This window comes from Megalops cyprinoides, chromosome 8, assembly GCF_013368585.1.
Source record: "Megalops cyprinoides isolate fMegCyp1 chromosome 8, fMegCyp1.pri, whole genome shotgun sequence".
Classification (NCBI taxonomy): Eukaryota; Metazoa; Chordata; class Actinopteri; order Elopiformes; family Megalopidae; genus Megalops; species Megalops cyprinoides.
This window is the reverse complement of record NC_050590.1, coordinates 23,809,767-23,953,945: the sequence shown is the minus strand read 5'-3', so window position 1 is coordinate 23,953,945 and position 144,179 is coordinate 23,809,767. Positions and strand designations below refer to the sequence as shown.

Here is a 144,179-nt window from a genome sequence, read left to right as displayed (position 1 = left end):
TAAAATTTCAGCACTCTGCGTGTGGACAGATAGTGTAGGTTGGCACAGTTCTCTGCAGTATGGACCAGGTACAGATATTTGAAACAGAAGATATGAAATATGCAAATGATGAGAGTCTCCTATAGCTACAGACATATGCAGTGTATGTGCTGATCATTGTCATTACTGAAATTAAAAACACTTTCTTTTCTACCATTCTGGTGTCAACTAGGCCTCAAGTTATGCATGTCTTATGCATGTGTTCCAAAATATTTCCAATGCGTAGCCTCCCGTAATAGTGGCACACACCCTGCCTTATGCATGCCATATTGTTGTCCCTCTGCCCTCATGAGAAGTGCAATCCAACATGTTTGCTTTCCTCAGAGGTTAACATGTCCCTGGACTTTGCTGCTGTCTTGTAAACACAGAGCCTCGAGTCTACAATATCACAAATTCTTAGTTTATAAGACCTCCAAAAGGCTAGTTAATACTAACCCACATTTACTAAATTGTATATAGGCACATGGGGGCGGGATAAAAGTATTTTTCCTGTTTGGCGGGGAGATCAGTCTTCACCTGCTAACCTGATCCCAAGGAATGCTCTTCCGAGCAGATCCTCTGTAACTCTCACCCCTGGGAGCCAGTCGATAAGGCCAATGGGTTAAATTATTAGATTTGAGACCCTGCAGTCAATTGTTCTACTATTACAGTTTCCATGAGAGGCTTGTGTAGGTGAAAACAAAATGTTTTGATAGGTCTGTATGAATAAAATGTGTATTTTTATGCATCTAGAAGCTACATGCACATTCATTATATACTGTAAACACGTTTTTACTCTTTGGCAGGTGCCATAGTAACTCTTTCCTTCCAACTTAACTAAACCCTTGGAGGGAAAATGACCATTTGAAACACATGGCAAGGTCATAAATTAGTGAGAGCGAGCAGGATAACTATTAAACCATGTATAATAATCATGCATAATTGAAAATCTTTATCACTATGAGCCTTCCTATTCATGATCTCATATTGTGTAGCAAGGTGCGATTAAAGTGGTCGGTCTCTAGAATGAGGACACAGCTCTTCAAACAGAAGGGCTTTACTTCCAACACGGTGAGTGTCCTCTGATAATTTTCATTTGCAACCCGCCAATTGTGTTTGCCCCTTATTAACTGAGATGGACATGCTCTGCATCTGTTTCTTTGGAGCATGTGTCCATCACCCCACCCCACACAACCCCTAAAGCGGGATTTCAAGACAACATCCCAAAATCAGTTAGTTCACTGTCCCTCGTACCTTCTGTGAGAGGGAGCTTTGGCCACTCTCGTGTCTGTAGCACCTTCTCCTATCCCATCTGTCGCTCTAGGAGTGGCACACTCTTGCTTCCCACCTACTGTGCCAAAACCTCATCACCATTCATGGATACCAGCTTTGATTCCCTTTGTTGAGGCAAACTGTACGGTGGGCTGACATTTGTTCTGGTATAAAGAAGTCCTTGTAACTTTACGCAAGGGTGGGGATGGAGTGGGGGCCACATTTGTTCATGTGTATGGTGCTTGTTTACCAGCACTTGACTGTGGTGTACACCCCTTGCTCTTGACATTTAGGAGTACATCTTTGTTTTACCATTGTTCTGGCCTTCCACTAAAGCTTTTCTTACATAATAGCCTCTTTTAGTAGATGTTTCAAAGGCTCTGATTGGTGTAAACAAAGCTGTCGGAGCAGATGACAGTTAACTTGTATATCTTATGTTTGTTGTTGACAGTAATGACCATTAGTGGACAAAAGAGTGGAAGGGGGAGGGGCAACACTTGGAAGAAAAAGATCTCTTGTTTGTTTTCCACATGGATAACAGAAACTGGTGAAACAAAACAAACTACCACATTAACTGCCAAAGGCTGGGGAATCCATTTGGACGGTAAAAGTATTGTGAGGTATTTTGTGCAGTTTCATCATAAATTATCTGACCATTGTCTCAACCATGTACCACTCTTTATGGCATTCTAGAGGTTCAGCAAATAGCCCATTTGGAAAAAGAACTGAATAGTCTTGTCATGGCGGCTCCTGGTTTTTGGAGGTTCAGTTCAGTGCAATTTAGACACAGACATCAGAAGTAAATACAGAGCATGACAACATGAAGCTGTAAAACTCTTATATTTGTGATTGATATCAATTTTATATGATGTGCACTGTAGCATACTGTATTCTAAAAAGAGGGCTACAAGTGAAATCAGATCTCACTAAGTATCTTGCTGACCATGGGGGATGGTTGGATTATGCATCATGCTGAAGTATATAATTAAAAAGTTAATTTAAAATAACCAGTATATATGGAAATAAGAACAACTTGGTATGTGCGCTGAACTTGGGGCTGGTTGTCCAAAGACTCCCCAGGAAGCCTGGCATTTTCTGGCCCCTGACCACAAGGACAATTGCCACTGAGGCACCATTAAGCTGACCCCAAATCGCATCTAGGCCTAGACAAGATTTGAAAGGAGAGGGAGGAGCCTCCCAAATGAAAGGGCCTGGGACTCCTAGCCACAAGAAACCCTCTTTTATATTGACATTTTGAGTTCTGGGGCACGTGGTTCATTTGCCACTTGTGTTTCTTTAGTGTATTTCATTCCAAAGCTCTTGAGATACTGTCCCCTTGCAGTCTTGCCTCCCCTGACTACACTGATTCTTTACGAATCTTGGTCATAAGAAAGCATGTTTGTGTATTGACAATTAATCTTCCATCTTACAAATTGAATAGCAATGTGAAAATCTCTTGTGAAAGGGGTTTGGAGAGGGAGATGTCCCTGTGGATGCAGTAATCTAATGATGGGTGTCCATGTCATCAGAAAATGAAATCAGACAGATTTCATCAGATTCTAGGTGTTAGCAACAGAAAGAAATTGAGATTTTGGTAGAATTAGTAAATAAATGTGAAAATGTTCGATTCAAGAACAATGAAACATATGACCCACATTCAAATCCAACAGAAGTTTCAAAAATGTGCTTGGAATCAGAAGAAAAATTCCTGGTTAAGATGTCCAATAAGGAAACAAAAAATGTCAAACATCATCTACTGAATTAAAAACTACCAAACTGATAAAACTATAAGCTTCTGGATATAACATGTATGTATCACATGCCTGGGACTGAAGGATTTTAATGGAAGTGGTAACAGGTGGCATTGCTTGAACAAACACATACTTTACAGTCTTTACAGTCTCAGTATGTGGTTCATCTTTTCAGATTGGGTGTTCCTAAACTGTCTTCAAGTGCCACTGGCATCACCTCCTCAGGCCTTCCTCTTCAAACATGTGAGTCACAGCCCAGTCCCTGCAAATATGTCAAAATTGCAGAGCAGACTTGCCCAGAACAAGCCCCACTCTGCTCTTTGAACCAGCCCTGATCTGCAAATCCTCCTGATTGATGTTGTTTAAAGTATATGCAAATTCTTGTGACGTGAAATATGTCTGACCTCTGGCAAAGTACAATTAAAGGGATTAACCTCAGTTATGAATATTTACAAATGTTACCCCTAAACATTTGAATGTTTTTTCTGCTTTATGTTTATTTCAGACAACAGAGTGCTTTTTAACTGGCAGTACTACCGTTGTGAATTGACCCATTATATTTGAAATACAAGGTGAAATACTGGATTGAATCTCAAGTTTCAGACCAATATCATCTTATTGCTGGAACAGACCACCCAAATATACAGAATAATATTCAGATAAATAAGTAAAATATATGGTAAATATACAATATATCTGAGTTGAAATCATTTGTTCTTTACATTTTGGGCCAGAACATTCATGTATAAGCAGAGAATTGCAACCAAAAAGTTTCACCAATATTTCAATTAACTCTACTTTCAATTAACTCTACTGCAATTAACTCTATTCCACTAATATTTCAATTAACTGTACTGAGCAGAGGCCTTCACTATGCCTATGAAGCCTTAGAATTAGAGGTTAACATTGCATCAAAGTTGGGATCTGCTGTCCAAGGCCAAAAATGATGCCACCTGTGAATTGTGTGGTTTTAAAAAATAAACAAAACAAACAAAACTATTGGCCCTAGTTTAGAATGATCTACTGTATCTACAATAATGTGGTTTATACAATGTGAATACAGGCACCATCATTCTCTGTAATGAGCCACACAGTCTTACAATATATGATACTGGGCAGAATAAACAGACTTCAGGCACAAACCCCCAGACCATTTGTCACAATTAAACACAATTAATCAAAACCAAGCTCTTTATGTAGCTAATGTATGTACATGTGGAAGCTATACTGTGGTCTCTCTGTTTGAATCAATCTCAGTGTGATTTTGTTCTGTCTTATATGGACTGAAGGGCAGATGCGCTTATTGTACTGTAGGGGTGCATTTCCATATGACAAAACCACACTTGTAGATTTTGGACCATAATTTCCAATAGCTCCCATTTGAAACACGTGGATACATGCAAAATAGCAACAGGTGGTCATCCCCAACACTCCCTGACATCTCCTCTTAGATATTAATGGTTTGCTGATGAGGAAATGCAACAAATGTTGATGTATAATCACCACATCACCCCTTTTTCATTTTTTTCCTCCCTTCAGTCCAAACTTTAATGAAAGCTTCGTATGGGCCATGGAAGCAGGTCGTAACGCAGTGGAATAATAGGCTTCATTGAGGGCTGCTTTAACGGCCCACAGACTCGGAGTGAACACGCTCCAGAATATGGGGCTTGGGCTAGTGACCCCCGCTGCTGTCTGTCATATCTGCTGGAGAGCAAACTTGTCAAATGTGTCATGTGGGACAAGGAGGGGGAGCAGTGCTGGAGGGAGAGAGGAGCAGCTTCTCATAATCTTCATCTTTTTTATTTTCACTCAATTCCCCAATGTCTGTTCAATTGTATTGAAGGCTCTCATTCCCCTGGGAGACAACAGGAGAACAATATGTCATGCTCAACCTTTTTTTGGTTTGAACTGGTGAAATACCCCAGAGGGAGAATGCCCCCAAGATGAAACGCATCACTCTCTGTGGAAAATTAGGACTTGTTAGTTCACATTTGGAACTTTTACATCCTGTTTCCACTTCAAGTTTAATTAAGACAAGCTTTATCCCTCAACCAAATGCATCTAAAAATTTCTAAAGAAACTTGCTATGATCCAAGATATGCTTATATACCTTAATAATTTACTAATGACAATTTCTTATCACTGACTAAATGTCAGTGTAACATGTAAAAGGATGCTGAAGAAAAAAGTATCCCTTCTGAAGCTGTGAGCAAAGTGAAGACCTTGAAGCTTCCCGTCAAAGGAAAAAATATGATTTTACATAATTGTCAAAGTTACTGCCAGGGAATTATTTCAGAAATTGTTTCACGTACAAATTTTGCCGTGTGTCCTCAGGTTATAAATGCACAAATTGCTCCAGGGCTGATACATTTCTGTGATGCATTTGTTACAGGAGAAGCAGTTGGCACTTGCACCTTAAAAGAACGCATAAAAATATAAATCCAATTGACAAGTTCCTCCCTCAAGCTAAGACTTTGATGTTGTTAGAGAATTTTACTTTCATACTGAGCAAAATTATATTTTCCCTTCTTATTTGACAAATGTATCTGGCTGAACAAAAACTGGCCACATTCCTTTCTGATGTATTTACATTTTGTAACAGATCAGTAATTATTATAAGAAACGGCATCATACTTCAAACCAGTTAGAGAGCTATTCATAAATTATTAACATCCTCACAACCTACGCTATATTTTGACTCAGCATGACTGCTTTGAAAGTATAGCGTTATAGTTAAATTAGATATAGTACAGAAATAAATTATAAGAAATAAATAAGGCTTTCTTTACTGACACAGTTTTGGGTTGAGGGTAACTTCTGATGTTTTGTACTAAATGGTGTGCAAAATGGTGATTTCTCTGTATAGTAAAATTCCCAATGAAGCATATTAAATGCTCATTAATTGATGATTAATTGATTAATACATTAAGTATAACCACTGAGCTTGGACTATAATTCAATAACAAGCAGTTGGATCAATTGTTATATATTGCTCTTAGACTCTTAGACAAAAGTGCCTTCCTTACTTTTTTCAGCCAGCTTTTATTCTATTGGCCCTTTTTAGAGGCTAGCCACAGTCACTCTCATTGATGATGAAGGAAAAGTTCACACTGCAGAGCTGTCTCTTTTCTGATGCCTTGAAAGGACATGGAAATGAAGAAAGCACAGAGGGAATGCAATGGCCAGGAAAAGCCCAGGAAGCCAATGGTTCCTTTTATGGTGCTAATCAGGGGGCTCCTAGATAGTGTTCCCCTACAGTATAAAGGCCCACTGTTTTAACATGTGTAAAAAAGCAATAACCAGACAAAGCAAGGCCTAGCACTGTGCTCTTAACACCCTCCAAAACAAAAAAGCAATTATGATGGCAGGAATTAAGACTGTTCCCATCACATAACAGGCTTCTCACCCTGCTTTGAAACATGGCCCTTAGTACACAACTGGAGGAAGTAACTCTGTAATAGCAGTGTCAAGTTAGCATTGGCCTTCATAAATCCAGTTCTGTAGACTCTGGTAACACCATATGGTAGCATTGAGTGGCTCAGCAATCTACTGTCCTGTCACAGAGATGTGGGACACCACAATCTTTCAAGCAAATAGAGCAGGACAGGTCTACAAGGAGTTAACAGCAGCTCTGCCAGGCCGCGGTCCAGACGGGCAGGGGTCAGGAGGTTGACCCCTTCTGGCTACTGTCACTCAGCTGCACTGTAACGAGCTCTCATCAGCGTGGCCATTGTCTGAGAGTGCCGGCCTTGACACAAAAGCAACACCTGCCAGACCCCCCACACCCCCTCCCCCCACCCCTCCTACACACACACACACACACACATGCACGCACCCCCGATAAATTCAGCCAAGGTCCATGCACTGCCCTGCCACGCGCCGGGCACAAGACACCCGTTGTTAATTCCACCCCCCCCCCCTCATCCACTGCAGAGAGACTCAAACCCCCAGGGGTCCATGGCACACCCCAGGTCATGTTGGCGGGACATAGAGGCGCATGCTTTTACATCTGTTCTGCTTCGTACATGCCGAGTCCCTGGGCTCTTGCCCTACAGCATCACCACCCAACACCCCCCCCCCCCCCCCAAAAAAAAAAAAAACACACACACACACACATACACCCTGATTACAAGCATGGATGAATGGATGACAGACGCCAACTGCCCCCTTTGTTGTAAAGTAGCTTTATGGGAGCACACAACAGTAAGAGGGAAATCTGTTGTACAGATATGTCTGGGATGGGAAAGAATTGTCACTTTTGCAGGGAGTGTGCAGGTGTCATTTTCAGGAGATGGTGCCAAGTCCTACAGCATGGGGAAAGAGACATATGGCACAAGGCTTGACATCCTTGGGCAGTGAGACTGCACAATCACAGATTGTGATGACCTGAGAGGTGATATGACCAATGTGCCTGTTCCCTATTTTCATAATTAGTCCTGCTTGCTATCTGACTCCTTTATTCATTTATTCATTCCTTTATATGCTATCTGTCCTCAAGTGGGAATGTTAATATCAAGATGATACATTTTTGTAGCTCTGAAGGCCCACTACATGGTTTAAGATGTCAAAAAGTAATTTGATTGGTTAATCGGAAGGGCATTGGAATCTCGGCGGATTATAAATACTGATGTTTAATCTGTTGTTACTTTTTGTTTCTGTAAAGTAAGCACATTGTGCTTCTGTGTGATTGTCCTCTGAGTTCTGTGTCTGGCTTTGATTTTGCCATGGAGTGATTGTGCCTTACTTTATTTATACCCAGTTAATTTACTACTTTTTATGCATTTTCCTCAACTTTACACTTCCATTTATGATTTTTTAAAATTTAGCAAGCTCACATCATTGTCCATTGGAGTATTCCTTTACACCTGAAATAGTCTTATGATGTGTTGATCTAAATATTTCTCAGCCTGACATCTGTGTTGAATTGTAAGAAGGATCATTATCATTCTAAAGGATCTGAAAAGTGCATGTCTGTGATGCTTCGTGGGACTGCAATCATACTCTGCATTTCTAAGATACCACACACACACACACACACACACACACACACACACACACACACACAGTCATATATATGTATGTGTGTGTGTGTGTGTGTGTGTTTAGCCAATCCATTCTGTTCCATTGAGACATGCTGAATGCTGTGGAGATGGCTGTAAAAAAAAACCCCCAAAACAAACTCCATCAGGAAAACTCATTCTACTGCATGCTGTCTGCAGCTGCCCAGGTCTTCGGCAATCTAAGAGAAGACCCACACCTCACATGCACACAGAGCACACACCAGACATGCTAATAACATGGGAAGGTCAGTTGCAAAAGAATGTGCAATTAATTGGCATTTTGAAATTCACAGACAAGTGAAGAGTACACAAAGTCCACAGTGATGTTAAAACACTGCTGTGTAAAGCAAAAGAGCAGCATTACAATGAGCCTTGAAGTGGCATTTACATCTTTTGCAGTACTGTGAACAAAAACTGTGCATCTCTTCTGCACTTGTGATACAGGATACACAGGACACTAGTCTCTATTCACCTGTGATGAATTACCCAATACAATCCTGGGAGAGAAAGCCATAATAAATTAACCCCAGATGTGGCATAAAGATATTTCTTACATATCAATATGAGTCTGGACTGAAAAGAGACCATAGCATACCCTTGGTATATTTAGAAATTAATTTCTAACCCCCGGCACATTCTCACACTATGGTGAGGTGGCAGTGAAAGAAGAGGCACTTTTGGCTCCCCACAGCTTGGGCCCCAAGCCCCTGCCATAGTTGATTCCGGGATACCAGCCCCACGTTGACTCAGCCGATAAGAACCAGTTTCAGAGGGAGCCAGGAAACCGCAGAGGTCAGTGTGCTCTCTGAACACAAAACACAATCGGCCACAAACACAGTTTCCACAGTCAGCAGCACTATTAAGGGTTAGAGGTAAAAGGGAGGGAGAGGCAAAAACAATTCCAATTTAGGAGCTTTGATAAATATCTGTTTGGAAATTATAAGCCAAAAAGGTTCTGACATATTCCTGGGAACCCTGTTGTATAGCTTACAGTGGAATAAAATGCCTACAGATGACCAATTATTATTATTTTTTTCTATACTCTGGAACAAATCATAAACAACAAAAAATATATTTTTTATGGATTCTTGGTGCAGGCTTTGTTAAACTAAGACAATGCCTTTGTTCAGTCTGGGCTGTATTGATTCATGCACGTATAACATCCAATTGATATGGATAATTCATTGAGTTATGCTCTTATAATATTTTCTTTTTATTTTAATGTGGGAATAGAAGTGTGTGCCATGACATTTTAATTCTCCCATGTGAAAAAAATAGCATTGTTCTATAAAAAGTTCAGATCCCTCAAAAAAAAGGTCAAAGAAAAAAGAATCATCCATGCTGTGAACAAAGGTGTAACTACAGATTTGTCACTGGTAAGATTACTGTAAAAACAAAACTTGCCCAATAACATATCAAAACTCTGAAATAAATTTGAAATAATTAACTTGGAGGAAAGAACCTTGACAAATATGTGGTACAACCACTGCTGTTCATTTGTGAATGAGTGCCACCTAATGGTGGTATTGGTTTGCTCTGGCTCAACCTGTGTGAGACTTGAGGACTTTGTTGTTGAACTTGGTAAATTGGGGACACAAATAATGAGCACCCTAAACAAGCAGTATCAGGCCAAAACATTATTGCATACAGAGCACAAGAGATAATGAGCTGAAACATACTCTTCTTCCTCTCTTTCAAACTGAAAAAAGAATAAACATAAAACATGCGTGTTACAGAGGAAGCGTGATTAATTAAGTTTTTTCTTTGTGAATCACACTATTTGTTGCCCATCTAAGAGGGCTTCTGAATGGCTTCACCTCTAAGGTTAGACTACATTTAAGAAATGCAATTCCAATCTGAGAAGTCAATGAAGGCCATGGCACAGTGGACAAACATGCTTTTTAGAGGGAGTTTCTGAATATGTAAACCCTCCGCGCCTGCTTTGATGGAGCCTGAATTCAGAACGATCCTGTAATGCCACAAAAGCAGCACCCCCCCCCCCCCACCACCACCATCACCACCACCACCACCATCCCTGACAAACACAAGGCTGCACCACACAGTGAAAACTTGCTTAAAAGAATGTAGACTTAAGATGCCTAAACAATCAAGTTACCCTAATCCAAGTGGACAGGCAATCAGTATACTATAGCCAGTGGACACAATGCGCTGTGATTACTTATTCACAAAATGCAAGCATCTAAATGTATGTGGAAAAGAAATACAGCCTTTAAAACACTAAATAGGCTGGGATAGACTCACTGGGGTTTATTTGCACAAGTATGTGATCTGCACCCAGCCTCCAACAGCCGGACCGAATCCTGTGTTCTTGGTGAATGGGCAAGAGTTAGGTGCAATAGACAGTTCAGACAGATACACTGGTTGAGAGCCTTTCACATATTCAAAGGTCAGCAGTAAGAATCCAAAGCTGGGCCTATATTTGCCAGAGCTGCGTAATACGGTGATTGTCTTTTGTTCTGAATTTAAAAAGAGACGTGCTTCTCTTTCAGTGATGGAGAAATAGCAGAGGAAAGGGGAAAAAGTTACTAGTGGTTAAAGAATGTCTTATTGCCTGCCCAGAATCATCTGCTTTGAATACTGAGTGAAAGACCTCACCCTGTTCACAGTTTTAATTTAATTATGGGTTGGATGTTGCCAACTATCAAGGTGAACACAAAAGAAAATTAGTCATTCAGATAACCTTGGTGGACAGCATTTCTGAGCAGGTCTGACATAGGTTGCCCCTGTATTGCATAGTTGGCTTGAAGCTTCATAAGGACTGCCTCCAGCTCTTCACTGATAGGGCCCTAAACACTGTTTGCCTGGTGCAGACCCTGAAATACTGGCCCATTAGTGAAGCCCCCTAAATACTGGCCCACTGGTGGAGACCCCTAAATACTGGCCCACTGGTGGAGACCCCTAAATACTGGCCCACTAGTGGAGCCCCCTGAATATTGTGTTTTACTGTGTGACACAAATACATTTACATTTGCATTTATGTTTGTTCATCCAAAGTGACTTACAAGTGAGGTAGAGTACAACACAACAAGCAAAAAACCATAAGGAGTCAACAATATTAGCAGCGTTGCATGACAAGGTACTTGGTAGAGATAATGAGTGTGTTGAACCATTAGATTACTTTTCAAAATATATTTATATTATAGTTTAGTAGGAGACAGTTTTGAGTCACGAGGAGTTCCTTTAGGGGTAGTGTTTCAGGTGAGAGTGGAAGAGCTGTGTCTTCAGATGTTTCTTGAAGACAGAGAGGGACTCAGCAGAAAAGATGAAGTGTGCAAGTTCATTTCACCATCGGGGGATGACTGTGGAAAAATTTCTGGATAATGATTTTGCACCACAATGCAACAGGATTAGATACATCCTTTCCATATACTATCACCCAATATGAAATTAAGTGGCCATTTCCATTGCCATTACATCACCTACAAACAACTTAACTTGTTTCCATTGTTCAGGTATGGAGTATTGAGTTTGCAGGAGATAAGAATCCTCTACTTAAAATGTCATGGCATATGGAATTGCTGACATTGAAGACAGAGCATTCAGTGTGAAATGTTTAGTTGATCCCTGTAAATGTAAGGATGTGCTGAGGATTGAGAGTGAATTATGGTGCAAAAAATTGTATGCAAACCTTGATCCATGCAATGCCTGCAAAAACAACATGGCTATCAGAGGCATGACTGAGGCACAATCAGCTAAGAGAGAGAAAGCAATGTGAAAGATGAGTATGGGAAGAGATGAAGGAGCTCAGGAGGTCAGGTCAGGGACTGAAAGAACTCAGAAGTCATTTAAAATGGTACTTGTCTAAATTTCAGTAAGTGCCATTTCTTCATGCTGCTGAAAGTGGATTTAAAACATTTTAGAGAAGAAAACAATGACAAATAATGAGCACAGAAAAAGTTAAAAGTTAATAAACTTTTCCAGCTTTCAACTATTCACTCAGTTTTTGAGGACATATTTTTTTTAAGTAATATGATTATCTAGCGGACACCTCTATGCAGGTGGATAGAAAGTGATGTGGTTGTGGCCCTTTATCTTCCTCTATGATGTTATAATGTGTCTCGCTTAATAAACTGTCCAATATAAGCTTCAGCTAGAATCAAAGGACAGAAAAAGGAGAAAAGTGAAACCTGAGGCAGAGGAAAACACAGGGGCAATATATTTGGGGTGGCTTCCTTTTGGATTCTCCAAGGTGTGGCCAAGCATTGCATTGCACCTTGCCACACCCAGTGACCACATCAGTCTACTATTACCCTATCCTCAGGTGATCACGACCTGGTGAACCACCTGGCAGCATTGGCTGCAATGCAACAATTTAGTCAGCAAGGTTAGGGGTTAGTTGGGGACTGGACACCATTGGACCACTGAGCAAGGTATTTTATCAACATCTGCTCTAGTGAAAGAAAACCTAAATACCTTGCACAGCATTAATGAAATGTAACTGATACAGGAAATGTTGAATATTGTGAGTAAAATTAATTGATATTGGTTATTTGTTTTATTTGCTCTTGTTTACAATAGTATGAGGTATATAGCCATTATACATTTAAAAAATCAATAATAATTAAGAAATTTTTCAGAAATTAATGAACATATCGAGAACAGAACAGAACAGAATCATAAAATCATGTGTTGGCTACACAGTCTAATTTCTGAACTGATTCAGCAGCTTTCTGATCAGAATAAGAGATGCTGTTGCCATATAAAAGTTTACACATGCTTTGGGTTAGAGTTTCTCACTGACCACACATACCACACAAAATTGCACAAATCTCTATGACAGCTCCAATAAATGCACTCATACGTGAAGCCATGTTTCAGTATTTTGGTACTTTAAATTCATGAACAAAAGAACCAACCTTTAAGTACACCTACAATATAAAGTGATGGAAGAAAGAAAAATAAATACTTCTTCCCTCATTATTACTCTAAAATGGGCCTCCTACGGACAGTTCAAATGAACTGGAAGTGTTTTTTGTCTCAAGTGAAGAATTGTTACTCATAAAAACATATTCTGTACAAGGAGAAACATGTTTCCTTAAATATTTCTTCCAGAGGTGTTCTATTATACCTACTCTCTTCACACTGCAACTTGAAAGGAATCAAGGGTTGTTCAGTAATGTACTTCATGGTTGTCACTTAAAATGAAAATTTTAAATTTAATAATAATAAATAAATAATAATTAGACTGAATTAATAATAAACTTTGAAACTTGAAATACATTTTAGGTTTTTTGGGGAAAAGCCAGGTTTTGAAAATGAACCCCAGGTAGTGTGGTTTATTGGGATATATCATAGCAAGCACAGGGAAGGTCCATGTTTGGCATGTCTGGCCAATATTAGTTTTATGTATTTATAGTGGATACCCACCACAGGGGCCTATTCACATCAATGACAATTGTTTGATAAAACAAATCGAAACACATATTATTCCAATGTTATCTGAAACACTGTTTTTGCATTAGCCTTAAAAAATTGCATCATCTCTTATTTTGGTTAAATCTGTGAATGGAACTCTCTAAGCACAACTTAATTTAATAAAAGGGGTGTGCTGATGTAACTTTCTACTGCTCATTTGTCAAAGATAAAATGAAGACAGCATATCATGGAAGGTGATGCCCGTGTCATTAAGCCTGCAGAAACAGCGTTAAAGACAAAATTATAAAAAAAGAAAAGTTTTATGGAACAGGTGTGTTCTTAGCTTCATCTCCCATGAGCACGTGGATGCAGAAAGACAAACACCACCACACACCCCTGCCCACATCTTGTGTTCCAGTTCTTGAGCAGCAAAGCCAAACACTTCACTGCTTTGTGTCACTGATACCTGCTGCCCCAAGGAGTCATTACCGGGGTCACAGGGCTGGGGATTAAAAGATACTTCCTCTCCCTTGATACTTCATTAGGATTTAACAGCCAGGCACTGAAATCATTGCCGATGATAACAATTACTCATAATTTTGGGCTGACTCACTGCTGCATGCAAGCACCAATGGAATCAATTGTGTGTACATTTGCATATACAGTATATGTGCTTGTGTGTGTTTGTGTGAGTGTGTGTATACTTTCCATACCAAAATAGAGTAACAGAATATGATTAGCTATTTAGGTAATTGTCAATAAAGAAATTGGGAAATCAACATTATGCCAGACATTCTAACACAAATCCAAACTCTTCTGCAACAATATCTTGATATTGTTGATAGCAAAGATAGTTGTATTGTGTTACAATTTACAATTTGGCATTTCGCAGACGCTTTAAGGTGGATCTGTGGGTTAGTTCTGAAGCATGGATAGATTTCTTATTAGCAAGGGACAAGCAAAGCCAAACTGGTCAATAGCATAGAACAGCCCAGTAAACATGCAGGTGACACTTCTATTTTTTGGGCAGGCCTCTTTAGAGATAGGTGAGCAGGAGAAAATCCCTCTACACTATGTAGAACCCCATGATCTCGTACAATCATGGTGACAAGATTACAGGCATGATATAACCAATCCTGATATGACCTACACTTCCTGCACTGTCACTATTGTGACATTACAGAGGGCTGCAGCTACCCTTGCTCTGGAGCCTGGTGTGGCTCAGTGAGGCAGTAGAAAGGAGAGATGCTTGGATACCCCCCCCCCCCCCCCCCCCCCCCCCCCGGGGTCATACAGACACCTCTCAGGGCAGCCTTATGTACCTTGTCTGATGATAACACAGCATGGGTTACTAGCAACCACATAAGTGTCCCTTTGAAGTTTTGATTGCCCAACTATTTGGGCACTCAACAGCTAGCTAAACAGGGAAGCTGTAAAGTGCTATTGTTGTGCTTTTTTTGTGCGCAATTATCTTTATCATTACTAGATTCCAGAGGTGCGACATTATTAAGAGGCTTAGATGGAGCCTATCTGCTTGAGGCATGCCTGGCATTTCTTACAAAGTCTAATATCTCTTGACTCTCTCCAGAGGTATTACTCATGAAAACACTCTGCATTATTTTACTTCAAAGGTGCAGTTTCAATCAAGTCTTATAACTCCTATACATTCATAACATAAACTTTCCATTCCACTCTCCAAAAAAGCCTTTACAAACCACTATTTTCCTCAAACATTAAATGCCTTTGAGCATGCAATTTGCTACATAGTGCTCTATGAGGTACAATGATCACCTGTGAAGGTTTATGAATTGTTATAAATGTCATTATACTCTTTTGAAGTAGTAATGAAGATATTTTTTGATGTTCAAAATACCTCTGAAGTGGTACTAAAACAAGGCAATGGTGCAACTAGATACAGATGTGCAAGAAAGCAGAGAGGTATATGTCCTTAGCAGTTACAAGTTACCTCTTAAGTTCAATTTTCTAATAAGATCTTACAAAACAGACAAGCCATTGCATCACATTACATATGACCTACATTTCTAATTGCTCTGCTGGTATGTTGCAATGGAGCTTCAGCTCAGGAAGCCTCCTGAGTGGAAATGCTTAATAAAGAGCCTTTTATGGGATCCTCAAAATTATTGCAGATGAACCAATAAACATTCCCAGCAACATTCTCACTTTCTGTTAACACTGGCAGCATGTTTACACATTTCATAGGGTTCAATAACTGTGACTGAAGGGGAAGTGGAACCCAGTTTATGGGCAGCTCTTCCAGCAGGAATCTTACTGTTTCTGGTGTTCCCATTAGTGGCTATTAGTTTTATTAGTGTTTTAAAGGCCTTGGCATCCTGGTTGACCCAGAACTTAACCTTGGCTGGAGATAGTCATTCCATGACAGAGATCTCATTTAAACATGGCTGGAGAACTGGTCATAATGGAATTGTATATCTCCATCTGTCCTGTCTCAGTGTTTATGAACATCTTTTTAGTGTGAATGAGTCTGGTATGAGAGCAGCAGAGGAATTCTTTGTGGCTCAGAAAGGTGACAACTGTGAGTTGCAGTTGAATAAATTCAAATTTGCTGTTTTTTGTTTTGTTGTTTGGGAGTGACAGGGTTATTGGACACCACATGGATGGTGAGGTTGACTGTCCTACTGATGGGTTTCCATTCAAATATTACTTAAATGATGAAAGGATACTTTTATAAACAGTCTGTTAAGCAAATATACTACCAGACCACAATGCATTCCATCCCTTACTAATTGCTTTGTTGCATCATTAAAGTAATGTAACCAATGTTACACTGTTAACTTTCTTAAATTGTATAGCTGATCATTAAAAATAGGCTCTTAATTCCTGATAAATTTAGCCAGAATGCACATTCAGTATTTGGAAACTTAATTAGTGCACTCAGGTTAAACATTAATTAAATAAAAAAAATAAACATTTGGCCTCCTGTGAATATCAAACACAGAACGTGTATCTCCACAAGCTGAAATTGGACTCTCCTTCAATCAACAACCGAATGAAAAGAGAGTGAGGTCTGGTAAATACTTCCTTAATTAAAAGGCTCCCATGATATGTATTGCAATATTTTTCTTTGTTACACCATAGTTTTTTTTTTTTTTAATTTCTTACAGCAGAGATTTCAACAGCCTTGATGCAAACCGGAATGTGAAATTGGAGCCTGTCATGTCCCAGCAGCATCCACATTCTCCTTAGACCCTGGCTGTGGTGGTCTCTTGCAGTGGCCCTCCACTTCTGCAGGAGACCTGATTTACAGCTTGACCCACACAAACAACCTCTCCCTGGGCTATTGGCCATGTCTACAACCATTTGTAGCTGTCATTAGCATTGAAGATCCTGGAAATCTTTATGTATGGAGGAGTGTCATTCAAAGAGATGCAGAATTTGGTTTTCACCCATTCCACCCCCCTGATGTCAGACAATGATTCCAGCTTTTATTGTGGTGTCTGACCACCATCACATTCCTCTACCACTTCACCCAGACTGCTGGTGTAACAGGATTGGATTGGAGTGTGTGTTGTATGTATCGCTGAAGCACATTATTTATCAGAGGAATTTATGTTAATTTTTGAAACTTATAAAACCTATTACCACCATGTGATTTGGTTTCTATAAATGCAAAAGGTAAAGAAATCAGCACTGGTGTTATTCTGTAAACACGGCTGTTTATGGACTGTTGCAGATTTGTCAACAAAAGAGAAAGGAAAAAAAAAAAAATTCCTCTGGTTGGATTTCCAGCAGCTTGTAAAGACGTTTCCAGTGTTTAACCCTGTCTGACCCTGGCCTTGTTGTTTCATGGTTTGATAAGCCTTCTGAAATAAAAGGGAAGTTTCCTGTAATAGGCCATTTTTTATCTCAAGAAAGTTGTCACAGCCAGCTCCATTTGTTTGATTTACTCACATGAGTTTCTTTTAAGTGCTCTTTGTTTGATGTGAATACTGTCATCTGCACTCATATTCCCTATAACAATCCCTCTGTGAAAAAACCTTTAACAATGACGATGATGAATGGCCCATAGCCGGCATCTGGATGCATGAGGTCATCGGACAGGCCTTTTCCATTCCTGGGGAGGCAGTAAACCCGGCAGATTGCCCCAGTTCACCCCCTCACCCTTGGCCTGCAGAGATGTGGAACTCTGTAAACACAGTGCGTGAAGCTAGGCTGACAGCCACACTCCCTCATGTCCACAAGCCTCTGGAATTCTATGCAAGGGGGTGGAGCAGGGGCAGACCTCCCTGGACGTGTTGCTCAGATCCAGCACCTGATGGGGAAGACCCATTCAGGAAGGAGCTGGGGGCTACACTGTCCATGTTACCACAGGCAGAGGAACAAGTAGACACATAATGGACTTGATATCACAGTGCCCTCCTATACCTCAGTGAATAGCAAGTTTGATGTTGTAGCTAAGAGGGGTACAGGTGAATCTGCTTGGGTACTGGAATAACGATCAAAGGGTTGCCAATTCAAATCCCTAATGGAGCTTTTCTATATTCTGAGTTAAATCCAAGGGCTTTAAGAGACTGTAGGTTTCATATGTGAACATTTTTCCCTTAGTAAAGGAAACAGAGAGAGAAAAAAACCCAACTTCCTAAATATTTACAAACAATTCTGTGAAAAATATCCTGCCAATGTGCCAAACCCAAACAGCAACCATATCTCTTGTGTACAGTTTTGAGTAATCCTTTTCTTTCTCAATAATGCGGAAATGCTGGGTCGACTGGATGGGCCTGAATTTTGCTGTGGGGCCTCTGATTACAGTCCATCCTGTGCACACATCTGTCACGCCTAACGTCTAAACAGGGCAGGACCTGTTGGTGGCTGGAGGGTTAAAGGAAGTTCCTGCCCCCTCAGAGGCAGATGAAGTGAAGCACAGTGACCTCTGGAAAGAGCGGGGTAATTGATGGTCTTTCTTTTTTTGCCAAGACCTGTGTTTATAAATAAACAGATCTCTGGGTCTGCTGTCATTACCACCCCAATAAAACTCCCCCTTTTTTCCTTTATCATGTTCTATGCAGTCCAATATGCCCTGCTTTCTTATTTACAATGAGGTGGTACTCTACCCTTTTGAGGTAAGTCTTGACATTGGAATCAATAAAAAACACTGTTGGCAACAACCAAAGCAGCCCATGGTCCCACATAAGGAACAGTGTTACTTGGTTGGAACATTACATGGCAAGATTGACTGGATTATGAAACTTCAGTGCATGATGTACTATAGTGCGACCATAAGCAAGGAGCCCTTCACAAAACGTCCAGTCTGGGGTTCAGCTGAAAAAAAAGCTGTGGTCAATAACCGACGTAAGGCACAGGGCTCTCCCTAGGAAAAAATTCACTCTTTTACCACTGCCACCCCATAAACATGCTGGATCTCATTGTTTCACAATAAATTTGAAAACCATGTTTATCATTTCACAACATGTCATGCTTTCATCTATTCATTTTTCTTCAACCATTCCACATGGCAAAAATACAATCATGTCTGAATCAACAAAAATCCCACACAATACATTCCCACCCAATTCCTGGTATGTAAGGGCTGACAGATTTGAGCACAGAATGAGTCAGCCTTCAGTATATTTAGCTTGTGTTGGAAATGCAAGTTGCAAGCTGTGTGTTCAAGAGCACAAAGGTACAGGGTTACATATTTTTAGTGTATAAGATCTATTCCTATTTGAGCCCAGTGAGGTGGACAGTATGTTTTAGCCTGTAGGTACAGGGTAATCATGGTTTCTGTGACTTGTTACACAAATGCACCCATAGAAAGTAATATAAAGGCTCACACAGACAGCCAACAGTACTATTTCAATGACTTTGGTGTGACTTGGAAGGGACCTGAACCCACAATCTTCCATATGCTATGGCAGACCCTGACACCTCAAGGTAATTGATCTGGAGGGCCCCAGTGCATAATTTTACTGAGCAATTCAATCCAAAATAACACATTGATAAAAATGCAATAGATGTCTTTCTGATTAGTTAAGTGAGCAATTTGAAAAGTACAGTTTTTCACCTTAGGAGCACAAGAAGCACAGTTATTTTAAGAGACAAAAGCTGATTATTCAACTCATTGATCAACACTGTACCAGTATTTTCATTAAATTAGCAGGCAAGCTGATGTCAAATCACAGGACACCAGCTGGGGCTAAGAAGGACCAGGTCAAATTGACCTTAAATGTGCATCCTCCCAAGACATCAATTTCATTTACACAAGCAGGTAGGAACACGCACCAATCCGCCCTGCAGGGAATGTCTGTATACCTAGAAAAATCGTATTTGCATCACATTTGTTTTAGGTCATTAGGTCAAACATAAGAGCTCCAAGACAAATGGTATAGAATAGATTATTCTTTTTTTGACAATGACCATGACTGAGATATATATATATCATTATACTTATTATTTTTTCAGAGAGCATATTCATCCTGATTACATCATGCAGAATCCTGCATAATATTTTAATTTCCTCCCATCAGCATTATACATCTCACTTGAACATGAAACACCATTCCCACACACAAACAAATAACCACCATGTACAAAGATGTCAGTAGGAAGAGGAAGAGGAAATATACATGATCATGTGTTAATTTGCTAAGAATGGGATTTACAGAGCTGGCTGTTGTTTTTCTGGTTTATAAATACTCTGAATGACAACAAATTGTGTTTTAAAAGCATAATTCTGGCAGAGAAGGTATAGAAACAGTCCTAACCCCCAAATACAACCCCAGCATCAGTCACCTTTCCTTGTTGCCCTTGGGACCCGTATTCATCAGCTTATTCCCAATGAGGGCACAGATACAGTACCACAGAACACGGCGTGTTAGAATTATCACTACCAGAAGCACCATAAGCCAGCCTGTGAACATGCTGAACTTGAGGACAGCGCCACCAAAGCAGCCCCCTGTATCTCCGTCCCAAATGATGAAAAGAAATTTCTACCCCCTTCTTTTGCCGTCCTCCCTCTCTTCCTGGGAGTCGCGCAGCAGTGTAACACAGTATTCGGGAACGGCTGGGCAACGTGATGGATCTCAGTTGCATGTGATCTGCGGGCCACAGCTGACAGATCTGGGCCGTGTACTGTACTATTGATGGGAGGGGGGCTATGCACACTATTCAGCCTCAGCTCACCCACTCTAGCACACTAACAATGACAGCTTTGTCAAAGGAACTTCAGAGGCAAAAAAGTCCATAAACCCTGGCCCGATCTGTGGAGTGTGCCTCACTCTCTCTCTCTTTTTAATTCTTCCTTCTTCTCTTTCTTCTCCAGGATTGACGTAATCCAAAAGCAGCCACGGGAGCAGCTGCTCGGCGAAACTGCCCACTCTCTCTCGCTCCCTCTTTCTTTCTTTTCTTTTTTTAGAAACACACAAGGCCGTTGCAGAGAGAGTGGAAAGAAGACAATTGAGGCCTTTCTTTCCGCCAATGAGCTATCACTTCAAATCTCTTTCACTGTCCACCTCTATATCCAGCTCGAAGAAGCCTCAATGTCTAGATTAAGGACAAACTAAAAGGCAAAAATGGTTGGCTTTGAATGTACATGGAACATGATTAACACGTGTTAGTAATGCTAACACACAATTTGACAGCACATCCATCTTAAAAATGGATTATGCAATTTCTTAAATTATAGTAAGGTGCCAAAATATTTATGTTGTCATGTATGCAGTTTTATGTTTCAATCTACAAATATACTCTGCAGAAGATGAAATACTCACCTTTTCTGCAACACATACTGTAGGTGGGAGATGAGAAGTCTCCGCCTGGTCTGAAAATGTTCATGAAAGAACTGATTTTACATATTTGAAATGTAATCCCCAGCACTCTTATCTCAGACTTGTGCTTGGTTGATTTAGTTTACCTTTGGGGGTGTGAATACAAGTCCTTGACTTGACTTTACTGGTAGCTATGATATTCAGAGAAAGAAAACTTGTACTTACACAATACACAAACCACCTGTAACCTATACTCTGTCTGCTGTACCTGTCCTGTTTCATTTATTATTATTATTATTATTATTATTAACACATTTATTGAAGTTGAATTTACACTTTTCATGTCTAAACACTGTTGTATTCTCAAGCATCAATTTCCACTCCTAGTATAACTGACATATAAGGTCAAGGTGCACAAATTCAGTCATGAGGGTGTCTGATTCTCTGATTCCACCCAATTGTAACAATATGTACAAGTCATATATATTTGCATGCATGAATGGCACCCAATACTCAAGACACAATATACAATCAAAATGGGTTTCAGAATACAATGTAAAATATTAGCAGAATAAGTAAACTTTGATACTGATAACTAAAGCTGAGGAAATGAATAATGTAATGGCATGGTTTTTATTGAAGCTATCTTCATCTATCTTCACCTAGATATATCTAGGAGGCCTGTGCAAATCAGCATTCTCCTGGCCATGCTTGACCTCAGACTCTGACCTCTGAGGTAAACCACATGCTCACACAGGCCAAATGTTCCACTGAGATGGAAACAGGAGGCCTGGAATCTGGAGCCATGACAGAGCAGGGATAGCGCTCTCCTGGCTTGGGGGCAGGAAGTTCCTTTTGCCTAGGCAAGAGTTTGTCTATAGTAAATAAATAACACAGCATTCCCATTCAATCAGAGCCCCCAGCAGCCTGTGCTTGGCTTTTCTTATCCAGCACTGTGAAATCAGGAGCTGGAGCTTTGAGGGAGCAGAAACTCTGGCTAGGGGTCAGGGTTCAGAGGATTGTTTTCTTTTTCACTCCCATGTGTAGGTAATCAGACGTGGGAACTACACAACAGAGCTGTAAAGACACCCAGAGGTAAGTACAACCCCCGAGTATTTTGACTTGAAAGTAAATTGTTTTTTATTGATCTTGCTGATAGGACAGATACCTTGATAGAAGGCTCAGAATGCTGTGAATGTGGGCATTTGCAATGTGAAATTATATCCTTATCCTTGGAAACATGGCTAGAAACCAAATATAACAATCACTGCCAAATGCTGAAAAGCATCACCTAGACTCAAAACCATCCTTCAATTGACCAGATTCTGTTCAACTGCATTCATTACAATGAGATCCCACTTTATGACTTCTGTTTACTTTGCATCTTTGTATTTGTTCCCATTTACTCCTAGGTGACTGTGGCTCAACTACTTCCTTTCAGGGTCTTTCTTGAAGCCCTTCTCATGCTCCCTTTTGTCCTAGTCCCTTGTCCAGGAAAGAAATATTTAGCAAGTTTTATCCCGGCGTGACAGTTCAAAAGACAAAATGGTTGTGCCTCCATGACCATCCATAGGGGGGTTAGTGAGTTTGCTGATCAATTCTACAATTATTTTGCACAGACTCTCATCCAGATTGAATGAATGAAAGTCAAGAATAGTGCTCTGCCCACCAGCACAAGATGAGGGTAATTAGACATGTTCTCCAGGAAACCACTTGCAGACAAGCCAGTGTGAACAACTAAAAGTGCACTCTGATCTTATTGAATGGGTATTTAATATTCAGGGAAAATAATACAGTGCAGTCCTGCAGGCTGGGTTATGTAAATATGAAATCACTAATCTATTCAGACTGGCAGTGATTATGGGATCTGACTGTCACTAATTTCAACTTTTTACGGCTCAAGAAATTCAATAGACAAGAGGAAGTAATATAATTATCTATGGTATTGATTTGCAAGTATTTTTAACAGATGTAATATAAAAGTACTTTTACGCAGGTGGACTTAGCAGCTTGCATGATCTAATGTGATCATCTATGTTTAGTTTTAGTTTTAGCTTTAGTAAAAACATCCTGGAATAGCAGGATTCTGTGAAAAGCACAATGAGCTTTTTCTAGATATTCCTGCCTTTTAATAAAATTTATAGCACATTCTCTATCTTAGTCACAAATAAGGTTCTCGATAGTAATTTAACTGCCAGTCATAGCAATCTAAATGTCACTTTAGAGCCAGACATTGGTATTTAAATGGGTTTGTTACATTAGGCATGAACACCCCATACCAATACACTAAATTTAAATCTGACTGAAGATTTGGTGAGAAAGTGATTTTGAAATAAAAGTTATTTTCTTCTCATTTGGAGGGCCATTTTGAATTGTTCCTTGTTGGGAATTTTATCACACATTCATTTTATAGTTTGAAACACTATGCTATTATAATATCTTCATAATAATGACAGCTTTCTTTAGATATAAACTGCTTATCTACGGTAGGTGTAGTTTGTTCTTACTTAATTTTTGAATTGCTTAAAAAACCTGGGCTTGTGATGATTATTTTTGTTAATCCATGTTTTGACCATTCACGTTGGAATGTGGAATTTACATTGCTTACAAAATGCTGATAGGCTACCCAATCTACTTTTTGATTTTAAACTCTGATAATAATAGTATATTGTTTACATTTGAAACACTGGCCAGAGCTTATTCAGTTATCACCACTTAATCTTTCATACTACCCTAAGCACTTTCCTGTCAGGTATTCCTACACTGAGGACTGATAATGTCCTCTCTTTAACCTGCAGTGTGTATAGGAGAGGTGCTGACAGCAACCTAGGTGCCAAAATGATGGAAAAATGTACCCCATGAATTACTGCTGAATTTGATCACTTCTATCAGCTACACCAAAGATCTATGCATGTGTGTTTTGACATGTTCACATAATCCAAATGGTAAAGGAAGAAAAGTTGAAGAGATATCCATGAGTCTTATAATGGGTTCAATTCACAAGGACTGTTTTTAAAGGGCTAGGTTTTTTTATTATTTTTCGGCAGAATTATTTCTACCTCCATGCCACTTCGAAAAGTAACATATTGCTTTTGTCAGTAAAAAGGAACAAGTGACTCAGGAGACTGCGGTAACTCCCCAGTGGGAGTTGTTTATGTAGAAAGGAGGGGTTTATGCACAGGAGGAACAGAGGGATGTGCTTTAATAGGAAAAAGAGGAAGGGGAAGCAACAAAAAAAAAATGGGTTAGGGAGCGGTGACAGTACACAGCCTACAAGCAGACTTCTGCACTGGCATGACTTGAAAGGAAGCGCAGGGGGAAGTCACCATGGCGGCAGTAACACCAGCCATCTGGGTCCCCATCCAAACCCAAGCAGAGTGCCAGGGGGCCTGGGGATGGGACCCGGGAAGTGGCGAGATTTCACGGCTTGGGGGATTCGATTCAGCTATTCTGTGTGTCTTGAACCCCAAAGTTCAGCATCCGGGGGACCTGCATGTCATCCGGTTTGCTCTGGTCTGGCATGCCTGGCAGCAAGGGGCATGAAGGTGTATGATGCAGTTTTAAGGTGTGTGAAAGACCAATTAAAAATACTTCTGTTTTGTCATTTCTGTCTAAATTACTTCATGTTCATTTCATCCAAGTAAAAAAAGTTGAATGTAACAAAACAAGTGAATTCAGTTTGTGCAATAGAAAATGCAAAACTTGTTTCAAATGAATAAACAAGTAAACTGCACATGCCTTTAACCAAAGGCTATTCATTTCTCTCTCACCCAGGGAAGCAGCAATAACTCATCCTTAGCTGTAACAGAGGTCAAGATATATCTTTGCAATAGATAAGCACATGAGCTGAAAAAGAGTATCATTAACATTTACAATAAAAATTGAAACACAATGCTATATATATACCTTGTTTATTTTCACTTTAGAATGACACCTGTGTCCTTCAGTTATTTTTTTCAGATCTACGCCATACCTTGATTTCCAAATTCATGGTCATGACAACATAGTTATCATACAACAAAGGGAGAGGGGGGTGGATGAGAGTCTGAGGATCCCATGCTACCTAGGAACCCACCAAACATTCCAAATCATCTTCCTTTCCCACCGGGTTCATCAATATGCAGCTATGGTTTGTCATATGCATTCAAATCGAGGACAGCGTACAAATCGGTTCCCATAATTTCAGAGGACGGTGGACCACACACACAGGACCATATATACATCATTGTCTGGGTCAGACTTATCCTTACAAACAGTACAATGTGACAACAATTGACATCCCGTACAAAGCCAGGGTGTGAAGTCATTATGCGCCCTTCATAATTAAGTCGCCGCCATTATTTCAGATGCACTTCATCCTCATTATAAAGCATTCCATCATAGTGCAGGCTCTTATGGGCAGCCACTCCATCTTTGTTCATGACAACAATAACTCATATTGAGGAACACAAGCACACACTTTGATCACAATGCACATCCTTAGCGCTCCAAAACAGTAGGTGACAAATGCAGAGTTGGGTGAATGTTTGTCCCAACAAGCCACAAGGCTGAGTTCATTATAAGGGCTCTAAGATATCTATAGATGTAGACATAGGTCTATAGATAACTTAAATAGTTGCAGTTGTTCTTAAGGAGAAATATAACTCTTAAATATGAGCAGTGTTGTAACAATTATGCATGCAATCAGAAAAATGGTCACAAAAAGCCAACCTAGCCTTGTAAAATTGTGGTGCAAGATAAAGTAGTTTGAATATAAAGTGTAATGAGGGCAGAAACTGTGTCTAAGAGAGAAACACTGTAGATGAATGAAATGAATTATAAATTCAGTGACTCACTATCAATATAATTTTAGTAGCCTTCATACCTAAGTATTACTTAGTATGTTATGTGACTGAAGTGACAACAGTGTCAGGAAGACCACAGATCACATTTCAGAAATACCTCGTTACACAAGCAACCAACACATACAGAAAAACATACAGGTTTTGTTCATTATATCACCAGCATGGTGTTAACTGCAAATGCAGTGCCTGCTAATGTGAAATCTGATTATTGAACAAAAAATTATGGAATATGTAACTGATTACCTACTAGTCAGTCATTTTCCTGAACCACTTATCTACTGAACTGGTGAAGCCTTAAATTCACAGCTTGTAGTATTGATTGAGTCAGGTATTGATTGCATTGAGCAATCAAAAAAACTTTAAAACTATGCCGTATTGAAGGACAATATATAAATGTTTAAATGAATTGCATTAAATGTCGCTGCTACCATGACTTGTTAATTGCTCTACCCATGGAATTAAAACTAAAAATGATGATGAGTTATCAAAGTCCTAAATTTAAATTAGATTAGAACATTTTACAGTAAAATCTGAGAAATGAGGACCAGTGTAATAACAGTTTTTATAAATGTAAATGTTGAGATTCAGAATGAAGCTTGAAGAGATACTTGAAGTATATTGGATCAACATGTAGAACATTTATGAAAATATGTAAAGTTGATACTCCATAACTCATAAACCTTCATGTCAATTTATAATAAATATTTTTTACATATAAATATACCCTTTGGTCAGGGCTGGAGGTTCAGATGGATGAAGAACGCAGGGGACAGGAGGGAGGGAGGGCATGGGGAGGGGGGGGGTGACGGGGGGGGGGGGGGGGGGGGGGCTGGGGGGGCAACAAATAGCTGGCGCCAGTGGCTGCCGAGCCCCACATGCCTGGGGAAGATTTAGTGCCAGGGAGGGGTGGGGGGTGGGGGGGAGTGGAGCAAGGGTCCATTGGAGCTGTGAATATGGAGCTGTTCAGGGCAGATTTCATGCCTGGCTGATCACAGGCTGCCAGGCCAGCCCCCACGACAGCTGCAAGGCCCGCTGGCCGCCCGGCACAAAGGCAGCATAGCACAGCACAAGAGAATAGTTGACAGGTTGTTGTTAACGATGGCAACTGTGTGAGGTATGTGTATCAGGGTGCTAAATACTGGCAGTGTTAATCAAGCGCGTAGAAGAAAAATCCCCCCCCCCCCCCCCCCACCATCTCACTAGACTGTGCTGGGCTTTTATTTCAATGAGATGCTTTTTTGTTTTGGTCTTTTATTTCTTAGCATCATTTGCTTTCCTTTTTTATGTGAGCACCCCTCCCCACCCCCAGTCCCCCACCTCCACAAAACTACATCCAAATAGCTTTTTTTATACTTTCCTGCAAGCTGGAGGCTATAAGTGACTCTTGGGACTTTCGGAGCTTTGTACAGGAGCAAAGTTTACAAGAATGAGGGGTCGGAGTGTGAGCCAAGGCCGTGCCTTCCGGCTCTCCCTGCACTCTTCAGTCCAGGCTCACTTTCAAAGGGATGGCACACAAAGCGATGACATGCGCTGAATATTTCATGCTGTCCCCCAAACGCTGACCTTGGTCTGCACGCCTGTGGTAACTTTGGGTTGTGCCAGTGGAATGTGCGGTTTGTAGGGATTTGTGAAGCCATCGGACACAAGGTGCTCCCCTGAACTTACCATCAGACTGGTACTGTAGTACCATTACATTCCAACAGGGGGACATGATCTGGGTGAAGGGAGTGCTGCTGGAGATTTCAAGTGGCAATCTTGATCCCTTACTCCTTGTTCAGGAAGTTCTTACAGCGTGATAGGTTGAAAACTGATCCAAGATCTATGAGTTCTCCGGCAAGTGTGAGATGGAAGTTTAGAATGTAACCATTGGTCCCACTCTGCAAATACAGCTGTGTTTGTATAAAATTTTTCATTGTGTATGAATTATTTAATCAATGTAATTTTGAAGATGACCTGTTTGTTACCCTATAACTACAAACTGATTGTCTGACTGACACAGGAGCTCTCTTCCGCTTTGCCAGGCTTTCATGGGATGTAAGAAAGCAGAAGCATGTAGCATGTTAAAGCCTGAGGGCAAGTTATCAGGAAAAAAACCTTCCATGCAGTCAGGGTAACTCTGTGGGAAAACAGATCATGAACACTTATTCTGAGGTAATGGATACATTTCACAGGTCCATGAAAATGCACAGTGGAATTTATGATAAGGGATAAGAAAAAATTAAACAAGTTCTACTCCTTATCTGCCCATCCAAATCAAACCATTTGTCTTTAGGGGCTAATGCTTTATGATTTTTCCTACTTAAAATTAAGATGTTGATGGTACTAGATTTGTAACAAATGGTTGTGGCTGGTCAAATTTGTATGCTAATTTTTAATTCTGACACTAATGCAATATTCCACTAAAATTCCCCTAAACTCTCCAGGTTTGTAACTTCAGATAATCAGATAACAGTCAGTGCCTTCATAAATGGACCTGGGAAAGCAGTATACACCTCAACAGATATCAAGAAAGACCAGTCATGTGACCTGAGAAAATATGTTGGATCTCCTCCAAAACTGAAAGGTTAAAAAAAGAGAGCAGGTAACTGCGTACCACTGGCCAAGACTGGCTACATTGTCCTGATGCTGTGGGAACACTTCCTTCAAGAGCGATTACCAGGAAACTTAAGATGCCATATCAGTGACCCTTCTCACTGTTGCTGCATGAGCAGAAATATGTACAAATCAGCATTTTGGCGTTAGCGATGACTTCGGAGACCCCTATCCACCCCTCTATTTCTCTGCCAGCTCTGTTGCATGTTGCATGGGAATAGTGGTCTGTTATTTTAAAGTGGAAAAGCTGTTTTCACTGATGTTGACATGAAGTTTGCTCTGACATGTTTTCTGCAGAGACCCAGGCACTGACTGCAATCCACAGTACGGACTCTGCTTACATCAACATATCGTGAGAGAGGTTGATATGGATGGGATAAAAATGCAATGCAGATGAACTAGATAAGCTGTGTCTTTTGATGAAGAGATTTAGTCAAGGTGTAGGATGTTTGCTGCAAGATGTATGATATGCTATTGTGAATGGCAGATTATCGCCGAGAAAATTTGGGTTATGCTCTGCTTTTTGTAAAACAGCTTTGCTTCAGAAAGGCCTACTGGATAACAAAGCAACTGAGCCATATGAGAGATCTATATCCAGAAGAGATACAATAAACATGATATGGATTTATGTAAACATTTGAACTTTTCCATACCTTATGCTTGAAGACAAAGTCTTCAAGGTATTCACAGCATTACACACAGAACAATGTCTATACAGTCATGCGCTGCTTAATGTCCATTCGGACATTAACGTCCGTTCGCATATACATCCGTAGTCCCATAATGTTATAATAAAGTTTAAAAATCCCGATCGCAGAACTGGGACATAGTGGATGTAACCGGACGTAGTGAAGGCAACGTTTTCCTCACGCAACACGTGTATCTATCTCGTCTCATGGAAATTTAGAAAGCGATTGCGCTGCCAGACATATAATGGTACAGTGTATTAATGTGTATGTTTAGTATTGTACAGTATTAACCAACCTAACCCATATATTACAGTGTACTTTACCAGATACATTAGTGGAAATACAGTACAGTATCTTGGCTACAGTAGTCTACTCCATATAGGTTTGCTAAGTATATAGTATGGTGTTCGCACAATATCCAAATCACATAATGTCCTATTTCACAGAACGTATCATGGACGTCAAGTGACGCATGACTGTACACTGTATGCTCAATTATTATACACTTTCACAAAAGCATATTCCATTTCGAGCTTCACATTTAGCAATTTGTCTAATACTAAAACACCTCACAAACTATAAACTCTTTGTTTTCTCACCAGATACAAAGACACAAGATAGTGAAGCAGAATTTTCCACCTGCTGCTACAAGGACATGCCACTGCCATCTAGTGGAAGCTCCAGAACATTATTTAGTAAACCTGACCAATGCAGGGACCAGGACTAATCCTCCTCTTTCAGCTAATTACAGAGTGTTGTGGACAGCTGCTAGGAGTTCTTGAAATACCAATATTGACCTGAACTCTTTGAAAACTCACTTCACCTCTCCCCCTAGCCCTCCCTCCCACACTCCCTGTCTCTTTTCCCCTCTCCTTCTCTCCCACACTGGGTCTTTCTCTTTCTTCTTCTTCTCACCTGTATGCAAATCGCCTGTTCTCAGATTCATTAATCCAGCAGGGGTGCAGTGATGGCACTGGAACGTTATTAGGGCTTCCTTTCCACAAAACACTTGTTGTACTTTGGCCACAAGTTAATTTTTACTGAAGACTGGGCTGGGTTCGAGGACGTCTGTTAAAGATCCCTTTCATTTGCACAGCCGGAATGCGGTACTTTGAACTGTGGCTGGTCCTAAAGTTTGTAGGGTTGAGGAAACTGAAGGGTCTTCAGTATTCTGCCTCATGCTTGGAAGTGTTTTTGTGCACATAAAGACAAAGTGTTCTCGGAAATCAGTAAGTCCAGAAAATCCATTAATTAAAGATAACTTGATTAACAGGCAATTGCTTTATCTGAGATGATACACATCATGTCTACACATCATGAAAGTGCCGCAATATTCAATAATGTAACTATATATTTGTATGAATTGGTGAAATATGTAACATTTTCTAGAAATTGAAGAAAATTTGATTGTGGAAACAGATGACCAATAACCTAAATGCTATTCCATTTTACTTTTGCTCTCTTTTATGGTTTGAAACACATTTGAAAAATTAGCTAGCAACTGAACCTAGTATTAGAAATTCCACGTTTGATCATACACATATGTATGATCTCATATTTCAACAGTATTACACATACACAACCTTAAACTGGTGATTACATTTTCTTAAGGCTACCAAGAATATGACATGAAGGATAATAAAATCATTGAAGGCAGTTCATCCTTATCACTTTTTTTTCTGGTTCAACAGCCATTTCCCATCTGACCTCACAACCCCAAAACCCCCGGGTTGGGCCAAATGCCAAGATCATCCTCACTATTCACTATAGTGGATAAGGTCTTTCGTTATTAAAAAAGAAGGTTTGTGGCAGCTCTTGGCTCTGAGGAACTTGGTGTGAGCACAAAGTTGTTGCTCACAATATGACAGTAGGAAGGGCAGACAGGCTGGGTGGTACCGGACTGTCCCCAACTTTTTTATCTTTGTACTTCCTAAAAAAACTAACAAACGGAGCAAGCCTAGCGACATGATAAAGCCCCACCTGGCCAACAGGTGTTGAGGGAAGTGGCAACGGGCTCGCAGGTTATGGATTAACAGCCTAGGCAGCGAGCCCCTCTTTTACAACAGGTAAAGAAAAAGGGCCAGGCCCACAAACAGGTGCAGCTTCGTGTAACGAGCCATCCTCGAGAGCAGTGATTGAATTACTCTGCAGAAGAAAGAGCCAGTGCAAAGGGGCAGGAAATACAATTACAGCCAGGGTGGCAGTGTGAAGGCTGGAGAAATGGAGTGTAGGTGTGAGGGTGAGGGTAAGGGGGATAAGAGCAGGGCCACTCTTTCTACGGGCTCCTTCTGTCTGGCTACCTTGATCTGAAAGGGGCATTGTGTACCTCAGACACCTTTCCCTGCCTGCTGCCCCTATTGAAGAAGATCCTCCCCCCACCACCACTTTCAAACCCAGGGATAATTGTTTTCCAACTTGAGGTGGGGTTTCATTTCCACACCAGTCCTTTAATTATCCTGAAATCAAATCCAGATATTCGAAGGGTGAAACCTAAGATCAGATTCAGGTACAGTGGTTTCAGAAGGTTGAGAGGAGAGAGGAAACGTCCCAGTGTTTGCCTGTTATGGACAGGTATCATTAAAGGTTAAGGAGACTGCCCACTTAAGCCTCCAGATGAAGACAGAAAGATGATGAAGTGCGCTGAGATTAGTGATGTGCTTTGTCTGGTTTACAGATTATAGGTGACCAACAAGGTAGCCCCAAATATTTGGCACACTAGTGACATCTAGTGATTGCAGCTAGAGGTTTACACAGAAAGTGGTGAAATGAAAGTGCTGCTCAAAGTGTTCAACTAAAGATGGATTCTCTGGGCCCAGTTTTTCAGAAGTAATCTGATCGGATTTCGGCTATTGGATTGGATCAAATCTTGAAAATGGGTTGTTCAAACGATAAAAGGATTCTGAAATCGGATTAGAGCATGTAATCCAGTCTTGGTTTTGATCCGGATCAAACCTTCAGTATGTGTTGTTCAAAACTTTTTAGTAGGATTGGGATACCTTTGATCCAAAAAATCAGGATTATCCTGATCCCATCAGAAGGGAGGATTCAAGATGGATTTCAGGAACAAAATGTAATAAAACTTTAAAATTGGTCAAATAGAACAACATTTGTATCATGTAGTATATATACATTTATTTATATTTTGCACTTGATTTGTTTAACCGTTACAGTGATAAAGTCGATAAAGCAGACATTAGGCTACCTATTAAGCCTTTCAGTACAGTAAAGTTAAAAAAGGATTTTGTCCCCATAAAATAATCCCCCGAACAGCTGTCAATATCAAACAAAAATAATATATTTAATTTTAACTGTCATTTATCACTGTATATTAATTACAATGACACAATCATCAGAGATGAACCAGTCAAAAGAAGTTTCTAACAATTGCATCCCTTATTGCACGTCCAGTCAGTCCCTCATTCTGAGAGAACGCCGGAGGTTGGTCTGGGCCTTTAACAGGCTCAGGTGCATCATAAACATAATCACAGAGAGGGACATTGCGCCTGGTAGCGATGTTGTGCAGGACAATACAGGCAAATATTATGTTGCATGATCCCTGTGGTTCCACTCACAAGTATCACAAGGCATGCAAAGCGCCTCTTCATTTAAACGCTCAATTGCACATCTTGTTTTGCAATGAGCAGTATTGAAGCGTTCTTGCTCAGGTGCATTTGCTGCAAGAAAAGGGGTCATTAGCCATGGTAGGATTGGATAGGCACTGTCTCCTAATATTATGCCATCCGGTTGGTTGGTTTGGAGCGCTCTGTATAGAGCGCTCTGCCTCAGGATACACGCATCATGGACAGACGGAGACCACTTCATGACGCAGTTTGTGATGATGAGGTCAGCGTCACCTACAAGTTGGATGTTGATGCTGTGCCTCCCCTTTCGTTTGACGTACTACCACTCCCTCTCATGAAATGCTTGTATATGCACATGAGTGCAGCTGATAACCCCAATAGTACTGGGCATGTCCCCCAAAAGAAAAAACTTGCACTTGGTCTGGGCAATCTGGTCATCCTTTGGAAATGAAACAAATTGATTGACCAGGCTAGCCAATGTGATTGACACAGCTTTCACCACATCACTCACAGTTGATTTGTCCACTCCTATATTGTCACCAACAACTTGGTAGAAAGTCCCAGGTGCATAGAAGCGCAGAGCAATGAGGCCCTGTTCTTCCACAGGCAGACCGTGACTCCTTCAGGTTCTGCGTTGAAGTTTTGGCCTGACGAGGTCTGCAATGTACTTATTATCAGCATTCCAAAAGCGAAACCAAGCATACAGTTCAGTATGAACACCACTGAGGTGTTCAGTATACACCTCAGTGGTGTATTGCTCCAGTGGTTTTGCACGCTCAACGTACACCCTTTGATGGTATCCTCTCCGACCAAAACGGTGGTAGTGTTGGACAATACCTGCCATGTCAGTGCCTCTCTGTAAGTCCTCTGAGAAAGGCTGAATAAGATGGCTGTGTAATTGGTCTTTTCAAGCACACACCCATTAAACATCAATTAGCTGATGTGCTTTGGCTTGTGTTCAATTAAATCAATCATGCCCAAGGCCTACACTCTATGTTCACTACACCAAAGAGGTGGAACCATGGACTCAAAAGGACCTAATTTCATTGTTGCACTAACCCACGCACTGCTGTGGGGTGTTATTATCATTATGCCTCAATAGTAGGAAGTTTTAATTCTACTAAGGGTGGAGAAGTGACTAACAAAAAGAAAAAATACATCTGGGTTGAAATCACCCAGAATGTGAATGCCATGGGGTCTGGCCAGAAGAGGACCATGGAGCAAGTGAAATTTAGATGGAAGAATCTGAAGGCCAGGCCAACAAAGGACCATGCTGAAGTAAAAAAACACCCAAACAGGCAACAAGGCCTTTAGGAGAGGTGATTACACAGATGCGGTTCTTGACATTATTGGAGGTGAAAATACGCAAGCTCTGCACGGGATTCAAGGTGTTGTAGGAGACGGTGAGCCCACGATTGTAGAGGAAAGTGAGCCAGTTCCTCCTAATGCAGAGGAAACATTTATTCTGGATCTCAGCCCTGCTATTGAGAAAGAAGGTGGATCCTCACTGGTAGAGCCAGTAGTTATTGCCACAGGAGCTCAGAAAAGAAGCTGGAAGCATTCTTTGCCAAACAAAGATGATGATGCCTGTAAGTCACTTCTTAAACGAGAAACCAAAAGAGCAGAAGTCTGGCACAGGAACAAATCACTCTTACCAAATATATATATATATATATATATATATATATATATATATATATATATATATATATATATATATATATATATATATATATATATATATCAGAATATGAATTCACACACAAATGTTCACTTCACTTTCTGGCCCTCACACTACATAGGCAGAGAAGCAGGTGCTTGCAAAAGATTGAGGGACAGCTGTCTCTCTGTGTACACTTTGCAGAATTATGGCAGCAGCTGCTTTGCTAGCACAGCATACCTATCAATACAATAAACTGCAAGGCCATACTTGAAGGGAGAATTCCCAGCCCAGCTTTGCCTGAAGAAAAGGGAGAGCTGCCTTCCTGCTAGGTCAACAGCAGACAGATGCTGGTAGCGAAACAAATCTGTGCAGGGTCCAGGGGATGCACAGGTATGTTGGACAATCTTTTGGTTGACTGCAAGTTAAGTGCAGGTTGGAGAAAGCGGTAAAAAACAGAATCAAATATTTCTTAGTTTGAGGAGTCGGTGAATCTTTAGACTTACATTTATTAATTTGGCAGCCACTTTAATCAAAAGTGACTTACAACTGAGGCAGAGTACAACACAGCCACATAAGGAGTCAACAATGTTGTATTCTAATGTCAATGTTGTAGCTTGTTATTGGATACGTTTGACAACCTGCTTCATGTGTAAGAAAGAGGGTGGTATGCTATGATAGTGTGTTCTTTCTGTGTGACACATCAGAAAATGTGCCCTTCTCTGACATCTCAGGAATTCCATGGGAGGCAATGTTTTAGGTACTCTTTGAATCTTTTGAATTCCTGGCTTTGTTTTGAATTGTTCTACCTATTGAAGGAGGGGAGAAAAGTTTAAATCACTTTCAGAATGGCATAACTAAAGTGATAAAATGCCATTGGTCTTTATTCGGGTTTCTCATTGCTGTCATAAACATGTAGTGACATAATCACCATTGCTGTCATCTCCAGCATTCCTGCTTGCAGCTTAAAGGGTGACTCAGCTGTATGAGAAATCATTCATTAAGAAAGGTAGGCAATGGCAGTTAACACATTCTGCCTTTGTTGTTCTTTATTCCTTCCCCTTAACCCCTTTTCTTCCCTGGGAAGTCAGGGAAAGGATAATAATAATTACTTTACTGGCTTAAGTGCCAGACAAAACAATGCATCCACTGAAATCGGAGCAACCAAAAGAACAAGACTTTAAACAAAAGTTAAAAACTCTACAAGGATGGGCAACAAATAAACTGGAAAGCCTAAATAAACACAATTATTAAAAGTTAGACTTAAGACATTAGTGCCCCAGCAGGTAGTAGAACCAGCATGTAGCCCTATGCCACATGGCTACCATATCTCAGAACCTTAGCACTAATTGCTCATAAACAAATAATGAATACCTACAGGCTTTGACTCACCCACAAATCACACAATCAGGCAAGAAGACCTGCAATTCTACCTGAACCAATACTGCCATTTGAAATTTTTGATAGGTCAACAGTAAGTTTTAAGTTTACAGAAACAAAACCTTCCCCATAACAGGCAATAGCCTAGGCCTGCTGTGGTGGATGGAGCCTTTGGAACACCACACTCAGCTCAGTGAAGTCAAAGGAACAAATAAACAAACAAACAAAAAAAACAACAGCAGAAGATAGCTGCCTTTTTCAGGTGTGTCCCTATGTGTTCAGTTTGCTCACCCAGCCTGTTATTTGTAAACAAGCCTCATGCATCTGGGGGTTTGTTTGTGTTGCCTCCTGAGTAATCAAGTGGGACCTATCCCCCTTACCCATCATCCACCACCCCCCAATGTCAATCATCCAGGAAACAGAACCACAGTGGTTAAATCCAGATCCAGATAACCATCCCTCAAATTAACATGAATCAACAAACAAGCTGATTGCAGGGGGGGGGTTATATACATATTGTCATATCCACCGCCTGGCAAATTCAATGATTAAACCCTTATGTTAGGCTTGTACAATATGATGAAGCACTTTAAATTACCAAAGCTTACTGTCTTTTGTTAAAAGAATAGTGTAAACCACTGTGGTACAGTGTGTACCACTCTAAAATTAGGGCTGCAGTTAAATAATTAATAATCAACATGAACACAATCAAATAACCAATCTCATTTTTTACCAGACTGTTGGTTTATAATTACTGTGATACTGAAAACTCTAAGTCTATATTGCCTTGTCTAGCATCTTCAGAGGCAAATGTTATTTTTTAGTTCAATTTACAGTATCTTGTCATGCAAAAAAAAAAAAAACAAGAACAAAAAGTGTGATTTATTGCAATGAAAACATTGCCACCTTTCTTAACTAACTCAAGTGTTAGCATAAATTTAATATACACTGAGGTAGCCAGTGGACTTATGCATTGATATGTCTGTGCTTTGTAATAGTTGGGTATGTATTGTATCATGAGCCTGGGTCCTACTGAACTGTGTGTGCGCTGTGTCACCAGACACATGTATGGGATTGTAGAGCACTGTGCATGAAGAGCAGTCTTTCTCTGCAAAGATAAGTACATGCTACCTGATATTCTCATTCCATTCCTTTTCTCACCCGAGGGAGACAGCCGTGGGTGAGAAATTTCTGGCATGTACCTGCTCTTCAAACCCCTATCTTCACTCTTTGCAAACTCAGCCCTTGCACATCAACAATAAACATACACTTGGTAATGAAAGAACTTCACTAATATAAATGCTTTTTGATATAAAGCCCTGATTCTCTCACCAAAACAGCAAAAGCTAAGTGTGGTTTAGACACAACAATAGGGGCATTATTAGAAGCAATCCTTTCATTATTATATGCAAGATGAAAATGAACAAAAACAACAAATAGCAAACACGTATAAGTTTCAGAGGAAAATTATAAGAGGAAAAAAGGATTTTGAAATGAAAATTGATACTATATTACAATTATTATGTTCAAAATTCACTGCATCATTAATATTGCTTCATATAAAACAGCATAAAAATAAAATAAAAGTCAATATTCAAGAATTAACAAATTACATTACTGTTCAGATATATAAAAGGTGCATTTATCCTGTTACCTTTGCAACACCGTATACTGCATAAAACACATTTCATATCATAAGGCACATTGAGCACAGCAAAATAGATATTTATGCAGTGATATCACTACAACTCTACAGCTTCCCTTTGTGCTTTCCAACATTCATGTCAAGATTCCCACTCAATTTCTTTGATAAATAAGACTTTGTAATCTGATAATGTTACACAAACAATGTTTGGCACAATTTTCTAAACTATTATCTAACATATCTATCTAACATATCAATCTTTAAGAATAAGATGATACTGGCTTACCTGGCCTAGAGGAACACTCTTACCTATTTCATTTAATGAAACAATAAAGGTGTGTAGTAACAATGTATGCAGCAACACAATGTCATATTGGTGTTCATTGCAACTGTTACAACAACAAATATCATCCCTGCCACTGCAACTACACATCAAGAGAAAAACAAGAATTTTCCTATGCACAGTTAACCTGGCAGGTATTGTCATGCCTGTGACAGCATCAGCATGTTAGATAATATGATTGAAAAAAAAAACTGAGTTTCAAAAAGATGAGATTGTCAACTGCTGTATCTAGTGCATTCCAAATCACTTTTGTGTGGTGTAACAGTAAACTCTGCTGTACCACACCCACATTCACAAAACAGGATCAGAGTGAAAGCCATGCTATATATAAAATTATTATATTTGTCCAAGTCTAAACTGACCATTCTGATATTTTGGCCACAACAGAACGATAACTTGTCTCCTATTTTCATTTTGGGACAGATTCTGTCAGGTACAGCTGTAACTACAGCTTGTTACATTGATGCATTTTCACTAAATGCGAAAACCTTTGGCCATTATCCTTTGAGTGCAGTCTATGTCTGTTGCAGTGAAACAATTATTTAGCCAACAATCTGATACCTCATGATATTTCTGCCACATCCAAATCATGTTCCACCTTGTGATGGAGGTTGGATGAACTTCATCTCGTAAGGTAACCTCTCTGAACACAACGCCAATCAGCATTCAACTCTATTATAAAGGGGTGTGGCAGGGTGGTGGCATGGTATGTAGTGCATTTTGCATTTTCTCGGAGATCAGCTCTGGTACCACAATATGCCGGGAAGAAATATATGTCATATATTTTCCTAGTAGCAGCACACGCCCTGTTGCATTGCAGTTGGCTGCAATGCAACAGGGCGTGGATCAAAGATGGAGTAGCCACATCAATATGGTAAAATGGTAATATCACTTATCAGCATTGTAATACAAGATATTGGAAAAGTACATCATATTCTTTTTCAAACAGCAATGTGTGGTTTTGTTTGAATTTACATTAAATATGCAATTTGGCCATGGTAAATGTTGAACAATGTGAAAATAATCTGCTAGAAGTGACAACAGCTAATATTAATGCCTAGTTATGCATCCTGGATCAACTGACCAGTAATGAGCCAAATTCCTGAAGAAAATGTTAAATGAAATGGCAAAGGAATACAATGAATTTACAAGATAATTTATTCTTTGGCAATTTATGCATCTGAGCTATGTAATTCCTGGCCTCAGAGGCCTGGATTGGCTGAAGGTGGGAAAACGGTCATGACTGCCCCATTCTTAACGCACAGTGCATGTCATCCATGCATCAACAGTCAGTCCATTTTCGGCAGGACAGCCAGTGTGACCCCTTTGGAGGAGGAGATGAGAGAGGTGTGGTAGCCTAAAGGAAGACCCAGTTGGAATATTGGCAGTGACTATTGCTGGCAGGCTGGTGTCACCGGGTGAGGTGTAGGTGAGGGTGCTGGTGCAATTTGGTGATGAGTTCCTCCTCTGTAGGCTCTTGTATATGCTCTCTGAGGAGTGGCACAAAAATAAAACAGGAATCAAATGAAACTAAATGAGTCTTCACCTTCTGGTTCATGCATATGAGCTAGCAGTGACTGAAGTAGCTGGAGTCACAGTGCTCAATTTTACAAACAGTCATACAAGCATTGTACCTCCTCCTGAAAGGTATTCTAAAGCAAGGTGCCAGCTCAAAAGAGAAGCCAAGCAAAGGCAGGAGAAGACAGAATTGTATAAAGCCACAAACCGTAAAACCGCAGGAAAATATGATGATGAGTCAATATAAAATGCAAGACCAAAAACAAATTAAAATCTAAATGCAAAGCCACATAAACATAAGTCAAATTATATGCAAAATCTTAAGGCAGTTCAAACAAACAGCACCACCCTACCTGAACATGTGTTGAACTGTGGTCTGGTATCCAGTTCTTTCCACATCTGCCACAGAACAGGCATGACTCCGGTCCCACTTGTAGATGAAGTTCTGTTTCAGAGAACAGGTGAAAAGAGGTGAATGTTTTATGACAGAAGAAGTAACAACAGAAAATCAGTCATATTTGCAGAGATGCACTGATACAGATTTTCTGAGCTAATAGGAATATTTAACGTTTGCCCAACCAAAGCTGCTATTTCAGAAGTTTTCAGAATATATGTAATTACTGGGAAATTTGAAATTCCCCATTACATGCACATATGCGCTTCCAAGCAAAATAGTCCCCAACAATGACATGATGTACCATCAGTTGTTTAATCAGTTTTGTCTAATTCTATATGTTCTCTGCCTCATGAGAGAGTTTAGTGGGGCAACGATTAAAGTCATTTTGAAAAACTCAGGGCAGGCATGCTTATGAGCTATCTCAAGTTGTAGCAGTACAGCTTGAAGGCTACAGTTTATAAATTTGCACTGCAGCTTCACTGTAGTTAGCATTTATTGACTTCTGTTACACATGTTTTCCAGCACTTTATACATCACATATCAGCATATAGTATGGGAAATTAAAAAACGTCAATCACATTTTATCTCTTCATTAGGGCCAATCCACTCTATAACTCATCTCTGCTGAGCGGTCATACTCTACCTCCAATATTAAGGCCACAAACAGGTTCACCCACATCACAGATGAGGTTAACCACCAGGATACAAAGTAGACCTTTGACCACCTTGAGAAACCAGAAAATGGTCATTTGATTGTTTGTTTATACACAAAAACAACAACAAGTATTTCAGGCTCACTCAGGACAAACATGGGGTAGGTAGGCTGGTATTTTTCACCACCTAAAAAACATGTCAGAAAAGATTTTATGCTCATAAAGGGAAAACAGATATATATGTCAAGTGCATACTTATAGTTGATATGTGTGGTACATGTGTGTCTGCAGGGAGGGGAGAGGGGAAGTTGACCCTGGCCTCCATGTGGCAAAAGGAGCCAGTGCACCTGGGGAGGATGAAGGTGACTGACTTTGTCAGGATGTATTGGCAATAAAAGTGTTTCCATATCTACAGTGAGAGAGAGCGAGAGCAAGGGCAAGCCGTGAGCACAGAGGGAAAAGCCCCAGTATGTAATGGATCCCATAAATCGGATAACATTTTTTTGTCTTTGTTGGTTTAGTTTATTTTCCAGGAGGCAGACCTGGGGTAAACCACAGAAGAATTGTGTTTTTTTCTTTTTTTTCTGTACAGCTCATCTTTCCCTGTAAATGCTAGTCTGATCACTCATGAGTCAGATCACGCTACTGTGCATGATAAAATGACAAACAGTATATATATCTATAAACAGCATTTTCCCTTAGGTTTTTGTTCCATTAACAGAGTACGTGCATGGTCAGCAGCTAATTTAGTGGGTGCTTGTAGACATACTAGGAGTAGCATGCTGGGTCACAATCAAAGCTTTCATTGTACACCCCATAAACAATACAATTACTAGTGTTCTCAGAATATGTTTGTACACAATTTGTACCAATTCTACCGGCTACTCTTCTAAGCTGAAGAGAGCTGTAGGAAGAGATAAACCACTCTCCTACACAATGAGAAACTTCACTTGAATGATTCTCTGGTCTTCTACAAGAAGTGAACTACCTGTAGGTAACCTATAGTGCCCTTAATATCATTTCACTAAAAAAGGCACACATGCTGAAATAATATAATACACTATTCAATTCTATGGAATGAATTGGAATGAAATGGTGTTTTATGCACTATATATATATATATATATATATATATATATATACACACAAATATAAACTCACTCAGTGGTGTATCTTGAGTATGCATCCATGAACACCTGCCAGTTGTTCACCACCATGATGTTATACAGAAGCACCAATGAAGACTACAAATAACAGGGAAGAGGACAGAGGTGTTACTGTTAATGCACAGTGTACAAAACACTTGGTATCTGAGGTTTATAGCACACATATTATTCATTTACATTGTTGACAACTGCATAAAACTAAAAGGGATGTCCTATTGCTAATGCAAATGTTTGCTTTCCTCAAAACTGAAAAGACCTAATGAGGATACATCCATAATATATGGGACTGACAATGACCAACTGCTGCAGATGACTGATTCTCTACCTGTTGAATTGAGAAACAGTTTGACCATTATAATGTACTGCTTCTGATATCAACACTCTCATCAACAGCTCCATAATTACAAGTTAACTGGACGAGTTAGTCATGAATATTAATCAACACAAAGTCAAACACACAGAACAAGGACAACATGCAGACAACATTGTTTTCAGGTACGCCTCTGTTGCCAGGATTTTCATGCATGAACTATTTGCATTTTCTGAGAAATGTATGCTTGACATGCATCGTTACGTAAAATGAGGCATGCGAGAGAAGACTGTTTCCCCTCAGAGCAAATTCCTGAAACATGTTTCCCAGGAGTTTTACTAGCTTGGTAATTACAATTCAACGGTACTCACGGCAAAGTCATCAAAGTTGTTGGGCCAGTAACCCAGCTGCTCATATGAACCGCATTCTACAGTGCTGTTAGTGGTGCTGTTTGCCACACTGGAGTTGGAGATTGAGCTGTGAGACAGTGAGTGAATGAATTTTAATCGAATTAAATTGAAACCTAACAATTTTTTCCCAAACTATAGTATATGAACAAGCATTAATATTTGACAGGTATCTGAAGGAGGTCATAAATAACAGTGGTTCTGCACAGAAACTGCAAAGTTTAAATTATAAATTTGCTTTAACATTTGCTCTCAGCTAATTTGACTGCTTTGAAACTCACATATGATTTGACTTACACCTCTGGTTTCAAGGTGTTTGCCATCACAACATACTGTAATGATTTAAAGGAAAGCCAGGACACAGCACCTCACCAAAATGGACTGAGCGCTCCTCCCCAAATTCCACTTGTCTTGTGAGTGCCACTAAATGAGGGGAGGGCTTACCTCTTGTTTTCTGGAGCTGTGATTGCTCCCTGGAAAAGCCAAATGCCAAGGACAGCAAACACATAATATACCACCTTGAGAGTCAAGCAGAGAAGGGCACAGGAAAACACAGGTTATTAGGTTGTTACAAAACAAATCTGTAATTGCTTATAACCAGTCAATGCCCCAGCTAATTTTCAGTATATTGGAGGTCAGAAGGGGAAAAAACTGCTCACCACTAAAATTCCAGCAAAAGCTCTGAGGTTTTTTACCAGGTCCACCAGAGTGCTAGCCACAAGAGCCATGAGCTACAGTGAAAAACAAACACAGAATATCATTTTAATATCTGTTATGGAGACAGAATGCTCATATCATTCATCAGATATGTTTTCCCCTTTAAATTCAAGCTAAATGCTCCAATATATTGAATTAATTATTTTGCACAGCTGTTTTACACTCTATTATTAAACCAACAGGTGCTTCTTTGGCCTCCATGATGGAAACTCATCAAATTTTTATGAGAAATTAGTGTAAAACAAATAAAATATCTAGTAAGGGAATCACTCAAACTCAAACTACCAGAAGTGGATTGATTAGACAGTAACATATTAAACACCAGCTGTATGTCAAACACATAATTAGACATGTGACAAGTTAAGTGTCCTGTTTAATTACAGATGGAAAATATGCAATTTAGACATTAAAGGCTTAATGTTTTATAGGTTTTTTCACATGAAAATCACCAGATATTAACTGTGCACTGACAAGCTGATCCCAACATCTCAAATATTGCCTGAGAAAGAAGTTTTACAGACCAACCAAGGAATGTATTTGCAGATGAATGTGCAGTTAATGGATTTTGGACCTTAGTAAAATTGAATAATAATAATAATAATAATAAATTATCTCCTATTTCAGGAAATGATGTTCAATGCAAGCTATAACTAAACACATATATTTGTTAAAGAAATAGAATTTTGGAATGAACCTGAAAAGATGCTTCCCAATTTATATATATACAAAAACAAAAGTGTGTTTGTTGACAGAGCTTCTGTAGCTGCTAAAATTTCCTTATTGTCCCTTGATTAAATATAATAAGTACATACATTACACTGCAAACCAATGAAAATCTTAGGTTGTTTAAATGTAGCATTTGTATGATAATATATGTAATATATAATATGCCAATATTCACAAACCAGCAACTGAACAACTTCAGTGTTTTTTTTGTTTGTTTGCATATTATCAATCAGCTCTGATTTTCATACCCATAATTTGCACTGTATCATTCTTTTGTTCCATACCATTTATTTATTTATTTGATATAAATGAAAGGGACTTAAACATCATACTAATAATGCTTAATACCTGTAATAACTGTTACTGATATCAGTGTTCACATAATAATGTTGTTTCAGGCAAGTGTAATCCGTACATTTACGTGAAGAACATTTTTATACCATAGGAAATAATTTCTTCAGAAGTGAAATTGACAAAATAATATATATTTAAATGATAGGGATCATACAGATTATATGCATTTTCCATGACAAACACATTCTGTATATTTCTGTGACTAACTGCCCACTGTTCGGCCTGTGATATTTGCTAAAGATTCCAGTGGTAACATTAGCCCATGTAATGACTCAACTAAAGGAAGAACTTATTCACCTTGTAATTAAATATGTGGCTTCTTTTTTTATTTCTTTCCTTTTGATATTTAATGCTCATATTCAGATCCATAACCATAGCATCTTTCATTACACATCAGATGGCTTTGCAAATCAGTCTAAAGAAACAAGAGAGAGGAATAGTACGTTACATTAAAAGGTAATTTGACGCATTATAAACCATGCAGTGAGGTAATGACCTTGATGTTGGGGATGATCCTGAGGAATCGGAAGACAATGAGCATGTTGACCAGACGCACCATTTCCCATAGGGACAGCAAGCCCCGCTGGGCCGGATTCCTGTCAGATGCATGGGACAGGGCTGCTTAGAGTATTAATCAGCCTCCTCTTGTCATGTTCACAAACCGATGGCACAGATGCCTCCTCCAAGGAAACTATGGTCTAGTTTTAACCACTTTGCATCAATTATGTGTAGTCCATTTAGAAAATAAAGTGAGGAGTGAAAAAACAGGTTTTGCATTTTCATAGACTACATACAGACATAGATATAACTGATGCAATTTGGCATTTTGGTATAACATTCTGCACTTCATATACAGTATAAGCAATTAAGTATGACTGCTGAAGCAGAGCAGAGATGGTACAGTTACAATGTTACCAATACTGTTTTTCAAGGCATATGAGCAATGAATTTGCTAAATAAATGGCTTGTATTGAAATATGTAAGTGTACCTAAATAAAATTATATTGTTGACATCACTTTACTAAAATGATTGCAGAAGGGGTTAATGGGCCAATATCATCAGTACACATGATGTGATGTGAACCAAATTAACAATGAAATTATTTGGCTCCAAATGCACCTAGCAGATTTTCAACCCCAGACAAATGGGGTCTATATAGCACACTGCTCTTCTACACCACAAACAACAGCACAGGGTTTTAAAAATGCACATGAATCCCCAAGCCATGGGAAGAACAGCACAACAGCATGTTACATTCCCTGGATTTTTTTCTCCAGTGATCTTTCTATATCAGCCTGCAGGGCAGCTGTATGAAGCATTATTGTGAGGGCAGAGCTGTGCACAAGTCTCTCTCACCTACTGTACATCACAAATGTAATGCCCTCTGGGTAAGAGTAGATTGTATAATGAGACTGACGTCTCTTGTTATGATTTCAGCTTTCATATAATAACCCAGTTACAGTTTGCAAGTAAACGCATTTACTGAAAGTAAACAAAATCACAAAATAGAGCAAAGCATAAGAAAAGACCTACCACTGCGGATATGGCAGCCTGTATGTAGCAAAGATGGAGATCTGGAGAACCTTCCCATGTAAAAAGAAGAAACAATGATAAACATTAATAGTTGGAAAACCAAAGAGTAAAAATTTGTTTCCAAAGAATAGGTCCACTTGAAGTTGAAAATTAAAATATTATCTCATTCAAAAGAACATTTTAGACATAAATTCCACTTTTTAATTTGTACTTCCAAATGCTTTTTTATCTCTGAATCATTCATGCCACCTCATATCTGAACGTTTACTTAATAGATTCAGCACTTACTGAAAGAAGGACTGTCAGTAGGCCATCAAAAATATTGCTTCTGTAGGACAGGTAACCTCCCCATCCAAAGGCAAATATCTTCAGCCACATCTCAAGGAGGTAGTATATGATGAAGAAACAGTTGATGGCCTTAAAATGGAAATAAACACAAAGCTCAACCTCTGAGTGCTGAAACCTGATTATCAATGTCAATATGGACAGGCAAAGTACAGTCACCCACACAGATTATATGCTGTAAAATGACAAAGGGAAGTGCCATTGATGACTGCTATGTGCTGTCATACTGGCCCCATCTTCTGGAGTAATGAGGTATAGTGGTTGGAGGTGCAGGACTAGCAGAGAAAATCATTTACTACCATTGGGAAAGTTGTGGAAAGCAGCGGTATAGTGCAGAGATTGAGGGGAAATTGTGTTGAGCAAATATGCAGACTTATGGTCTTATGTGAATTTACAGGCTTATGGTCTTGAATATGACTTGTGGACTGCTTGACTTGTGACCCTGGGATATGAATACAGTAAGAGGTGGAGAACACAGCCCAGCGTCACTCAGGGAAGAAACAGAAATGAAAGAGCTAGATTTGTTTCATTTGTTTAGATTGCTTTGGAATTACAATGTGTTTAATAAAACAGTGAATTCAATGTTATGTCCTAAAATGACTTCCTTGGATTATGCCATTGTACTTTATGGTACACCCCCCAAATCCTTGGATTTCTTATAATTTGTATTAACATTTGTCTGTGGACTAATTGTTCACAAAAGGTATTTAAACAAAGATTGCTGCAAGAAAATCCTGGCACTTACCTCTAGAAAGTAGTCGTCCCGCTCTGCAATTGATTTATTGGAGTCAATCACCAGGATGGTCTACCAGACACAATTCACAGATGAAGATTTAGATTAAGATTAAGAAGAAGATTAAGTATCAGTGAACAGGCTACTACCACTAACCCTTCAATAAATCACAACTACTTTAGAGAAAAAAAAAATTGCACATGCTCGTTTTTCCCACCTACAACTCAAACATACCCACTGGGTGTCGCTTTAACATTAATTTCTGGTGATTTCTGGGCCAGATAATCCTAAAGATAACTGCATGAGATTGTAGGTAGTATCTCACTTACACAGATGCAGACCACATTGGCCAGGGCGACAGCATTCCCAGCTACAGTGAAATAGTAATGACTGAAAACATATTGCAGTCTCTGGAGTAACGGAGAACCATACACAGGAATTGGAGGATGCTGGATGGAAAGCAGAGAAAAAACAAAATGCAAAATGAGTTTATACAAACAGAACAGTCAATAAGGGTAAAAAAAAACCTTATAATCAACAAATATCAAAGTATTTACATATACAGAACAGTGGTTTCCCCACCGCAGTTTGAAATGTCTACTCTATTTACAGTGATTAGTTGCTTGCATCTTGTTGCAGAAAGCATGTGGACTGTTGGCAGCTTTAGATAAAGGTATAGAATAAAAATTAAAAAATAATGTTAACTGTCAAGTTAGTGAAATACTATTGCTAAGCAGAACCTCTTTGATCCTGTCCTTGTCCAACTCATCAAACAGCTTCTGGAAGGCCTCCCCCTGGATGTAGCCATCAGAGTATTGCTGGGCTTTCTGTAATGAATGAAATGAAAGGACGGGGTGTGAGGTCAGGTCTGTGACTCAAGACAGTTAACTTTTAAAGTGACATCTCCTTCCTTCTTACCGTTATGATGGCCTGTCTGTAGTAGGACTTCATCTGAACCCGTCTCATCACCTGCAGCACTGTTTCCACTTGAACACGACCACTATGACAACAACAGACGAGGTGGTTATTAATGGGTGGAATCTGATGAGCAAGGCACCCTTGCAACAAAGTGGTAAAATAGGTGTTTCCAAAAGCTAAAATGAGATTCTCTCTCTCTGCTCTAAACTGGCTGAGGTGGGCTGGCAGCATGATTTTCCAAGTGATGTGCAAATTTACAACACAATGATGTTTCACTAGCAGTCTTGATAATTATTGCTCAGGAAAACATAACAGTAGGTATTAGAGATAATCATTTCCTACTCTGCTCTTCTGATAGATAAGCTCTAACATTAGGCATAACACTTCATGCTGCAGCATGTAAGTCATTATTGCATTCACACTGACCGATTTGTGTCACAAATCTAATTTAACACCACCGATGAAGGTGGCTATTGTCAAATACTCTGGCCTGTAAACTAATCCTATCAAGACCAAACCATTTGGGTCCAAATTTTCTGTTCACTTTGTAAGCACAGTAGCTATTTTCCTTTATAACCAGAATGTCTGTATGATCATGACTTCAAAAACAAGTAGAAAATAAGCAGATTCCAGTTGCCTGCTGTAAATGGAGGTTTGTATAAGAGTAGGCCTTACATATGCTCCTCAAGGCTGGTCTTGCTCTGGCCTCTGCAGCACATCACTTCGAAGGCAGCTCTGATTCCCAGCCTCCTTCTTAGGATGGATGTCTGTATTGACATCTGCAGGAAAAAGAACAGGGAGTGTATCCTGAAACAGCACGCCCAGTGGGTCCTGAGTATAGGCTGGAGAAACCGTAATTTACCAGCAATGCCAACCAAAATAGATTCTTTCCTAATCTAATCTGATACAGTTACTATATTTACTCATTAACCTCCTGTTAACCTTAACAGAGTGGAACCTGTAATTTGATTTAAATGTGTTCCATAATGGCAGTCGGTTCATTAACCATCATTCAGTAAATGCTACTTGACATTTTTATCTGACTGCCAGTCTCCAGCTCACCAGTAAGTATCCCCGGAACTGGTTGTATATAATAGCAGTCAGCAGGTTCATTAAGAAGTAGGTTCCTGAAATGAGAGACATATGACATACATGTAAGACAGCTATATGTGGAGACTGGACATTGTGCTTCAGATTTAATATTTTGTCACCAAAGTTACATCTATGTACATGGAAAAGAAGTATGAATTCTATAATTTTCACCTCAAGATGTTAACCACCTCTTCTACAAAATGGTTCAAGTTAAACACTCAACTATGCATAAAATACTTACCGAACCCACTGAAAAGCATGAAGAAGATTGAGTATCCTCTGTTTAACGAGTATGCTGGGATCATCACTGTTCACAAGGGAGGACACTGATTAAAACCAACTATCAAATTCCCACTGGCATTGGAAAGTACATTTCTTACTGCAACATATGGTATACAAAGGCTTAACCAAAGAAAACATCTAAGAAAATTTCAGCACTGATTTCTGCTTGATCATTTTATACCTCTTTCCACCTACACAACACATCACAAATATTCCTTGCTCAATCAAACACATGGCACTCCACTAAAAAGTGAATATATGGTTAAATAAAATCTAATTACCTAGATTTATCAAGTTTCACAGAACTGTGTGAGATTACTCAATTCATCTTACTCCTATCAATTTATGCTATTAGCCTTTCTGCAAAATAAATCAACAGTTCAAACAGAGAAGGCAAAAATGGACAAACCATCAGGGTTATTAGCTGTGGTCAGCAGAACAAGCAGAGAGGAAAGAGCCTGGGGCAAATTTTTGAAATAGGCCTCCCATTCTCCATTTTCATCAGGATTCTGGGGCAAAAGAACAGAGGAAAATGATTACCCTGATACAGTTAATATCCCAGCTCATACTTTAGACAGAGACCCAGAGAAATGCATCATTGTCATTGTATCAAATCCGATCAGTATAGATACAATATGGCATACACTCACCACTAGGTGGCACTTTAAACATAAACAAACAAGGTGTGCATCTCAATGGCTAATTTTCCCAAGAGCAATTTAGATGGGGTGTAAGGTCAGCATAGCCTATTTGTGAAGCGGTATGATGGGACTTGAGCAGTCTGGGAGGTATTGACAGAGGTGTGTATCTCTCCCTACCTCCCCCCTGGCAAACAGCAGCATGCCAAACATGGTGAAGAGGCAGAGGTGGAGAGCCAGCAGCAGGATCACACTGTACAGGAGAGCAGAGTTTCACTGGCACAAACTAAAACCTCAGTGCTATAAAAGAACAATGTCAACACTATTCACATGAAAGACATCCAATGACATACCCTCTGATTTCTTTTTTTATTAATAAAGCAGAAAAAATACATTTTTCCATGTCCAAAAATCAATAACCTGCCAGGTTGTCATTTGAAAGGAAGAATATCAAGACTTAAAAAGATTTGCGAGCATTACCTTTAAATGGTCATAAAAGACATAAAAATCAGTAGCAGATGGCACAATAACTCAAAAATATAACTTTATTTAGCTACTGCATGGAATAAAGACAATTTTTGAACAGATACCAGGCAAATGATATTCAACATTAACAATGTTTTAATTGTTAGCAACAACACTTTCAGACAAGATTACTTTTAAGTGAAGTACTCAATTAGAGCACATGTAATACGTAAAAAGACTCGGATGTAATAGTTGAGACTCTACCTGGATTTCCACATTGTGCTGATGTATTAAAAAAAGGTGAATAGATGGTATTTGTGAAAAATAGTAAAAATCTTATGCATCCCAACTGTGGTAGTCTGCGTAGTTCCAGGATGCCATGATAAAGTGTGGGGAGGCAATCACAACTTTTTATTCATTGTTGGGTTAAACACCCATAGATTCATGTTCAAGGAAATTGATACTTCTGGGACTAAGGGTACTATATGCTGAAAATCAGTGAATAGTGGCATTATTACCTTGCAATTTCCGGTAGAGTTCTTTTGATGCATTTTAAGGTCTTTTTCATCAGTGATGAGTTTTGAAGGAGAAAAAATGGCCTGAAAAGTCTTCTGACTCTGAAATTCTGAAATGGTCAGGAGGCAGAAGCACACATTAGTAAATGTTCCTATTTTGACACACATTTATACTTATTGTTAGCATAACAGCACTCTCCAAAGTCTTTTAAAAATAGGTTTGAATTTGGACAGTAAAACATGGAGTCTTACAACACATATAAAATCTATGGAACTTCATATATTTCCCTTGCAGTGTGCCACAATGCTACCAGTAAAGCTGTTTTTTTTCCCCACAAGGTCCAAGTGTACTTATTTTAGCTCTACACTCCTTTGCTCAAGAAATGTGACCTTGGCTACCTAATTCAATTTATTAAGATATTACAGCAGTATCCTGAAAACACACAAGTTTCTATTTATGTTCCTATGGAGACAAAATGTAGGAAATTAAGAAGAAAAAACACTCACCTCATCACAAACCATGCTCATTGATAATGTCCAATCAATGACAGACCCTGCAATGACTATGATGTAGCCAATCAGCCATTTGTTTTTCCGGAATTCCTCCCAGCCAATCAGATAACTCTGAAATACAATAAGAATTAGTAATTTAACTTGCAAAACTCAAAGAAATATACAATTTCATCTTAAACAAGACTAAAGACATCTTTAAAATGCTATTGTGATAAGTTTGCTAAATATAATCACAATTACTATTAAACATCATTGTAATTAACTTACTTGACAGGTGTTCTTACAGAATCAAAAGTAATAAAATATACACTTTTGTATATATTTATATACATTTGTGTATATGTTTGTGCAGCTGGCTCAATTTCTTTGATTATACTACTGACCATCAAAAATGTTTCTTAAATTGTTCTGCCTGCTTTCTCTGGGCCCGCTCCATTTATAGGTGTGAGTTTGCTGCTCTGACCAGTTGTTTGCAACACTTCAAATTATAATACATTCCACCCATTCACACCTAACAGAGCAGTGGAAAATGCTGATATTTTACTGGAATGGGGTCTGGTAATGCCTTTGCTAGATGCTGGGATATGACATGAATCAGCCCATGGTATAAAGACAGGTACTTGAATGTGATTTTATTTTCATTCTACTTCTACTGTTGGTGTTAAATAGGCTTATGTTTGCCATTTGGATTATCACCTTGAAGCAATAATTTGACATGTTTTGTACTGTACAACTGTGAAAAAATCAGAGCTGGCTCTTCCAACATTTAAAATGAATCCTACAGAATTTAGAATGCTGTTAGTGGTTAAGGAGCAGGACTCCTAACTGAAAGGTTACCGGTTTGATTCCCCACTAAGGCACTGCTGCTGTACCCTTGGTCAAGGTATTTAACTCACAATTGCCTCAGTAAATATCCAGCTGTATAAATGGATAGCATTGTAAAAAGCTATAACTGATGTAAGTTGCTATGGGTAAGAGTGTCTGTTAAATGCCAATAATGTAATGTAACGTTGATTCTTGAAAATAAACCAGCAGCATTATTCCAAAACTAAATAAAAATACTGCACTTCACTTAAAATTTTCATGTTCAAGTACAGTTCAAGCATTGATACTGCAAACCAACCCAATTACTTCATATTAGTCAATCCATGTACTTTTTTATTTAGGATTTAACATTGGCATTTTATTTGGCTTTTATTTTAAGGTAGATTTGTCTGTCGCATAAGGTGGTATTGTCTTTTGTAATTATCATAGTTTTACTCTAATGGAGTTTTATGTGTTCATTTTATGTGTTCATTATGTGAACATCTTTGTGTTCATTTCAAACTAAAAGGTGTTCATGTGCAAGAAGTAAATTTGCATTGAATGATTTAAAGGATAGGCAAATGTATTTTGTCATATGGTTTGAGGCTGCATAAGGCTGTGTGGTCTATTGTAAAAATGAGACCCAGTGATAATTTTTGGAAGCATATTTCCTCTACATGATTGATCTGATCGAATCTCATACTGAACAAACACCTTTTCTGGGACCAATGCAAGTAGACCTGAGCATCAAAGCACTGAAGAGTGGACAGAATCACCATGCCCTTGTGCAAAACTCACATCCCTATTCCTTGTGCATGTCTGTAGAATCAAGTGAAATTCAGGTGACAAATGTCAGATGACCGTTTCTGGAGATACCTTCACTCCAAGGTCGAGGGCAAAGACCACAAAGCACATCATCTCAATGCTTTCAGTCAGGCCACATGGAGGCTCCCAGGGGGGCTGCTTGTAGCGTAGGTCAGAGGTTACGGTCAGAGAGGAGGGCCTCTCGATAAAGGCCAGGGCCAGTATGACTGCGATAACCACACCCAGGCCCCTGTGAAAAGGGAGGAAAACCACACGGGGAGTGTGACTCATACCTTTAACTGACAGTGGAAATAAGGTGCCTGTGCTGAAGAGACAAATTTGTCATGGCGAGGTGAGAAAGCACAAAGGCACCTGAGTGTGCACTGCAAAAATACTTTTTTTAAATTACAATAAATATGCTGTGATAAAGTTGTTATGGTCCAGCTTTACTACGAATGCATGGATGGAAATCATCACATTTAAACTGAAACTAAACAGAAACAATCATCTTAAGAGTCAGAAGCCAGAAGCACGACTCAAGCTGTTGTTTTATGTTCCCTTTATTATAATGCCTTTTATTACAACACTAGCCAAGAGTCATAGTTGTGTCAGTAGAGGAGGGGAGGGGCCCTGTAAAAATGGTCACCATTTTTCTTTATTTATAATTATGGCTTACCATTGCCAGATCCTCGAATAATACCATCTGTAAAAACGTAGTGATCTGGAATCCACCCGATGATTGATGGATCGATACTATGAAAAAATATTTATTTCAAATCAGCACAGTGTCTTGATGTTATCAATGTCTTTTCAAGTGTAATCTGCTTTTGAAAAAAACAAAACACATCAATAAATGAATCTTACCTGTATGGCATCTTCTATGAATACAACTGCTTGTTGGACATATAGGTCCTCATCATCTTTGTAGGAAAAGAGGAAATTGACCGATGAATGTAGATTCATGTATTTTTAATATAAATTCATGTAAAATGGTACAAATTCAACCTTAAAGCAATGTACTTAACTTTGAGAGATGACTTTACGGAAGTGTTACATTTTTTACTGTCTACAAACTTTCAACTGTCACTTAAATTAAAAATGTCAGAAACACCAACAATATAACAGCTGTTAATATTTATCACTCATACAGTAGTGCTTAGAATAGACAGAACAGAGCAGCAATAAAACAATGTAAATTACAATCAACCTACTCTATTCCCAAGTCTTTAACCAAGGCCTAATGGTGTCTTTTCTACCCTGAGACACAGAACCATGTCCCTTCCACTAGCAACAGTATTTTACAACAAAGCTGTAAGAACTACAGTCACAAAAGGTACAATTTCAGTAATCACTATTTCATGAATTACATTTGTACTGGCAGTGAACAGGTCTTTAGTTGAAATGTTTGTATGTCTGGTGTAGCACTTCTGGTGTGACATGCACTTTAGACAGAATGCAGCACATGTCAACATGTTATTCTTGTAGACGGTTGCTGAGGCATGTTCTTGCACAGAGAATCCTCTCGGTCACAGCCCCACACAGCTTAACTCAGTAGTCAAATGGACTGCGTGGGAAAATAATTCCATTTCACAGGACATTCGCAACATGGCATGGTGTTTTGCAGTGAAATTCACTGTCTTAGCAAGATAAGAGCTAGATACATACAGTAAGACAGAAAGGCAGTACTATGTGAAATAAATTAAATAGACAGGATTTTAGGATTAAAACTATACTTGATCTATATTAGAATGTCATTTTAGAACAGATGTCAATTTAGCTCCCCATCACATGTGTAGATACCACTGGACGCAACCATGGAACTGCTTGGTAGAGTGTATTTAGTAATTTAGTATTCTGGATAGTTTTGCTTAGTTGTGCTTGTGGTAACATTGCAATTATATGAAACACTGGGATCATCACACTCAGATAAAGAACAGAGTGACAATTATGCTGCAGCTGAACAGCATCACAGATGTGGCATCACAGCAAGTGATTGGCTACTATTATTTTGATATGGGTCTCTGTATTTTTTTTTTACTGTATGATGGAGCTGTGGGGATATCACTGTAATCTATGTTTAAAAATTACCCAACCACCGAACTACCAGAAATTTGTAAAATATCCAGCAGGTTTCTACCCATTTGCAAACCTGAATGGGGGCAATTTCTGTCAAAAGACCTCAGATTTCATGAGCGCCCACAGAAACTGGCAATATCGAATTAAGTCTGCATAACGGCAACACGTAAGAATTTTTTAAGGTGGGATGAAGTCCAGCAACACCTAAGGTCAATGGAACCTGTAATTAGTTGCTTAAGCCCCGATGTCACTTGAGCAAAGCTTTAGTAAACAATTCTTTGCTGTCTGCAATATGTTACAGTATGTGGGAATATACAACAAGGGGGAACTGAGTTGTGCCTTTACATTCATCAGAGTTAAGTATCAAAAAAAGGACATTGTCTTGTTTTTACAACAATGATAAATTGAATTATTTAAGATTCATAGGTGTCCAGATCAACATTATAATGCAGTAACAATTACACTGCCTGATAGACTAAAACAACTACAAGTTTATAGAAATTGATGTCAATTACTGAGATTCTCCACCTAATCCATGCACTGTAGGAAACTATATGATAACGTTTATGTGATTGCACAGGCGGATGGTTTCAGATAAAATAACAGGTTTATGCAAAACCACAGAAAACACAGGCAGTTCAGAAAAGGGTGTGGTATACAGAGGTGGAGTAAAAGTTGTTAAACAGGGGATGCAGTCTGTTTGCAATGGGGGAGGGGAAACAGTCCAACTGAACCCCCTTTTGAGGATATGGTTAAAATGGACTCTTCAGTCCTAGAACAAACACCTAGACTGCCCTTGTTATTAACATATCTCGCAGCAAAGCTGATGCCAGCAAAATGATGAGACACAAACACACATTCTCTCCCCTCCTAGTAACCTCTGTTGACTGCAAAAAAAAAAAAAAAAAAAAGAAAATTTCAGTGTCATCTGTATGCCTTACTGCCTGATTTCAGGCGGCATCCCTCATGCACCGCACTGTGTTATGTTTAAAGTCTGAATGCTTAATCTGTTAATTCATACATATGGTTGCCCAGACTAAGAAAAATTATATAAATCTTCTAAGACATTATTGCAAAGTAGCACTTAAAAGCAAAAACTCCTGAACATACTGCAATCTGCCTGTAACAGCAACATACTACATTTTGTAGTATGTAAGTAGTGGCTTAAGACATGTGTGGTAAATACTACTACTGCTACTACTACAAATAATAATAATAATAATAATAATAATAATAATTCATAATAATTCATTTCAAAAAAGAAGTCACTTGCATCGAAATTACTGATTCTTGTGATTGCGAGACCACTCATTATCGGAGAGGGAACGAAGTCGACACACATTTGACCGGTTATGCCCTGAAGCTGATGCCCGGAAAGATCCATAAGTAAATAAATAAGTAACATACGATGACAGAAGAGTTGAATAATCATGCCTACTACTCAAGACAGCACTCGGTCACACAGCAAGTTTGAACCATACATGCTCCGTGAGATAACGTTTAATACGGTAACTGCGGGTACAATCAACAACACTATCAATACTCTCATTTTACGATTCACCCGATTTGCTTCATAACAGGTGGTTGACAGCATGTAAGTATGCATACATATGCACATATCACATATTGCATGCATATCATATATTGGCTATGACAAACTTACCACCCTCGAGGCAGCAGGAATCTCCGCTCACCGAGTATGACAGCCGCCTTGTTTTAAAAATCCCCCCGCCACGGTGACCATTGCGAGACTGAGAACCGTAATCTTCTGTACCCCGATTTATACTTCCAGCTAACAGAGCTTCCGTTTCCATTCGATAAAATTATGGAGCCTTGGTTGCGAATGAAAAGACGTTTTTTTAGGGCGGTGATCAGAACAACAAAGTAAACGAAACGAAAACGTTGTCTTCCGAACGCAACAACTAAGTTGTATAAAGCCGTCCAAAAGTGTGTGAGGTTATAGATTCGCATATAGACAGCGTGGTATCCATAATTACTCCACTGTCTCGACAATCACAGCGTCATCTAAGAGAATCCGACAGTACACGAGAGAACTTTTTAAAGTAAACGTACACCCATCATCCTCTTCCGACATCGATGAGTTTAGATCATGACAACAGTGCACGCCTTAAAAGTCAAACCCTGAAAACCCATTTATCGCCCGCATTAACGTGATCAAACTATGCGAGCTGTATGTTTATTTAAAATGATTTCGGCTCAGTTGTTCGTTTGAACTGAAATAACGGTGGTTTCCTGTAATACGATATGGAAGAGGCGACTTAAGACGAGACCTGGTCTCGTGACTGGTGACAAACATGCAGTTTCCAGACGTTGAAGGTACAGACAGTGTTTACAGGTAACTGCAGTACAGGTAAAGTAATAGAACCAAAACATCGACAAAGCACATCGACAGCCCTTTAAATCACCTGAAGGCACAGAATATACTTGTAGTAACAGCATGCACATTTACAGACAGGATTACTAAGTTTTATTTTTAAAACTCATTTTAATTTGGTCTGTCTGAATTCACACAGTAGGCTATAGTCATCTCCTTCAAACAGTCATACAATTATAGATGAGCTTTTACTAAAAATGCACTCAAGACGTATTTTCAAAGTGAAAGTGAAAGTTCCTGTAATACTCATTCCAAAGAAACTGAAGTTACTGTACCTGTGAATGGCTTAATGTCACAGATATTCATATGTCTATTTTTCCAGTGGTGCCGGTCCTTTGCTTGTGAATACAAGAGTCACCAATGAATGTAGAATTCAGTTAAAATTATGACTGAAAGCAATTTTTTTTTTTTTAAGGAAATTAGGTCAGAGCTGGCAAAACCAGTCTGCACCAAGTACAATTTGAATCTGCTGCACATTAAATCCTTACATATGCAAACACATTTGGCAGAGTTTGGCTTCAATTGTATATGCATACTGAAGATGAACAAACATTTAACCTGAATTGTCTTCAAATGTAAAGTTCAAAAGTAAACCTGTGTTTAAGCATGTAACAAGTCTAACATTACGTTAACTTAAAGTGTGTATTAATTTAAATAGCATGTGTGGGAATTTCAAAGCACACAGTTTGTCCCAAGTTTGTTCTACTTACTGCATAACCATCAGTTAAACACTGTGCAATAAATGCAGCTATTTCACACATGGATCAAACAACTGTGGTTTGCAACCTCACAGCTACATCAACTTCCCCAACTATTTCACACATGAAGCAAAGTATGCAGACCTCCTACAGCACTCTTCGGAGATACATATATTGCATTAGTTTGCCTAAAGATCCTCAAACAGAAAAGAACATAGCCTGCAGTGTTGACCGAACAATAAAAATTCTTTGCTTAATACATTTGAAACCACTAGGGTATTAATGAGTATGTTTGACTTTATTACTCAATGATCAGATGTATGCGATTATTTTATAAACCTATCAAGACTAATGTCACAAGGTTATTTTGTTCCTTTTATCATCAATTTTAAACCTTGAAACCAGAATGCACCAGATCATTGTATATTCAAACAATGACAAAGAAATGAACACAGAAATTTGACAAATCTGAGTTCTCATCTGGAGCTGAACAGATAGTGTTCTGCCAGGGAATATCAGCTAAATATATCAGTGATGCTGTAAGTTATTTTTAAGTGGAGCAAGACTAAAAGTTACAGTCTGTACTGGTGTACTTTCAAACACTGACACAAAACAATCACATATATTTAATTTAATACATAGTTTTATTCAATAGTAACCCACATTTACATGAACTGACACTGTACACAATGAGGAATTACACACTGAGAAATGTAGTGGCCTGCTTTCCCTGCTGAAAAAAAATCCAGAACGATACAAAAACCTGTTGTAGCTGAAAAAGGTCTGTCAACTTTGACAGAGAGCCTATGACCCCCAGCATGTCCTGGAGACTTCCAGATTTCAGATTACACAACACATTTGGATTGGAATCAAAGGCAAAAACAAGAGGTCAACCGGTGACAACACTGAGACGGACACTGGAAACTCAGCACCCTCATCTCACACCTGCGCTTCATCTGCAGCTTTTAATATAAGTCAGAGGACAATTCACATGCAGTACTTCAATGCTGGCAGGGCATATGAGCAAGGTTGAGTAAGCACAACCTGCTGGGATTTCAGTGTGTCTTCTGTCAGCACATATTGTCCAAAAAGCTGTGCTTTTTGGACAATATGTGTTTAACCTATAATTGCAAATTACAGGTCAGCTTTTCCTGCAAAGAGGCAAAAAGGAATGGAACAAATTATACAAGATTTCCAGTTCTTCAGTTTTTAAAAGAGCACAGCAGAATGAGTAACTAAAAAAGGCACTTGAACAAATCGTATTGATAGGACTGAATCTATGATATAGCCTCACAGTGAAGCAGCACAGAGAAAGAGGTTTCTAGTAATGTTCAGTTGTGTGCATACTATTGGAGTCAGGGTCATTTTCAGTCTCCATTTTGGATACCTGTAAAAAAATACTCATGGCATTAATCCAGAAGTAATCTCTCTAAAGTTAATTTCACTTATTAGGATGGTAATTAAAAAGTGCACTTTTTTGCATCTTAGAATCAACAGTCACAGTTCATAGGTGAGGCAGTGTAGATAAGGTTTCATTTCTTCTCAGTGAGATAGATCATTATATATTCTTCCAAATCATAATTATAAGCAGGGTGTGGAATTTATGACACTGCACTACAGTAAATACAAACTCAAAAGCAACAGAAAAGGAAAGACATTTCTTCTGCAGTGTCTCTTTCCTCAAATACAGATTGACTGGCTCAAACAACAGAGCTTTTGCATAAAATAGTTTTCCTACTGTGCAAATGCAAATGACCATTTTAAAGTTGAAGTGAATGTTACGTCACACAGCTGTGCTGATTTACCTGGTTATCGATGCACCTGAATTGCCAGGACCACCGTGTGTTGTAAAGGAAGGGCCTAAGATCAAAACGGTTATCATCAGGGCTGTAGTTTTCAGCATGGTAGGCAGGGGTTACGGTTGTCATCTTGTGTCTGTTCACTGAATACATCCGGAAGAAGTGCTTCACCTTTGTAGCAACCTGAGACCACCCAGGAAGGAGAAATATTTACTATGGTAACACTGCCCACAACAACAGCCCATAGCAATCCTACCACAGTAAAAATGTGTTGGAAACAGCAGGATTTATAGTATTAAGGTATCATCCTTAAAAAAATTGATATAAACATTACACGTTGACTTACTGACAAGTTATTATGCTCAGAAAGCAATCTTTTTTTCACCTAATAGCTGTCTGTCAGTCTCTGCATTTATGGTGTGTAATGCCTTACAGGCAATCTGCAATTAACAATTGTGTCAAAATCTTAACAAACAATGACCATTCAGGAAACTGTAAACTGTCAAATCTGACATTAAGAATTTCAATCAACCCGTTAATTTTGTTGGAATTGGAATTTTGGAATTTTGTTATGATTTTCTCAGTGTTAAACTTGTGTTAAACTGTTAATTGAGATTTTTCTATCCATTCCATTTCTGGAACAAAGCAAGTACCTCCAGTAAAATAGACAGATGAAATCGTCTTTTATACTGTATGCAACTCTGTAGTGGACCAAAATTAATTAATTATTGTCTTATTTTTGCATATGACAAAGATTGCTACAGCAAGTAATCCAAAACAGTGATACAATTACTTTAACTGGAACTACCTCATTATTTCATGTCAGTGTCTTCTAATGGTATAACAGGGCTATTGATTATGTCAGGGGAAGACTGACCTGCGATGGGCAACAAGCCTCTTTCCACGTGTGGATGAGTTTGCAGAACATGCTGTACGGGCCACACTTTGAGATCTTCCTTAGTCGACCAATCACAGACAACTCTGAGTAGGTCATACCCATATCAGACTGGAGGGGTGGGGGTTGTGGAGGGAGGGAGTAAGTGAGAGTAAAGTTACGTTAGTACAGGCCTTGATTTTAACCATCACAGCATATGCACAAATGGTATTTGTGGGACAGTTTATATATAAAGAGACAAAGCAATGGGAAAATGAAACAACGGTATTGTCAACACCATCATACTCTACACGGTAAATAAACATGCTCAGATTTCATACATATACTGAAGCACATCTTTCACCATGCCATTGTATGTCTGGTATGTTAAATTTAACTTACAAATGAGAACAAGCTGAGGGTTCTACGACTTGTACATACAATCCTTTTTGTTTATCTCTTGTGCTATGCGTAAGTGTCAAATTTAGATCTGCTTTTTAGACACATATCCACAGCACGATCTATTTAAAACCATAACCTGATATCTCTGCCCCCCCCCCCTTCCCCCCCCCCCCCCCCCCCCCCGTTACCTCATCGGTCTGAGCAACCTGGCCATCCGTCAGAGGCTCCAGTTCTGCTGTGGGAGGGGCAGCCATGACACTGTGAAGGACACAAAGTGGACAACATGGATGGATATGAGTGGCTACAATCAGTGACTAAACACTACTGAATACAGAGTAACTGATCAACCAAAGTACAGGCCTATCTCCAACTGAGCTACCTATTCTTGTACTATGTATCATGGAAGAAATCACAGAACAGGATGGAACACAAGCCATGCAGTACAGTTCCATGTACCTAACCTCATGTCACCTGCGCAATGCTGTGAGCTGGAACTGGTCCACACAGTACTGCAGGAAGCTCTTGAGATCGGTCTTGCTGACCCCACCGATGGGGTTAATATCTGCACTGGAGCAGTCGTATTTGGTGAAGTATCCTGTCAAGCTAAGAACAGCAGGATTAAACTGAGGGGTGGTAAACTCAATCAATTCCAGATATGTCACGGACCCTTCCACAGGTAACATGTAATACACCATTTAAAGCTAGAATTCCAACTTCATTCCCAAACAATATGATCACAAGTATACATTGCACTAGAGGTAGAACAGATAAGTCTAGCAAGAATGACATTGATGGCCCTCTGATTTGTAATCTTAAAGGCACTTTGTGCTGCATTATCCACACAACTAATTATAAAAACCGCATTCACAAAACCAGGATAATGTTAGATGAATACTGCAGCAGGCACTGGAAATGATAGCAGTGGGATCTGGAGAAAAGCTGATGCTGCTGCACCAAATGCAGGATGAAGGGGAATTGAGTTTCTTTTATTCTGTTCCATCCCCTCAGCTGTGCCAGTCTTTGGCCCTCACCACTCATCCACATTGGCTGAGCCAAGCACCAGCAGCCCTCCAAACCTTCCATCAGCCCACAAGCTGAGTTGAGCGAACAGGTAGGCCAGAATCATCCTGACACGAGCCTGTTGAGGACAGCAGCAAACAGGTTAGCCATTTGCACTTAACACTATATACTAGTGTTAAGTGCAAATGGCACTTAACACTAGTATATGTTTATGTCAGCATACAAGTGCATATAAATGCTATTTCTTTTTGTCTAGAGCACTGTTGCTGGCTTTTCAAAAGGTAACTGTGACTTTGCAATGTGCCTTGAAACCTAGAATGGTATACATGAATGATTGGTCCAACTGGGCAGAAAAGGACTGTTTTAGGCCACCATATACCTTTTCTGCCCCCTGTGTCAATTATGACTTTTTAATAAAACTGTAAAACCAAATATTACTAGGAAGTGGCCAGTGCTAGAAGCATGAAGATGGAAGAAATGCAGACATTGATCCTTAGTGGGCCTAGCATGTGATATTGAAATGGATTACTCCATCAGTGATGGTGGTTTCAGATCCATGGTGCAAATGGCTATCATATACATATACTGGTCAAGCCGCAGTGAGACAAAGTTGCTCCATAGTAAAGTTTCTACAGCCTTATGTTAATAAGTTCCCATCTGTACACAGATTGTACATAATTGTATACAGAAATCTGTACAATTTTTACATCTAGCTAGACAGTCTAAACCAAATTCTGTTCTTAAAAACACACAGTATTCATGCATATGAAGGCACCTGCTGAGACGCATCTGTGTCGACATGCTTTGAAAACGAACTGCAACATATTGTCACATATATAGTCTCAAGGCTATTCTTGTGTTTTTTATGGTGAGAGACAAGAAAGGGTCAGGCCACTATTCTAGTCAATTCATATGCACTCTATTCAAAGTATAGAGTGTAAGAGTGTTCACCAAACATCACCCTTTTCAAACTGAGACATGTCAACCTCTTTAAGCACAGCAGCCAGCTTAATAAATATTCTAACAACAAATGTAAGTGTAATGGATCAGCACCATGATCATAAAATTATTTGTTTGGCAGATGGTCTTCTCCAGAACAACAAGCGAGGACATTGTTTTCTTGTAGGTTTAGTCTTAATCAAGGACTTTGAGGCTCTCTCGGCCCTTCATAAGCTTAATTACTTCAATCACCAGGCTCCACTACCGTATATTACCATAGGCCCTCAGCATAAAGGAAGCCATGACTCAAACACTGTTTGAATGTCAGGTGGTATAAGGAACAGCTGAGGAGTCACACCTGCACATTTTGGAGGGCGAGGTTCTCTCTAGTACTTCCCCCATTGGCACGGAACTCTGGTTTCTTTCCTGTTACCATGTAAAAGATTCCCAGTATGCCCTTCACAGCCATGTCAATGTTCAAGCTGATGTGGGTGCTAGTAAGCATAAAATATTTAAGAAACAGAACACTGGTATTAACATGCTGGACACAAGGACTACATTTCAGTTCATTTTCCAAAGAACAGTTGGCACTCCTGACTAACAGTAGGATTTGTATTTTTATGATCTTTAATTATGTTATATATATAATTGAAAGTTCTGTTTGATTTGTATAATGCTATCCATCTAAAATGCCAGCATGCTAGGAGGTACTGCTTGGAGAATGGCTACTGTACCAGTCATTTTATTAGTGACTATTATCATAGATGTGGAACTGCATTTGAATTTACAAATGAACTTATATTCATCCTGTAAGGATGCACAGCTCTTACATGCACTCAACCATCGTTTCTAATCAATGGAATCATTCTAGTTTCTATTTCTATGGCACAGTGTGGTTCACCTGCCGATCTGGGCTGCTAGCTCTTTGGCCCGGTTGCGGGTGTCTTCTGATGAGTTCTCGCTGGCCATGTAGCAGGTGGTGAAGAGACGCCTGCATAGTTCCTTGGGGTCCTCAGGGGTGTAGGTGCAGTTATTTACCACTTGCTGCACATCCTTCAACACCTGCATGTCTGAACACAGCACAAGTGCTTTAGCAGTGCACCCTGCTTTTCAGAACTCCTGATATAAGACTCATTCACTTAAGGGCCTAAAATCTCTCAAGCAAACCTACAGGAATCCATATAAGGTGCTCTGGTTGCTAGTATCAACCTCTTGAGAGAATCAAATCATTATGTAAAATTGTCAAGACTGATTTGCAGTAGTTTCCTTGATCATGTTACCCATGTAAACCATCACTGATTAAGCTTTACAAGAGCAGTTCAGATTGATCAAGCTCAAGCTAGATGACTGTATTTAAATGATCAGTGTTCTTTATGTTAATGTGACATTGTATAGTTGACATTAATCAATCTCCTTAATGAAGAAGTATTCCTCTTTGACTAACAGTGCTCCTGAAAGGAAAGCCTGCAGGACTAGAGGATACTGCTCCTTGGAATACTCACTTCCATTCCTTACAGCCTCACACACCAGGTGACACATGGAGAAGACAATGCAGGCAGTTGAGGAGCTGTCCACCCCTCCACTGAGAGGCAGGAGGAAGCCAGCCTGGAGTGAGTACACATACACACATAAAGACACACATAATCATGTACTCAGACACACACACATAATCACAAAGACACACCCACACACACACATATACATACACCTGTATACACACACACACATACACACACGCACACACACACACACACACACACACACACACATTGCACACATGCACACCCATATTGCACACTAACACACAACAGAGACATACACCCATGAGGGCACAAACACAGATAGACACACAAAAATACACATACGCACATGTACACACACAAGCAGACACACATACACATATACAAAGACACGTAGGGTGACATACTGATCGTGGAGACCATATACATACACTATACAATATGAATACTAGGAGTGTAAATTTTTGGCAAAACCATGATAAGACATGGATTCAATACAAAGGCAACAATAAGATACATTGGCTTCACCTCCATTTCCTGATACAATGTGATATGATATGCAATTGAGCAATACATTTGTGCTCTTAATATCACACATTCCACTTCCTGTCGATGTGCTCTCACTATTTTTGAATGTGTGAAATAAGTGTGACCTGCTTTTTGTTAACAAGTGTTGGTTTATTGAAGCACTTAGCAAAGCATACCAGAATGTGACATTGCAAGATTCTATGGACATCCTGTAAATTTAACAGAATCTCAAACTTTTTTAAAATCAAATATAGCATGACTGTGAATTTGCCTAATGTAACCTAGTGGTAAAAAGGAAAAAAAGTGATGTTAAAACATCTGGTAGACTGCATTTATTTATTTGTCATTTTCAACTTATTCACAGCTGAGAGTTAGCACTATGTTTTGTTCAGCAGGTCCTAAACATACTAACTCCTCAACATGCTCTGAGGTTATAGCACTTCTCTGTGTATTTATCACATCTCTAGCAGCACTAAGAACTTGATCTGATGATGATGATGATGATACTTTATTGGCAGACAAATCTGAAATTTTTCTTGCATCACAGCATCTCCATTTGCAACATCACAGAGAAGACAAGAATTAGGACAGTGAAACAGAGATACATACATTTAACATAACCATGACAAAGGACAATATTCAATGTATATTTGATCTGGGATTAACGCTCCATATTTAGTTTTAGGATTGACTGATGCACAAAAGAGTGCTTTAGTCTATCCCTATTGAATCTTGGAACCCTGTGTCTCTGGTTTGATGGTAATTTGTATTCACTGTTCAGGACATGGTTGGGATCAGAGACAATGTTGTTAGCCAGCCTTAATATGTTACTATGGTAGGCCGATTCAGAGTTTCTCAAGGGGTTGGCCTACAATCTTTGAGCAGATTTTTTGTTTGTTTGTTTTTTTATTCACTCTCTCTGGTAACAGAGTATTTCTTGGTTTCCTAAAAACACAGATCTACATAAAGGTATTTTGGTTGATTTTCAATGAACAAGTTTAAAGTTTTGCAAGCCTGCAGACTAAATAAATAAATACATGAAAGAAAACTTGTCTCACCAGGTATGCCTGCATTTGGTGTCCTGGCTCTGCAGTGTGTATTAATTCATAAAAAGCCAGCATTTTCCGACCACGCCAAACAGTATGAGGTTTTCGCAAATAAACTTTGGAACAACAGAGGTAAGAGCTTGGGCTTTGTAAGTTGTGTTTGTGTTGTTTACCCCATGGCAAGGTGGATGGGGCTACCTGTGCATTTCACCTTGATTAATTTGTGCACATTCTGCACAAAGTAACAGACAACAGATGCCCGTCCTCCCTTCAGGAATCCAAAATGATTCTGTAAGTGTGAACTGACTGGAGCATCAAACAGCATTTATTTGCACTATGTACATGGTAAACCTACCATTTTCTGCACATGCGCAGCACTGCTAACCATAATTATCAGTAGGCGACAGCAGCATGTAGAAGATTCTTGGAACAGCTAAGGAGTGCGTAATTTCTATCCAGAAACAAACTGGTCGCAAATGTGACTAGCTGATGGAAGTGTATCGGTACATTTCTAGAAATATACCAATTCATATCTGGCAATCCTTACAGGCCTAAAGAAAACAGACTGACTAACTCAACTGAACTGTTCATACACAAACCATGTACTCCAAAACAGACACAGCAAAATTCATCCATGGATGTTTGGTCCTTTTTTGTGTAGTGATTTAAACAACATATTACAAAGAAATAATTACCTGGCCACTTCTTCTGAGGTAATCCCACAGCCAGCATGCTGGACCAAGGCTACAATAACAACAAATACATACAATTCATATTTAGAAATAAAAACAGTGATAAAGACTCCAATACTAGAATAACTATTGTAATTTGAAATACACATCTAAATAAGTATCTAAAGGGCATTGCTAAACACTGTTTACTGCATACAGTAGGAAGGACGGTCACATGACCTGTGTGTGATTATTTGTCACTATTTCATCAGGTTTCCCCTTTTCTGGCCCTGCCTACTTGTCTGAGGGGGATTTCTCAATTTCAGATGTTATAATGAGTCTAGTCATGGTAAATAAGTATCACACCAGACCGGGAATTCTCTCTGCTGTTCTACTGTGTATAACAAACAAGACACTACCCTGTCTGATTTCTCATGCTACATCAGTGGGCCAATATACTGACAATTATGAAGGGAAATGCTGTGAAATGACAAGGATTCCTTATTGATCCCTTGCAGATGTGTATAAAACATTTCAGTAATTTCCAGAGGACATAAAAACAGCAGTGGTCTCCTGTGGTACTTTGTGTCATTTCTAACAAATTAAAGTTTCCTGTTCTATAGTTCATTGGATGTGCATGACTCCAATATTCCAGGAAAACAACTAAGCATGCTTTGTAAATCTGTCTAATGTGCATTTCCATTTCATTCAGACAAGGCTAAGAGCTAGACCATCAAATCCAACAGTTACTTAAGTCCATTAGGTACTTAATAGCCTAAATTAGATTCTATCCAGATGCCTACAGTATTAGCTGTCCATTGGTTGTCCCTCCCTGCATAATAATATTACACATCAGCAAGAAGCTCTTCATTGTAGTACATCTTACCTGATCTCCTCCTCAGGTGTATGAAACTGCCACTCAATGGGCTCGTGAGAGGGGAAGTAGATATCTTGGCTCTCGGACAGAGAGAAGTCCACCTTTACTCGGTAAGATGGTTTGTATTCAAATTCCTGCACAAACCAAGATAGGCAAACCTATTCAGTGCTGTCAACATGTTCATTTTCTCAGCTGTGCATCAACAGTGTGTGCATTCTTCAGAGCATTAAAGTCCATACATTACCAGGTATGGGTGGCAACGCTCCCCGCGGTAACTGCGCACGTCCTCCAGGTCCAGCGTGGCAGTTATGACCTCCTGTAAGAGAGTGCTGTTGAGAGTCTCTACTTTTATCTGTCCATTATGTAGGCAGTGGGTGGAATATTACAGGCAATGCCTTTTCTCACACATTCCTGTTCAGTCTTTTTACTCCAGTGTATAAATAGCTGCTGTCCATTGATGTGCATATGTGGCATCTTTGCTTTTGGCAGGTTCTTTATTGCGTACAGGTTAATTTTCTGATGTAATTTCACAACATTCCCAAACCTAGAATGAAGAAGCAAAGCTGAATTTATTCTTGATTTAATGAGTTTCTGAAACGACTTCTCGTGCCCTTCTAATGCCACAGGGGAAAGCAGTATATGTAGATTTCATTTATACCACATCTTCGAGGGAGAACTGTGTTCCTTGGGCGACGATGTCCCCGTTAATTGCGATCATGGCACAGCCATCGTAGTACAGGCGGTCTCCATCACAGCCCTTCTGATTGGCAAACAAGTAGATACCTCCACTCTGTAAGGCACAAGCACTACTCTTAACATTACAATACTCCCTGGGTGTGAATTCTTGATATCTTTCATCTGTACAAACAAACCATAACACACAAACTTCTTTTTTTCCCTAGTGCTCCAAAATACATTTAAGCACCCATTAAATATGTACTGATATCCAAAAGGCACACCGGTTTAGTTACTGTAAAATTAAGATGGCATTCATACATGTAAAATAAGTATAAATATAATGCTCAGTTAGTGCTTCCTCTCTGGCTGTTGCACTCAAAAACCAGGCGACTGCCACCCTGTGGTCAAAATATCAATAAGCATGTTCTATCTCAATGTGCCTTGTTTTGTGTGTGTGTGCATGCACACACTGATGGCTGACCTTGATGGTAGCAGATTTGATCAAGTTAACTCGGTGGTCAGCTTTGCGCAGCTGGTGGTAGCTAGCAGAGGAGTTGGTGAAGATCTCCACACCGTCCAGACCCATATCAACATGGGGACTGTACAACACATACAGCAAGATTAGCGCACAAAGATCAGCCAAATCATACAATGTTTATGCCACCTTTCAACATCATCTTAACAGAAACTATAAAAAAATTATTTTCCTGCCAATGAACACCAGAAAATGAAGGCCAAGGAAAATGTACATCTGGAAGAAGTAAACAAGCCTACAGAGGACAATGTCACTAACAGACTGATTTATACATGTTCAGAGCATCCTACCAAAACACTTGCAGTGCTTCATTTTCTCATAGAGCTAAGCCATATACCTTTTGTGGTATGTTAAAAAATGTGAAATACAAACATATCTTCTGCTAAGTACTAGAGTAAGGATTGGGTGCAGAATGAGAGCACAGATAACAGGAGGGAAATCTGTCTTGTTGCACAGGCATGAACTTTACCTCCTGGGGTTCCACAGCTCAACACAAATTTCAGTGCCAATGCATGTGTCTGTGGTTGAAAGAACAGCATCACCAAAGGGTACAGTTCCCTTCATTTAAAGACACACCAACAAAGAATTAATTAGATATCTGAGGCCTTTAAACTGGCATCCTGAAAAAGTGACACAGGCAGCATATGTACAATCACAGTTGACACAGTGGACTATGGTATACATTTCACAAAGGTTCCATGAAGTCTTACCATCTTAACAGTTAACAGTCAGATACATGGAATTAATGTCACCTGACAGACAACTAGTTTCACATGTTGGGGGGCCATTAGTTTGATGTAATGATCTCACCCCCCTTAAAAACCATGTAATGTGGTCGTTATGATCGGTATGTAGGGTGACACTGCCAGAGGCCAAACTACTTTGCCTTTACAGAATGACCTTTTCCACGACACAACAACTGAAGTCTACACTCTGAAGAGTATAATACCCATAATATGATGCATCCAGGTCAGATCCTGGAGTGCATCCGTATACTTTAGAGTGCTTGCATATTCAATGATTTCAATGATTCCTCCATGATCTATTGAGGGGAAGGGGAAGGGATGGAAGGAAATCTAAGAAAGCACCTAATGTGGTGGGGGAAATGGAACATCTTTGTACAACTGAACTTCATATATTTCATATGACATTAAGCAGGAATCTCTTCCCTTGTCAGGATAGACTTTTTTTTTTCCCTCAAACATGTACTGTATGGTTAATTTGACTATACTGCTAGAAAAATGTATCATCCATAAAATGGAATTTAGAATAAAAGATCAATTTATTTGAGTCTGATCTGTCAGCTCTTTAATATCTATGAAAAATCCATAGATGCGCTGAATTTTTGTCCAAATATAATTTATTTCAGTTGTGATTGGTCACTTTACTCTGGCTACTTATATGTTATATACATATAAGTAGTTTTTTGTACTTCTGCAGTGAATGTTCATGTTATCACAACAATATCTATGGAATGTGATATGCATGTGGAGTTTGTGTCAGAGATCCTTGAAATTATCTTTCTCGAGGAGACATCCATGCATCCTCTGTTGGAGAAAACAATCAAAGAAATATCTTACTTCCTTAATATGTTTCCTGTGAAACTGGAACAGTCCTTTAAGACACACATTATCAATTTCCAGGTCACAGAGGATGTGAGGATGTTGGAACCAAGGAAAAGATGCAATTTAGTACTTTTGGGATGCAGCCCATATGTCTGAAGACTTATCCCACAACAGTGAGAGTGGAACAGTCAGCAAATTAAAACTGTTCATACATCTTAGCCCAATCAGTACAAGGAGGGCGTCTCTCCATTTTTTTTAATCGACAGAAAAGATCAATGCAAAAACATTTTTCCACCTCTTTATAAACTTATTTAAAAGACCTACGTATTGTGACATCAAAATAGAGGTTTTTGAGGATTTTTTGTACAGGCATATGCACTAGTATTTATTTCATTGAATGAAAGAAGAGCTTATAACTCCTTTCAGCCATCAATTACAAAGGAAGACATGCTTGCTGAAACCTATCAAAGAACAGACGAAACATGCAGGGCAAAAATCAAGTCATTTCAGTAACATTCCTACTGATTTCCTAATGAAGGAACAAGTGCCCATACTGCTAATAAAGACAATTTGGCCCACATGCACAACAGAAACAGCTGAAACAAGACAAAGACCGAATGTTCTTTCAGGGACCAAGGGACCAAGATCAAAGGGTATTTCACAATTTCTGATGGAATGTTCATGGGCAATGGGGATGTTTGTGGGCAATCACAAATGTACACTTCATTATTATTGAAATTATGTTAGTTAACGGTCTTTCCAGTGTAAATAAATGACAAAAAACCATATTCCACCATAATATTTGAATTCTTGTGCTGTTTATTTGCCAAATCCTTTCAGCTAATGAACATGGCAACCAATAAGAAGACTCCTGTGAATAAACACACAATGACACAATCCTGGAACTGCATTCCAACACCCTAATAGCAAATGAAAGGGTCCTACCTGTCCTGTCACGTCCTGTATCATTCTAGGTAGAAAGTATTCCTCCACATGCCTGGGGGAAAAACAGTTCTATGATATAGAAATGTGGAGTGGGTAATGCTAATCATCTGAAGTAGTATAGCAAGGCTGATTTATGTTTTAAATGATGCTGTACCAATCACTGACCTGGGTCTACTCCAGGGGGAAAACCAACGGAATTCTCTGTTGTTCCCATCATTTGCCAGCAACATTTTAGGACGAATCAACAGTATCTTCCTGAAAAAAAAAGTAATTTTCTATTACTATAAACATGGTGAAGAAAACCTAAACTAAGCCTCTGTAAAGCTCTTTTTAAGAATTGTTGTTTTAGCAGAGCAAGGACTCCTTTTGCTCTACACAGTAGATAGTTAACATAACCCCTGTGGATGAAGACCATCAAAATTGGGATCTTAGAAGTATGTCAATTAATCAATTATATGAGTGCACATGTGTGTGAGAGAACAAGAGAGAGATACAGGCTTTCAAAATGTATCCACAAATCATTAGGTGAGCTTACATTTACTGATGTAATCCAAATGTAGCAAATACCACTACTGCATGCATTAAAGTGGGAAGCTAATCTGAGAAGCTGAGAAGCTACTCTGTTCAATTTAATCAAGAGGTCATTTGACAGTTACAAACGTGTCTTGTGTCCTTTTGCACTTAGCTGGTAATTCAAAGATATCACGTACTTGTTGAGGAAAATGACTCGGCAGTTGTAGCGGACATTGTGGTGCATGACAGGCCTAAGGAGAAAGCACAAAACCAGCCATTACAGAATCATCAGTATGGAGAGGTTTATTGTGTGCTGTGGTATTTGCCAGGTGACAGTGATATGTGGGCTGTCACTCACATGCCCACATCACAGATGATATCCAGAGTGACAGGAGAATCCAGGAGCTCTCTGAGGACCTGGAAACAGTGGAGCAGGGTGTCTGACTCATAGAAGTGATCCGCACATCCATACCCACTTATAGAAAGAGAGACAGAGTTACACAGGTTATAATCTCAATCCACGCACAACTGAGCAAGCACCACAGGTAAAATAGTCCACAGGTCAAATAATGGCCTAAGATCATTACTTCATTCAAGAAGCTCCCAGAAGGAATTCCCAGAAGAATTCAGCATTGATAGTGGCTTGATGGGTGCAATGAACCTGAAAGCCCTCTACACCAATGTAGAAGCTTTATTCATTTCTTTGCGCGCAAAACGATTTTTTGCATTGTTCCAAACCACAAGCTAGAGGGCAGGGAGTAAGTGATTTAATGGTGAAGAATGTGCCGTTTTAAACCTTCCCCGAAGATACATCCACATCCAATAGAACTGTTAGAATTATGCATATTGATCCACTGACGCCCTTATGGAAAGACATGTACAAACGAGAAAGATGCAGTAGCTCAAGGCTGTACAACTTACCATATTTCCAGTTCAGGTCCAAGTCTGTACTTTGCTCCTTTTGACTTGGCTATTTCAATACCTTAGTGAAAAGACGTGGTCATTGTGGACCGAATTGTTGTATAAACTTATTCTGCCTTTCGCATGCAACCATTTAACTAATAGCGAACACGAACACACATTAATTATAATCCAGGTTACTTTGCTGATTATTACTAACCATATTTCAGGGTTACTTCACAGTGTTCATAACTACTACTCACTGTTGTTTACACAACCCATGACATCCGAGAATTGCAATAATCAATTTAGGTACTTACTTTTCAATATCCTTGCAATATTCCCGTCAAAATCTAACGCCCACTGATTTATGGAGCATGTCGCTAAAGTTACTTTTCGTCCCATTTGTTTTAGCTGTGTTGCATTAAAACAAAGTAGTCAAGTGCATACAAGTTAGGATTGTAATTTGCGCTCGTCAATCGGTATGCTGTGCAACGGAAGACCACATTTGCGTTTTTGTCCTTTTTGTCAATTTCAATCCGGGCTTCTCAGACCACTTCCTGAAGAATTTTTAAAGAAACAGTGCTCATCTTCAACGCTCAGTGTTACGAGCCATATCGGTACATTTTACTGATTTTAACACACACGTCCTTTGTACGCTTTCGAGATGAGCATTGCAAAGCTTTATACAATGTATGCTGTTTGTCATAAACGATAGTCTGCATTATGTTGCCGTATGAATATGAACACTTGGTCTCAGTCCATGGTTTTATCTGCAGTAATGATAATTAGACATATTAGCCAAACAAATATAGCCTACAGTTTACAACGTTTAATGTTTAATCCTTGAGGAAGATTAATCATTTTAATTAAAGTAATGCAGCTTGTGTGTCGTTTTAGCAACACACACTGCATAGACTACGACGTGAAGATCTAAACAGTTCAGAATAAATGTACACATTAAAAATGCCAGAAAACGTATAAATCCATAAACGCAAAAGACTACGTATCTAATCCAGACTAGAATAATGTGAGAAGTAGTGCAAATCCACGTTAATTCAGCGTTGCTGTTAATGTAAACTATCTAATTTACTGCAAAGGAGCACAACATTAACTGGAATATTTTCATTCATGACATCAATGTGAGGTCGCTTCAAATCAACGCTTATATGATGTTGTTGTGGTGTTTATATTGATATTTCATCACAAATACGTGTAAGTATACATACTAATTTATACGGCGTTTTACATGCAGGTACTTGTGTAACTTTTCGCACTCGCGACAGTCAAAGGCAGATCCACAATTGGTAATTGCCTCCATGAGATGCTATGGCTACAGCCCCAGTGTCCAATAGGCAGACGAAGCGGAGTATGGTGCCTTCCTCACTGAGGCGTAATTGGTCAGATGCCCTTGCCTCGTTACCTATGCATAAAAGGGGCGGTACAGACCTACAAAATACAGTTTGACCGTTGTCATCACTTTTTCGACCAACATCTGGACTGAATTCTTATCGTGATTGCATCGTTTTCATAGAAGAAATACAGCTGTGAGTATGAGATGTTTGCCCAGCTAATAATTATTATGAGAAGTCACGTCTTTCTCGTTCAATTCAGTTTGTTATCTTCAATAATATTGAACCTCCAGACAGTGTGGCCTGTTATTTACTATCTGGGTCGCTCATCAGTTATCAAATCACAATCTAGCATGTGGTATCCAATTTAATTTGAATGTTAAACGCATGAAGATACAGTACAAGTCATATTAATAAAAACTCAAGAAATAATAGAAATTATTACGTGGACTACAAACTGCATAATTCCGTTAATGGAAATACACATTGTAGTCTGATAGCTGTTTGTGGCAAATTTTCTTAATGAAATGAATGTAGGAGGTTCGTTTTGGTCGGTTCTTATATTGTGTCGTGAAGTCTAATACGAGGCATAGTTTACAGGGGAGCGTATAGCAGTTCGTAAGCATCACTAAAGTCATAGCAGCCTTCCAGACACAAAGCATCCAAAAGGTGTATTGCCACACCAAGGCAATTAAAGAGAGGACCTTCTCCGACATCATTGTGTTCTCGAGGTTTTTTCCGAGACAGTACATGTAAAACTTATTCGTGCCTCTTAAATTACTCAAGCGTGAGGACATTTACTGTCATTAATACTGCTTTTTGAACATCTTATACACCAATATTACACGGGGTGGTGTAATATTAAGATAAAAGTAGTAATTAATTCATAGAACGTACACTGTATGTGTTAAAAGTTGTTTTGAATAGCCTAAATTTAATTTCTTTTAAAGCAAATTGCATCTCTGCCATAAGAAAGAGGATGGCGAGAGAAGACAACAAAGATGGATTTGATACCCCACTTTCTTTGTTACCTTACGCAGTTGTTTATTCATAGTTTTTTTTTTTTTTTTTTTTTTTTTATCGTCGTTCTTTCTTTGGCTTATTTGTTTGCCTGCCCTGCAGTCATGTTTTTGTAGAGGAAAGGGGCCACTTCCGAGGCCCACATATTATGGCCTTTGTGTCTAAGCATAAACAGGCACAAAGTGCCCATGAAGATTCCACTAAAAACAGGATGTGGAAATCGCTTAATTTCATTAATTATCCGGTAAAACACTCGGAATAAAAATTTGTGATGCCTCTTTCTTTGTAGTTTATACCATTGCCTGTGGTTAGAAGTGCATTACAAATATATGTAACATGTAATGACAGGAAGTTTCACCTTTGAACAGGAGACTTGTGTAACCTCATAAAACCCCAAGGGACAGCACTGATCCCTGCTGTTTCAACTCTTCTGTTGATTGTAAGTAATTGAGTATGATGCAACAGCTGCTCCATACTATGGTGCTTTGTGTTGTAACTGTTGCTCCATTTGCCTCCTGACCCAAATCCACCCTAGAAGATATTACAAAAATAACACTGCAAGCTTGTTGGAAATATATATGAAGTTAAAGAAAACATAAAAACATAAACATATCTCATATCACACAATACAATAGTCTAATCATGTGAAAAATTTCCTGTATTTTTTAGGAGTTATGTGAATTATTGTTATCTAAGGACACACAATCAGCGAGCTCTAACAGCTTAGGAAATTTAGTTATGGCATGAACCCAGGGTTGGCTATACTGGTAGCAACACTTTGAGATGTAGGCATACATATCATCTTTCTCTAAGAATGTAAAAGGTCTTCACCTAGCCCATTTTTGTGTAAAAGGTGGGTGTCCTGAAAATGCTTCATATTGCATTATATGATAATTCGACATAAACTGTGCTCTCGATTGATGCTTCTGTTTGTCTCTTGACAACTACATTTGAACTACATTTTACAGTGTGTCTTTGTTATCAGATTTTCAAGGCCAAGAAAAGTACTTTGATTTACACTGCAGGGTATATTTAGTCTCTCAGAAGTACACCTGATATGCTCCTCTCTCTACCAGGCTATGACGGCTTCCACGGAGTCCACTGCGGCCACTAAGAGACGTGTCAAGTCCACCACCAATAGAATAGGATCTACTGAAAAAGTGGAGCAGGGGCAATGGGGAAGAGCCTGGTGAGTTTACACAGGAGATGGGCTTGTTATCATTATACTGCACTAGGGGTGCAACGAATAATCGACATAGTCGACCAAAATCGATGACCAAATTAGTTGGCAACGAATTTAATTGTTGATTAGTTGGTGACGTCATCACGTTTTTCATGCTGACTCAGAATGCTCAGACATGTAGCCTAAGCTACATTGCTTTACTGGAGTGAACAATAGAGATGGCAACACCTTCTCAACCAAAGACGTCAAAAGTGTGGCAGCATTTCAGTCTTACCCCTTTTGCACGTAACTTATTTCTTATGCTATGTAGCGCGTTTTACGTTACATGGTTTATTAAGTTTTCAGTGGCGTTATTAAGCTTCGCATAGTTTTCAGTTTACATTTGCTGTATATTTTAATGTTAAATCGCTGTTTCCTCAAACCTAAAATTAGCTAGAATTTTTCCAATCTAGTTTTCTAATTGTTTTAGCATACGCGCTAAACGGCGCATTGGTGTGACCGTACAAGCGATTGGGTTAACTCTGCCAAGAAGGTTGTGAACTGCAACATTTGCAAACCTGACCTTGCCTGGCATGGGAGCACATCAGGTACGCTCGAGCATCTGAAGAGGTAGCACATTGGCTCTTTGGATGATGAAGACTCGTCTCATTAAATTAGTTAGCTAGCTAGCATAGCTAATGTTAATGTTAAAAGCCATGTTACTTCATGTTATGAGCTGTAACGTTTTCTATTTTGAAATACATTTTCTCTTGATCAACAAATTATTAATGATGTTGAACATGCAGTGTAGCAAATAATAACCTATTATGCACAATGATCCTGTTCTCATTCCAAATGTGCCATAACTTTACAATGTTAAACCAGAGCCCATCTGCTATATAGAAATTCTCTGTTTAAACGTAGCATCGTTGTCATGGCGACATTTATGGCTGGACATAGTGTTGCTGCCGAGTGCACAAGTTTAGAGAACACCAGAGAATTTGATACTTTCTAAATCGCAAAAGATTTCTACAACTCATGCCTATGCGTGCGTGCCCAATGTGGGTTGCATTCGAATTAATTTGAACGAGTTATGGGTTTGTTGGATCTCATAATGCTACCGTGGATGGCTTTCTTCAAAGGAGGCAGACTTGTACTCCCCAGCAAGCAACTGCGCTCACTGAATTAGTCTTAGTAACCATTCATTAAAAATGTATTTTTGAATGAAGTTATCATCTTTATTGTCTTTATTGTTAGTTAGCATATTCCTAAAACAACCTGAAGCTAAATTTAAAAGCCGATAGATGTATGAGCCATTGAGCAATTGTGCGATTCATAATCCAAATAATCGATTATTCATCTCAATAATCGATAGATTATTCAACTATCAAATTAGTTGTTAGTTGCAGCCCTATACTGCACTGTGTTTTTGGTTATTATTACAAGTATGCATTGGTTAACAAATCCTGAGAGAGTTAAGGTTATTAATAACATTGTCCGTGTATCATGTTTATCATGAATATCACATTTGCTTTAATCCAGCAGTATAATTCAGCTTCAAGTGGCCTTTCTTTGTTAAAGATATTACATAATTCTGTCTCTCTAGATATTGAAATGTGTACCATAAGTTTTGTAGAAGGAAATGTGAAGTAGCACATTTGGTCAGGATAGCACATTTCACAAAGTATATAATATCTTTGATACTCAAATGATACTTTGTCAGTTACCATGGATTTGTGTAGTCCTGGAAGACAAACCTGTAAATGACATGGTATTTATATTTGGTATCAATATTTCTGATTAAGAATGCATGTATTTTGTTAACTGAGGTAATATGACATTGAAATACCTGCTGTTGATGATGCTGTTAATGCTAAAGATGGTAGAAATACTCACTTTCAGTCTTTAAGGAAAAACCTTGCTGTGTTGAACTTATAAGACTGATATTTTAAGTCACTTCTACAGATTTTGGCAACACTGCTTTCAGCAACTGAACTATCAGATGAGCATTGACCAGAACCATTCTCTATATCACACCAAAGTGGTTTTTGAAACTACAGACTATTCTAATTTATGCATGTAAGGTAACTGGTATGACTAATCTTAATGTGTCTTTTATGGGCATCTGCAGGGAAGTGGACTGGTTCTCTCTGACCAGTGTGATCCTGCTCCTCTGCCTAGCCCCTTTCATCGTCTTCTTCTTTGTCATGGCCTGTGACCAGTATCAGTGCTCCATCACCTGGCCTCTCCTGGACCTTTACGGTGGCAAGGCCACCCTTATGTCCATCTGGAACCGGGCTCCCTCCATCACCTGGACTGCTGCAAAAATCTACACCATCTGGGTCACCTTCCAGGTAGGGTCAGAAAGAGGTGGGACCTGAAGGAGTAACTTCCTGAAGGTGGTCCGGGGTTGGGTCATGGAAAGTTCAGCTGCAACACCTCCTGAATGTGATGATAATTATTGTTGAGTTTGCTGTAGATAAAAGTATTCTTGTGATGTGGGACCGAACAAACTGTTCCAACAGCATAATGGTCTTGTGACTTTTGAAATGATGTTGTCAATTTTTTGATCAATGAGATTGCAAATCTTCATCCACCAGGTGGTGCTTTACATGTTTGTCCCTGACGTCACTCACAAGTTCCTTCCAGGCTATGTGGGTGGAGTTCAGGAGGGAGCACGCACACCAGCAGGTAAGGAAGAGGGGACAGAATAAAACCCTGTTCATTTTAGCTAGCTTCCACTTCATGTTAACTGCTGCTCATTTGAGTTATTAAAGCAGATTGTGGAACCATCTAACCTTCCTCTTGATTGGGTCAGTCATATATGAGACAATGTATTAGTCTGTCCATTCAGACACACTAAGGGACTGAGCTTCATTACCATACACCAGCAGTTATTACAATGTCCTCTTTACATATAAAGATATAACTATGCATATATTTCTAGATAAAAAGAATGGAGTTGCTGTGGGAATTTATCGCATAAAACCTTCTGAAAAAATCATCAAAAAGGAAAATTGTTGGGACTTCTCCCAGCTGCCTATCATAATTCCCATAATGCATATTTCAGCACATTGGATCATCTAAAGCAATGGTTCTGTCAGGGATATGGCTACTGTCTTCCGGGTTGGCCTCATAACTGTTCTATCTCTCATTTAGTTAATATATTTCACCTGTGTTCTCTGTTATTTAATCCCTGCCCTTTGCCCATGTATTTGCTCATTCTTGAGTTGTCATGCTTAGTGTGTGAGAACTCTTCAACGGACCCTTATTTGTTTCCCCTAAGTAAAGATAACTTCATTTTCTTTGTGCCAAACCTCTCGTGCCCTGAGTCATTGATACATTTGTTTTCTCCCTGCTCCTTGTCACAAGTTTTGAAATGTTTTTGGTCAGTACACATCTCAATCTCGGTCCCCTTCTCAATGCTGACTTGGTTATTTTACTTTTTATTCTGTTGAAAATGTATCTGCCCTGGAAATGTATCAAACACCTCTCCCTCACAAGGCCTCATATACTCACTAGAGGTGCATGCAACCCCCAGTTATTATCACTGTTATACTTCTTTTTCTTGAAGGTCTCATAAACAAGTATGAGATAAATGGCCTGCAGTCTTGGATCATAACCCACGCTCTGTGGTTTGCCAATGCCTATCACTTCCATTGGTTCTCCCCCACCATCATTTTTGACAACTGGATTCCTCTGCTTTGGTGCACCAACATCCTAGGCTATGGTGTGTCTACATTTGCCTTTGTCAAGGCGTACCTCTTCCCCACCAATGCTGAGGACTGGTATGTGGATTACTCTCCCTGCTTAGAGCTTAACTCAATACTTTGCTAATTTAAGTGATGTCAGGCGTCCGTTATGTTGTTTTGCTTTGGAATCCTCCGTAGCAAATTCACTGGGAATTTCTTCTACAACTACATGATGGGGATCGAGTTCAATCCCCGCATTGGGAAGTGGTTCGACTTCAAACTCTTCTTCAATGGAAGGCCTGGGATTGTCGCCTGGACGCTCATAAACTTATCTTATGCTGCCAAACAGCAAGAGCTCTATGGACAAGTGACAAACTCCATGATTCTGGTCAATGTGCTTCAGGTAAGAGGTCTCTTGATATTGCATCCTGGTTATAGCTCTCTTATGTAACAGTTTTTCATGACAGTTACTACAAGGAGATAATAGGGCAGTGCTCATGGTGTACAAGGTATTGAGTAATTTATTATGTAAAGAATGTATGAGCAGCCCCAGTCCTTGACCTCTACAGGTTCTGCCGTTTCTTAACTTTAATTTACATTTTTACAAAGTCACCTTCTGCTCCAGGAAACATTACAGTTCTGATAATCGATAATCGATAATCGGTCTGCATCAAGAACTCCTGTAAAAGTACTCCGGGTGCTCTAACCACAGTCTTCCTGCTCCATCAGCTGCTGTGTCATTTTCCAAACTCAATCCAAGGTATAAATCAGATGCGGAATGGTAACCTTGCATCCAGATACATAGCTTGATTAGGTAGTTAATAAAATGGTTTGTACATTACTTCACAGAGTTCCTAAATCTAGTGTAGCTGAATAGTCATAAGAATGCACTAGGGCTGGACCCGAATATTCGACTATTTTGACATTTGTTTGTTGGGTAGGTATTCGGTTTTCAATTTTGGGATTCATTATTTGCTAAATGTAGGCTATCAGTAAGGGCGAACTGCAAAATACATTTTGTCAGCACATTCTTGTACTATATTTATACTTTTTAATTGCACTATTAAAATGTGGAAATATATACCACCTCAGCTTGGGCACCTGACATCCCACTCACTCACAGCAGTGAACATCACTGTGATGAGAAAGTAGCCGGCGATCGCCGAGCTCATGCTTTGGGACTCGAACGGAGGGTCTAAGTGTTTCCACCAACCCCTAGCTAAGTTTGTCACCCTGGAAGGATGCTAGCTGCAGCGATGCCATGCTTCTCTTTGCTTCTGGAGGGGCTTGAGACCATTTTCAAATATCACAGCTCCATCAGCAGAGACGGTGATGGGAAATGAAAAGGAGCCGGTGATCGCCTGGTTCCTACTTTGGCACTCAAACAGAGGAAGTAATGGTTTAGACCGAGCCCTAGCTAAGTTTGTCACCCTGGGAGGATGCTACCTGCAGCGATGCCGGTTCCGTAAGCAGTGATGGCGATGAGTGTATAGGATGGGTTAAATGCAGAGGACAAATTTTGTTTCAATGTATGCGAGTACTGCGAAATGACAATAAAGAAATTATATATAAATATAAATCTTACAAATATAAATCTCAAATCTTAAATTTGTTGAATGCTGTTTCTGTTTCACAACGCTTTGTTGTCTCTGTTTCGGAGCCTATTATTATGAGTATTTATGTAGGTCTATAATTTATCCATGATAATAAAATTGTCACAGGCTGTTATTATGTCACAAAAAGTGCATAGATAGGACCTCGTTCAACCAAACCCCTCGAGATTACAAACATGAATAAAACACAATGTTTTTATTATTAACAAATAACAATACAAACAACAATACTGTAGAATAACAGAATCCTTAAAAATGAATACCTTTAATTAAACTGAAAGACACGTGTTGCAGCGCTATGCCGTCCATCTCAGCCGAGAACAGAGAAGTATCTGGCTGAGTCCTTCCCGAGTCACGCTCAGCACCACCACCCTCCAGCTGTAGCTTCGTATATTTGCTGTCGATTACTACCGAAGCTCCGGAGCCCAAAAAATGGTATTTGGGACAGCCTTAGAATGCACTGTGTTTGAAAGCAGCCCATTCCCCATTTAATGCCATGTTCTAAAAATGTGGTAACATTTACCATGGCCAGAGAAATTACTTGAAAGAGGATATATTTAAAATGTGTTAAGATGTTAAAGAAAAACTTAAAAACTTAGACTTAACTTTTAACTTTAAATTAAATTAAAGACTTTACAGTAGTTTACAACATTGGGGAACCTGTTGATCATGTAGGAGCACTTCACTAGATGGACACAAGATGGATAGCTGACTATAAGAGATTCTTAGTTTTTGCACTTTGCTCAATGACATTCAATTTAAGCACCCCCCCCCCCAAAAAAAAAAAAAAGCTATGAGTTTAATGTTCTATCTACTGCTCCATGATACTTGATACTTCATCTACTTTTCTTTCAAAAATTCTGAGTTTGGATGGCTCTCTCTCTTCTTCTAGGCAGTCTATGTCTTGGATTTCTTCTGGAATGAGGCATGGTACCTGAAGACCATTGACATCTGTCACGACCATTTTGGCTGGTACCTGGGCTGGGGGGACTGCGTCTGGCTGCCCTTCCTGTACACCCTGCAGGTATGTGTCCCCATGCACTATGGATGGTAGATCTTTGTTATCATGTGCCTCAGTAGCTTTCTGAACTTCTGAATGAGGTACAAATAGGGGAAGTGACTAAAATCAGAGCAGCTGTTGTCAAGGATGTGTGGGCTAGCAAATCCAATGTGGATCCTGCTTTTAAGGGACTATATACAATAGGAAGACCAGACAACAAAATTAATTAGTTGTAGGTGTGTCCCTTGTGTGGAAGAATAACTGCTCAGAACTGTGTTATTAAGGGAAAACAAAACACACTGATTTTGAACTAATCTCAGGAAATCCAGATGGGATGAATATTAGAAATTGGTATAGAAATGGTTTTAAATATTAAGGTAATCAGTGGCAGCTAAGGAAAGACAATGAGACATGCCTCACTGTTATGACAAAGTGATGTTTGTGGTTCTTACCTGCACATGCATTCTGGACTTGTTCCCAGGGCCTGTACCTCGTCTACCACCCGGTGCAGCTGTCTACTGCCAATGCTGTCGGGGTCCTCCTCCTGGGCTTGGTAGGGTACTATGTCTTCCGCATGACCAACCACCAGAAAGACCTTTTCCGCCGCACCGAGGGTAACTGCACCATCTGGGGCTGCAAGCCAGCCTACATCGAGTGTACCTACAGCTCGATGGATGGGCAGACACACCACAGCAAACTGCTGATCTCAGGCTTCTGGGGCGTCGCCCGCCACCTCAATTATACGGGCGACTTGATGGGCTCACTGGCTTACTGTATGGCCTGTGGTGCCGGCCACCTGTTGCCCTACTTCTACATCATCTACATGACCATCCTGCTGGTGCACAGGTGCATCCGTGATGAGCACCGTTGCCACAGCAAGTACGGCAAAGACTGGACACGTTACACTGATGCTGTGCCTTACAGGCTGCTACCTGGGGTCTTTTAAAAAAGCGTTGGGGGTTGGCCCAGCTAAGATGTAATTGTTTTGCTGCTGCTATGATACCACAACATGACAATGTTCCCTCAAAGTTTCACAGTTGCTGTATGAATGTTATGAATTAGCTGAGGGTCCTTGCATGGTGTATTTCTCCTTTGTTGTGATGAAGAAGACAGAAATGAGCCACTGACGTAGTACTAGGGAAAGGGAAATAGATCACATTCCCTGAAACTTTTTAGTTAATATACAGTACCGATCAAAAGTTTAGACACACCTACTCATCTTATATTTCAGATTCTTAAAAGTAGCCAATGTTTTTTGTAAAGAAATTCAAACATTGACTTCACTATTCATATTTGTCTAAGAAACACATTTCTAGCATTTAAGCATAAGTCTTTTGATCAACATGTCTTTGAATGCATGTTTTCCATTATCTTAATCAGGTGTGTCCAAACCTTTGATTGGTGCTGTATAGCGTTCTCAGAAATGTGTGTCAGTTTTAACTTTTGTAAGTTTGTCTACTGTAGTGAAACAAATAATGCAGCCATACTACTGTATTAAAAATCAAATCTTTTGCAAGTTCCTACCAAATGCTACCAAGTAATGGCATTTTCTACTGAAGTTATTTATATTGCATGCTCTTCTTTGTGCAGTTCACATGTGATAATTTTGTTTCATAACAAAACAGTGCATAAACAAAATCCAGTTTTAGAAAATACGTAACAAAATGCAAGCTCTTTGTAGTTATGAAAGTACTTAATGTAAAACATATAAAAATAATGCTCCCACATTAGACAGAATTAAACAAAATGGCATCAGTTGTGATGGGTGAACCATAGTAAAGCTTATTAATAAACATGCTTATTAATTACAAAAAAGCTCCAGGCTTAGTACATCATAGACTTCTGTACTGGTCCACTGTGGACTATCTCCAAAGTGCCTTATTGCCTGCTAGCCTTATAACAACATAAAGTACTCTGACCTTTCAAACAAAAACTAGAATAAACAAGTATAACATATGAGTAATCTTGTATCTTTTTTATCTTGTATCTTCCTGTATGCAGTGGGTGTGAATGCAGTAGCATGGTGTACATGGTGTCTTGTTTGTGTTGAATTTGCTACTGAGGCATAAGCACCACATGTGAAAACAACATCTATCTATCACTTATTAAAAGAAGGTATCACAGACAAGTATATACAAAAGGATAGATTTATTTAAAGTTATTTTGCCTACATAGAAAAATATGATTGGCCTCATAATAAATATAGAACCTAAAATCTGTTAGGCTCCATTAGTTCATACAGTAGTACAATCAATGCCCAGTTTCACAATACAGCAAAGGCACTAGCATTTACCACAGTCAGTGCAGGCAGAGGAGTAACATGATTTATAGTTTTTTGTGGGAGTGCTGTAATCCTGTAGGGGGTCACATGGAGACAGATCAGCCGCTCTCACACAAATAACATCCTACAGGTTACTGTGGTCTGTTGCTCATAGTCGGATTCATGGCTGAATGATTTGTTACTAAGATGTGTCTTCTCATTTGTTCCTAAGATGTGGTTTCTCTACAAGTGGTTTTATTGCATTCCCACATGAAGAGTAAGCAATGGGCCAAATGATAATGGTTCTATGTGTGTGAACTCTTTACCCCTTCAGATAATATTGACCAATAAAATATATTCTAATGCAAAGTTATAACCAAATCCGAGCTTCCTATTCAGAAGGGTACTTTAAAACTACTGCCACATTTCTGATTTTTCAAGTAATAGTTGAGAGATGAGATATATGCCCAGATAAAAAGAATCTCCCCTAGAGTCTGGAATATTTTTGTTGTGACATTCAATGAGTTCACAGTTATTATTATTTTAGGTTCCCATTTATGTTGGCACCTGTTTATGACACCTGTTATCATTTATTAAGATTTTATTTTTACTCATGGAGTATAGAAAATTTATTCAGAGCATATGAAGAAAATATTGCAGGGTAATTGAAGAAAAGCAATAATTGAAATAAATTTATAAAATATTAATTTCAATCAGTGTCATTTGTCATTTAAAGCTGACCCACAAACACCCAGACAAGCATGGTTTGAACATCATTTCAGCATTGGAACAGCAGGTTTTGTCCAAGTCAAGCAGTTTACCACAAATTTGGTACACATATTTCTCTGTTACACATGGGCAATATCCTCCATCTCCTATGAATAGCAAAATATACATGTAGCCTTTATATTATTTTCTGTTTATGAGTCATATACACCTAATTTTAAAATACCTTAAATATTTTAAATAGCAACAGAAATAATAAGGCTAAATGTTTCCCAGGTTCTATTTGGTGATTTCATGTCATGTAGACTCCTGGTATGGTCCAGTTAATGATTTCAAGTGTCCTCAGGCCTCCACTACAGTACAGTACCATTCTCTTCATACATTTCATTAGAGCTAGATACAGTGATACAGTGTTTCTCCTCCTGCATGAGCAGACTCTCCTCTTGCAGGAGACAAGAAACAAAAACCTGATTGTCAAAAAATCTTGACGCTTACTGAACATCCAAAACGTCTGTCTGAATAGCTTTGTTCAGCAAAAAGAAAAAAAAAATGGGTCACTTTGCCCTCCTCTCGCCCAACATAATATCTCAATGGTTTCCTCCCAAAATCAGCATACAATCTGTAAAAGTTGACAACAGTGTCCCAATGCACAGATTTCGGATCAGCTCCATCTTTTTGAATAAAATGGTTGGGGTTCTAATCAGTCGAATCTTATATTTCAGATCTTAGATTAGTACCTGGGGATGCTATTTACCCACAGCTTTGTGAAACAAAGAACAAGAGCACAAAAAACAAAAAACAACTCTGGATGACTGTTCCTTGTAACCAGCCTTCAGTTGTGTTCACCATCTTTCTTGGCAGTACAATGCAATCCAAAAACAAACGGCATCAATATAGGACCATAAGCAAAGATTTGTGTCCCTGAACACCTAATTCCCACACTAGTTTGCCTGTGAACCTCCTGACCCACAATGCACTGGTTTTAGCTGTTCCTTTCAGCAGTAAGGTACTTGAGGGCGGAGGAACCATACTTTCGGGACAGGTCCTGGTGGAACTCATCTTTGAGCATGGTCAGGCAGTACCTGTAGCTGGAACTGGAACGGAACTTGGAGATGTCAAAGCTGGGCGCGTGGGGCATGTGGATCATGAATGCATTTGGCAAGACCACCAGATCATACTCCTGAGCAGGGAGAAGACAATAAACATTCTCAGTGAAGAAGTGAGAAGATCTAGACATACAAAGATTGTAGGTACTTAATTCCAGTCCATGAGCAACAAGCATACAGGGACAGAAAGGTAGACCAATAATGGAAAAAATGGCTCTCACAGTCACACTCCTGTTTACCTGAGCATCAAGCTCCATAATGTGGGACACCTTGTTCCAGCCAAACCCCACAAACCTCTGGTCGTACTCAGGACAGTCCCTTCTCACCACCACGTAGGGCTCAAAATCGGCCTCCCACTCCACCTTGTAGGGTGTGGTGGCCGTCCTCCACTTAGCATAGTTAGTCGGTGCATGGCCCTTGGTCCACACGTGGTACCTGATGAGCACATAGGAGATATACACGGAGCTGGTGCTTAGTCCTACTTCTGGTCTTTTCATTCGTACACAGAGTGCACCAATGACATAATGAGTAATAAGGTGTCAACTGCAGCACTCCTTTATTTGGCACTCTCCTTCTGTATATCCAACGGCTACATTTAAATACATTATCTAAGAGATGCTCCACATGGATATCAAACCAGTAGCCTTATACTTACAAGTCAAACCACATTCCTGCCATATTGTTGACATAAAATCAGTGACTGGAGGCCAGTCTGCCTTTTGTGTGTGCAAATGGTGCAATAATATCCATATACTAATCAACATCTGTATTTTTCTGTGAGCTGAGGAAAAAAAAAAAAACATTAAGTTTAGTAAAAGTGGGCTGGGGAGGTGGAAAGTATGTCTGCATGTATGCTTATGGATTAATTCAGTTTTATGATACATTAATATTAATTGTAATATTGATTGAATGAATATATAATATTTCTTGTTATAAGTAAGAATGCACATATACACTATATGGACAAAAGTATTTGGACGCTTGACCATTACACCAACAGGGACTGTAATGACATTGTATTCAAATACATATACTTTAATATGGAGTTGGTCCCCCACTCTTCTTGGAAGGCTTTCCACAAGATTTTGGAGTGTGTCTGTGGGAATTTGTGCCCATTCTTTCTGTACAGCATTTATGAGGTCAGGTACTGATGTTGGACGAGAAGGCCTGGCTCGCAATTTCTGTTCCAGTTCATCCCAAAGGTGCTCGATGGGGTTGAGGTCAGGGCTCTGTGCGGGCCAGTAAAGTTCTTCCACACCGAACTCATCAAACCATGTATTTATAGTCCTTGCTTTGTGCACTGGGGCACAGTCATGTTGGAATAGAAAAGGGCCTTCCCCAAACTGTTGCCACAAAGCTGGAAGCATAGCATTGTCCAAAATGTCTTGGTATGCTGAAGCATTAAGATTGCCCTTCACTGGAGATAAGGGGCCTAGCCCAAACCCTGAAAAACAGCCCCATACCATTATCCCTCCTCCACCACACTTCACAGTTGGCACAATGCAGTCAGGCAGGTAATGTTCTCCCGGCATCCGCCAAACCCGGACCCGACCATCTGACTGCCAAACAGAGAAGCGTGATTCGTCACTCCACAGAACACGTTTCCACTGCTCCACAGTCCAGTGTCGGTGTGCTTTACACCACTCCATCCGACGCTTGGCATTGGACTTGGTGATGTGAGGCTTGCATGCAGCTGCTCGGCCATGGAAACCCATTCCATGAAGCTCCCTCCGCAGTTTTTGTGCTTACATTAATGCCAGTGGAAGTTTGGAACTCCTCAGCTATGGAATCAGCAGAGCACTGGCGACTTTTACACACCATGCGCCTTAGCAGTTGTTGACCCCGCTCTGTGATTTTACGTGGTCTTCCGCTTCGTGGCTGAGTTGCTGTTGTTCCTAAACGCTTCCACTTTCTAATAATATCACTTACAGTTGACCGTGGAATATCCAGCAGGGATGAAATTTCACGAACCGTCTTATTGCAAAGGTGGCATCCTATCACAGTACCACGCTTGAAGTCACTGAGCTCTTCAGAACGACCCATTTTGTATCGCAAATGTTTGCAAATGGAGACTGCATGGCTAGGTGCTTGATATTATACACCTGTGGCAACAGGTCTGATTAAAACACCTGAATTCAATAATTAACACAATAATACTTTTGTCCATATAGTGTAGTTAACCTAAAAATACTTATTTTGATGATTGAGCAAGCTTTTAGGCTGCCTTGCACTGAATGTCCAGAAAGGGACATACAGTATTATTCAGAATAACTGTATGCTGACACTTTGTACAGGGAAAGCCCCCTGCTGTAGTATGTTGTAATCCTTTTTCTAACAGAATAAGTAATAATGAAATTAACATGAATAATTATTTAAAATATCAAGTTAATTTTCTGAATTAAATGCACACTGTAATGTGTAAATGCATTTGGAAGAGTGCACTGATAGTCCCTTGATTTTTAATACATAAATATGCTGATAATTGCAGGTACTGTTTTGGGGCCACTAAGGCTACTAGGTGATGCATGCATGCATAAATCAACTGCAACATATTTTCAAAGTAAAATGGTTATAATCTGAAACACTGAAACTGACTACACACTGTGCCACTGGTAAAAACCCCACAATGCCACTGCAAATGTGCCATAGATTTGTGTTGGGGGATGTAAGATGATTTTTGGATAGTGATTTCACTTCTGGTGTGGAATCCAGATGCCAAGACGGTGTCTTTGCAATAGAAATGATTAATTTCAGTAACAGTTTCTGGTAGATGTGTAGCAATTTTCTGAATACATTTAAATGAGTTTCTCTATTTAACTTTCAATAACACCAGGGACAGTAAACAGCCATTGACAATAAAAATAAGATTATTTTCATTCTGAATTACATTCAATCAATGATATAATCATAAATTAGCAGGATATCAGGAGAACATTATTCCTGACACCCCTATTTGTAATTTTTGACAAAAGTTTGACAAATTTTTAATTGCATTACTTGCATCATAATTTGAGTCATGAATTACAACACCATACCATTCATGTTCATCTCTGTTGAGAGCACCAGCATACAGTACTGTATTGACCTTTTAAGCTTCAGGGAATTGAGTTGTGATGACATGGGCCAGTGGAATCCCTTTCATGGGAGAATGCAGAGGTTTTAAGGGAGTAACACCTGAAGGTGTAGAGGGTCCCCACGTCCAGCATGGAGAGCAGCTCGGCTTTGGATTTGGGAAAGGAGAGGCGGTAGCGCAGGGTCTCAAAGGCTGGTACCACCAGCGCCTTCTTGGAGTGGGCCATGTCCAGCTGCACTATGGATTTTCTGAGGAGACAGAGCCCAACATGTAAGTGCCTGTCAGTTCACGTAATAAATCAGTACATACCTGAAAATAAATTCTGCAGTTTAACTAATGTTCTTCTCATGATTCTAGACAGAGTCAAACATGCAACTGCCTGTCAGTTCATTTACTCAGTAAATAAATATTTGAAAATAAATGCCACAGTTTAACTAAAGCCCCTGTCTTCACTGCTTTTGTAGATTCAGACAAGAAGAGAAGAACCAGTGCTTCCATGACAAATTTCATGCGTAGTGATGTCTCAGGAGGCCATTTGAAAGGAGTCCATTTACAACACTCAAGGACAATGTTATACAACATGCAATTTCAGTAAAAAGATTTGCCATTGTATTTTTTCCACTGAATTTAATGGCTAGCCTGAAATCAACTTAAATCTACTTAGTCTAAACTGAGTTCATAAAGAATACATGACAGCAAAATGACAAGTGTTTTTCCCTGCATCTAAAATCTTACATAATCCAAAGTACAACAACAAGGAAAGACCCACACAGCATTAAAAGCTTAAGGTCAGTCATGATTGAGGTTCACATAAAAACTGCACTTTAAACAATTCACTCAAAACTAATCAACTACAGGTTCACCTGAGGTAATCATGGAGGTGTACATAAGCAGGACATTCCATAATACCCTCAATTCCCAAAGCTGAGACTGAAAATAACATTTCACAGGTAAATCAGCTCATTGTCCTGTAGGCAACCACAGAGTCTATACACAGACAGGCATGAACACCACAGAAAGTATTATGTTAGTCCAGGCTGATGTTTGAATTGTAGCTCACCTGAGGTAAGGGTAGAGGCCATACATGGGCAGGAAGTCCACGTCTGCCAGAAAGATGTAGGGCGTGTTGGCATGGCGGAGGGCCACGTTTCGCAGCAGGTTGACAGGGTAGAACTGGCCCTCCTTGTAGACGATGTGGTAGCCCACGTTCTTGCGGTTCTTCAGCACCTCTGAGGCCAGGGCGTAGCGCAGGAACTGCTGAGCCTCAGCATCTGACATGTAGAGAGCCAGGCTGATGGGGCCCTCCCAGTGATTGCAGATCGCCTCCAGCATTTGCAGCCTGGCCACAGAGAGGGCGAGAAAAAGTTCTTTGCTGTTGCAGAGGTTACTCTTCATGTTACGAGAACCAGGAATCATCAATTTAGATGAACACCTCTCAAATACAAATTATTATGCATAATACTATTAGAATCGATTGAAGTATTTTACACAGAAATATTGTGATATTTGATATATACATGATATATGAGTCTGTTAGCCCTTAATATTACTTGTGTTTTCAGGTTATTTCTCTCTCCAGATCCATATTGTTTTCAATACATATTCCAATGTAATAACCCAAACCACCTAAAATTCAAGCAGCTGCATGAATGATAAACTGCAAAAGTAAAACTGAGAAAGAAGAAAATGGTATTTCCAGCACCTGTCTATGGAGAGCTGTGCAACCAGAGTGACATCAGCATCATCCTCAGTGGGGGTGTACTCGTACTGCAGGAAGTACAGGTGCATCCTGTGCACCATGATCCTCTCCCGCCGGAAATCATAGCACTGGTCATCCTCATCCAGCTCCTCCAGCGCATCCTGTAACTGGCACAGGACAGAAGTTTCCGAAGGACTTCAGGGCAGACATCCAAACCAACACAGCCGCCCAGGCAAGATACCTGTAACTTTCCAAATGAGATCCACTGCCACTGTAATTTCTCTTACACTTAAATAGATCACTTCTCATTCATCAAATACTCATCACAGGACGCAATTATGTGTTTCATCAATTACATTTTATCTACAGAGGGGTGAGTTTTGACTAATTACACCATGTTCCTCGTGGGCATTTAATGTTCAAGGGTTTTCAGCAGTCTGAGTCTCAGTACTGGACCACCCACCACCCCTATACCCATTGCCAAAAGTGGAAAGAGATGTCCTTGAGTGAGCAGGCTGTGCATGATGGCACCACTCACCCGGATGCTCTCAGAGTTGGGCTGGCTGGGGCAGCCAAAGAGCTCCCTGCGCAGCAGGTTACCGTCGTACTCCAGGAAGGTCAGGTAGAGGTTGCGGAAAAACTCCACGTGCTTGTTCTTCACCCGCAACTTCTTAGGAGAGTTCCAGTGGATCACCTGACAAAGCCAAGAACCACAGCAGCACATTTGTATACACAACAGCAATATTCAGTACATGTGCTTAGGTAGCAGTGGAAACAAAGCATGGATTTCAGCCTGGTAGGTCTATCATGCTGGAAGCAGTCACCTCTTTCTCAATGGATGTCTATTAAAACATCTACCTTGAGGTCAGACACTTCTGTGTAGCACTGCTCCGAGCGGGTGTGGTCTGACAGTTGAACATTCCAGAAGCAGGGAAGCTGATGTACTAGGGCTGGGTTCTGCTTTATAACCGCATTAAAAATGTCCTGCAAACAACCAAAATAATTAGGAGGTGTGTATTACACAAACAATGTGCTGTGCTTAAAAACAATGTGGTAATGCGGCATTGTGGTATTATAACTGCAACCACAGAAAGCACACAATCCCATACTGCAGAATGCTGAATCAAATGTTAACATATCTGAAGTGATGCCTTTTCTGCTTAAAGGACAGCTTTTGAATTGTAAGAGAGATCTGTAATGAAATGGGTAATGATGGCAAACAGAGAACATTTGGTAGTCAAAAGTTAGAACAGACCTGGTCAGCCAGAGAGGTGGAAAGCATGCTCATTAGTTCCCTCTCTGCTGTTAACCTCCACATCTGCTCCCAGCCAATTCTGCGCAGCTGCTCCAAGAGCAGGAGGATGACACCTGTATCAGACCAATCACAAGACAAGGACCACAATCCAAGTGAAACTGACTTAAAATATACTGTTTTGTACCGTTTAAAAAACATTAAAAGTAATTATTCTGCTATTCTGTTAATATGTACTTGTTAGTGCGGTTACCCAAAGGGCAAGCACACTACTGTTCTTGTGTCCCTTGCAAAGCATCGCAATCACACTATTATTATCCGATAGTTTTGTTCTTTTTCTTTTTCTTCTTCTTATTCCACCAAATTTTGTACCACTTCTCCTCCCACAGTTTTTGAGATATCGACCCCAAACCAACTGTAAACCATCAGTTCTGACGCCGATCGGGTTGTTTGTATATAGCTAAGCACTCGTCCTCTGGTTTTTGCCGTTTTTTCATCCCTTGTTTCCCATAGACTCCCATTCATTTTCAAAATCACCCCCCTCACACTTCATGGCCTTCCCACCCAGTCACTTTTCACCCCATAGTCACCATACCTCACACGTTGCCTCGGGACAAATCACCCAACACTCATCCAACACCGCCTTGACCCACACTTGTCTTTTTGTCATTCACTCATCCCACCATCCTCCCATTGACTTCAATTCATTTTTCAAAGTCTTACCGCTCGGTCACCTTTCGGGCTATGTCCAGTACCTCATATGCTGCCTCAGGTCATGCCACCCAACACTCATTGAAACCCATACTGACCCGCACTCATCTTTTTGTTGTTCACTCACCCCTCCATCCTCCCATTGACTTCAATTCATTTTTAAGGTCTTACCACTCAGTCACCTTTGGCTCGACAGCCACTGTACCTTTGTAGTGAAGGGCGAGAGCAGTCACCCCACCCGGCCTCGAACCCAGGTCTACAGGGTACCAACCATGCAACTTTGACCACAACTCCAAAGATGGCAAAGTTGGTTTGGCAGTCAGAGCGCATACTCAACCGTAGTGACGGCACTCTGTCACACTGTCCTCCCCTTCGGGAAGCGCGCCCATGCGCTTCACGCACCATGGCGTCCCTCACGCATTCCCCTGCTGTACTTCTCCCATCCCATCCCCACTCACCAGTGCTTCACCCATCTCTGGGGTCCCTCACACACCAAGGTGAACCGAACCTGGGGGACCCTCGTACAGCTCACACACTGGGCACGCCTCTGATGGCTTCGTGGCCAGCCATCCCACTGCTAACACCATTTGTAGTGAAGGGCGTACCAACCATGCGACTTTAACCACAACGCCAAAGAGCCTCTTTGGAGTCGTGGTCAAAGTCATATGTTTGGTACCCCCTAGACCCGGGTTCGAGGCCGGGTGGGATGACTGCTCTCGCCCTTCGCTACATGCTGCTTCAGGTCAAATCAAATAGTTTTAATGATATTTTTAAAAAATCGCTCCAATTTCACCCCCCATTTAAAACTATAGGCGTAAACAGTAGGAGGATTGCACTCCTGGCTTTGAACAATACTTTTTTTATGCAGCAGTATCTCCTTAAATTCTGGCTCTACAGGCATAATACATCAACATGCAGGAAAATTGTGCAGATTCTCTTGATGTCTTTGGTTCAGTGCTGTGATGAACAGTTTTTGAGGTTTCAGCCAAAATAGTCACAGAATTCAGCCACCACTCTAAGTCATGTGCTCACATTCATTTGTCTCTGACACCTTGCAGCGCCAGACATAGAGGGAGGGGATGAGAAGGCACACAGCAACTCCAATACTGACATTAACCCTTTAGCCCCATACAGTCAATAATACAAACAGGCAACCACACCTTGCATTTTCTTCAGGAAATGCACACAAATCAAGTTTGGGTTTAAGACTCAACCTGTGTTGAAGCCCCGCCCCAGGGCGGGCCAAGGCTTGTGGTTCTTCCACAGGTTCCCCAGGTACCAATCACTCTGATTCTCCACCAGTCCAATCGCCTGCTTGTCTGAAACCAGGGCATTTGAAATTGTGTTAAGATCAGTTTGTAGGCAGGCAGGGACTTCATCATTCACAAGCTGATGACATAAATCAAAGCACCTGCAAACCTCTGGAAAATTGCCCACAGCTCAGCAATGTCAGTAGCAAAGGTGATGTCTGTGTCCAGGACGATGACCTTGGTAAGGTCAGAGGGGAGCGCTTTGGTCAGGGTTAGCTTCATCAAGCCATATATTCCTGAGTAGTGCTTGTTGGGAATCCAGGCTACCTCTGACTACAGCCCAAACAAATAAGAAAAACAATCACCCAGTCAATCCTGTGGCATTCACACAGCACATTTAATATTATCAAGGTCTTTGCTTATAGCACAGCATACAAAATCCTACTCTAGGAATACAGTGAGGAAAATACCTAAAGCTCTACACAAAAAAACATTTAATATTCATCTTCTGTGTTTTTGTGCTTATCAGTAGATGTAAAACTAAAATAGTAAAAACAGTAATATACCCTGCTCACAACTCTCTAAAACACAGTTACAACTTCTTAGAATAACAGCAGACAGGGCCAATGAGTGTTGATTGCACAGAATACATTTAAATTCTTTTCAGCTGTAGTTCAGGCTCCAAAACCAAACTCATGGCAACAGAAGAAAAGCATTTTAAAGTTATTTCATTGCCTGCCTTTTGAACACTTACTGACAGAAATATCAGGCTTGGGCCCTTTACATTACATCACAACAGAATGAATGGCTTTTTAATTCATTTTATCATTCCATTAATGGTTTAAATTGGCTGAACTGTTGCTTCATGGACAACTCAATGCTGCTAATTAAAATAGATGCCTACATTATTACATAAAAGTGTAAAGCAGGATGTGTCTGTCTTTATATGAGGTCCTAGCAAAGGGATGTAACTAAAGGAAGAGTGGGTTACCTTCAGCTCGTCTGTGTCATAGAAGCTGACCTGAACAGACGGCACCATCCAGGACTGAAAGAGAGAGCTGAGGATCTGATGGGCCACCATGTCTGTGATGAAGTGGAAATGAAGGGGGTTTCTCCTGGGACAGGACAGCATAGGGACAATTAGCACAGGAGTGGACAAGCTCAAATGTCCACAGTAAAGTTAAGTCCTAGAAGAGAAACTTCAACAAGTTTACTGACTTCTGGGAGTATCACTACTACAACAGATTCACTGTAGAGGAATGCTCTAAATGTGTACACCATAGTGTTCTGATCCTGCACGCTCACCTGTGGAACAGGATGGACTTGACCAGTGTGACCACGTCTCTACTGGTGTTGTGTCCAGCACACACACAGGCCACATGGATGAGCTGTAAGAAAAAGAAACAGAGAGAGAGGGGCCAGAGAGAGAGAGAGAGAGAGAGAGAGAGAGAGAGAGAGAGAGAGAGAGAGAGAGAGAGAAAGAGAGAGAGAGAGAGAGAGAGAAAGAGAGAGAGAGGGAGAGAGGGAGAGATGCCGTGTTATACCTAAATAAGCACTGGAATGTAATCCAAGATGGAAAGTCCACTCTCTTGTTGCTGGGTACAGGCTGTTTGCTGGGATATGTTGTCAGTTTATTCAGACCATATTGTGTTGCACAGAGCAAGGCTTGTGGGATATATTATTGGGCAAGGGAACTGCATGAGAGAATAAAGAAACAAACAAAAATATAAAACGGACCCTATGGACACATGCAACAGTACCTTTCTTAAACTGTTATTCCTGGTCAACTGTCACACATGTAGGGCCATTTCATTACATCAGAGGAACAGTAACTTAAGTTAGAGGGTCAATTACCACACTCAGCTCCTCTCTTCCCATCCACCATAATTAAACTTTGTGGAATGCCTGTGTCCTGCTTTTACCACTAGATGGCAAACTACTCCAAAGTTTCACTTACACAAATATAGCTTGTTTCTGTTCTTTTCTGTCTGCACCTTTTGTTCCAACTGAGAGAATAGCTTTAATAACATTAATGCTAAAAACACTTAATTTTTTTTTCTTTAAATCGACAGGACCCCCCCCCCCCCCCCCCCCCAGCACATAAACCTCAGTAAAGAACAGCTTCAATGAAGTGCACGATGATGCAATTTTTATTTGATAACAGATATGAATAATTTAGTATGTGGTCAATTTTCTGTTCCCCTGAGTCCCCAAATGGGACAGTCCATCACATGAAATCGGATGGATCTCTACACCATAGAAACTAAGAGCTGAATTCAGTCAATAAAGCAGTACAGCACCTTGAAAGAAATCTGGGACAGTGCAGTGAGCAGGGAGGGAAAAGTTGTGAAAGAGGGCACAGAATAGTGATGTAAAAAGAAAATGTGAAAAATACCAAATGAGGCAGAGATGAGCACAGACATACAGACAAGGAAAACTAACATTATTCAGTCTCTTAACTCTTAGGGTGTACCCTCAACCTGCAATTGCCCTCAAACTGGCAGTCAACACTGTCAGACAGACAAGAAATGAGATTACCAAGGTATATCACAAACAGGAACTGCATCAGCAGGTGAAATGAGGACATTCTCTGATATATGTGCTGCTGATTCAGCCCAGTTTAGAAATAAGAGCTGGGAAAGGTACATCTAAAATGGATTTCTCTGGGTTAGAGGGCTTGTGAGGACAGTGGGATTGAGTGCTTTGGATGAGTAGACTCTGCTTTGCATCTCTAATGCAAGGAAACAGATGTGAGCAGAACATCCTTGGTAGTGCACTGTTCCTGAATTCTTGCTAAAATACTAGTCCATGGTAGCCCATAAATATGGTTTAGGTAATCATATAATTCAATGTTTTTTACGTACAAAAAATAGTTGACAATGCGAAGCCCTGGTACCAGCAAGGACACAATCCTCTCTCATCTCAAAGCATAACAGGCACCTCATTTGCTTTGCAAATTCTGTGACTTTGCAAAGAGTGGCTGAAGCAATTTATGTGAATAACCTTGCTCAAAGTTTAACATGCAGCACCCCTGATGGACTAAAACCTGTCCCATCTCTTCTATACAGAGGAAATGTGGCCCATACTCTCTTGAGTCCAGAGCAATCACAACAACATCTGTGCCACTCAAACACCTTCTCACCCAAAGCCAACATTTGACCTCATCTGCAATGACAGAAAGCACTTACCTTTTTTGAAAGAATATATTTCTGGGCACATCTGTGTACAGTGGCAACATCTCACCAAAGACAGAACACCCCTTTAACTCTGCATTCCGCTACTCCACATTGATACTCACCTCACACTTCTCCACCATGGGCCGATGGACACAGTCACTGTGGTTGCCCCCCTGATTGCTCCGCTCCTCTGCCGTGTTCTCTCCATCCTCGGGACCAGTGTCAGCTGATGCCACCCACTGCTGGTTGCTGTAGTTCCCGTCCTGCACTTTAGTAGCCACACCTTGTGATTGGCTGAGCCGCAGGCGTAGCTGTTGGTTCTCCTCCACCACCTCCCGCATTCGTAATTCCAGTGTGTCCCGCTCCAGGTAGCGAGGCATCGACTGCTCAACGAGGCAGGGGGAGAGCAGCAAGGACCGCCCATCTGTGGGTGGACAGGTGATGTTATTTTTATACTGGTGCCCCTGAGCATGACTATCTGTCTGTTTCCTCTGAAAGGAATCAACCATGCATATCCATCCAAACAAATGCCCATGGATAAAAGGACAAAACTTGGAAGGTGGTACAGGGTTTGAATATGCACATTTGAAAGGTTATCTCTCTAGTGAGTCTTGCTGCTTTGGGGACAACAAACTCTCCACCATATATAGTCTCTTCGATCATGGGGCACAAAGACACCAGCAATGCCCTTCAACCAGCAGCAAGGGAACAACTGATGCAGAATCACCAGTTTCTTATTTTAAAACATTTCTTTTTAAAACACGTGAATTTATCCACAGATAAAGGACCATATCTGTGCTTGCTTACTACTTCTCTCCCTCCATATATCTTTAACTCCACTTCTCACTTTCACCCCATTCTATTTCTCTCTCTCCCTGTGAGAGACAAAGATTCTGTTACTGTGGACGATTCTACTGGGATGTATTGCACTCAATCCCTTGGAGCAAATTCATAAAATGTTTGAAGCTGCCTTTGGGGTCTATACAGACAGGGGTAGCAAGCCAACAGGAGCATGTGAGGTGAGTGAACTGGAGTTCTACCTTAACTGAATGACCCCCCTTGTAAAACCCATAAGCAGAGCTCAGCCATAGAGGTAAAACAGTGAAGCCTTTATAGCTATCTGCTTCTGTGCAGGGTGTCAGAGGCTAAGATGACATAAAGCTTTATTTATTCTTACTTTTCATAATATTGTGTGGTGATGGATAGTTCCTGTAATCATCAGGTAGTGTCATCTTCTTAAAGTCTACCTATGTTTGGTGCATGATACTAACGTAAGATCCATTTCAATGGTTGCTTGAAATCACACACTTTCATGGAGGGATATCAAAACAAACATAAACCTAATGTAGTGGAACAAGTCAGATAGTTATTTTAACAAAACAATATTGCTGTACAAAAACCTGCTAGATAATGGAAAGTAGTTCAGGTGCATTTCTCAATTATACTGTAGTATTTTTAGCTAGTGATAGAAGGAACATAGAAGTGGAAATTTACACCCCAATGTGTATGCATGCGTTCATTGACATACACACACACACACACAGGAGGAGTGGACAAATTGCCTAGGATCCTTATGTTATCCAGACCTCTTCATACATATGCATGACACAACACATTAAAGAAACCATTCTGCCAATTAATTTTTCATTAGCCTCTACAGTGGCCCTGAGGGAGATGCAGGTGGTCTGAAATATTTCATGTCAAGGAATTCTTCAGTTCAGTCCTATATAAAACCTGACCTCTGCTGGTAATTTGTAGACATTGTTGTCTATGTTCTAGATGTATAAGTTATAATTTGTTTTCTTGTAACTAATTCATAGCTGACTGTCATCATGGTGATGTCTGAATAATGGTATCAGTTGAGCTGTATTTTGTCATTTTTTTAGTTTTATGGGGAAGGGTCATGGACTCTAATCAGATGTATGTATGTCTGTGTGTGTGTAAGATCTGCTCAAAATCCAAGGCAATAGAGCAGGAAGGGATCCATTTTCACAGTAAAATATAGCTTACACATTCTGTGAAGCTGTGTTTTTTCTTAATTCCAGATCGATACCTTAGCTCAAAAGTATAATGATGTCCTGCCTGGGATACTACAAATCCCTGATTACAAGTAAAGTATTTTAGCACTTTTTGAGCATACAAATGCACTAATTGAACTCGCCACCTATAAAAATGTCATGTCCATTGGTATAAGAGACAGAGGCAAAGGAAAGTGTTTTTGACACTGGTGGGATCAAGAAGGACATATACTAAAGTAACTGTTTTGCAGAATTTGGCAAAGGACTTAATCAAAAGCACAGAAGACTTGGACATACTCTTTGTATTGATTTTATTTATAATTGCATTTATATTTAATTATACATACTTCACCTACCTACATTTCTTTGCATACTGCTTGGTATTATTTACAAATACCTATAAAACAATCTGTTATTGGATATCTATGGCATCATTATTTTAGTCCAACATTTAATTGCTTTTTGGAGAACTATTAAGGGTTGAAGTCAGAGCTATAGGTACATGAAAAAATGGATCAAATGTTTGTATACTCTTAAGACAAAAGGAATTTTATGAGTCAAACACACAATATACTGAAATGCCACTTTCTAGAATGTTTAGTAATACTGTAGATACAGTATATGGCAGGGGGCATAACAGCTGAGATGAGGAGATAAGGTTTCCAAAATTTGTGTGGATAAAGTACGTTTGCTAAGCACTCAGCTGAAAGCTGTGCAGAATAAAGGATAGGTTGTATATTTTGTTAGAGAAAGCAAAAATTTATTTCTATGCTCTGAGAACAGTGGTGCTTTCACCCACAGTCAGCATTATTTATGTGGGCTAACCTTGAAGAGGGCACTGCAGCACACAAGGTTGGCTGTGTAAAGAGAAAACATCTTATGAAAACATCTTATTTATCTTATTATAAAACTTAGCTGTAATCCTTCGCCAAGTCATCACACAATACTGTCATCACACATTGTCATCACACAATACAGTGTTGATGTTTAATCTTCTGACAAAAACATTCTAGCTGTAGATTTGTAATTCACTTCATTTGTAATACTCACTCTCTAAATTTCCCACTACAAGGAACAGCCATGTCAGAAGTATCACAAATGTCACTGATGCAACAAAGAGCTTCAGCTTCCCGTAGCTAGGGAAGTACATTGTGGGATGCCTGGAGTGAAAGATCAGGAGGGTGTTCAGGTGGGGCTCAGTCCCACACCAAGTAGCTGCTGCATCCTGTCATCTGTATGCAGGAAAATGAAATGAGTACGAAAGAGAAAGAGAGACAGAGAGAGCAGACAAACGGAGGGTTAATTCTTACACACTCCATGATGATTACTCTACTGATATGCATGTAATGTGCCATGACCTTCATGTTTAAAATATGAATGTGCATTAAGATGCAATCATAAACAAACATTTGTTATGCATGGCACACACTGAAAATATAATATCTTAACGTAACTATATTGAGATATTCTAAAAATGCATACACAAAAACATACTGAGTGGAAAAGGAAAAGAACAAAAAATGCTAAAAGAGAAGCATGGTTATGTTTTAAACATAGTTTGTGAAATAGTAATTAATGTACACATCAGGGGCATTTCTAGCTATTGAAAAGATCAGGGGCTAAGTCAAGTTTGTGTGGGGCTTGTCTTTTTTTTTTGAAGGGAGATCGACATCGGTAGGTTGGGGAGGTTATATCTACCTTTATAATGGATAAATATTATCACACCTTCAGACGCTGCAAGTCAAGTTCCGCTCTGTTACACAGTCTGCCTGTTGTTTTGCTATAAACACCTCCTTTTTCAGGGTGAAAATATTTGGGGTTAGGCTTAAAATATTCGGAACTATAGAATGATCAGACCTAACAACGTCACTGGTACACATTACATGGAATATTACAGTTTTCACGTACAGTGTTGAAGAATCACAACAGCCACAAACCCCCATACCCCCATACAGTTAGGGAGGATGGGGGGTATAGGAGCTCGACAGCAATGAAAAAGTGAAGAGTCACTCCCAATGAATACAGAGAAGTGTGGCCAATTCCCTTGGTGATGCTGGTGCAATAAACCTCCTGTCTCGTCTCATTTCTCCTGCTTTCTCAACAATTAGAGGAGTCAAGTGCTATGGGCAAGTGGTAAATTGGCAGAAAAACACATGGTGATAGCATTCTCCCCCTCCCCCTGTCCACACCCGCTCCCATATTCACACCTAATGGAAGGATTCACACCAGAGTCTCACCCCTTTTCTCTGCTCTGGTGAGTCACATCTGATTTAGAATCCCCAAGGCAGGCCAGGAGCATGCAATTAGGAGGTGTCATTTACCATCATGTTGTGGTTCTGCCTCGTGTTACCTCTCAGACTTCAGATGGCACTCTACAGTAATATTGTCCCTGTGTCAGAAGCACTTGGCACTGTTTTATGTGGCCTTATCTACTTGTTCCACTTGGACTTTCAGCAACAGTTGACAAAAATGAGGTACCTATGACGTTGTTGCTCAACACTCCCTGTAGCTGGGACTAGCAACAGGACAAAAACTGGTAAATGAGAGGACGGTTGCTCCTCTGCCAAGCACCCACAGTAATATCTGAAGAGTGGGATGATTTGCCAGAATTGTACAGACACAAACATTGTCTCATTGCACATCGGGATTCAAACTCTTTTCCTTCTAGAATTTATGGTGGATGGGTAGGACCTCAGGGCTGTTCAAACTACAGCTATCCTTGCCCTTGATTTGCCAACAGCTAGCCAAACCCCTAGCTGAGATTGAGTTAATCCTCATTGCTGGTGTGTATCTCAAAAGCTTGTATGCCAAGGCACAAACAAAAAATATGCTACTATTGTTTAAGTACTGCTGGATTACAGGTTTATAGAATTCACATCTCATCTCATAATTCCTTCCCAACTCATAGTAACATATCAAAATAAATAACTCTCAATTTTGCCTTGTTTCTTTTCTGCAAACCAAGTACTATGATGTGTATGCATTATGTTTTACAAAGCAGTAAAGACCTGTTTCCTGTAGAGCTGAGGAGGCAGTAGATACCTTCATGGGTGTACAACACAAAGGCATAAGTGGGGAGGACCTTGACAAGCTATAAGTGAAGCCTCAGGTTTCCTCCTCTGACAGCACTGTTGTTCTGAAGAGACGCCTTAAGCAAGGGCTGTTTGGACTAGAATTTCTCTTGGAGGGAATGACCTATCTGCACTGCACTAACTTGGGTTTGATGTACCTGGGCTGATAACACCTTTGCTGACTATGTGAATATGCCTGTGGTGTATCATGAACTAATTAGTTCTATCAATGTGACTAAGACAGTGAAAACAACTAAACAAACAACAACAGCATCTTTTTGAGGAAACTTTAAATTCCATTTGGTCCTTTTCCCTCACAAAAGTACAGCTCTCTGCTGCTCTGAGATGACAGGTAGGCTCACTGGGGATGCACCCTGTGTGGCATCATTGACATTCCCCTACTGCTGGAGCCATTAAAAGTATTTCACTGCAGGCTGGGAGAGATTAGCATTTTAACCCAGACTGTGTGAAATGAAGCATGGAGTGTTAAACGGCACCCTGAGGAGGGTGTGGAGGCGCCCTGGTGTTCAAGGGGTACTGATGGCCACAGTGAGGAGATCGGCTAAGCAAACTAATGCTTTTCCGCTCTGTTGAACAGCAGTCCTGCCCTGCTGCAAACTACAGAAGAACTTCAATTAATTTCCCCTGAGAGCAGTCTCTTGGGCCCTTAGTAAGGATCTACTTTGCAAGCAAACCTTGTAGCAGGTCACAAATTTATTTGAAACTTAACAGTTTCAAAAGGCTGCAAAATAATTATTGTACCTTTACCAAGTATCTTTTCTGTCCAAATGCACTGTTGTTGGTGCACACTCTAAAAACAAAAAAAAGTCACCTGCAGTCTTAGTAATATTACAGTAGCATCCACACCATGTGTAAATTCCTTTCTGGAAAATACCTACCATTTCAAATGAGATGAAAAACTGTTGCAAAGGTGCAATATTATCATTTCGGTTCCTCTTTCCCATCTAATGGCATTGCTTACCAACCAATCAATACAGTCACCATTTCTAATTTTGAAACTAATGTCAAATTATCAATGTCAAAAACAAATTTTTCTTGACCAAAGGATATAACTGCACACGGAAGCAGGACCCATATTTAAAGGAACTGTACTGTACATTGTCCTTAAAGGAAATTAACTGCTATATTTTCCCTCATCTTATTCAGTGGAGGAAAGTTATAATGTGATTAAACATGAATCTATGGCCAAGGTTTCCTGTTTTTTTTCTTTTGTTAAGTCTGTGTAGTGTTTAGACTGCCATGTCTGCCCTTGAGCTGAGCAACTGCAAGTGAATTCTATTCAATGGCTGCCACACAATGAAATCAGTTTCCCTACATTTAGACACCAAACATACCCAACAGGGCACTGCAGTAACAATGCTGATGACTGTGTATCCCCTTCACACAAATCATCTGAATGTGTTTCTGGATGCAATTTCAGCCTTTTCTTTCTCTCGCCTGGTATTTCATAATTATACCTTTGACAATCTTTCTTTTCCAGGAAATCATATCCCATTGTGCGAAGGAGAGCCTTCACCTATCCTCTAGATAGTGAATGTTAAGTGTTAGGCTGTACTAATTGTTAAAATGTTAAATGTTTAAGTGTTCTTTGTCTCCAGTTCAAATCTACCAATAGCAGATCATATTTTATCAAGTCTACCTAATTCTGTTAATTGTTTTATTTTGTGCCTGTTTGTCATTGTAATTCTTTGTGCATTTGAAGCCATTGGTTAATGGACCACATATAGTTGTGTGGGTGTTGCTAGGTCACTTTTGTGAGCAACTTCTGCTGCTTGTTGCCAAGGCTGGGTTTCTTTGCTCTCCGTTTTAAAATAAGTTATATGATTCTTTTATTTTTTCTTCTGTTCATTTTTTGAACATACAAAAAAGCATCACAATGACGTTGCTGTCACAACATGCATGTAGTTTTCCATTGTGTTCATGACACAGACATGATATGCCCCATACCAATATTTTAATGTTGTTCTGTGCTACAATGTGAATGTTATCAATGCTCCTAGAATCAATATTTAATTTGTAATGCCTACATTTTGACACAAAGTTTGTAACCTTGTATTAGTAGTAATGCTACCATTAGTTGTTAAACAGTTTGTAAAACTATTCATTTTCTCCTTAACGGACAGCATGCTTTAGTTCACATGGTACACATTTTGAAACTCCCCAACGACATCCCAATGGCTGCTTTGATTACAAAAACAGGCAGACACTCTTGAATGCAGGACTGTGCATAGAAGACTTGCTACTTTTATTACATAATTTTTATTCATTTATTTTATCATATAACTTATTATAAAAGTTTTAGGAAATAAAAGTTTCCTTTCCATGTTTTTGGTACAAAGGTCAAGAGGCCTAATATATTGGTGTGAAATGTTGCAGTTATATAGTGATAATGCTTGTTTCATTTTAACTTTCAGCTCTGTTAATTATTGCAGCTCACTCCTTCAAGTCAAGCCCTGAAATCAATAATGGTATTGGTCCTGAGTTAGGAATGCCTATGACAATCTGTAACAACTGTAAATGCAGCTGTGTTCCATTGTTGCCTTTGTGTAGATATGGTAACATCAACCTCGTGCCTACCATTTCCACCACCAACAAGTTCATTATCATCATAATCATTAGCATCATCTTATTTACAATAATAATAATAATTTTAAAATCTATTGAAAGCATTTCTAACATTGCATGTGACAGTCTTTATTCACGTCTGTCTATTTTTGACAAGGGAGTAAGGCAGTCTACCAGATAACAGCATTAACAGTGTCACCAAAGGCTGACACTAAATCATTACCTAAAATCACTCATTGTACATGTCACCTTGTGCCAGATGTTAAAAATCTTCATGTTGGCTTCTTTGGCATAATAAATATTCAGCTCTGCTTCTGCTAATGACTCCCTAAGCTCGAGCACCAAGCACCAAGAACAAAAGGTCATTTTGCTACTTTCCCAAATGCCCCTGCTCTGCCCATGCCCCAACACAGGCTGAGAGACCCTTTTAAGTTCTGTCGGTCACTGACCTCTTTCACAAGCACCTCTCCATAATTACCCTGGGATCAGATTGTTGGCCCCATAATGAGATCAATTTAATGAGAGGCACATTCCTCATGCTAATGGTGTGATTGATGGTAGAATAAATGCAGTCCAGAATAGACACACTTGTATTTTCACACTGTAGCTGCAGACTGAGGCTCCGATTAATGATTTTGGGGTATTTTTGCCTCTTCATGAAAAGAGGCATTTGTTTTACTGTACTGTAGGAAGGAATGTTAGTAATTGAAAAATTATCAGCTGAAAACATTAGTTAGAAAGAGGAGTTTTAGTTTCTTGGTGTTGACCAGTCATGGAAACTGGGTAAGAACGTTCATCTCAAACATTTAGCTAAGAATGGTCTTTGGTGTTAGGCTGCATTTCTAATCTACATATCCAGTGAAAATCCTCCCAACCATTCTATGCAGGAGGTATTTCACATTAAAAATCCTTTCTTCCTTCTCTCCATGCTCCTTCACAACAAAATTCTACTAACTTGTAGACATCAAATCTTTCTACACACAATTCACATTACTCCTCACTTTGTATAACAATCACACTCCATTTTTTTCCTTCACAGCATGAACTTGACAGTCTAAAAATTAAAGGAAAATGATGTGGAAGAAACAGAAATCATGTAAGATATTAAGGAAAAAGCACATTTTGCATACACTGACCAGAAATCTTAAAATATTATATGCTAACATATATTTACATTTTACAGCCTTTCATCTAAATCATTTTAATAATGGCCGTATGAAAATTATGAACATCACATAACTCCGGTCTGTCAACTAACTGGAAACAGCATGATGGTATCATGCCTTTACTTTGGTCCTGCCTTCCTGCAATACTATAGACATTTCAAATAAGAGAGGTTTAGGAAGACTGTTATTAGATGGCTATCCTCCAGTGTTATCTAGTTGTGTTAAACACCTAGATAATAACAAATTACATATGGTGCAGTCTATTATGCAGTGGAACAGAACAACTTTGAGTCGGTAGGAAACATGACACATTCCCATTATGCCTTCTCTTCCATTGCCTGAGCTAAGCAGTAGTTCACCCTTTAATGTCTTTTTAACACTAAATTAGTCAGAGTGTGAGATTTCACCGATTAAGAAAATAATCAATGCTATGCACTCTCCAATAGTGAAACTTTTGGTGAGCAGAGCTAAGATAATGTACATTTCTTTTGTTTGACCCCATAAAGTCCCATTTAGTCCCCATTCACCATGGGAGACAGCAAATGCTTTTCCTCGTTTTTTGCCAGAGAGTAATGGCTATTAAAGTATGAATAGAATGTGTTAACAATAAGTAAATAAGCAAATATGTATCACAAATACATACAATACATAAAATACATACAATACATAAAGTACATAAAATACATAAAAAATGTACCCACTTACCTGAATCATTTTCAGCCAATATTTCAGAATGAACACAAATATAGATTTTTTTATTGTAAAGTTGATCTACAATTCATAAATCAATATATGATTGAAGAAAATGTCCAGTCATAGATCTATATACAGAGCAGAAAATCCATCATCTCAGCATTATTGACAGCTTTAACTTAAGCTTTCATTTTCAAGAAGAATGTCTGTCATACCTTGCAGCGTTGCTACTCAGAAACCTCTACAAGATCTCTACAAGTCTTGAGCTAGATGTGTCTGTGTAGTGATGTTCCGACTGCTGACTGCTGAGCTCTCTCTATTTATTATATCCCTCTCATATGGTTCAGATGCACTTTGGACAAAAAAAAAAAAAAAAAAAAACCTCACGCTAATCTACTTTTACTTCATGCTCAGAACCTCTTCACTCTTCCACCCCACTACTTCTAAAATCCCACAATGCAACTGCTCCTCTGCAAATGTGCTGTATAAAGTATTTCTGCCATCCCACTGGCTGCATTTCCATTCTGCTGAGGTCAATATCAGAACCTAAGAGGACATTCTTGATCAGTCGATATGTTCCACTGCAAATTTAAGTACAAAATGCACCAAACAGCTGTAACCTGGGTAATGCTGTAAACATTAGAAGTAGCAAATGAAAATACAGAATACCAGTATATCACAGTAAACAAGTTGGAAAAGATTTCAGGATAAAAACCATATATATATATATGGTATATATATATATATATATGCATGGTACAATTAAGCAATTAACATCCAATCATGCTCTGGGGCATGTATAACAATGCTGCGCAGGAAAGAGGAAAAGATCTAAGTGACTTTGAAGGAGGGTTCATTGTTGGGGCACGGATGGCAGGAGCTTCAGTCACAAAGACTGCTCAACTGGCTAGTGTTTCAATAGGAACAGTGACTAAAGTGGCATCTGCATTTAGATCGATGGGAAAGACATCAGTAAATAGGGTCGGAAATTGTGTTCGACAGTGCACGTTTGATGACTGTGATGCTTGTGCATTAGTGTGATATGTAAGTGTAACCGGCAGAATGGAATGACCATTGCAGCCACCGTAGTGCTTGTTTGCGGTCACGCCCCCTTCTATGCTGCTGTGGAAGTTAGCCGTGCAAACAATTAACTTGCCACACAAGGCAGATATATATATAGGCTAGGTAAGATGCACGGAGCTGAACTGCTCCTCTGCATACCTTTTGTTTCCGTGTGCCATAGTATTCCTGATAGGTTCCTGACTTGATTGTCGATTGGGTGTTGTGGGCAAGCTTCCATTACTTCTACCGTAACCAATACACTGCGCTCAACAGGTGGTTGCTGGCATCCTCGTTCCCTGCTGGGTTGGAAGAGTTTTGCGGTGGCTGTTTCTCCTTTTCCCACCCCGGTTCATTGCCTCCCTCCATAGGAGCAGCCAAGCCCATCGAGCAGGTAAAATTATAATTTTATGAGTTGTTTCAACAGGTTGGAGCAGCAGTACCGTGAGTTGTCCAGCATCTCCCGTTTTTACCTCAGGTGTAAGTAATACTGTTGTCTTAACAGGAAGACTGCCGCTGCTGCTTTGCCTTCCATTAGTTCGTATGCCCTGAATATTGCCTCTGTTTTTTTATTGTTCGTTGCTATTAGGCTGTGTGTCCTTTAAACAAATTGCCTTTGCAGTTTGGTTGGTGTATTTTTGTTTTCCCCGTTTGTTCGTATTATTTTCTCCGTTCTCGGATATGTGCCTGTGGGGTCGTTTGTGCGTTCATTGTGTTTATTGGTCAAGCCCAATTGGGCTGGTGTGTCCGTCAGCTCATCTCCTCCGTGTCGCAGTGTGTGGGGGGGGGGGACTCTTTCGTCGATGCAACTAGTATTTCGGTACTGGTGATTGCAACTGTCGGTACCTAAAACAGGGTAACGATAGTTACTTAAAACAGGGTAACGATAATTACTAACGATAATTAGCTGGGTCTGACTTTGTGTGGTCTCCCCGAACAACATCCTTGACTTTATGAAATAGAAACTCCCGCAAACAAGGAGCTGTGAGCTGATTGTTTTTTTTTTGGAGTTTCTGCTTGAGTTATGTTGGATCTGTTTTTGATTTGGTTTTTGTTTCTGTGACGGAGTGCTGTCACTACGGTTGAGTATGCGCTCTGACTGCCATACCTACGAGCCTGGCTCTTTGGCGTCGTGGTCAAAGTCGCATGGTTCGTACCCTGTAGACCCGGGTTTAAGGCCGGGTGGGGTGACTGCTCTCGCTCTTTGCTACAAATGGTGTCAGAGTGGGATGGCTTGCTGCGAGGGAGGGCAGTGTGACGGAGTGCCGTCACTACGGTTATGCGCTACGGTTATGAGTATGCGCTCTGACTGCCATATCAACGAGCCTGGCTCTTTGGCGTCGTGGTCAAAGTTGCATGGTTGGTACTCTGTAGACCCGGGTTCAAGGCTGGGTGGGGTGACTGCTCTTGCCCTTCGTTACAGTTTCTTTCCCTTGAGTAGGTGCTGAGGTTCTCCTGGAGGGGAGGCTAGGCAATTGGTGGTGAGGTCCCATCACTGCATGGTTTGCTTATAGGTTGCACTGGAGTTCACAGAAGGTACACCTTGGTTTTTTCTTTGAAGCACTTGTGTGAGTATTTCACTTCTGGACACACACTACAGTAGTCTGCCTCCCCGTAGCTGACCGAGGCCCTCTCCGCATTGGCATTTTAATGTACTCTTTTAATAAAGTAAAATTTTAACTTGTACTGTAGCAAGAACAAATAAAATTGTGTTGTAATTTGGAAACAGTGTCTCTGTCCTCTCTCAGTGAGCGAACCTGTGTGTCTGGCATGTCCTCCTAGGGTTGATTGGACTGGTGTTGACCCCTGTGTATATTTCCCTGGGTAGCAGCCCCAGGGTGGCGTAGTTGGTACCCCCCTGGTCATACTTTAAATTCCCCCCCCCCCCCCTTTGTACTCGCCACATAAGGAAAACAGAAGAGCAACTCTTCCTCAGGTGACTGAGAATGTCAATGCAGGATGTGATCAGACTGTGTCAGCAAGAACAGTCCATCGACAATTACATAGAGAGGGATATTATAGTAGGGTTGCAGTGCATAAACCCCTCATTGCAAAGATGAATGCACATTTGAGAGTTCAGTGGTGCAAAAACCATAGGCACTGGTCTACAGAGACGTAGAAAAAAGTGATATGGTCAGATGAGTCATCCTTCACCATATTCTAGACAAGTGGGCGAGTTCATGTGTGGTGTACACCAAGAGAACGGCACTGGGCTGAATGCTTGACCCCTAAAGTGAGGGGGTCTGGTGGCTCTGTTATGCTGTGGGGCGCATTTTGCTGGTGCATGGTTTGGGTCCACTTGTCCCCTTAGAGGGAAGGGTCACTGCAAATCAATACAAAGTTGTTCTGAGTTGTACACCAGTAAGTACTACTGTGTCCCTATCACTGTAGCTCCTTTGCACTAAAACGTTCCTGAGTTGCCTCAATGACATGGGGCTTAGAGATAAAATGTTAGGGTGGGCAAGGAACGTGACAGCTCAAGAAGATTCTCAATTTATAATAAATACTGAAAGGAGAAAATATACAGTATATCCCAGCAGTATGAGCAACTGTCCTGAAGCAGTAACACTGTTGCTTTCTGTTTTTCAGCTCAAAACACAACACATTTAACTGTATTGCACATTTAAATGCAGGCTGTCCACACAATGGAAACCTCTGAAATGAGAGAATTCTACTTACAGTATAAAAAAGTTAATATATTATGTAAATAATAGTTAATATTCATGACATACAGAATAACATGAAGAAATACTCATGAGCGTCTACTCATGACAAATGAGATTGGGGCAACTAATTCAGCAGTGAACCCAATAACACATTTTTGTATTCCATTCCAAGTTGTACTCTGAGGATGATGGTGTGGTGTAGAATTTAAGACATTCCACTTATAACCCAGGTTAGCATTCCCAGGTTATGATTCTCCGGTGGGAGACTGCAGTTACACCCTTAAGTGAGCTACTTAAATGAATTGCATAAACCTTCTGTATGAAAGCTGAGCTGTAGAACATAGGATATGCAAATTGAATACATCTGCCAAGCAAATAAAAAACCTAATGCAAAGTAAGGGAGGAAGGTTTACATCAAAAGGGGACTCTCACAAATTTAATGGCCACTACATAATGCTCAAATCAAACAAAGATGTCTCACGGTCAAAACATTCTGACACTAGCACAATATCACATAAAACATTACATTTGAAACACTGGAAGAAAAACACTAACCGGAATTAACATGTTAGAATGTTACACTTTACTGCCTGTTGTTTCAGCTGATTGGCACTTTACGGTTCTTTTTTCTCATTCTGATCTCTAAGGTGCCTTGTTTGTCTTCTTGGTAGTTGTAATATTAACCATAAAAGGCATCATATCAGCTGAACATACTGTATCACGCCTGTGAGGCGATATCCCAGTGAGAGCAGGGAAAATCCATTTGCTCCATGCAATGCTACGTTATAAGACTCAACTGCTGTAGACCCAGAGTGCTGTAGACTCTCTGGCACACAAGCAATTTTTCACTGAGGCCAACAACTCAGACAGAGTCCCCCTGCAGACAGCATGCCCCTTTCAGGACAGGACAAAGGGCAAATTCCTCAAGAGGGCAACAGGAGCTATCGACACCAATGTGCTGCGGAGACACCACTACATTAAAGGCCAGACACATGTTGTGCAATAGACCCATGTTAACTCCTCCCTCATCTCCCAATAGTCTTTTATATAGATACTGGCCACATACTTCACAAATGTTTTAGTTCAAAGACAGAAAGGCAAACTATACAAAGCAAAGAACAAAACTAATGTACAAGTTACCCAGTTAAATTTGTTTTGCATTTCAAGTTACTTATTCATTAGTTGCAGCTATACAAGTTAAGAAAGTCTATATGCCAAATTACAAATAAGTTAGAATTGCTCAGAGGTTAACTCACAAGAATTACATTGAGTTAATTAAACTGACCTTCAAACACTAGCACTGCATTCTCCGTAATCCAAATTGCAGACTAAATCCACAGGTATCATGAAATTCAGGAAACACCTTACTCTCTAATGCACTATACAGAGGGTCTGCACAAAGGAGGGAGAAACAAATCAAACATAATGTAAATAACTTTAAATAACTACCACAAAATTCAAGCCCACAACCATCAACAACCTGAGCCTCACTTACGCTTTTACACTATTCTTATACAGCTAAAGTAGGGATCATGGCTACCCCTTGTTCCTTCTATTCTAACACCACCATGCTCCCTTGTCATTTGCCCTTGATAGTCTTCTACTGGCCCAAGGCCTGTTTTTGTCTGAAGGATAAACCCCAAATCAATGACTAATTAATGCCTGAATACCCCTCACCTGATTCGGATAACTCCAAAGATACTATCACTACTACTAGTGGAATATGTGCAGTATAAATTAAACACAGGCCTTTGCTGATTGGAATGACACCTGTTGCAAAACCTGTCATGGAAATGTTAAAGGCAATTTCAACCCCGTTTTCTCTTTTATCCCAAAGACTCTCCAATGAAATTGTGTTCTGAAGTATGTTATCAGAGATGCGCAAGTAAAACTCACCTGTTTAACTGGGTACTTAACATGAGGATATGAGGAAATGTTTCCCTGAAGAAATTTCTCTGTTCAACAAACAAAAAAGATTGATAACAAACACAAACAGTGTGAGCTAGTTACTACCGAAACACCTGCACTGTTGCACTTTCACAACAGGGATCCATTAAAATGGAACACTGGAAGATAATAGTACCATTACAATATCAAGCAATGCAGAATTATAGGAGACCACAATCCAGAGTTGAAAAGGGAGCAGTCCCAATGGGGCCACTACAAGAAATCCAATTCTGAAAGCAGAGCTTAGAAATTATTTTTGGATGGTTTTCTGAATACTTATTTTAAACTCAGCCAGTCTTTCTAGCAGATGCATACACAGGAGGGTATGGTTACAGAATCTAAAGCCTCAGTCTTTTCTGGTACTGCTTTATGGAGGAATACATTCACTGTATCACTTTATGGGTCACAGAGAGCGCTATGCACAAGTACTGCCAGCACATTATTTCTGTTCTCCATCTCAAAGAGAGAGCTTCTTCTAAATGCAAAGCTATTTGAAAGCTAGTAGTATCCGATTTATGCTTGTTCATGCTTAATAGGACAAGAAATGGATTAATTGATAACAATCACGACCTGAGTGGGGAGAACAGATGCTATTTAATAGGAGCTCTCTGACTCTTATGTTCAGGAAAGAAACAAATACAGGATGCAGGAATGCAAAGAACAATTCTGTGCATAGGGCTGGTTAGTTACATAAAGTGGACATCACGTATAGTCCAAGAGATTTAGGTAGACTATATGATGGCCTCACCAATTTACATTGATGAATAGCCCCCACAATGCATAAGCTTTCAAAGGGTGCCCTTATGCCTGCCATATCGCCAGCTGTTTAACACCAGCTGCCACATGTCTTCTGTAGGGGAGTTCTTACTTGATATCTCCCCAGGGGCAAGTTCCAGCAAGATGACTTCAGATGTTTAGATCATCATAAGAACATGTCTGTTCAAATAAAGATTTGTTTAAACTGAAGATTGTTGGTGCTACAAGCCAGCTTGGGCTTCCATCGCAAATGGGGCTGTAATGCTTGTTCAGGCAGAGTTAGTTTTCTTTGTCATGCTTTGTTCAATTATCACCTAGGTTATTTTTGCTTTGACAGCTTGCTTGACATCAGACAGTCCAAGTCCACTCTTATCTCAGTATTCTGATGCAGGATTACAAATCACATAACTGAAGCTATCTGCACATTCTTCCATGCAGCTCTGTTCAGGGCTTGATCTAACAGCAGGGCTCCACATAAGAAAAGTACAGCTTATGACTGGTGAACCACGAACAAATATATTTCAGTTTCATAATGCTCTAAAGATTTTATGATAATAATTATCACATGTAGATTCACTGTCAGTGGTAGTTTGGATGCAGGACATGAATCAAAAATGAGCAATTTAGACTTACCCATATATTACACTAATATTGGACAATGCAATTTTACTCATATGATTGCTTAGAAGAAATCAGCATCAAGGGCAAAATTTGTCATATTACACTATATGTAATCTATATGAAACTTTGGCTGTGTAGACTCCCTTGTCATGATAGACCTTTTAAGATTAGAAATTCCAAGCACAGGAGTAACATTAAACCAAGGGAACCTGGGAATTCTGTCCCTGTATATACGCCAAGAATTCTTTCCTCAAATATTTTCTGAGATATTTCTTTATCAACCAGATGATCTCTAGGGAACAAAACATTGACGTAGGTATGAAATGATTTGAACTATTAGAGAGCTCAGAGGTATTGTGCAGTATGGGGAGAATACACTGGGACACAAAACACAGCTCTCAGGAGATTTAGGTTACAGTACATGATACTAAATTACATGCAGGAATACACATTTAACTCCTGTCTGTCCATGAAAGTATGAGAACACTGGAGTGCACTGCACACCAATTCTGCAGCAAAGAAAGGGAATGCAGTGGAAAGAATGACAATTTCAAGCATTGCACACAGTCGAACAATGTAAGATGAAACCCCTGCACAGGAGGGGAAATGACACAGCTGTCCTTTGAAGAACAGTAAAATTAAGTTCCACTTTACCTTGTACCATGAAACCCTCCTCCTTCTTCACAACAGTTAGAAATACCTTCAAATGGCACAAGACTGATGGTGAATGGAAGCAGCATTTGAGGTCTCCTCAGACTAATTCACTGAGCTCTCATACGTGCACACCACCTGCTTCCTTTCCCCCTTGTATGTGTGGTTGCAGGTTAACTTCCAGCACAGTTGCCTCTGGTCACCCACAGACAGCGCCAAGCAGCTCTTCTTCCTACTCCTGTTCTACTCCCATTTTCAAATCATTTCTTCTGTTAAATAACTCCACCCTTTAACCTTCAGCATTAAGATGTTCCAACTCTTCACTCCGATGTTGAATTTGCTTTGGCTGACAAGAAACTTCCAGCTTGGTCTCAATAAATACAACGGCTCAATTCACACCCCCCCCCCCCCCCCTTCAGTGATTCTCTGGTTTCAGTGTTTTTTCCTCTTCCCCTTTCTGCCTGTTTCTTGTACTTTCTATCTCATGTCTTCTAGCTACACGATGACAGAAGAGGGGGGAAGAAAGGAGGCAGGGAGGGGAGATGGGGGAAGGGGGAAGGGTGAAATCTTGCAAGCGATTATCTGTCCTTGACAAAAGAGAGGAGCCGAACTTTGAGATCAGGTCTCAGAAAGGAATGTAGCCTCTCTCTCTCTCAGTCTGGGAGTGAGGACAAAGCCCAGGTTGCCCTCAGTTTTTTTCAAAGTGCTGCCCAGCAGGAATGATTAACTGGGAACAGGAGTAGAGCAGCACACTTAATGAAGGTTATCTAGGGAAAGAAATTCAGTCTTTTGTCCCCAAATGGGACCCAGGGATAATTGCTTATGTGTGAACACTCCTCTGTTACATCAACTTTAACATTATTAAAATTATAATGCACTTACTTCTTTCAAGACACTCTACATAAGTGTCATTCAATGAGCAAATGTAAATGTGCAGATTGAAAAAAGAGTGCCTTACAAAGTTTGCTCAGTAATCTTAATTCAGTTGGATATTTAGAATGGCAGTAATCAACAAGCAACTGAAGCTCCAATTACTTTCTCATTAAATTTGAAATCTTAGGATTTGTAAAAAGCACAATTATTATGGCAGTTGTTTCATCTTTATTAGTGGACATTGGAAGCTAAACTGAAACTGCAATGATATAAGTGCTTTAAAAGTCCTCACCTATCTCTTCACAATTGATGTATTCCACAGCACAATTTTTCACTCTCCTACAGTTATATGAAGAGCTCAGCAGGCTCAGTAAGTGCTTATGATCTTGAAATTTTACTCTGTGTGATAGAAGAGTTTCAATTTCACAAGCAGTAACTTTCAACATGTAGTTCTCTGTTCCAGTTGTGCTGAAATCTGGTGGTCCGTAAGTGTTTCTGACATGCAAATCACTGTGCAACACTGTGAAAAACAGTTTGAGCTCATTTAGGTATTAAATGTCATTCTCTTATTCTCAATGCAACCCCTTTCTTGGATCTACTTAAAACAAGAAGGCTTTGGGTCTTCAGCAGTCCTTACACATGCTCTTCACACTTCACACCCTTCTAGTCATTCTGATTTTCTGAAAATTTTAGAGATACATTAGGGCTTTATTGTGAAGATCATATACACCTGGCTTACAATCCATGGAAAAATGAAAATCTTAACTACCTCCAAATAAAGCTCAACTACCTCCACTAGACTGATACACAACAAGCACCAGCAGCAGAGTAAACACCATCACATGGCTCAGTGCTATAAGGTTATGCGAGATGATTGATATCAGCATGTGGCATCCATTGCTGCAGTGAAAACACATTAAGGGTCTGTCTGTGTGTCTCAGAGGAACAAGAGGAAAAGCAGTGGAGTGTAAAGGTATTAACCGAATTTCAGAGGGGCTTTTCATCCACTGGGAGCCTTGGGCTCAAGATGGAAACATACACTTGGCATCCTCTTTGCCTGTTTTTGGTTCCACTGTATTTTGATCACAGTTTAATCACCCTTTTAAGGGCCTTTTTTATTGTTTAAGCTTCATAAATATACTGCAGTCTATTATAACTAATGGCAACAGAAAATGGGCAAGTTAGAAAAAGATGCACTTACAACTAAAAATAAAATAATTTAGAAATCATTGTTCTGAAAATGAATGATACAGTATCTTTAGGCAAGATATTTTGAATGAATTGGAGGTTTCATAATGATATTTACTGTTAAATATCATGTAGTCATATCCTTAACTTATTTTTATATTTTGTGCTTACTGTTTATTAATCATTTAAGTAGTCATATATTGATAATAATCAAAAATATATTCATTAAATGTACCATATAACCATAAAGGCCAAACTTACTGTGAACACAGATTTGATGTACAACAAATCATTTGGCTTTTGATAATAAATAACAAGCATGATGGATGAATATGTACAAGAGATGGAATAGGTGAATCAATGAATGGTGGAATAAATTAATGCATCAATATATACACTAATTGGCCAATTATGTAATTCAAGTTTGTTTTTACATTATTTTTGCAACTGTATTTTTGTAGTTACATTGTGCTAATGAATGCAATCAATCTGAATCCCAAACTGATTGCAATGCTGCATTATTTTTGTACTTTCAGTAAATTGCTATTTAGCTAATATTAAATACTTTGCTAAATATGGGTGAGTTTATCAAAGCAGTTACCAAGGAAATATTTGTAATAAAGTGTCTCTTCTCTCTATCTATTCATTGGGATTTCTATTTATTTCCTTTTAATGTCATGTTGATGGATTTATGAACAGTTTATAGCAAAATTATAGCAATTTTTTGCAAGATAAATGATTCTCATGACCAAAAACTGTACATGACATGACATTTTACGATGCTCCAATGTAGTCCGCAGAAGAATAATGCAAGAATAGCAGAGTAACTGTAGAACTGTACAGTGATTAAAGACACTTTACCCTGGAGAGACACAAGCTCCGTTCAGTGAATAACATGTCAGTGGCACTCTGGTATGATGACTGACAGCTCTGCTAATCTTATTGCTGTCTCTCTCTAAACCATGTTGGATTTAGGGAAACTTACTTCACGTCATACCATTTCTGTGTATTTTTGTCCATCTGTGTCCAGCACTCTGTTGAATGATAAATAAAAAGGGCTGTTATTTTCTGCCGAACAGAATTGTTAATACTGCTAGTCATTCTGCTGTCAAGACCATCAGACAATGCCTTTCTTTAGTGTACCTCAGACACCAGTTCAATGTAGGATTCAGACACATTTTGTTCCCTTTTGATTTTGCTGCTGGACCATATGATGATAACTGAGATTGGTTTTAATGTGTAGATAAAAGGATCATGCAATCTATGTGTTTTCAAATGAAGCCTGATTTTTCAGCAGAAGCCTGTGCATGTTGGTTTTACTCAATCCACTCGATGCTTGTGTATGTAGTTTTTAAGATTCATTGCTAATAATCATTATAATATAATTTTTAAAAATGGTTGATACATGAGGCCCCGGTGTTTTCCAGTACAGACTGTAATGGTATAATGGTAATATTGGAGCAATTAAAGTAAATCACACTGTTACATGGTGTAATGGTAACATTATACCAAAGATTAGAATGCACAGCTCTGAAGAGATCCTGTCACACCCAGAGACAACTGGCACTGTCCTTTCCACTTCAAGTCACTGGTTGTGGCACTCTTACCACTGCTGTCAGAGTTCTGGCTGCTTGGCAGCAAATGTGTGCTCCAGGCAACAACTGTCAAGAAGTGCACTCCATCTGGAGGAGACAACCTGCCATTTATTACAGATAGATGGCTTCACAAGACAAGCTTTCTCCACAAAATTCAAATTCCTTGCTGTATTAGAGTGTACCTGTACAGTAGACAGACAAAGGCCCATTCTACCCTGCTGTCAATACATTTCCACATGTCAGTACAGGGCCTGCAAAGCAGTTCAGATGAAGACAAACAATGAATCATTGTTTTAAGTCTCCAATAATATAAACCTTCTGAGCAAATGAGTTGTATGCGCTCCTTTAAGTAACCTCTTTTAACTTCCATTATTATTTTTCCATGCTTTTGCCTCCCCCGTGCAACCCTGTTTGGCATTACCAATGACACATTATTCTTATCCCAGCACGGCAACCCCCTACACTGTGCTGAAGCAAAATAAGTGGGCCCTATCTGAAGGTAGGTACACTCCACTGATGTCATCTGACCAACTCACAGGTGCCTGAATAATCACAGGGTGCCTGAGTGCAGTGAAACCAATCTGTTCTGCCACTGTGGGGTTCCAGTCATTGTTGATAGATGACTGACGGTTTCAAAGCTAGGTCACAGTGCTCAGGTTGTGCTCAAAGTGATCACCTTGCAGACACAAGCACTTGAAAGCAGCTCCATTTATTTCTGTATTTACATTTTACATTTACATTTATTTATTTAGCAGATGCTTTTACCCAAAGCGACTTACAAAAGTATGCCTGGATGATCTTTCTTCCAAACTGTAACTTGATAAATCTCACACCACAACAAATATAATGCGTATTACCTTATAACACAACCTGACTAAAGAACCCAGGACAACCTTCCCTCATCCTTTTGTTTCCTTTTGTACACAAGTACAGTCACACTGTGCTAACAGCATAGCCCATCTTCTAGAGGGCATGTCCTGTACCTGGAGCAAGCAGCTCTGCAGACTGAACCACTTTGAAGCCCATTGGCAGGTTGACCAAGGGCCACAGTAAGAAAAGGATTAATGTTTAGTAGGAGGTGAGATGCAAAATACAAGACACAAGCAGAGAAAAATATTCAGTTTTTAATCTTGATGACAATGTATGCCTCAAGGAGACTCATAGCTATTGCTGTTAAACTGCATGGGATATTTGTCAGGGCTCCGCCCCCTTAAGCCGCAGTGTTTTTGTTTTCCTTGTCCTTGTGCCTTTGTTTTCCTTGTGTTCTAGCCCTGCCCCGCTCTCCGCCCTGTCTCCGCCCACCTGATTGCCTGCACCTGCCTGCCTGCTCACCTGCTTCCCATCTCCTCGTTACCCCAGCCCTATATCTTCCCTGCGTGTCTCTGTCTTGTTGCTAGTTCGTTTCAGTGTGTTTCACCTGTCTCGTCCCCGCGCTTCATTTACTTGAGAGTTGTTTGTTACATTTCCGATCCTGCCTGTTTCCTGACCTCGATTCCTGCCTGCCGTTTTGGATCTGATCGCTGCCTCTCACCTGCCTGATTCCTGACCCTGTTCTCCCTGACTCCCGATTTTGGATTTGCCCCCGGATTGCTTCTCTGTGCTTCGAACCCTGCCTGTCCCTGGATTTACGAACTGCCTGTCCCTTTCTATTCTCGCCTGCAACCGGAACATCCTGCGGTCCGCGTTTGTGTCCCGACCACCAGCGCTAACAATATTACTGTCTCAGCACACTTAAGTAATACTCTCTCTTTGACAAGAAAGGTCATTTCTTCGTAACCGAGGGGTATCTCAATACACATCTTCATACTCACCTTGGCATCAGAATGCTTTCAGGTCTGCATCAAGATTAGAGCACAGCAATGTATTATATTACTACATCATTAAACATCATTGTAAGTTTCCTATGGATCACGATGCTCATTATCTTACTATCTGAAACAGATGTGTCACAAAGCATACTCTATCTGAAGTGTTCCTAAAAATATGCCTTTCACTTTTTTCCTCATGGATTTCCCTCGATGTTTTTTGATCAAACAATAAGTGATTATTATTTTAAATTGATTAGTGACTGACAAGTGATTATGAATTTAAAACATTGATTTATTCAGCATAACGTCTGGACTTAAGGCATATCAAATGACATTTGATTATTAGCCTATATCAAATGGTTTTTTCAATATCAATACAATATCAATGTGTGGGCAAAATCATTGAGAACCTGAAAAGTCAAATGTATTCAAAACATACTGCCTCATTGAAGAGGGTAGCCTGCATAAAATGAGACTACTGTAAGAGGATTAACTATAATTGGGTATTTAAAATCAGACTCATAGTAATGATTAAGTGTGACTAAAGAGTTTAAATTTATTGCAAAATAGTCTGAGGACTGTACAGTCAATGCATTTCATTGGGAATAGCATGTATAGCCTACTGAATCTAATTTCAGTGCCCTTTGGGACAACACTAGAGGAAACCATACACATAAAGTAATGAATCTTTCTTTATAAAATTATTACACCTCTACTCACCTGTAGTTTTCCTGAAATCTAATGGACACACCAGGGATCTAGTCAGTTGAACTTCTTGTACTCCTTTTTCAGCCTATTGAGGAAAGTGAGAAATAAGGTCAGAGGGAGAGAGAGACAAAGAGACCTCAAACACCCCAAAACAAAATATTAGGAGCACATAGAAATACATACACTAGCAGATATGGGATAGAGTTCTGTTCTGGAATTGCATTAGAAACAGTAAATGCTGTTATCCACACTCACCCACAGCAGGTGCTTTCTTATTATGAGATGGAACTAGAATGGGGGTAAAGATGACTCTGTGTTTTTAGCAGGCTGCTCACTGGCTGAAATGAATTTAGAAATTGTCATCCAAAACTATTATTCAGGGAGGAGTATTTCCCTTTCAACTGATCCCTACTCTGCATATTTATAAAGCGTTTTATTCTGGGATAGGTTCACCCGGCCTGGGAGGGTGGCTCTTATGCTGTTTCATTACCAAGGTACACATTGTCCTGCAAAGCTATGCAGGGCAAAAATCCTCCTTTTCTCATTATTAACATATCTGAAAGTTCAAAATGATACATTTCTTGCGGGAAGGCTGGATCATAGATCATCTTTAACAATGAAATAAGACTTGCTTTATGATGACACAGACTATAGTACTGACAATATTCACTCAATACATATTCAGTTTAGTCAAATGCACTTCAAACATTCAAGCAGAGCTGCACATTGCATTACATTGCATCTTAATGTATTCATATGAATGGAGCTGTGCTTCTTTTCTGATGGAAAGCAACATGAATGTTGTGAATACGAAATGTGATTGTAGATACTTGTGTTATCCATGCTGTGCACAATGAGGGTAATGATTTAGTCTGAAATTAATCCCTGACATTGTGCTTGGGCATTAAGTGAGCTTGGGCACATTCCCTGACAAACGTTTTGGTTTTGAGCCGAGCTGGTAATTAAAAATAACCTTCTAAGAAAGATGTTAGCCAAATGCCATTTAAAAAAAACAACAATAAAGCAGGGACTTTACTATGGTTACCATTAGTGGCACTGTACTGATGCAGAGAGGTTTTACCAACACTGAGGAAAAATGCATATTATACACACACTCACACACATTCACACACACACACACACACACACACACATTTGTGAATAGGGCAGGTCATTGTCCGGAAAATTCACAGTGAGTGAGTGGGCGTGTTGATGATGTTTCTCTCATGCGACTGTCGCGAAACTGGAAGAATACAAACATCGTACTCTTTTCTGCTTGCCTGTATATTGCTTTACACTCTTTCATTGATATTGCGGATATGTCCAAATACATGCTATTTTGAGTCCAATGATCATTAAAGAGACAGTTATCTATGGTTATACTGCCAAAACTTGTCTCTTACGATGATTAATAATGTTGGTTAGTAGTTTATTATCTGGTTAGTAGCTAGCTAAGCTGTAGCTAAGTAATAGTAATAGATATAGTTAGATAGGTGAACTGGTGATCTAATATTACACAGCGAACAACAAAAAATTACTTTATTGTTATAATAAATGTATAATTAATAATAAATGATGTGTACCGGTAGCACTTTTCGTGAACTTGCAATGCTTTTCATTCGTGAGAATGCAAGTGGTGTCTAACTGAAAAATGCCACAAAGAAATCTGGACGTTTCTAAACTGAAAATGATTTCATGCGACAATGTAACATACTACAAATGTAGTCATTAATGGTCGCATACTGGGTACTACACTGAAAAATAGCATGCAGTATACAGTATATAGCCTACTTGTGTAGTACGCAGTACACAGTATGCAGTAGGCGGTTTCGAATACAGCCACTGCGATTTCTGCAGCGTACTTTTTGCATCATGTCCTGCCTCCTGCCTCCTCCTGTGTCTGACACAATCTCCTGTTGTGTGCTACATGTGTGAAAGGGCAACTCCGGACAATGGTCGGACCTGATTCTCTGGACATTGTCCAGAGTTCATATGTGTAAACAGCTCTAGAAACATTTAGGGCTGATTGGATTATTACATTTGCTTAGTCATGCTAATAACACGGCAATGTCATTCAAAACACATTGTACAGTATTTTTTCCTTGTACATTACATCCATAGCTCTTTTTGTGTACTCGTCTGGGGATGAACTGTGACATTTTCTGCCAAGCCTTTAGCTTTCTGTTTCATCAGATACCTGATGCTGGCTGCTCATGAGCACACTCCATGGATCAAGTGGGTAGTGATTCTTTGACTGTCTCATAATGATCCAAAAATTCCATGATGTCCTGTGTCAGTGAAACGTTTTAAGTCTCCCTGGAAAGGACTCGTAGTAGCTTCCCTCATGTTCAGTAGCTTCGTTCACAGTTTTGCAATCAAGCCATGATGAAATAATGTCAAGAGGTGTTTGCCTTACAAGCAGAGCACTCAAACACTGGTTTACAACAGGGTGGTGGACAATATGGGGGCAGCCTCCAAATCAATCTACATAGGAACTTTGTTTCACTATGCATTTAGACATCAATGGTAGGATATCCATACCTAATTTCAATGTCCTATCATATATAGCTCATAAGTAGGTGCTAATGTCCCACATCTGTTTTCAATTCATAAACAGATAAACAAATAATATATAATAAACAAAACAACATACAAACAAAATAAAACAACAATGTGCAATTATACCTGGTTCATAATTGTTATGTGACCAATTTGGTTATATGAATACACAAACAAACACCTACAACAGTCAATATTAGAAATAGGATTACTGTATGCTGTATATCTTGTTAAGTAATGATAGCTCTCTTTGCTTACCCAAAGTAAAGAAAGTAAACCTTATTGGGTTAAACTACTGATTGAAAGGTAGCCATACAATCTGTGGTAAACTAACTTGTGAGGACAGGAATGTTTACCCTGCAAACTTTGGGTATACTCTGGTCAGGTGAATGTGGAATGGATGTGTTCCCTGTTTACTTGTTTGTAGGACCACTATCCTGTCTTTTAGAGACTTAATTGATGTATGGCCTGCAGCTATCTTGTTAATCATTAAACCTGAATGGGAATGTGTCTTTTACTTCCCCCAAAGTAAACAATCAATCGACTGGCAAGCCAGACTGACATCACCTGACAGGATGGGCAGCCCAGCCTTTTTTTGCTTGAAACACAGGTTATTTTGAAACAGACTGGAGAGCTTGGTACTTATTTGTAAAAAAAAAAAAAAGGGTTATCGATTCACTTAAAGGCTTCTTTCCACACAAATGTGTTGCTTTTTTCCATGATGTTAGCACTTCAAAATTGAATAATGAGAAAAAGAGATTAAAGAATTAAGGTGCCAGCTAAAATTATGTTAAAAATATTATATAATATGCACTATTTCCATAGAAATATTGCAGATTGTGAAATGTCCTCTTGGCTTTGTCAAAGGTTCTTAACTCTTATATGATATGCTGCTTCTCACATGATGACAATGAGCAACTGTTATAGAAAAATACAGCATCCACCAAGTTTTGCCACTCCTTAAGCTTTCACTGCCTGACAGCATTTCAATCTATGTACATTTTCTCTGACAGATCCAAATCCTCAAACCAGTAACACAATAAATGATTATTCGAAGAGCAAAAGGTGCAAGCATGATATTTTATCATGTCACATTTGCTGTCATGTTCCCCTGAATAAGCGATATAAACATCATGTATTAGTGGGGGTAGAGGGTGTTATGATAAAATAAGCCTAATGTACAGCTGGAAGGGCATGTTACTGTCAGACCCCAGCAAGCGACTGGCAGATGTGACGTTTGTGACTTAAAACTGAATGATTCAGCAGCACATGGGTACCTTTCCCTGTTACAGCACTCTGCCCCTTACAAAATGCAGACTCAGTAAGGAAAAGCTTGACATCTCCCCAGACATATATAGACACTATTGTCATGTTTGTGTGTGAAGCAGGGAAAACAACAGTACACTTAAGCTATGTATAGTATTCAAGAAATTTGGTTGCACAACTTTGGCTACACTCTGCTGTTTGAGCGATGTGTAATCTATGTTGTAGTCTCATATACATGTATACTGTGTCAACTGTATGATTTAAGGAAACTGAAATCAAAAAAAAATCTTTTGACTAAAATGATGAGCTGTTCACTACATAAATTGAAAGTTAACAGTAACCAGCTACAGCTATTTGAAAAATCAGAATCATATGTGTGTGTACTGTATAAACTAACTATAAACTAAAATACAGTTTAAAAAGCTGTCATCAAAAACTAATACAATCTCAAATTCAAGACATCCAAGCTAGGTTTCACCAAGATCACTCAGATGTATGCAAATGACCTGTGTGTTCTAGAATTGGCTCAGTTGCAACTAAATCACGGAAGTCTACACATGTCATCACTAGTAGGAAAGTAGGTCATTCATAGACACTCGGTCAGAGATAAAGGTAATGTACCAAGACTAAGACTGTATAAAAGATTTTGCATTCACAAGATTATCCATGCATTACAAATGCAGCTTCATTGTTGCCACTGTGTGGATCAGTGTCTGATCAGTCAGCAAATTAAGGCACAAAAACTAAATGGGCCTGCTCTAACACTGCATTTTTTTAAGGGGTTGTCATGACTTCAGCACTTTCCTTAGCAGTCCACTGCCATCAATGCACTGGGCACTGAAATAAACTATGAAGAAGCCTGACAAAACAGTTTCATGTTATATAATGAGACTACAAACAATGGCATTGCCTCAAGTAGAATAATTACATTATCAGATACGAGTGACCTTTTTTCAGTTGCAACAGGGTAACAAAGATATTAGCTGATGTACTTGCGTTTCATTACACTCTCCGCTGTGTCTTTTAGTGCTGCTTGAAAGAGTCTAAAATACTCAACTTTAACATTAACTCCATAATGTCCCTGCAAGAATAGTGATAAGGATAAGGAGAAGGAACACCGACAACTGTTAGGTGGGACATCACGTCTATTTGAAGTATTTTACAAAGAAAAAAGAGGTAGTGTATATTGTTTTCCCAGATGATTTACAAGACTAAATGAGACTGGAAAAACTGATGAATACAATGGCTTCCTCATAAAATTGCTTTCTGAACCCATAACACCAGCATTGTTGTTTAGAGGGTATATGCTTTAAAACCTAAGTTGACAACCAAATAATTGGTTGTCAACCAAACGTTTATTTGATTAATCAGCCATTGCACACACACACACACACACACACACACACACACACACACACCACATTATTTTACAAAAATTCCAGTAGACACAAGGGGACAAAGCACCTTGTTAGAATGCCTCAGCTGTGCCATGCACTGAGATTGAAACCCATAACATTCACCTCCTCATGGTGAGGAGCACTAGAGGAGTCAAAGTAGGCATTGTGGTGTGTGACCTTCTCTTCTAGGCAGACATTTTACATTGAGAAATCACACTGTTTGTTACAATCAGTAAATGTCTTTAGGAGCAGAAGAAACCACAGTTTAATTTGTCTCCTTCTTTAGGGTAGAACTTTCTCCTTCTAGACGCTGACATGATATGAGAAAACGTTCATGTATCTCAAGTGTGTGCATCATGCATTCTGCCAACAATTTAGCACATTTTAGCAGCTACCAGAGCACTTATAAATCAGCTGCTCCCTCCTCTGTTAGTTCTACTGTGCTTATTAGTGAATTGATTGTGACTCTATTTCACAGAGCTGAAGTTTAAATGTGAAAACTGGAAAATAATGGATAATCATGAATATATGATCTAGCTTTTTAAATCACATATTGAATTCCATAAAATAATGGGCTTAATCCCATTTGAAAGCAGGCATTATAGTCACAACCAGGCAGCTCCATGGATTTTATGTACACATTATTTTTAACAAACCTCTTCTCACCGTGAAGACTACCAAAATAACACCAATGTCATCCTCTTCTTTCAAAGCAGTACATCAGCAGAGGTTGATTCTGTATACTTAGAGCATCTTTTAATTAAAATGTACCATGTTCATCTAATTCCACCTTTAAAAATGTGGTCATTATTTGCCTATAGAGATACTTGCATGGTTACTAATGCATTTTGTAATTGCTATGCAGTACATTGTAACTCAATGCAATAAAATTCTCCAGTTCTTTACAGTTTCCAGAGCAGACACTAGCTGATTTATTTAAATCCAAAAACATTATGATATAGATGAAGGTTCATCAAATTAAAACTGGACACTGTAATTTATTTTCATTATTCCCAAGAACTCTAACTGTGATTTTGATTTAAAAAAAAAAAAAAAAAAACCTGAAATAAACAGCCAAACCAAAGTATGTGTACACAGAATAATTTGCCAGTAAGAAAGCAGGTCAGAGATGAAATGAAAACTGAGGCAATATAAACTGTTGTGATTTTACTCACGCGTTTCACAACCATTTTCATTACTGCCACTGCTTGGACCAGTGTCCCATCACAGTTTGCCATCGGGCAAATTTAGGGACAATTGTAAATGGGGCTTACACGAGTTATAATGACTTCAGTGCTTCAGCCATCAACATCAACATCTACTCCCATCAGTCTACCTGGCACTGAAATAAACTATGAGGATGCCTGATTAAGCAGTTTCATATTATCTAATGAGGCTGAAACACTTGCTGCTAGATCAAATGTTGTATTCATTTCAAGGCATTGATATGATGGCCCCTACAAGAGTACAAATTATACACCACTAGGGTGAAGTCTTTTTGATATGTTTCAAACCATACTATACACACAATTAGTGTAATTCATTATGCATCCTTTAAACTGAAAATTAAATGTGAGTGCTTTGCCATCAAAATGCCTGACTTACACAAATATCAGGGATGGCTTCAGAATAGAAGTGCTGTTCAGGTCCAAAAGCACTGGTCAGTCATGTAGTGGCATGCTTTTCTATATGTGTTGAGTCATTATTTGATTACATTTGAAGCAAGTCAAGTTAGCTCTTATTTCTATTCAGTACACAATCTAAAGCAAGCAAGTAATCACTGCAGGTTGTATACACACAACTGACCCTTTGAAACATAAACATCTGCCACTGATTACTCACAAAAAGCTCTAATGTCTACTAAGGGATTTCAAAAAACTCACTGACATTTACAACCTGAAAATCCTGTCAGTGCAGTAAGGAAGTCCCATCCAATGCCTGAATTCAGTAGTGATACATGAGAGTTCAGGTTATAGATGTTTCCTTCTGCATCATTAAACCTCCTTTCACTCTAGCCCCTGCATCACAAGAGCCTCTTTCTTTTTCTGTTTAAAAGTCTCTCTCAATCACTCTCTCTCTTGAACTCAATGCTCAATCATATATTACCCCTAAAGATGAACAAGCACCAAGTAGTATCACTATACTTTAACTGCTCCATTTAAAAAGACACTCAGTAACATCTCCTGGTGGATTAAAGTATGGGAAAATTCCAGAGGTGGGGAATGATATCAACCTGTGGGGCAGAAAAGTCAGAATGAGAATGTCACACTGGTGCACAACAGGTTGGTTATAGGGTGACATTATAGGGTGTGGCCCTCAAATAAAACAGTGTGCCAAAAGTCAGTTGAATAGGACAATGCTGTTAATAGTTTTACATACCAGAAAAAGAGAAAATGGAAGCACTTATTTTCAATGTGTGGGGGGACCTTATGGGACGTGATCCCCACACCAAGCTACATTGCATCTTTGTATTCACCTTTTTACATCAGTGGTTGTATATGCAGGCATGATGACCTTTAATGCTCTCCCATGTTCATGTCAGCAGTACTTCAATGTGTGCATTTCTGAAAATGACTCCCAAAAGGTTTGTATGACCATCCCTAATACTCAGACCATGGATAAAGATCCATGTAGGGGAAGTTTTGAAAGGAGGGGAAAAAACTTTAAAACTGCATGAAATCCTATTTTTTATAGGAGAGGATTATACTTTTCTTACCCAAGACTGGTTTAAGACTATGCTACTGATACATATGTTCTGAAATAACAGCCAAATAAAATGATTTCTAGATGTGCAAGCCTCTACTGCAATCATTAAAATTAAAATGAACTTTAAATGATAAAAGAAAGGGAAAAAAAAAATCCATTAAGTAGTTGTTGGCCCTTTGATTACTTTTCCATTAGCTAGATGTTATCCTTTTCCCAGGTAGACAGAAGTATGTTTTATTGTCCTGCCCATATTTGCCTACATTTAAGACTGGATGCTAAAATAAGACTAAGGTTTGTGCTCTGAATTGTTTATGTAAAATGATTTCTAGCATATCTGCACAGAATTATACACTGACTGCAAACATACCACATGGATACTTGTTGCTCAACCTGAAAGCTACATACTTTCAGGCTCAAGACGTTTACCCTAAGTGTATGAGGTGGAGTCTGTTTGGGCTTGCTGGCTTTATCCCCAAGAATTGAGAGAATGAGAATTCCACTACTGGTGTCTAGGTGATCCTTGAAAACAGAGAGAATCCTAGGAATATTTATGTCATGTTAAAAACCTTTCAATTCCCCCTTTTTAAAACACAGACATGGAAAAGTAACAGCAGTGTGATCAGCAGTTACTTTTTTGTATGGTACAGGACATGAAAAACAGTGGTGATAAACTGCCTATTACCCAGCCCTGGTGGGTGACAAAGCCATGAACACCCACCCTCTGACCATTTTCCACATTGATATCCATACTCATATTTGAACTTATATTTTTCTTCCCTCATTCATAACCTCTTTAGTGTCAAAGGGAGGATTGGTGCATCCTTTACTGATAACAACTTAACTGCATCTGGAGAGTTGCGAGGAGGTGCTGATTTGCAGTAACCCAGAGTCATAGCTGATGCAATCCCATTCTACCCCAGCAAAACAAAAAAAAAATTGTGTCATGCAGACATCCTGTCCATAAACTTCCCCTCCAGCCTCCTGGTTAGTACTATGCTTTGGCCTGCAACTATCAGGTCTGAATAATAATAATAATAATAATAATAATAATAATGAAACAGATAAAGACACTATTTACTGACAAAGCTAGAAACTTGAAAACAAACATGTACAGCCTGAAAAATGTATATTTCGCAGCATAATCACTGCCCTAAAGAAGTATGAACACAGGGTTTAAAAAGAAGAACTGACTTGAAAAATAATTTCAATACACTTCCATAATACCTTCTATATTTACTGGAGGAGAAGCTGCACTTGATCTTGTTGGATCCGCTTAGCACAATGAATAAAACACGTAATCACGTTCTACCAAAGGGGATTTATCTTAATGCCTGCTGATACATTTCAATAGTCATATTAGTATGTTTGAGAGAGGCCCTTACTCTACAGGGCTGCTCTCTGTAGAACAATTTGTGCATTAAAAACATTCTACACCCAATCTGGGGGCAGAAATGCCAGCTTTTATTTATATAGCTTGCTCCACATAACCTTGCTGGTATACAACATTTTGCACAGCCCCTATTCCCTCTCCCTGACAATTTCCTTAGTAAGCAATCCCTCCACGATAAACTTCAGTGTTATTAAAACTTTTTTTGACCTTTTCACACCAGTTCATTTCATCACCTGCTGTTTGACAAGGGCTTTTTAACCACACTACAAAAATGGGTGAGAGGTTTAAGTACTATGTAAAAGAACAGTAATATTCAATGATTTTGCAGCTGCAGATCAGGGATGTTAAGGCTATAATTTACTTGAAGTTTCAGAACTGACTCCTCAGAGGATAAACTGCTGCACAGAACATTGCTGGGAGAGAAACAATGTTGTAATATTCAGTGAGGCATCCCAGCAGAGTGATGATAAAATGGATTAGTCAGTTACCTCAGACTTCATGTACACTGTGTCTTCAATGCTGATGGAACTACAGTAGTACAGATGAAGTGGCAATCTCAATATGAAGAAGGCTCCTACAAAATATACCTCAAGAAATATCAAATATGGATGCATTTGTATGTGTCACACACACACACACATACAAAGGGAGACAAACTAAAGCTCGCAGTACTTATTAACCAGAACCGCAGGTCTTGTCAGCTAAAAAAGATATATAATAGAATTTCAGAAATAAAACACATGGACAAAGCAGAAAGGCCTCAAACACATCTTTCATTTTTAAGAGAATGCCAACTTGCTAATATTTTGTGAGTCAATTTCCAGTATATGTCTGAGCACTCAATTCATATCAATCATGATCTCCATGAGAAAGATGCTGCATAAAAACTGCGAAATAATAAGAGAATCAAGGCTGGCTCTTAAGAAACATGTAAAAAAAATTGAATAGCATTTGTGATTGAAATCATCTCCATGCAATGGAAGTGTTATGGATGAAAAGCATTTTCACCACACAGGCTATAAAATGGCATAGACATAAACTTAGCTCAAGCATTCATTCTAACAAGCCCTGACACCCAACACAAATGTGGTAATTAAAGGCTATGGGGTGCTGTAAAATAAACATTGGATCTGTTTTGGAGAGCAGACTTCCAGAGGACTGTACCAGACTATACCAGAAGGTATAATTACAAGTGCTTTGATTTAAATTACACATAAACACATACAAGCACAACAAAAACTGTAATTGTGGGTGGTGGGCAAATTACTATCTACTGAAGCTTTGCTTCATTAAATAAAAGCAAATAGAAGCAAAGCCCTTTCCCACTGTTTCTATATGAAAATGCAAAAAAGGGGCCATGCTAAATCAAAAAATCAAATACAGATAGGATACAGACAATGGGTGAATTTAACTGTCATTATGAATCTCTTGTTATTCTTGTGTAATTATTTAATGCTTGTGGTTGTGAAATAGAGAACTGGGGTTGGTATCACAAATCCTTACAAGTCTGCTTGGCTTCACGATTCTCGATTTTCATGAAGTATTTGCTGTAACCAGCAACACACAAAAACAATCATAGAACTGGGCAGTCAGAATTGTACAATTCTTATGTTAACACAACAAGACCTTCTATAGCAAAATATCTATTATGATGTTTCTCCTGGTCAAAATACTAAAGGCAACAGTCTTGATATTGTACAAATTGATGTCAAATACAATAATTACACAAAAACAAAATAAACTCTAACTATGAGAATATTCATCCATGGACATTCATCCCATCTAAGCTATCGCTTTGCTTATATTTGTCATTTTTATCAATGTAAGTGCTAGGCTATATATAAACCTTGTATTTTTGGAAATAAATCTGAGGTGTTTAGCAGGCACTGGTTTTGTGCCTCATCTCTTCAGGAAATAAATTCTGATAATCTCCACAAAATATCCTGTTTGTGAGATATCTCTAAATTACTTATTTTTATTTACTTATATATAAATTTACTTATTTTTTATTTTTATTACTTATTACTACTTATTTTCCTCCATGTAAACTGATGAGGACAACACAGTGTAATCACCAGTCCATGCTGGACTGTGTAGCACTGTATTCTCTGCACAGGAGGAACTCAGCACTTTACAGACCTCTTCAACTAGTGCAACTTAAGTTCAGTTGATATGTCTTTGGTTTATAAATACTTCCTAAAACAGCATTTTCAGTAACTTCAGGCAAGAAGATGTTCCGAAACATCATTGCTAAAATAGTACTAATTAGTAAAATAAACATGGTAATTGTCTCCGTATAAAATATCTGTACATTCTGAAGCGGCTGAGTCAATCTTGTAAATCTTGTTTAACAAAATTCATCTAGTCAGTCTTTTCAGGCTGAGATTATTGCTCAGCTTTTTCTGATTGTTGGATAACTGGGTAACAACAAATTGCGCTCACTAGATGAACAAGCACAGAATGCCATATGAACAGAGAAAAATCACACAAACATAATGTGAGCCAAAGTTTCAATACATCATTGATTGGTTCCTGTGCTATAAGCACTCTCCTCTCTCAAACATTCTGCAGCTTTGAGAAGATTACAATCTTTGTTACATTTGTGCGTACATGCTCTTGTATTACATGGGTTTTTGGATATTAAATATTGCAAGAACACAACCGACAGGCATGGAGACATGGCAATATAATTTATCTTTGAATATGAAAAGTGAAAAATGCTATACCAATGCCACATTCCCTGGCTACTTTTCTGGAGGCTTTAAAAGCAGCTTGCACTTTACAAATGTTACCTGGGAAATGAACAGGTATGTGTGCTTAACAGGTAGCTGGAGCAGATCTTGTTACAGGTAATAGATATTAAATCAGCCACTCCCGATTAAGCAAGGGGAAAACATTTACAGTGGATGAGCTTTTCTTTATTAGCTTTACAAGCATCAGTGCACTGCTTGCCAAGAAAAGGAGAAAGGAGGTGGATGATTTCCTCTTAACAAACCATGCAATAAAAGTGGAAATCATTTCCCCCTCTGCAGTAACATTGCACTGTTACACCTCTTCTACAACTACATGTTATCTTAAGAAGCTTGATGTGAAGTTTTATCTTTATAAAAGCTGTAAATAGTGGGAGGTTTCTGAAGCATTTACGATGGAGATGAAACCCTTATGAGGGAGGAGAGGGGTTTGCTCATATTTAATGCAGCCTGTTTTGGGATATCAGTGATGTGCCCCACAATTCACATATTCTTTGTGAGAATATACTGTCATGTCAATCACATGTCACTTTGATGCTGAGCAGTACATAAAGGGCAAGAGATTTTCAAGTGTAAGCAGCCTTGTCTGAACTGGGATGCACTTTCACCACTGACATCACAAATACCTGCATAGTTTACACTAAACCCCAGGTCAGCGTAACAGGACAGTTTTCTATTAGAAAGGAATTGTACCTTCAAACAGCAGCAAGCCATAACAATAGCACAGTAAGTATACAATGATCAAGGTTCTCTCACCTAAGCTGATATACCTCTGCAAGTTTTTCGTGGTTTAGTGCAGTCCCCTGTGCTGCCGGCCAAAAGGGCTTTGCCAAAATTCACGCAAGTCCAGGCCAAATCCTAGAGAAAGAAACCCCAGGTGTGTGGAGGACTAGATCAGACGAAAGGAAAAAAGCAAACCTGCAAAAGAGGGGAGGTATAAAAAAAGCCACAGTGACACAGAACCGGTCTCAAAGCAGCACAATCCTGAGGCAACTGAAGCAAGCGTGCTGTATGAAAACAAAGAAAAATCAGGGAGGGAGGAGAAATGGGAGTAGGATTCCCCCTGGCGGAGTGCGATGGTTGCTCAGGTGCTGCTGGGAGCTGGCTCAGCAAATGGGAAGGGGGGAGAGCAGAAGGGAGGAGCTGGTAGACTGCCAAACCCGTAAGGCAGGTGGGTGAATGCTAGAGAAGACTCTGTTTCTCTCTTTCTCTCCCTCTCCCCTTTCTGTCATTCCCCTCCCCCTCCCCCTCCTCTCTGTCTCTCTCTCTAGTTTCCTTTCAGGATAAACACTGCCTCGTTACTTGAGAAAAAGAGATGGAAGTAACAACTAATAGGGCTACCACCACCCCCATGAGACTAGACTCCCTTTTAAATCTCCTCCCCATTAACCAACAGGAAGACCTTCCTCTTTACCTGATACCGCCCATTCTACAATTTCCCTGAGTTGCAGTACTTTTTCCAGACAAAACATAGTGCATACATGTATTACAAAGAGTTTAAATGGTAAGGTGGGGCTTTTTTGGTGAATCACTGCACTTTGTACTCCCACAGCCAAAATGGTGATTAGTCTAGATCATTATCTCCAGGCAACTGAATTTAATTTTGGATGAAGATCTCTAGGGAATTGCAGTAACGCAGTCACCACCCCAAAAATGTTATGCGTATTGGTTTGTTTTATTTTACCATATAAAGCCATTTGATTCTCTTTTGTGAGGCCGTGTAAGGCAAGCAAAAAAGGACCATGAGTACTGATGATGCAGTTTGCCATCGTTACCATACAGCATCAATGATGTAAAAGTGTGCTTAAGGGAATTCAGATTTTTGTTTCTCACATTCAAACCAGGGTGACCAGACGTCCCGTTTTTTCCAGGACAGCCCCGTATTTCAGTCCCTTTTCACATGTCCCGACTTATTCAGAGAAAATCTTGATTTGTCCCATATTCGTACCATATTTCAATGGGTTTTCTGATTGCAGTTGCCATTATTGCAGGTTCTCATTGCATTATGCACACAGCCCTGTCTGCTCCTGCACAACGAAGGCATAAAGTACGTGGACATCTTATCAACACTAATCACATCATATTATACAAAAATCGATCTTATCCCTGCACCTCCAAGCCTGCCTGCGCAGCACGCACTCCCGATTGAAATGCTACAAGACGGCTGATTGCTACTGTAGTTCGAGGGATGGCTAAGGGCTAGCCAGATAACTATGAATTTCATTAAATATGTCACAAAAGAGAACTTGTAGCTTCAACAAAGACCTAAAAAGGGAATTTAAATTTCTCAAGAGGGATCTGTCGGTTTCCGATGCAAGCAAAATAATCTGTGTTACTTGTGGGGCTCATTTTTCCATTGCACATGGAGGCTGGAATAATATCACCCAGCATATCCACACCAAGAAACATAAGGAAGATGAGAAGAGTAAGTGTGCTACCCCAAGTGTCACAGAGTTTTTTGTGAGACAAAATTCAGAATCTGACAAATTTTATGCAAGTGAAGGACTTTTTGCGTATCGCTCAGTGGTGCACGGGCACAGTTTCCCATCTAGTGACTGCACAGCTAAATTGGGTAAATTAGGTAGAGACATTTTAGGTATTGGCTGTGCTGCTCATATTGTGCAAAACTGTCTGCAAACAGCAGCTGATTGCCTTCCAATTGACTTCCAATTTTGCTGTGAAAGTGTACAAATACTTTCATGTCTGTGGAGGAGCTGAAGGACTTCTGTCAATTCGTCCAGCTAGAGTACTCAAAATTGCTACAGCATGGCAGCACACATTTCCTCTCTCTTGGCCGAGGTGTTTATTTGCTTTAATTACTTAACTTCACCAGCATTACCGTCTGTAAGAATAGCAGTATCACTGTGAATTTAGGCTACCATGATCCGAAAGACAGCTTGTTTTGTTCGTTTATGTTTAAACTAATTCGTGAACAGATGAACACGCATAAGGCAAATTGAATTCACTAAACCAACCTCATTTAACCTAATGTAAAAATTATTTGTTTGTGCTGCAAAGTCATTAAGAAGTAGGCCTAAAGCATCCTCAACAAAAGACATAGGAAAGACACTAGCTAAAATTATGCTTGCAAAATGATTTAATTTACAAAAACCTAATTCCATTTAACATTTCAGCTGTCCAATGCTGTGCCATACTGTTAAAATTAGCCTTTATTCTCTGCTGTGATGAAATGTCGATAGGCAGAACATTTTCTTTTATTTTTGCATTTTAACCCACTGCTCTTTTGTTTTATAGTCACAAAAATTAAATGTAATTTTCCCCGGCATTTATTTGAGGTAGACGTTTATTTCACTGAAAGGGTCGCGCATACCGGCGATTATAAGAGGCCTGCGTTTATTGGAGACTCGGCTATTATTGGAAGTTTTACAGTATGTTTGATGGACTGATGGCATACTTCCTTTCTCAAGACAAGTGCCCAACACTTCTGAAAAATATTTTCAACAATCCATGCACTAAATTGTGGCTTTCTTTTGCCACAAAGCAAATGGCTGTCTTTAACCGGGCAATCAAGACAATTGAACAGGACAACATATCTGTCACTGAGGTTGCACTGCACATTTGTAATTTAAAAGACATGCTACTGGCCAGGCTCAGGGAAACATTTGTCACCACAGACATCAAGACTCAGTTGGCTGAACTAGTTGAAGCAGGTAATATTAGGGCTGAGGATTTTTATAGTCCTGAACGCAACTTTTATTCGACCTCTCTCGACTACCTGCAGCATTGGAATGCTGCCTTTGAGGGTACAGAACAACTGGAGTGGGCCCTGCTTAGAAGTGTCCCAGAGTGGAGTGACATTCAGAGCAGCCTAGCTACTTTCCACTCGAGAATTCCCACTCTCAGCCCGATCAATGAGAACACCCTGTTTGATGAATGGACAAACACAAAAGAAGTAATCAGCCCTTTCTGACAGATAGAAAGAAATTTTCCAGGAGTTAGAGAGCAAGACTGTAAGTTACCAAGCACTAGCCAAGGCTGTAGTGTTCTATGTCTGCCAGGAACATCAGCCTCCGTTGAGCATGTATTTTCATTCATGAACGTCGCATGATCACCAAAAAAATCACAACTCAGTGTGTCAACAATGAAGGCAATGCTGTTTGTGCAAGTGAATTTTGGACTTGAATGTTCTGAATTTTATGACAAGCTGTGGAAGACAAACAAACCCTGAGAAAGATTGCCTCAAATGAGAAGTACAGGTCACAGGACAATACACCCCACGAGGAGAAACCAAGCACTTCCAGCTAGAAACTCAATTGTAAACAACACCCATTGTTTTATTTTTATTTAATTTTATTAATAATATTAAGATAGTGGTCAATGTGCCTGAGTAGCACAATGTAACATGTTTGTGCTGGTGACGTGTTTGAATAGCATTGTCTATTACAGTAACTCACATGTTTTATTGCCGCCGTCTACTGGTGTGTCTGAGTAGCGCTGTCTACTGCAGTACCCTTGTGTGTGTGTGTGCACGTGCATGTGCACAAAAGCTCAATATTATAAATGCACCTATTGCGTCCCGTATTTGCCTCCAGGGAATCTGGTCACCCTAATTAAAACACATTCACCGGAGTATTTGTAATTTGTTGAGAAACAGTATGTATGACACACTGTGACTTCTGTATTCATTTTTGACCCCCAGAACAAGCATATTTCAATTTCATATTGGAAGGGGCTGAGAAGCCATGGAGGCTTCCTTGATTTTGTTTGCAGTGGCCTTGAATTATTCATAGAGAATATTTTGCACTTAATTACATTTATGTAAAACAACACCATGCACACAGTTCAGATCAGGGGCAAATAGAACACAAGGCAAATGAAAACTGTAATTGAAACTGAAGACAAAAGAACTGAGAACACCATCAGGTTCAATCAGTGACACATAGATGTCTTCAAAGGGCCATTTGCTATGGCAATTTAATGAGAGTGTCCTGCATTTCTTGCTTTGTTCCAGGTCTCATGTACACAACAGAGTCACTGTCAACATTCCAGATAAGGAATCATCTGGAGCATACACAAATGCACTATAAAGGCTGTCATTGGTGCATGGACTGTTATAGGTCATTTCTGTACTGACTGCCTTTACAGTGGCAGAGTTCATTGCTATAAATGATGACATTTCTGCACAGGCAGTAACAGTGAGCCTGACAATGATGTAGGTGCTGAGGCTAAATGAAAGAAGTGAAACGAGATCCACGGAGGGTAAATGAGTCATATTAAAATAGTAATGTTATCGGGTGCCCCTGCTGGTTCAAAGACAGCTAGCTCCTCGGCCCATCTGTTTTACACCTAGATATGAAACACACCAGCCAGAATGTACTGTCCTCAAGTGAACACATTCACAGATTTGGAAAAAAAAAAAAAACAAGATCACCTCTGGCTCTTACGTACTGCACCACACCTGTCCTGACCAAATTTAACAACCCCCTCTCCACAGCCTATCCAGACTCCTTCAACAGTAGACTGTGAAAAAGTATCTGTTAGTTAATAGCTGGTTGAAGAAAAAGTGAGGTGTTGATTGGTACCCCATGGGTTGGGGTGTAGGTGGGGTGGAAGCTATCTGTAGTTAAGACTTTAATGGACAACCATTACTGCTTTAAACCAGAATAATGTCCTGAACAAGTCACAATCATATCTGACACTGGCTTTCTTGATAACAGCACATCTGCAACCTTCCATTTCCACCTACATTAGCCTTTTTTTCACAGTCATTTTTTGTAAAGCTTATCATTTCTCATGAAATCATGAATGGGAATAAAGTAAGAAATAAAGTCTGTGCTCCAGAAGTGAGACAGTTATAAATTACATATGAATATGTTATCATATGTAAATAAGCTTATTTAGCAGTTACTAAGCATACTGTATTATATGAAACAAAAACAACCTAATAAACAGGCATGATATGTAACATACACATTTGCACAGATTCAAAGTAATATTTCAACACTTTGACTCAAAAGTACATCAGGAAGAAATCTGTGGTTAAATTCCACTATCCTCAGCATTAACCAGGTTGACCTCCTCCCAGCTTTGTCGAACAAGAAGCAGTTCCTTTGCAGCTCCTTGCTTCTTTTACACCAACGACAGACCCTCACAATGCTATGTATGAAATACGTACAAAATCAGTTCTTCCCTTGAGCAACATTCTACCCTGTGTTAGTCATCCTGGTTGTTTATAGCTGGCAAATACAGAATTTCAAGTATAAACTGTGTGTCACTGAAAAAGGAAATACAAGTGTTGTCTTGAAAAAAAGACAAAAAAAATCCAGAAGACATAACTCAGTTTTCTCTCAGAGTCAGAAACAGTGGCATGCATTTGTTGTATGGATTTACCAAAATAAAACTAGGGAAGATCTGTTTATATGTATTTCTAAAGATATGTTGAAACAACCATTAGGACAAAAAAACACATTTGTAAGCAACATAGTTCACTAAGTTTTAGAAGAGGACAGCTGTGGCAGAAAGATGTTATGATTTATCATCTGGAAATGGAAAAATATTTTGGTTTTGATATTATGGTATAAGCAAGGATGGGAGTTTCTTTGACATAGGCCTTTGACATATATATATATATATATATATATATATATATATATATATATATATATATATATATTTATTTATTTATTTATTTTTCTTCTTCTTCATATATTTGGAAAGAATACACAGCTGGCCATTCAGGAGCTCCATTTTCTGTATTCTAACATAGCAAAACAATACACAGAACACACTCTTCAAAATCAAAACACACACACATACAAAAAGTCCCTAAAATTATCACACTGTTAATGACTTGGTAAGAAAACAGCTTGAATGCACATGCTGAAACATTTCTGTTGAAGTATAACATGATGCAGGATCAGTGAACCATGAGAGTCTGTTGAGTAAATGGGTATTTTGTGCTTAAAAGGGATGAGAGTGTATGACACAAATGGTGGAAAGCCCCAGGAAGCAACAACATCCGAGGGTTGGGTCATCACTACCTTCAGTAATGTGGGCGTTGCTAGTGGCAGATTTGGTCAGGAGTGCATCACAGAAACCATGCAATTGAGTGCTCCACTGCTACTGTCATGAGTCATAGGTCAGACCTATTTTGAGCTGTACTGACAGTATGGACCCTGATTGATTTTAACCATTCTCATTATTTGTTCCTATCAGCTTTCTGAAAGTCAACATTAAAACAATGGGGTCTGAGACACCCCCCCCCCCCCCCCCCCCAATACCCCTGGACACTGTGCGTCTAAATGGTGCTTTATGTAATACTCACTTCATGTAGTTTGCAAATACTGTGTGGCTTCATAGGGCAGAATGAAGTTTCCAAATACTACTCATTTTTATCCCACTACTTGACTTAATCCCCTGTCTCAGGATAACCTCCTTGAAAAGGACTATGTTTACAGTTGTGCTCATTTTCTGAGTTACTGAAGCAATCTGATACTTCTACTATAGTTCATTTATGGCCTGATTGATGGGGTTTATTTAGGGAAATATGAAAAGTGTCCGATGGGATGCATTGTTCAGAGAACTGATGAATAAAAATAGCTGTGGAACCTATCGCTGCCTTTCTGCCACAGCAATGCCTAGCAATGATTTTAATACAGGAATACATTACATCACATTACATTACATTCATTTAGCAGACAATCTCACTCACAGCGATGTCATGCATGGTACAATATAACTGTATCTATTCAAGCTGAATGAGCCACAGTGTCAGACCAGGTTAACGACAATCCTAGACCAGTGAGTATGAGCATAACACTATTCAAGCCCTACCACAAGTTAACTTGCTCAACCTGACTAGATAGTCTAGAATAGCTACAAATAATAGTCCTCCAGGCATGGATGATTTTAGTCTCACTGTTGAATTCCTGGAAGCACATAAAATCAATTGGCAACATATAGAAACACTATGGCAAATAGATCTAAGGTCATCTGTGCAGAAGATGTGTAGATTGCTCGAATACATACAATACAAAAACAATCAATTATCCACATACAGGTAAAGAATATTTTATAAAAGATTTCATCAAATGCAACTCTGTGCTCATCATCATTATGTTTAAATGCCCTAGGGGCACTGTCTATGTTGTGAAAACAAAGGGTAACCTAAAATGACACGCAGCAGAACATAAAGCAGCCCTACAAAATGGCACTATGGACTACTATCACTAGGCATTACAGAGATAAAAAATCATGGTTCTGCAGCCACATTAAGATTCATAGGTATGGCAAAGTTTTCTCCGCACCCTAGAGGAGGGGGCATGAAAAATTGTCTCCTCATCATGGAAATGTGTGTTACAAAGACAGTTGTCTTGTACTGACTTAATTAAAAAAACTATTAAAGACACTGGTACCTAAACACATTAAAATTTTAAGTTGTAATGCGAGCCTGACAAAGTTCAAGGTGAAATGTGTTGTTCACAGTTTTATTAGTCTCTTTGCAAATAAAATAAAGCTCCCGACCCAATAAGGTCTGTCCTCTTTTTGTGTATAGAGAATGTATGATAGTCAGCCTTCATTTCAGTTGGCTTTTTAATTCTGGATTGATTACTTGCTGTTATCAGGTATCATATCGTGCACAAGGTTTATTCTGTTCTTTATAAAGTAAGATGTTCATTTAATAACATTGCCTTGATATGCAAACATTGTAACGGTTACATTTATCTATGTCAAAAGGCTACTCTAAATTCCATAATAATGACAGGCATATTATCAGATGGGAAACATAGTGAACACAGCATAACACATCAGGGTGTCAGCGTAGAGTGGTATGTCTGCTAACCATTGCAGTAGCCCGTTTCAATTAGATCCCAGCTGTTACAACCATGTTTGAGGAACTAAGGCTGTGTACTAACACTCCTACTCTACCTCCATCAATGGTCTGAAGTCTGAAGGAGAGTGGGATTTTTCTTTGAAGTGATAAATGAGCAAAACAACATTAACCTGCCATTGTGATACAAAAGCTTATGCCAAACAATACACTGCTATTCAAATACTGGTTGAACAAACAGATCTTTAAACATGACCATGAGCAGCACCAAATGACTAACATATTTGGATCATGCATACAATATAAAGCAAGGTACTATGTCATATTTAGGGCATACAGGACCAGTACCTTCATGAATGTTATTAATTTGCAATCCAGAGGAGCAGAAATAAAAACAGTAGATGTAACTGCTGTAATACAATACAAAGATGAGTCAGCCACGGCAGACATTTGAGCTGCACAAAGAAATTCAATAAACACATATTACCATTATCAGGCTATTTTTTATTTTCAGTGGTTTTAGGATGACACTAATAGCTAATCACAAAATTCTTTGTTGACACCACCATATGAATTTTATCAATTATTCCACAGGGCAGGCAGAAAATGTCAACATTAAAATACATGCACATTATAATGATATACTTTTAAAATTATTTTTGGTATGTCTAGTCAATTCTTAAAATTAACAACAGGCCATTTGTATTAAACTCCATACTCTAAGACAAGCATTTTGGCAAATCACTTCATAATCAAGGTATTTCAAACTGGATGTTATATTAAGATGGTAATTACAACAGCAAGAGTGTTAAATTGTGTTAAAACTGATGTTAATTTACAGAACTCAACAATACTTCTGACCTATTGAGGTCAAGAAAATATTTATGAACAAAACTGCATTGTAGGCAGGAACTACTTTTGGATGGGAAATTCATGAAATATTTATACACAATGTACTCTACTGACTTCACTGTTCCTGCACCTTAATATGACCATGTACTAGTTCAATGCACAGTCTATTTCAGGCATCAATTTATTATTTAATGAAAATTTGTTATTAAGAGACACCACAAATCTCTGCCTAGTAAACTTATAAAACATGGATAGTTGTGAAGGATCAAAATGTGTTTGGAATGACATCAGAACAGATCAATGAAGATGGTTTGTAATAGATATAAGAGTATAGCAGTGATACTAAATACAAGTGTATACTACCATACAATATACTTAACAACCTTGCTAAACACCTGACAGTGAACATATATTTAGCTTGCCAGTCTACTTTAGCTATTTGTAGCCTGAAAACTGCTCTTATTAAGCAGTGTCTAGCTATGGGGAGCTAGTATCTAGGTTAGCTATGGGGAGGTCATTTGAATAAGCACCCATATTTCAAGAATGATTCACATGCAGACTAATAATTCAAAAAGTGATTTGCTTTGAGTGAAATATCCTTCAAATGATGGTTGAGTGTGTGAGAGGGCCAATGGTCATGCAGTTGAATGGTTTAAATCATTTTTGTCAGTCTTAAACATGCGCACTGCTATTGAAGCCAGTTATTTGGCTTTAAAAGAATAATAAGGCTTAGGAATATTTAAGCAGTGGTAGTAGAGGATTACTGTAATAATATAAAACTATTGTATGTTACAACTGTTTGGCCACTTTCCTCAAATATTGAATATTGAATATTTTCCCAATAGGTATTGGAAGCTCCGCAAAATGGTCTTTATACATCATTAAACAGTGTCAAAGATGGTCAACCATTAATGCAGTTTATCCTTCCTGGATAATTGATTGACCTGAGGTTTCTTTTCATGGAGTGATGACTCAAGAGAGGTGAAACACCATCAGTTCATCTTAATCTGAGTGAGAGCCACAAATGCCTGTTCATTTCTGGCACTGATATCAAGCTTCAACACTTTAAAAGCTAGAAAAAAGACCTGCTGACTTTTCATCTGTTCTGTCACTGATGGACAATACAAATAAACAATTATGAATAA

The 144,179-nt window shown here is 39.4% G+C and overlaps 4 protein-coding genes and 1 pseudogene across 6 annotated transcripts; 1 reads left to right on the top strand and 4 right to left on the bottom strand.

The window, feature by feature from the left end:
• Positions 1 to 32,674: 32,674 nt before the first annotated feature.
• Positions 32,675 to 33,769, bottom strand: LOC118781576 (annotated as a pseudogene).
• Positions 33,770 to 37,603: 3,834 nt separating this feature from the next.
• On the bottom strand, positions 37,604 to 57,095 carry tpcn2 (two pore segment channel 2). Its single transcript, XM_036535072.1, is given in 25 exon segments — positions 37,604 to 39,443; positions 39,825 to 39,916; positions 40,512 to 40,593; positions 41,683 to 41,765; positions 42,369 to 42,474; positions 42,849 to 42,922; positions 43,064 to 43,135; positions 44,698 to 44,797; positions 45,736 to 45,785; positions 46,024 to 46,152; positions 46,826 to 46,885; positions 47,143 to 47,262; positions 47,554 to 47,640; positions 47,732 to 47,813; positions 48,407 to 48,510; positions 48,794 to 48,858; positions 49,065 to 49,130; positions 49,515 to 49,614; positions 49,924 to 49,996; positions 50,727 to 50,833; positions 51,231 to 51,347; positions 52,917 to 53,094; positions 53,521 to 53,597; positions 53,709 to 53,764; positions 56,584 to 57,095. Coding segments are annotated over 25 exon segments (2,364 nt in total). The 5' UTR covers positions 56,735 to 57,095; the 3' UTR covers positions 37,604 to 39,310.
• Positions 57,096 to 58,736: 1,641 nt separating this feature from the next.
• On the bottom strand, positions 58,737 to 73,325 carry nadsyn1 (NAD synthetase 1). Its single transcript, XM_036535248.1, has 21 exons — positions 73,146 to 73,325; positions 72,847 to 72,907; positions 72,284 to 72,400; positions 72,123 to 72,176; positions 71,578 to 71,667; positions 71,413 to 71,464; positions 69,372 to 69,460; positions 68,849 to 68,966; positions 68,348 to 68,479; positions 67,934 to 68,005; positions 67,699 to 67,823; positions 66,837 to 66,885; positions 64,550 to 64,652; positions 63,949 to 64,117; positions 63,406 to 63,541; positions 62,120 to 62,226; positions 61,560 to 61,691; positions 61,277 to 61,346; positions 60,690 to 60,818; positions 59,819 to 59,995; positions 58,737 to 59,400 (listed from the first exon to the last, which is right to left on the bottom strand). Exons 1-21 carry the CDS (start codon positions 73,228 to 73,230, stop codon positions 59,335 to 59,337), a joined length of 2,133 nt encoding a protein of 710 aa, XP_036391141.1. The 5' UTR covers positions 73,231 to 73,325; the 3' UTR covers positions 58,737 to 59,334.
• A 950-nt stretch (positions 73,326 to 74,275) lies between these two features.
• LOC118782045 (7-dehydrocholesterol reductase-like) lies at positions 74,276 to 83,870 on the top strand. Of its 2 annotated transcripts, XM_036535271.1 has the most exons (9): positions 74,276 to 74,372; positions 75,566 to 75,636; positions 76,274 to 76,386; positions 78,491 to 78,713; positions 78,960 to 79,050; positions 79,934 to 80,147; positions 80,250 to 80,454; positions 82,557 to 82,688; positions 83,146 to 83,870. In XM_036535271.1, the coding sequence occupies exons 3-9, from the start codon at positions 76,277 to 76,279 to the stop codon at positions 83,608 to 83,610; spliced, it is 1,440 nt and encodes a 479-aa protein (XP_036391164.1). In that variant the 5' UTR covers positions 74,276 to 74,372; positions 75,566 to 75,636; positions 76,274 to 76,276; the 3' UTR covers positions 83,611 to 83,870. The 2 variants fall into 2 exon arrangements, with proteins under 2 accessions (XP_036391164.1, XP_036391165.1); XM_036535272.1 differs by lacking the exon at positions 75,566 to 75,636.
• Positions 83,871 to 86,632: 2,762 nt separating this feature from the next.
• On the bottom strand, positions 86,633 to 101,282 carry LOC118782116 (LARGE xylosyl- and glucuronyltransferase 2-like). 2 transcript variants are annotated; one of them, XM_036535371.1, is made up of 14 exons: positions 100,986 to 101,282; positions 98,040 to 98,341; positions 96,047 to 96,129; positions 95,733 to 95,856; positions 94,903 to 95,074; positions 94,706 to 94,810; positions 92,784 to 92,896; positions 92,387 to 92,512; positions 92,067 to 92,222; positions 91,532 to 91,695; positions 90,890 to 91,168; positions 89,931 to 90,077; positions 86,996 to 87,191; positions 86,633 to 86,830 (listed from the first exon to the last, which is right to left on the bottom strand). In XM_036535371.1, exons 1-14 carry the CDS (start codon positions 101,083 to 101,085, stop codon positions 86,633 to 86,635), a joined length of 2,265 nt encoding a protein of 754 aa, XP_036391264.1. In that variant the 5' UTR covers positions 101,086 to 101,282. The 2 variants fall into 2 exon arrangements, with proteins under 2 accessions (XP_036391264.1, XP_036391265.1); XM_036535372.1 differs by lacking the exons at positions 86,633 to 86,830; positions 86,996 to 87,191 and adding an exon at positions 87,484 to 87,537.
• Positions 101,283 to 144,179: the final 42,897 nt, after the last annotated feature.

Bases quoted from the DNA above. Each gene is read 5' to 3' on its own strand.
- nadsyn1 (XM_036535248.1), bottom strand. From the start codon at position 73,230: ATGGGACGAAAAGTAACTTTAGCGACATGCTCCATAAATCAGTGGGCG. The intron at 72,908-73,145 runs GTAAGTACCTAA...CTTTTCACTAAG, and splicing joins TATTGCAAGGATATTGAAAA to GTATTGAAATAGCCAAGTCA. The intron at 67,824-67,933 runs GTAATGTATGGA...TGGTTTGTGCAG, and splicing joins AGCGTTGCCACCCATACCTG to GAATTTGAATACAAACCATC.
- LOC118782045 (XM_036535272.1), top strand. From the start codon at position 76,277: ATGACGGCTTCCACGGAGTCCACTGCGGCCACTAAGAGACGTGTCAAG. The intron at 76,387-78,490 runs GTGAGTTTACAC...GGGCATCTGCAG, and splicing joins GGGCAATGGGGAAGAGCCTG to GGAAGTGGACTGGTTCTCTC. The intron at 80,148-80,249 runs GTATGTGGATTA...AATCCTCCGTAG, and splicing joins CCCACCAATGCTGAGGACTG to CAAATTCACTGGGAATTTCT.
- LOC118782116 (XM_036535371.1), bottom strand. From the start codon at position 101,085: ATGTACTTCCCTAGCTACGGGAAGCTGAAGCTCTTTGTTGCATCAGTG. The intron at 95,857-96,046 runs GTGAGCGTGCAG...GTCCTGTCCCAG, and splicing joins AAGTCCATCCTGTTCCACAG to GAGAAACCCCCTTCATTTCC. The intron at 87,192-89,930 runs GTGTTACTCCCT...TGTGCTCATCAG, and splicing joins GGGACCCTCTACACCTTCAG to GTACCACGTGTGGACCAAGG.